Source organism: Grampus griseus (genome assembly GCF_964374135.1).
Source record: "Grampus griseus genome assembly, chromosome: 12".
In the NCBI taxonomy this organism is placed as follows: Eukaryota; Metazoa; Chordata; class Mammalia; order Artiodactyla; family Delphinidae; genus Grampus; species Grampus griseus.
In genome coordinates this window covers 65,700,261-65,842,765 of record NC_139006.1, presented here as the reverse complement: position 1 = coordinate 65,842,765, position 142,505 = coordinate 65,700,261, and the positions used below count along the sequence as shown (strand labels likewise).

Here is a 142,505-nt window from a genome sequence, read left to right as displayed (position 1 = left end):
TGCCCGCCGGGTCTTGGTACCGCGCAAGCGCACATCAGCGCTCGCGGAACACTGCTTAGAGGCCTCTTGCGTTTCCAGGTTTACCCAGGGCCGCAGCTGAGCGGGGCCAGGGGCGGGGCAGTGGTGCGGGGCCGGGCCGGGGAAAAGGCGGGGCTGGGTTGGCTCGGGCGCGAAAGGCTGCCGCGACAAATGCCCCTCCTACTCCGTGCCGTAACGGGTGATTTCAGTCGGTCACCCAATCCTGACCGTCCAGCAGCCAGGGCCAAGCGCTCGGGGGATCAAATCGCGCGCTTAAACTGGGTCTCCAAGTTGGCTACACATTAGAATCACCAGGGCAGCGTTTACAAATTCCAGTGTCTAAGCCGTACCTCAAATCAGTAAATTCAGACACTCTGTAAGTGTTGATTTGTTTGAATTAGAATCCAAGCAATATTTACACATTGTTATTTGGTTGATACATTTCTTAAATCTCTTTTAATTGCAACAGGCCTACTTATTTAGAGCTAAATTCTTTTAGCAGGAACGAAGCCTTTCATTGTAGGACTAAATGTAAGGCTTAAAATGTCAACATTCTATGAAAAATAACATAATAACAGAAATTCACCCTGCAGCATCAAGGACAAACATTATCAGATTACTTCCCATGAGAAAATAAACAAGAAGAAGAGAGCGTAAAGGCACTGAATACAAGACGAGAGGGGGGAAATGTGGAAAAATACAGAAATGAGCAGTTGGATCACTGCCTACTTCTTATTTCCTTCTGGGACTGGTTTACTTGGCAGGACTTCTTCAGCTGCAATGACAGAAACTCTATCCAAACTGACTTAAGCAAGGAAAAAGACTTTATATGGCGTATAAAACTGTAAAGTGTGTGTGTGTGTGTGTGTGTGTGTGTGTTCAGTTACAGCTGAACCCAGGTACTCAAGAATACTATTAGGAAGCCATCCCCATCTCTCAGTTATGCGTTCCTCCCTGTTGGTTCCCTTCTCAGGCGGCCTTTTCCCTATGGTGACCTCTGGTACCTCCAGACTTATACCTCAATGGTTAGCAGTTCTTGCTTTCCTAAGAGATCTAGCAAAAACCCCAGGATGGAATCTCAACAGCCTGACTTGGGTCATCTGCCCACTCTGAATCAATCAGTCTAATTTGGAGGGGTGAAATGGTCTGATTCGCTAGGTAGCCTGGAGCTGGAAGCCAGGACAGCCCTACCCAAAACACAAAGTCTGAGAGTAGGACACAGGTAGTTTCTCAGGAAAATCTAGCTGCTTTTATGAGACAAAGGGGACAGGGAGAAGTAAAAACAAAACAAAAACCTGTCTTCTTCAGGGTTATGACTCATTCAAGGTGAAGGAGACAACTTGCCTCACAGAAATTATGTTATGGGGAATTAAAATTTATTGGTATCCCATCTCTTTCCACAGAGAAGCTATGTTCCATTTTCATCCACAAATTACAAGTAGGAAAGAGAGCTATTCTGCATTGGAATGATTGTATTGCTGATATAATTCCTTGGAAAAATTCCAGAACCATTGCTACAATTCACTATTCACTTCCATAGTGTTCTGAGAAGGATTTTACTTATGATACTGATATTGTCAAGTTCTAAATCCTTTATATATTCATCCATTCTCATCTCCATTTCTTTCATTATGTCAAGAAGATTTATTTTTCATTCTTTTTCAAGCTGAGATGGTTGGTTGAGAGAAAGTTATTTGTGTTTGGAATCTCAATAATTTATTTCTTCCAGGATAGCAATGTCCTGACCTGCACCTATCTTCCCTTTCCTGTTGAAGTACCTCTGGACAGTCATGTGACGAGAGGGAAAAAAATGAAAAGAGCAAGATGTAAGAAATTGCTGGACTGTTCCTTGTAAGATATATGAGCAAAAGTAATGTGAACCCTAGTCTTCAGAGAAAAATAGTAATAACAATAACATCAATTAACATTTATTGGGTACTTATTCTAATTCAGGCATTTTACATAAATTATCCTGTTTAACCTTTGTAATAAATTTATGAATACTTAAATTATGATCTGCACTTTACAGATGAGGAAACTGAGGCTTATAATTAAGTAACTTAATTATAAGCCCAAGTCAATAAATGGCAAAGTGGATCCCTGACCTCAGAACTGTCTTCTTTACCATGATGCTCTGCTGCCTCCCCAGGAGAAAGGGGTCATTTGCTCCCATGTTTTGTGTTTCTGAACCTATAGACTTCCATCATCATTTAATTCCCTCATGACATATCACAACATGAGCAATTTTAGATTACCTATAAATTTGAAGTTTTTGATACCCAATTGACTTTGACAGAAAAGACTTTATTCATACTTTTTGTACTTCTCTTTGTCTTTCTCTTGCAGCTAAATGTCGAGCTTAACCTCTGGATGTCCCTAAACTGTCACTGTAGACTAGAGATCAAAGATCTCGTTAAGCAACAGTCCTCTGCATTTCTAGGCAACTTGGGAAATATTTATTCCTCTGGTTTTGACCGATGACTAGTGACCAGTGGGTCCAATAAGTTTTGGGACAGGTTCATAGCTCTCTAGCGCTGATGGGTCTTCCTTTCTGAGATGCCTCACTGATCACACAGGATAAGTCTGACCTTTTAAGGAGTTATAACATCCAGACAGATTATGTTTTTACATTTACCTATTAAAATACTCTCCTTTAGCTTGTTTTATTTATTTATTTATTTATTTATTTATTATTTATTTATTTCTGCCCTGCGTGGCTTGCAGGATCCTAGTTCCCCAACCAAGGATTGAACCCAGGCCACGGCAACAAAAGCACCAAGTCCAAACCTCTGGACCACCAGGGAATTCCCTGTTGCCTTGTTTTTAAAAGCCATTTTCTAGATGAAAAAATTAAAATCCAAAGCATGTACTTGTAATACAGATCCCACAGGGACTATTTCTCAATTCTCATTAGCTGTCATAGCAGCTGAGGTCATCCCAGAAAATCAAAACTTGTCACTTTTACAATGTTTCATACCCTAAAACGATTTATAGGGGAGTTTTTTTAAACCAGAGAGGAGAGGAAACAGAAAAAAACTTACCCTTTCCCCCAGTGGTCTTTCTTGAGTCTTTATCTTATGTATAATTTTTTAGTTTTATAGTCAAGCCGCAATTTCTGTGCCAGAACGCTGCTCTTAACAAAGGCCCAGAGGCATGTAATGTGATTAGAGGCAGGAAAGGAAAGTCCCCAGCAAGAAAACTTCCCTCTCTCTCTCATCTAAAAATTCCACCCAATAGTAAGACAGAGGAAGATGCAAAACAAAACCATCAGGAGACCTTTTCATAGTCCCAGCTCAGTCATTAACTGGCTCTGTGAACTTGAGAAATGAACCACTTCTGAGATCACATCCGGCTCAAAGCATCAGACATTTTTTTCTTCAAAAAAAGTTTCTCTCTTTCTGTAACTTGCTTTTTAAATATAAATATGACTAGGTAAGGATAATAGACTTTTACGTTAGAAAAGAGAACTAAGATTGTCCCATGGATTTTCCTTTCCTTACTTATTAACAAATGTACCTCAAATAAGTTTTTTTTTTTTTTTTTAAAAAAAAAACCCTTTCCAAAGAACCACTAATAACTGTAGACAAAGAAAGAGAGATAATGTAAGGTAATAAACATTTAAAACTGATGTCAAGGAGGGAAACAAGATTCTGGAGCAGAGAGAAGAAGCAGAGCATGGCCTGGCTTCTAATGACACCACCACCCCGGAAATCATATTGGAGAACCTACATATCTGAGAATTGAAGGAAATCTGAAGATTACCACCTGAGGGATAGTCTTTCTTTTTTCCCTCTTCTTGGCCATGGCTCTCTCTCTAACTGAGTCTAGCTTCGCATTGGAAAATGATCCAAAGTTTGAGCTATTCCTCAAAGCAATTGTCTATTACTTGAAATTGTGAAAAGCAGAACATTGGTTTAGGGTGTCTAACAATGAAAGAAAAAAGGGAGAAAGGAAGGCAAGGAAGGAAGAAACCATGCAAAGAAAATAAAGAAAATGACCTACAGGAATACATATTTAAAGGAATGGAAGAAATTTTATATCCATATGAATTGTATATATATTAATTAATTAAAACTAAGACCTCATAGAAAAGAGAATAAACAGAAACAAAAGAAAAAGATGTAAGGAAAGCATTAGACTTAAAAATATAAATTGAGGGTCCAAACAACACCATTACAGAACTAGTATACTGAAGTACAAATAGCAAGAAATAGAAAAGACACCATTGAAAATTAAGTTAAAAGAGAAGTTTAAGATGATTACAGTACATGCAGTTGAAAAAGAAAAGAAAGTAAAGTACATACAGAGAAGCCCACAGAAACAGAAGATAGAAATGATCCAACATGAGGATAACTGGTGTCCAAAATGTAAAGTTCACCAAAAATGGGCCAGAAGAATCCAAAAGATGTAATAAAGGTGATTACCTAGGGGGGGAAAACATTGAGCCTCTAGATTGCATTCCAGGAAAATTTACTAAGAGATACTCTACAGCTAGAAATATTCAAGTTAAGTTATTCAACTTTAAAGATAAAGAGTTCTTTAAGCATTAAGGTAAAAAGCAAATTGGCTACAAGAAGGGAAAATATCAGGGTGCCTCAGATAACTGCACTTAACTTTTTATTTTGAAAAATTTCAAACATACATAAAAATCGAAACAGTTGAGCAACAAACACTCATATATCCTTCACTTAAATTCTTCAGATGTTAATATTTTGCCATATTGTGATATATATGTACTTCAGAAATATTATTGTATATTGAAAAATCTAGGGAAACCACTTGTATTTGGCCATACTGCTCAGCTTGCGGGATCTTAGTTCCCCAACCAGGGATTGAATCTGCACCATGGCAGCGAAAGCACCAAGTCCTAACCATTGGACCACCAGGGAATTACCCAAAATTTTTTAAAAGAAGAATAATTGTTTACTAATAAAGAATGCTCAACTAAAACCAGAGAAGTTAGGAAAATAAGCCTCTGGTGACAAATAGAAAATAGTTACAAACATTGTTAGTATTAATCCAAATATACCAATAATCACTTTAAATGTGAATGGGTCTAATTACACCAATTAAAAGATAGAGATTGTCAGACTGGATTTAGAAAAAACACACACACACACACAGGACCCAACTATATGTTGTCTATAAGAAACCCACTTTATATATAAAGAATCTAATAGATTAAAAGTAAAGAGAGAGGTAAAGATATACCATGATAACACTAATCAAAAGAAAACTGAAATAGCTATATTAATTTTGGACAAAGTAGACTTCAGACCAAGAAAAATTATCAGAGATAAACAGAGACACTACATAATAATAGAGGGGTCATTCTCCAAAAAGACATACAATCCTAAACACGTATGCACCTAACAACAGCATCAAAATACATGAGGCAAAAACTGATAGAAACGAAAGGTAAAACAGACAAATCCACTCTCACAGTTGGAGACTCCAAAACCCCCTGTCAAATAACCAATAGATCAAGCAGGCAGAAAACATTAAGCATATGGTTTAACTGAACAACACTATCAATTTGATCTAATTAGCATTTATAGAATACTCCATCAAACAGCAGAATAAACATCATTTTCAAGCTTGAATGGACCATTCACCAAGAGAGACCACATTCTGGGCCATAAGATATACCTTAACTAATTTAAAAGAATAGAAATAATACATAGTATGTTTTCAGACAACAATGGAATTAAATTGGAAATCCATAGTAAAAAGATAGCTGGAAACTCCTCAAATATTTCGAAATTAAACAACAAACTTCTCAGCAACACATGGGTGAAAAAAGGAGTCTCAGGTGAAATTATAAAATACGTGAGGGTTTCACTCCTGGGATGGCAATGTGGGGAGCCCCTAGGACCTGCTCCCCAGCAGAACAAACATAACTAGTGTAGACTGTGAAGGGAAAAAAAGCCATTTAAAATGTCTGGAAGTTGTCTGAAGGGCATACAGAAAATTAAGAAATATTTATTCATAAAGGCTTCTAATACTTAGTTAAGACCAGTGAAAGTCTGTGGGCCTTGAGCCACCACCTCCTTCCTGTCTTTCCAGCTCCAGCTCAGCTTGATGGAAGCTCTACTCCAGGCAGTTGTGGCCAAGAAGACAGTGGGGATCGCTCTCCCCTCGGGTTTCTATCAGGGAACACAGTATCTCACCAGCAGGGCAAGCCACCAGTATTGCTCATTCCCTCTAACTCTGAGTTGAAAAGCCTGAATTTCTGGTGAGAGCGACCAAAAAGTCGGGGATCCCCTTCCTCTACGCAGCCCCTCCCTACGAAGAGGCTCCACCCCAGGCTTGGCAGGCTGAGACCACCAGGGCCCCAGTGGCCCTCCCTCCAGCTCATTCACAGGGCAGAGGGTCCATGCTGGGAGGGGCCAGCCGCGAAGACCCCACCCAGCACCCAGAGTAGCGGTTCGAGATTTTGCCCTTTGTGTAACATTTTAATTTTCATTTTTGCCTTGTGATGTACTCTTTAAATCTTTATATGTAAGCATCTGTCATTTTAATGAAAAAGTAAACCAGTATGGGCTTTCTTTAAACAGGGTGAGGGTGGGGTTTGGACTGGAAGCAAATATGTCAAGTAGGCTAGCAGTGGTTATAGCCACTGTTACTGCTGTGATAGGATTTTTGTCCCTGCATTTTCAATACACGTAAATAAAGGACGCACGGTCTTAGCTTGAGCTTCTTTAACAAAATTTATAGTCTCGATGTCTTAAACAACAGACATTTACTTCTCACAGTTCCGGAGGCTGGGAAGTCCAAGATCAAGGTGCCAGCTGATTCGCTTCCTGATGAGAACCCACTTCCTGGCTTGTAAACAACCACCTTCTCTCTGTGTCCTCCAGTGGCAGGAGTGGTTGGGTTGGGGTAGGGCGGGGATGAGGAGAGAGGAAGAGAGAGAGAGAGAGAGAGAGAGAGAGAGAGAGAGAGAGAGAGACATCTCGTCCTCTTCTTATAAAGGCCACCAATCCTATCAAATTAAGCTGCCCAGCCTCATGATTTCTTTTAACCTTAATTGACTCCTAAAAGTCATATCTCCAAATAGTCACAATGTTGGGTTAGGGCTTCAATATATGAATTTTCAGGGGACACAATTCAGTCCATAGCAAGGTTGGCAGTCTCCGACTGAGACTGGGAGGCTAATCTTTTATATCTCTGGCTTCTAGAGTCTAGCATTTAAACATTTTTTTAATTATTTTTTTTTTCAGCTGCGGCATGTGGGATCTTGGTTCCCAGACCAGGGATCGAACCCACGCCTCTTGCAGTGGAAGCGCAGTCTTAACCACTGGACCGCCAGGGAAATCCCTAGATTCTAGCATTTTAATGTGACAGAATGTGTATATGTAATAGTAGGATAAGATGAGAGGATCAGCTGCCTATTTAGAGGAAGGGACAAGGACACAAATGAAAGATATTACTTAATAATTTTTCAATAATAAGAAAATCCATCCTCTTTCTCATTCACATATTCTAGAGAATGGTTGCTGCATACAGGGGTATAAAATGTCCAATGCAAACACTAGCAATGTATGAATAATCCCTTGAATCCTGGTAGGCTGTGGGTGACCTGACCTCAAGAGAGACTCAGAGCTGCCTGGAAATTGGAGCATTGGTTTCTATCAGTACTTAAAAGGAAGAAGAGAGAAATATTAATAGAGCACATTTGTAGTACACAATTTCTCCAGTTTTTCACAATTAGAGGTTGTGTTTTAGCACTTCTTTGGGCATATGCTTAGTTCACACAGAGGAGGAGAATAACCACATTGTATCATTCAATACCTTGGCAAGAATCAGACTGAAAACTCAAACGGGATAATTGGAGAAGAATTTAATTAAAAAGCTACCCACAGGGCTTCCCTGGTGGCGCAGTGGTTGAGAGTCCGCCTGCCGATGCAGGAGACACGGGTTCGTGCCCCGGTCCGGGAAGATCCCACATGCTGCGGAGGGGCTGGGCCCGTGAGCCACGGCCGTTGAGCCTGCACGTCCGGAGCCTGTGCTCCGCAACTGGAGAGGCCACAACAGTGAGAGACCCACGTACCGCAAAAGAGATTACAGAAGGTAACAAGTGATGGCGAGGTTCCCTGGCGTTCACAAACTCAAGGACCAGTTATTATCTCTAAGCACGAATACTAACGGTCGCATGAGCCTGGGGAGACAGTTCTATGGAGCTGCCACCAGGCAGGAGCTGTGGCCTCTGGTTAGGTTCAGAGCACACCTGTCAGGAACGTAGCAGGAAGGAAGCTGGGAGAATAAGTACCTGCCTCTACTGTCCTCCCACCTGTGGATCTTCCCAGTCCCATTGGCTACATCCATCCTGAAGTCAGAAAGCAAAGGAAACTCTTGAAGTAGTCTGTATAGGTCAGGCCCCCTGGGTCCAGGGCTGGATGGAAGGCCATGGAGAGTGGTTACTGAGGGGCAAGCGGAAGGCAGTCAGGACATAGTTAGATAACGGCATTCATATATTGACATACTTTGTGAATTTGGTAAAATATTTCTTAGAACAGGCATCAATATTTATATATAAATATTTGAAATTGGGTACTGTAATGTTACATAACTGTATCTTTTATTTGATAGACACTTTTCCCAAAGCACTTAAAGGATATAATTATATTGATATTTACAAAGTGGGCAGTTGTCCGATTCTTGAGATAGAAAAGAGTAAATCTTGCCACATTTTCCAGAATCAATCAATTGTGGAAATGGCTGCCGATCAGATCTCTAATAACAGGGCACAGGAAAGCCAGAAAAGACTGTTTGGGTATCACTTATATCAGTGTGTTCATTTTGCTGAATATGTTCTAATTTCCTGGAACTAAGGTGTTTTTCTTGCTTACCTTCTGAAAGTTCTTCTCCTTAAGAAAAACGTAGCAATGAAAAGGAAAACTCAGTTAGAATTTCATTTTATTAACTGTCATTTTGATGTCCAAGTCTGTATGATGAGGTAATTGCCATGTTTTGGAAAACTTCTGTCTGCGTGGATGCAACCAAACATACTGAAGTACCTTCTGTATCACAGGTACATTTACAAATCTTGTGTAAGCCTTATTTAAATCTAAATTAATAATAACTCATGCATTTCAAAGGTGCTTATAATAAATTGCAAGGTTTTCAATCTTTGCCTCAAAGATTTATCAGAAATCATCAGAGCACTCTTAGGATTTACTACATCCCCCAAACCTCCAGATAAACTTCCTGGATAATCTAGAAAATGGTCAAATTACACCAGGAATCTCTCACTCAGGAGAGAGAGAGGTCACTCAGGAGTCTGAACTGCAGATGAGGGCTCCTGGCCGCACTCACAGCAAGCAGCACAATCACGCCAGCCCACGTGTGCCTGCGCCACGCCAGTGCCTGGAGCAGCAAAGCTCGGCCCTCCAGAGCTTAGCAGTTGTGCATTCATCAGTGGGGTGGCTCTACTCCCCTTCACCACATCCTAATGAAGCTGCTCCCAGGACCTTCACTAGCCCAGACTTTCCCCTCTGCCTTTTCCCTTGTACCCAGCATGGGTCCTTATCATGTCTTTAACCTCAATGCCTGGACCCAGCTGTTCACCTTCCTTCTCCCCTCCACACAATGCATTTCTGCACTATCCACCCCATTGTTTGTCTGGGTCCAGATCTCCCCATCATCCATTATGCTCCATGAGTCTTGCCCAGCTGTTGTCCTGCCCCTTCCACTCTACCCTGACTCACTGCCATCCATGGCACCTTTGGATGTGACAACAGCATTCTTCTTCATATCTTTTGACTCACACTTGTTATTGTTTACAAAAGTCGAATCAGAGCTGTGATTCAGCTGACAGGAGGGCAGCCAAATAGAGGAGGCAAGGACGGGATGGTCAGGAGTGAGCGCAGTGATCATGGTGGGTCTCAAGGCTCCCTTTCTGAAATGCTGAAATTGATGCACAAGTCCACCCTTGGGCCCTGGCTGCCTCCTTAGCTTCATCTCCCAGTACCTCTTGTTTGTAGGGATACACCCGTGCCCCTGTGTATGCGCCCTGCCAAGACACCCGCAGACCCTGCCAGCCCATCCGTGTTATTTGACCCCCTTTGTCTTTGCTCACGATGTTCTTGGCTATGTCCCTCTTTATTTTCTACCTCAAGCATTTCCATTCATTTTTCAAAATTCAGCAGATAAATCCGCTTCTATCCGAAGCCTTCCTGAACCCCTTCATTTGGGTTAGGTTTCCTTGCAAATTTCCTCCAGCAATTCTGATTCAACTGATCTATGGGTAGGGTTCATGATTAGAATTTTTAAAAAATTCCTCAGATAATTTTAATGTGCTTCAGGGTTAAACACTATTGAGGGAGAAGAAAAGGAAGAGGGGAAGAACCAAGGAGCTGAGGATTTGCAGGTACCAACCTGAGGCTAACTGGTCTCCTTCTGAAATGTAACATTGGGAGGTATCATGGGTTGAATTGTGTACCCCACCCCTCAAATTCACATGTTGAAGTCCTAACCCCACTACCTCAGAATGTGACCTACTTGGAGATAGGGTCTTTCAGAGGTAACCAAGTTAACTGAGGTCATTAAGTGGGCACTAATCCAATATGACTGATTTCTTTATTAAAAGGGGGAGATTTGGACACAGATCCCTTGAAAGGGAAGATGAAGTGAAGAGACACAGGTAGAAGACGGCCAGCCACAAGCCAAGGAGAGAAGCATGGAAGGAATCCTTTCCTCACAGACCTCAGAAGGAAGCAAACCTGCCAACACTTTGATTTTACACTTCCAGCCTCCAGAACTGCGAGACAACAGATCTCTGTTGTTTAAGCCACCCAGCCTGGCACTTTGTTATGGCAGTTCTAGCAAACCAACACAGGGCGTAACTGTAAGAAACTGCTACAGCCATGCCCTGGATTTACTGATTAGTTACAACTAAGCCTGGGTTCTTCCTGATGATGGAGCTATGTATCATTTCAAAAGACCATGAACTCCAGAGGATAGGTTGTTGTGTCCAATATATTCAGTTTAAGAATTGAGTGAGAATGTTCATTTAATGTTTATGTAGTAATGTAGAGTTAAGCTTTGAGTGGAAAACTGTATTCCCAGATGATGCAAAAAAGATGAGATATTGTCACGAAACAGAATACTTTATCTGTGTTTGGTACCACTAAGGCTTCAACCAAATCAAAACTTTACCTAGAACACAGTATATTTGTTGTCTTCTTCAAACTTGATAAAACAGACTTTGGCTTTACCGATATGCTGGTTGGAAGGCTCCCTTGCCACATGGTCACTAGATGTCAGGGCACACCATTCTTTTGAGGGCATCAGCAAAACATAATGCAAACTTAGGGAATCTTGGCCACAGATGGGCAGTCAACATGCTCTAAAAGTTTATGAAATTAAACTTCACTATCTTCTTTTTTAGCACTCGCTTTTTCTACTATAAGAGGAGCACATGTTTTTAATTGAAAATTTGAAAAACACAGAAGAGTATAAAGAATAAAATGAAAACTCTCATTACTCCACCTGTCAGAAACAAACGTAGGTCCACGTGCTTACTCCTAGGATAAAATGCGTAAATGTGGACCATTTCCAGCATTCTCTGTAAACACCCTCTGCTCATGGTGTCCTCTTCTCTCACTTATTATGACTTTTACCCAAACCTAACCATAATCCCAGCTCTGATCCAACCTTACCTAAACCATAATCTCCCTTTTAAATGTATAATGGCTATTTTTTGAAATTTGTTGGCACTGTGGGTGAAAGGATACATTCACCATTCATAGTACTCACCATGGATACCAAATCTTGTGACAACAACAGCAGTAGGTACCAAACGAGGAAAAAAAAATTTTAATTTTAAAACAGTCATTTTAAAATACAGGTGAAACACTGACACCTGAGGAGATGTCACAGAGAAATTCAACTTTGGTGAAATGTTTGTTCAAATCTATTGCCTGTGTTTTAAGATTGGGTTGTTTAGCTTTTCTTACTTTTGAGTTTTGAAAGTTCCCTATATATTTTAGATAGATGTCTTTTGTTGGATATGTGTTTTTAAAATATATTCTCCCAGCCCTTCTTGTGTTTTCATCCTCTGAACAATGTCATTCACAGAGCAAAAGTTGATTCAACTGTTTTGATGAATTTCAGTTTCTCTACATTTTTATTTAATGGATCTTAATTTGATGTCATGTCTAAGTACTCTTTGCATAACTCCAGGTCATAAAGATTTTCTCCTATGTTTCCTTCTAGATGTTTTATAGTTTCATGTTTTACATTTAGTTGTATGGTACATTTTCAGTAACTTTTTGCATAAGATGTGAGGTTTGGGCTGAGGTTCTTCTTTTTTTGCATGTGGATGTCCAACTGTTCCAACATCATTTGTTGAAAAATACTATCTTTTCTCCATTGAATTGCCTTTTCATCTTTGCAAACAATCAATTGGCTGTATTTGAGTGAGTCTATTTCTGGACTTTCTATTCTGTTGCATTGATGTATATGTCTATCCCTTCACTAATGCCATCCTGTTTGAATTACTATAGTGTCATGTCTTAAGATGAAGTCGTGTGAACCCACCAAATTTCTTCTTTTAAAAATTGTTTTGGGCTTTCCCTGGTGGCACAGTGGTTGAGAGTCCACCTGCCAATGCAGGGGACACTGGTTTAAGCCCTGGTCCAGGAGGATCCCACATGCAGCAGAGCTGCTGGGCCCAAGCGCCACAGCTCCTGAGCCCGCGTGCTACAACTACTTAAGCCTGAGCACCTAGAGCCCGTGCTCTGCAGCGAGGGAGGCCACTGCAGTGAGAAGCCCGCACACCATGCAGCAACGAAGACCCAATGCAACCAAAAATAAATAAATTAAAAAAAATTGTTTTGGCTATTCTAGTTCCTTTGTTTCCATAAAATTTTTAAATAAATTTGTGTATATATACACCAAAAATTCTGCTGATACTTTGATTGGAATTGTGTTAAATCTGTTGCTCAACTTGGGAATGACTGACATATTAAATATATTGAATTATCTAACCCACGTATCTGACATGTTTCTCCATTTAATTACATCTTCTTTTATTTTTCTCATTAGCACTTTGTAGATTTCAGCATACAGATACAGCACATATTTTGTTAGATTTATACTACGTGTTTCATTATTTTGCAGTTATTTAAATGGTATTATTTAAATTTTTTTGCTTTCAAGTTGGTATGATGTTCATATGGTCACACGATTAATTTTGTCTGTTGACCCTTTATCTTGTAGTGTTACTAAACTACTTATAAGTTATGGAAGCCTTTTTTTAAAGTTATTTTTGGATTTTCTACATAGAAAATCATGTTGTTTGAGAATAAGGGAAGTTTTATTTCTTTCTTTCCAATCTGTATGCCTTTTACTTCTTTTTATTTTCTCATTTTACTGACTAGGCTGTAAGTATGATGTGTAACAGGAATGGTAAGAGCAGATGTTGAGCAAGTGACACCTGTTGGCTAGCAGCAACAATCCCAGGGTGTCAACCCTTCATGGTTTGCAAATGTCAGGATAGCAGAGAAAGACATGACTCTCATAGGCGCCGGATGGAACAATGCTTTCCTCACGTAGAGAAGAGACAGAGCAAGATCAGCTTCAATAGTAAGTGTCTGTCCCTCATAGCCAGCAGGGCTTGCCCAGCAGCTGACACAAGGAAATGGTCTGCATGCACCCCTCTTGTGCTGGAATCCATTACCTCCGCTCCAAGAACAGATATAGCAATGGGGTTGGCCAGGTGCTATAGGACACACACCCATAAGCAGAACAAAGATGTACGCATTAAGCCAGGAACAGGGAAAGATATTCCCAAGCAAAGAGATATGCCTAGCTTGGGCTGTGAGGGCTCTTTATCTCTTTGCTAGGAAATGTTCCAGGTCAAAGGCCTCTCTTATACAACTGTGCAAGGGGCAAGAAGCTGCACGTGACTGCGTTTCCCAACAGCAGACATCCTTGCGTTGTTCCCGTTCTTAAGGAAAAAGCATTCAGTCTTTCACTATTTAAGTGTGGTGTTAGCTATAGATTTTTTTTTATGGATGCACTTTATCAGGTTAAAAAGTGGATCCTGTACCTTGTACCTTGCAACTTTGCTTAATTTGTTTATTATATCTCATAGTTTATTTTTTGTGAATTCTTTGGTATTTTATATATATAACATTGTATCATCAAAGAATAGAGATGGTTTTACTTCTTCCTTTCTAATCTGGATTTTTTTTTCTTGCCTAATAACTCTGAAATTCCAGTAGAATGTTGAAAATAGTGGTGAGAGTGGCCATTTCTTGTCTTCTTCTTGATCTTAGGTGAAAAGTTTTCAGTCTTTCACCATTTACTATGATACTAGCTGTGGATTTTTTTCAAAGCTATGCCCTTTATCATGTTGAGGAAGTTTCCTTCTATTCCTAGTTTTCTGGGTGTTTTTACCATGAAAATGTGTTCGATTTTTTTTTTTTTTTTTTTTTTGCGTTACGCGGGCCTCTTACTGTTGTGGCCTCTCCCGTTGCGGAGCACAGGCTCCGGACGCACAGGCTCAGCGGCCATGGTTCACGGGCCCAGCCGCTCCGCGGCATGTGGGATCTTCCCGAACCGGGGCACGAACCTGTGTTCCCTGCATCGGCAGGCGGACTCTCAACCACTGCGCCACCAGGGAAGCCTAAAAAGTGTTAGATTTTGTCAAATGTTTTTCTTCATCAATTGAGATGACCATTTTTTCCTCTTCATTCTATTAATGTGGCATATTACATTGGTTGGTTTTCTTTTGTTGAACCACCCTTGCATCTCTGGAGTAAGTCCCACTAGATCATGGTGTATAATTCTTTTAATATGCTGTTTAATTTAGTTTGCTAGTATTTTGTTGAGGATTTTTTGCATCTATATTTTTAAGGGATATTGGTATGTAGTTTCCTTGTGATGTCTTTTCCTGTTATACTTTGGTATCAGGACTGCTGGCCTCATAAAATGAGTTATGAAGTTGCTATAGACTGAATGTGTCCCTCCTAATGTTCATATCTTGAAACTTAATTCCCAATGTAACAATATTTGGAGATGAAGCCTTTGGGAGGTGATTAGATCAAGAGGTGGTGCCCGCACGAACAGGATTAGTGCTCTTAGGCTCCAGAGAGTGCCATTGCTCCTTCCACCATGTAAAGACACGGCGTGGTGACTGTCACCTATGAACAAGGAAGCAGGCTTTCACCAGACACAGAATCTCCTGGTGCCTTGATCTTGGACTTCTCAGTCTCCAGAACTGTAAGAAATAAATTTCTATTGTTTATAAGTCACCTAGTCTATGGTATTCTGTTATAGCAGCACAAATAACTAAGACAGTGTTGCCTCTTCTATTTTTTGGAAGAGTTAGAGAACAATTAGTGTTAATTCTTCTTTTAAGTTTGGTAAAATTTACCAGTGAAATCGTGTGGTCCTGGACTTTTCTTTGTTGGGAAACTTTTTAAAAAGAATTTTCACACTTTCTTTGTGTGGTAAAATATGCATAACATAAAATTTACCATTTAAACCATTTTTAAATATAGAGTTCAGCGGCATTAAATACATTCACATTATTCTGTGACAATTACCACCATCATCTCCAGAGCTTTTTCATCTTCCCAAAGTGAGACTCTGCATCCATGAAGCAATAACTCACCATTCCCTTCCTCCCCAGCGGCTGGCAACTACCTGGGAGATTTTTTAATTATTCATTCCATTTCTTTAATTATTATAGTTCTTTTTAGATTTTCTATTTCTTCTTGAGATATTTTGGTAATTTTTGTGTTTGTAGATATTTGTCTAGTTCATACAGATTATCTAATTTGTTGGTGTAAATTTGTTCATAGTATTTTCTGACAACCCTTTTTATTTCTGCAAGATTAGAGGTAAGGTCCCCACTTTCATTTCTGATTTAGTTATTTGTGTTTTCTTTCTCTCACACACACACTGTCTACCTAAATTTTGTTAATCTTTCCTAAGAACTAACTTTTATTTTGGTTGATTTTCTCTATTATTTTTCTATTCTATATTTCATTTATCTCCACTCTGCAAGCCAGAAGGGAGTGGCAAGACATATTTAAAGTGATGAAAGGGAAAAACCTACAATCAAGATTACTCTATCCAGCCAGGATCTAATTCAGATTCGACAGGGAAATTAAAACCTTTACAGACAAGTTAAAGCTAAGAGAATTCAGCACCACCAAACCAGCTTTACAACAAATGCTAAAGGAATTTATCTAGGCAGGAAACACAAGAGAAGGAAAAGACCTACAATAACAAACCCAAAACAATTAAGAAAATGGTAATAGGAACATACATATCAATAATTACCTTGAATGTAAATGGATTAAATGCCCCAACCAAAAGACATAGACTGGCTGAACGGATACAAAAACATGACCCATATATCTGCTGTATACAGACTGAAAGTGAGGGGATGGATAAAGATATTCCATGCAAATTGAAATCAAAAGAAAGCTGGAGTAGCAATTCTCATTATCAGACAAAATAGACTTTAAAATAAAGACTATTACAAGAGACAAAGAAGAATACTACATAATGATCAAGGTATCAATCCAAGAAGAAGATATAACAATTGTAAATATTTATGCACCCAACATAGGAGCACCTCAATACATAAGGCAAATACTAACAGCCATAAAAGGGGAAATCGACAGTACCACAATCATAGTAGAGGACTTTAACACCCCACTTACACCAATTGACGGATCATCCAAAATGAAAATAAAAAAGGAAACACAAACTTTAAATGATACATTAAACAAGATGGACTTACTTGATATTTACAGGACATTCCATCCAAAAACAACAGAATACACTTTCTTCTCAAGTGCTCATGGAACATTCTCCAGGATAGATCATATCTAGGGTCACAAATCAAGCCTTGGTAAATTTAAGAAAACTGAAATCATATCAAGTATCTTTTCTGACCACAATGCTATAAGACTAGACATCAATTACAGGAAAAAAACTGTAAAAAATACAAACACATGGAGGCTAAACAATACACTACTAAATAATCAAGACATCACTGAAGAAATCAAAGAGGAAATCAAAAAATACCTAGAAACAAATGATAATGAAAACACGACGACCCAACACCTATGGGATGCAGCAAAATCAGCTCTAAGAGGGAACTTTATAGCAATACAATCTTACCTCAAGAAGCAAGAAACATCTCAAATAAACAACCTAACTTTACACCTAAACCAATTAGAGAAATAAGAAAAAAAAAAAGAAACCCAAAGGTAGCAGAAGGAAGGAAATCATAAAGATCAGATCAGAAATAAATGAAAAAGAAATGAAGGAAATGATAGCAAATATCAATAAAACTAAAAGCTGGTTCTTTGAGAAGATAAACAAAATTGATAAACTATTAGCCAGACTCAAAAAAAAGGGAGAAGACTCAAATCAATAGAATTAGAAATGAAAAAGGAGAAGTAACAACTGACACTGCAGAAATACAAAGGATCATGAGAGATTACTACAAGCAACTCTATGCCAATAAAATGGACAACCTGGAAGAAATGGACAAATTCTTAGAAAAGCACAACCTTCCGAGACTGAACCAGGAAGAAATACAAAATATAAACAAACCAATCACAAGCACTGAAATTGAGACGGTGATTAAAAATCTTCCAACAAACAAAAGCCCAGGACCAGATAGCTTCACTGGTGAATTCTATCAAACATTTAGAGAAGAGCTAACACTTATCCTTCTCAAACTCTTCCAAAATATAGCAGAGGGAGGAACACTCCCAAACTCATCCCACGAGGCCACCATCACCCTGATACCAAAACCAAAGATGTCACAAAGAAAGAAAACTACAGGCCAATATCACTGATGAACATATATGTAAAAATCCTCAACAAAATACTAGCAAACAGAATCCAACAGCATATTAAAAGGGTCATATACCATGATCAAGTGGGGTTTATCCCAGGAATGCAAGGATTCTTCAATATACACAAATCAATCAATGTGATACACCATATTAACAAATTAAAGGAGAAAAACCGGGGCTTCCCTGGTGGCACAGTGGTTGAGAGTCCGCCTGCCGATGCAGGGGACATGGGTTCGTGCCCCGGTCCAGGAAGATCCCACATGCCGTGGAGCGGCTGGGCCCGTGAGCCATGGCCGCTGGGCCTGTGTGTCCGGAGCCTGTGCTCCGCAACAGGAGAGACCACAACAGTGAGAGGCCCGCGTAGCACAAAAAAAAAAAAAAAAAAAGGAGAAAAACCATATGATCATCTCAATAGATGCAAAAAAAGCTTTTCACAAAATTCAACACACATTTATGATAAAATTCCTCCAGAAAGTAGGCAGAGAGGGAACTTACCTCAACATGATAAAGGCCATATATGACAAACCCACAGCCAACATCGTTCTCAATGGTGAAAACTGAAACCATTTCCTCTAAGATCAGGAACAAAACAAGGTTGTCCACTCTCACCACTATTATTCAACATAGTTTTGGAAGTTTTAGCCACAGCAATCAGAGAAGAAAAAGGAATCCAAATTGGAAAGAAGTAAAGCTGTCACTGTTTGCAGATGACATGATACTATACATAGAGAATCCTAAAGATGCCACCAGAAAACTACTAGAGCTGATCAATGAATGTGGTGAAGTAGCAGGATACAAAATTAATGCACAGAAATCTCTTGCTTTCCTATACACTAACGATGAAAGATCCTAAAGAGAAATGAAGGAAGCACTCTCATTTATCATTGCAACAAAAAGAATAAAATACCTAGGAATAAACCTACCTAAGGAGACAAAAGACCTGTATGCAGAAAACTATAAGACACTGATGAAGGAAATCAAAGATGATACAAACAGATGGAGAGATATACCATGTTCCTGGATTGGAAGAATCAACATTGTGAAATGACTATACTACCCAAAGCAATCTACAGATTCAATGCAATCCCTAACAAACTACCAATGGCATTTTTCACAGAACTAGAACAAAAAATTTCACAATTTGTATGGAAACACAAAAGACCCTGAATAGCCAAAGCAACCTTGAGAAAGGAAAACGGAGCTGGAGGAATCAGGCTTCTGGACTTTAGACTATACTACAAAGCTACAGTAATCAAGACAGTATAGTACTGGCACAAAAACAGAAATATAGATCAATGGAACAGGATAGAAAGCCCAGAGATAAACCCACGCACATATGGTTACCTTATTTTTGATAAAGGAGGCAAGAATATACAATGGAGAAAAGACAGCCTCTTCAATAAGTGGTGCTGGGAAAACTGGACAGCTACATGTAAAAGAATGATATTAGAACACTTCCTAACACCATACACAAAAATAAACTCAAAATGGATTAAAGACCTAAATGTAAGACCAGACACTATAAAACTCTTAGAGGAAAACATAGGCAGAACACTGTATGGCATAAATCACAACAAGATCTTTTTTGACCCACCTCCTAGAGAAGTGGAAATAAAAACAAATATAAACAAATGGGACCTAGTGAAACTTAAAAGCTTTTGCACAGCAAAGGAAACCATAAACAAGACCAAAAGACAACCCTCAGAATGGGAGAAAATATTTGCAAATGAAGCAATTGACAAAGGATTAATCTCCAAAATTTACAAGCAGCTCATGCAGCTCAATAGCAAAAAAACAAACAACCTCCCCTTAAGGACCAACGTCCCCCTCATTGTCCTGGACTTTGCCCATTAGATTCTGCCCTCTGTTTCCTATGTAATTAACCTCCTCCCCCTTGAATTTAAAAAACAAACAAACAAAAACAAAACAAAAACCCAGCTCAGATCAATTAATCAGCCAATCAGTAAATCATTCTATACAACTAAATATCCCAGCCTTTAATCATTTTGCTTTTAGCATTGTTTTCCATGAACATTTTTCCCAGTGCATGTTTTAGACCCTCAATAAAGCCTCTTGGTGAATTTTCTAACAACACTACCTGCAGCTGGGGGAATATGTCCCACAGGGCAGTGCAATACAGGATCCGCTATCCCTGTACATTCTATTGCTAAGCTATTTATCATCCAAAATGAAATGTCTGGATTATCTGGCCCATGATCTACTGTGCTGTTCTGTTCTTGACCAGCTCCTGGAGGTCCTGCCCTTTCATCTGGCCTGCCGCATAGATGTTCATGACAAATTTGGAATTGACAACAATATCCTCATCACACTCAGATTTGTTATTGATTAGAAAAACAGGGTCAGGGACTTCTCTGGTGGCACAGTGGTTAAGAATCTGCCTGCCAATGCAGGGGACATGGGTTCGAGCCCTTGTCCAAGAAGATCCCACATGCCGCAGAGCAACTAAGCCCCTGCGCCACAACTACTGAAGCCCGTGCGCCTAGAGACCCTGCTCCGTAACAAGAGAAGCCACTGCAATGAGAAGCCTGAGCACTGCAAGGAAGAGCAGCTCCTGCTCACCGCAACTGGAGAAAGCCCTCAGGCAGCAACGAAGACCCAATGCAGCCAAAACTAAATAAAATAAATAAAAAAAATTTTTAAGTGAAAAGAACGGAAAACAGGGTCAGAATTGGAGTTCAGCTGACAGGAGGGGAATCAGATCAGGAATGTCTGATACACAATGGTCATGGGTGAGCACGGTGATTGTGGCAGGACTCACTTTTTTTTTCCCCCTGAAAAAAGTGCCTTCATGGCTCCCTATCATCTTCAAAGGAAAGCCCAGGTTCCTTGGTATGACATACCGGTTGCCCTGGCTCCTGCCTACCTCAGCAACCAGCCTCTCTAGCCAAGCAGTTAATCCCACCCGAACAGCTGTTTCTGGAGGTTGCCACTTCTGTGTGCCTCCAACCGCACCCTACCAGTACAAGCATGCTCTTTGATACCTCTGAGTTTCTGTTCATCACGTTCTTCTGTCCAGAATATCCTTCGGCCCACAAAATCTTTTTATCCTCTGTGAATAATTCGAATCATCTTTCAAAATTTAAGTCAATAATTACCTCTGCAGGGAATCTTCCTTGATCCGTTTAGACTAGGTCATATTTTTCTGAAATTTGCGTTCCTTTATTATTGATGCGCTTTTAACAATTTAATGAAAGTGTTTGCTTTTATATCGTCTCTCCAACTACATCGTGAGTTTCTCATGGGAAAGGACTGTTATGGTAGTTACCATAATCGATTTCCTGAGCGTCTGCACCTTTCCATCAGAACCTGAGAGGAAGCGAGGAACGGAGCCTATGGGCGTGACCAATGGTGAGGTGAGAACTGCGCAGACTCAGCCATTCAAGGAAGTCGCGAGTCCTGGAGTCTTCGGTTCCCATGGAGACAGAGCCGCTTCCGGTCTCTTACTTGGAAAGTAGCCCCTCTGAGCGCAGGGCGCTGATAGGCGTCCTGCAGCGGGAGGTGTAGGGCCCCACTCCCAATGGTTATCATGGTAAAACTCGGGGGTTGGCGGGAGTGTGCGAGACCCTTAGATTTCTCCGGCTTTCCCCATCCTTAGGCCCAACCTAGCGCACCCAACTGGATCGCAGTCAGGGCTCCAGTTAAGAGGGGACTGTGCTCTGGTTCACTAGGGCGGTTTGGCAGGTGAGTTCACTACGTACCCTACTCCTAAGAAATATACCCCACTAGTCAGACTCAACATATAAATTATGTCTCTGGAAAATCATAATTTGAGGTCTTGAATGTCCTTCAGTGTCCAAGGTACATCGGGGAGGGGGGTCGGGGATGCTGTCCACTTGTGATAGGTTATGTCCCAAGAGACAGGGCTGAGAGGTTATGTCCCAAGAGACAGGGCTGAGAGGCAGGAGATCTGGGCTCTGAGCTGGCTGTTAACCAGCTTGAGATATGGAACTAGTTCTGCATCTCTTGGAGTGTGGTCTGTGGTATGTGATGGAGCTGTGGATTTCATGCCTATGTCCCTCAGCCTTCTATGACTGCTTTATGTGACCGGTTCTACCCTGAGAGATGCTTGGCGGAACTGACCCTGCAGACCTGGAAACTGGAGGAAGGAATGCTGCTTGCCATAGAATATTGATAATTTCTGCATAGCACTGTAGAATTGTTGGTATAAGCACCCAAATTCCTTTGTTTCTGCCTAACCAGTACAACACTCTAGTAACCCCTCCATTTGCATTTATGCAATTACAGACATACTGATTTAGCCCCACATTGATTCTGCAATGTGTACAGTATGATGGAAGACACAGGAGGTCACAATTATCCCGTGCATTGCTGGTGCGAATGTAAAATGATGCAGCCACTTTGGAAAACAGCCTTGCAGTTCATCAGATGATTAAAGGTAGAGTTACCATATGATCCAGCAATTCCATTCCGAGGTATATACCCAAGAGTAATGAAAACATATGTCTATGTAAAAACTTGTACACAAATGTTCATAGCAGCACGGTTCATAACTGCTAAAAAAGTGGAAACAACCCAAATGTCCATCAACGAATGAGTGGTAAAATGTGGTAATCCAAATAATGGAATATTATTTGGCTATAAAAAGGAATGAAGTACTAATACATGCTACCACATGAATGAACCTTGAAATTTTGCTAAGAAACCAGTCACAAAAGTCTACATATTGTATAATTCCATTAATATGAAATGTCCAGTCTAAGCAAATCTATAGAAACAAAAAGTAAATTAGTGCGTGCTTAGGGATGGAGAGGTTGAAGGGAAGTGGGGAATGTCTGTTAATGGGTACAGAGTTCCTTTTTTGAGGTGATGAAAATGTTCTAAATTGATTTTGGTAATCGTTGTACAACTGTGAATATACAAAAAAAACATTGAATTGTACACTGTAAACAGGTAAATTTTATGACATGTGAATTATATCTTAATAAAGATGTTTTCCAAAAAACAATGAGATAAATAAAATACATTGCTCATGAGACTGGTACAGCCACTCTGGAAAAGTTGGCAGTTTTAAAAAACTTACCAAATCACCCTACAATCCCAAGTAGGTATTTACTCAAGAAAAATGAAAATTTATGTTCACGTAAAAAATTGTATGCAAATATTTATAGCAAGTTTATTCATAACCACCAAAACCTGAAAACAACCTAAATGCCTTTCAGTAGATAGATAAAATATGGTACATTCATACAAAGAATACTAACACAATTAAAAAGAAGGAACTATTGATACATGCAACAACTTGGATGGATTTCAAAAGTATTAATCCAAGTGAAACAGGCCCATGTAAAAAGTTTCCTTTTATATGACATTTTGGTAAAGATGAAATTATAAATAGTATAATTATTAACATGTTGCAACAAAGGAGTTCCAAACACCCTAAAAGGAAGGGTCTGGCCCAAAGATTCTTCCTGATGGATTGAAGAAGTTGCTTGTACAATGCTGAGATTAAAAACAGTTACCTTATCAAGGAAGAGTTGTAACTAATCTTAAAATACTATAATGGTAGAAAAAAAGTCAGTGACTTCCCTCCTCTCCCGTTTTTGTCAGATCAAAGGAAAATATTTATGAAATGAAAACAGTAACCTTTGTATTTGCCATTCTTCTTTGTAGTATTACAAATGATTTTTCAAAAAATCTTTTATTTAATGAGCAAATATAAGCACATATATTGTAAATTCATAAAGATTACATAATACATTTAAGAATAAACAATACAATGTTTTATAGCTACATTTGTTTTTTGAAATGCAAACAAAAACACTATCTATATTAAGATAAAACAGTAAAAACTGTTCCAAACTATTTCAAAGAAATTACAAGAATTTTTTTTTTGTTCTTTGTTTTGTTTTCACACAATTCCCTGTTATGCTTGAGATCAAAAGAATGTTGGGACAATTACACTTTTTAAAACAGCGCAAAGCAGAGACATAACATGGTAGCCTACCATAAACATTCTGAAACTTGCAAACATTTGTTTTATCTTCCTAAATCATCAAGAGAAGAAAAGGGTCAGTCGGGGACACAGGAGGGAAACAAAGTCATATCACAATACTAGAAAAAAAAGACAATCTGGCAAGTGGTGATAGTAACTTTTAATTCAGTTGTGGCGTGAAAGGTGGTGCCTGGGAGAGAATAACAATTATCACACAGCGGCCTCCAGCAGATCTCCCACTGCTGATGAGATTCCTCTTTCTATCCTAGTACTCATGGCCCACAGAAGGTAGGGAGGATGGAGGCTGACAAACGCAGTCAGATACCCAAGGAAGCAGCCTCACGTCCCCTGTCCAGGTGACACCTATCCCTGATGGGCTGCAAACTCCAGCCAGCCAGTGATGCAGGTTTTCTGACTCCTGCTTCTCCTTGTGTCACGGTCCCCAGGGACCAGTGATGCACTTCCTGGCTTACTGAGGTCAACCCAGTTCCCAAGCCACATGCTCTTTATGCCGCCTGTCGCTGGATCTGAACTGGTTGGGCCAGGGCTCTGTGATCTGGCTCTCCCTAGGCAGCGGCAGAGGGGTGAGTCCTTGAGGGGGGTGAGAGTGGCACTGTCTTGTGACTTTGTTAAATTAACATTTGTTAAGTGAGGCACAGGGTGCAGGTTGGTGACAACAGGACCACAAGAATAATTAGAGAAGTTTATTACTCACAGGTCCTGGAGAAAGTACACTTCATCTCTACAGCAGCTGTCAGGTCAAGGCAGAGTGCAAGAAGGCAGGACACGGGGGCACATGCCCTTGCTAGGGTCCCTGGGTGGAGTGCTTTGGGCTTCCCAGGCTAGGATCCGATAGGTCAATTCAAACCAGAATTTTGGTAAGCCGCAGGAGTTCTATCTAAGGGGTGCATAAGGCATACAGGCGCTGGGAAGCGGGGGAGACTGTTGATCAAAAGAGCTGTTGGGGAAGGCATACCAGGAACTTCTGTTTGCCTGTGACTCTGTGGCTGCCATGGAGGGTGTGCGCTTGCATGAGGGGGCTAGTGTCAGTTTAAGGTCCCTGCAAACCACTTGGCCAAACAAAATGGATGAGGAGGCAGCAATACCCAGGAGTAGTAGCTCAGTTAAACTCTCCGTTATGTCGACATGGGTTTCTCCGTAAGAGTGAAGGGCGCCCGGGGGCCGGCTGCAGACCCGGCCAGGAAGACGGCCGGCCTCCACCCGGTCCCCGGGGCTCGGCTGAGAGCTACCCTGCCGGTGGGTAGTGTCTGGAAGAGTCTCCCCAGGAGAGTGCTGGGCTCGGGCACAGCCCGGGCCTCCTGTCGCTGAGCCGAGGCCCCTCCAGCTCCAGGTACGCGCTGATCGCCGGGGGATGCAGGATTTCCAATATGAAGACCCATCCTCCCAGGAGCGGTTTCAGACGTTGGACAAACCTGCAGAGGGCGGACGGACCTCACGCGGGACTCGACTTCCGGGGCTCCCTGGCGGGTTGTGGAGCTCTTGGAGTGCCCGACGTCTCCGGTTGGGGCCCCTCCCGCCGATGCCAAAGCCGAGGCACCCGCAGGGAGCGGAGGGGACCCGGCGGGGGGCGGAGCCGCGGCTGCTGTGGGAGGCGGGGAAGGGATGCTACCACGACCTTCGCTCTCCTCCGCCTGATCCGGGAGGGGCACTCCTGCCCGCCCACCCCCATTTTAAGCCAGTACAATAAACAACAAAATAACACAAATCTTCCCGACGTGCTAAGAAAGCCCGAACTGTGCACTCATGGTACCAGGTGCGATCTAACCAAACCTTTACACCTATTATAAGATACAATTAGTTGTATAAATTGGAGTTGTATTTAGACCTTCGACTTTGCCAAGGGGAAAGACGTACTAGAACATGGTTTGCCTTCCGGGCAGAACCCCGAAAATATCCAGAGAGGTGGAGGAGAGAATCTCGAAGCCTCGAGCCAAGAGCAAGTACCTGGTCTCGGCGTTCTAGGTTCCCATGGTCACGCTGCCCATTTCCGGCCAGACGCAGACACAGCGCCACACACCGTCCTCTTGGAGCTGGTAGCCCGGGGCAACCAGGACGCCGAACTTTGAAGCACTCTTCACTGGTCGCTGCAATTTGTGACATCCTGCCAGTGTGGCGGCGGCTGACGTACCAGGGGCTCTGAAAATGTAAAGATAACGTTTTGGCTTTCTGGGGCACAGGGGGGTGAAAGGCCTGACACTCCCTACTTGGCAACCCTGGCAATTGAGGAGTTGGGGGGCAGGGAGCTGGACATGGGAAGGGAAAGGGGAAAGAAGGGAGTTAATGACCTGGGTCCTAGACCCTAGAAAGTTGTCCAGCTGCCTCCAATTCCTGGGCCCAGACTAGCCCAGCTGGACCTGCAGTCAGGGCTCACGTTAAGGGGAAAGAATGACATCCCATGTTTCTAGATGGAAAAACTTAATATTGTTACTATGATAGTACTGCCCCAAATTGATCTACAGATTCAACACAACCCCTATCAAAATCCCAGCTCACTTCTTTGAAAAATTAAACAAGCTGATCATAAAATTTGTATGGAAATTTAAGGAACTCAGAATAGCCAAAACAATATTTTAAAAGAATAACAAGTTAGCAGACTCACACTTCCTGCTTTCAAAACTGTCAGAGGCAAACAATCAATAAACAATCTACAGTAGTGAGACCATCACTTCAAATAAAACAGTTGATGGCATTTGTTGCCAATGATAAAATTAGAGCTTTCATAAGCATGATCATTGTCAACAATACCCACAACTGCTCACATTCGGACAACATAGCCAACTGGTAAAGGAAGCACCAGATCTGAGTCCTCACCCACACCTTGCTCTTATTTGCCATGGTTAAATTCCAGTAGCCCAGTTTCCCAGGGGTAAGCATGGAAAGTAAAAGAAGAGTGAGTTAGTAATGTGGTTTGTGTCTCTTAGAGCCAGCTTGGGTCTTTTATTCCCCTATCCAACCATGAGGCTGAGCATTCTATCAAATTGGAGGCGTGCTTCCTAGAATTTCCACATTACTGCCTATCTTATTGTGTGCTTTACTGGAAACTGAGTTTTGATTGCCCACTTATATAGTTTTTCTTTTTAGAGTCCATTACACTCAAATCAACAATGTAGATTTTCAGATTAAAATAAATCGAAAAAGGAAAGCAAATTAAACCCATAGTGATCAGAAGGAAGGATAATAAAGATTAAAGTGTAAATTAATAAAGATGCAAAATCAAAGAGCTATGTCTTTGAAAAGATTTGTTGTTTTTTTTTCACCACACGGCTTGTGGGATCTTAGTTCCCCAGCCAGGGATCGCACCCAGGCCCTTGGCAGTGAGAGCGTGGGGTCCTAACCACTGGACTGCCAGGGAATTCCCATGAAAAGATTTCTTTAATGACAAATTAGCTAGAATGACCACGAGAAAAGTGATTCAAATTACTAAAATCAGAAGCGAAATAGCAATGTTACGGAAGTAAATGATTATTTTAAAAAATAGTATAAATCATTGCCAATAAATTAGATAATTCAGTTGAAATGGACAAATTCCTAGAAAGACACAAACTACCAGAAATGACTATAACAGAAATAGAAAATCTGAGTAGACCTATAACAAGCAAAGAGACTTAGCAATTTTTAAAACTTCTCACAAAGAATAGCCCAGCCCACATGACTCCACTGATGAATTCTACCAAATGTTTAAGGATTAAGTAATGTCAATTCTTCACAAACTCTTCAAAAAAAAATACAAGAGGAGGTAACAGTTCCAACTTATCAAAAGAGGCTAGTATTACTCTGGCACCAAAACCAGACAAAAATATCACAAGAAAATAAAGCTATAGATCAAGATTTCTTATGAATATAAAACACAATATCCTCAATAAATTACTGGCAAATCAAATCCAGCAACATATAAAAAAGATCATACACAATGATCAAGTGGGTTGTATCCCAGGAATGCAAGCATGGCTTAACATAAAAAATTAATCTTTATAAATCAATACTTATAGAATATTAATCTTCTCAACAGCCACAGAAAAGCATTTGACAAAATTCAACAGCCCTTCATGATTCAAAAACAAAACACTCAACACATTAGGAATAGTAGGGAACTTCCTCAACCTGATAAAAGGCATCTACAAAAAACCCCACGGCTAACATCATACTTAATAGGAAAATACTGAATACTTTCCCTCAAGACTGGCAACAAAACAAAGATGTTTACTTTATGTCTCTATAGATTTGCCTATTCTGGACATTTCATATAAATGGAATCATACAATATGTGACCATTTGTGTTTGCTTCTTTTATTTAGCAATGTTTTCAAGGTCCATGCATGTCGTATTGATAGCATGGTGTATGAGTACTTCATTCTTTTATGTAATGGTATAATATTACATTGTAGAGCTATAATACATTTCGTTTGTCTATTCATCAGTTGATGGACATTTCGATTGTTCCCACTTTTTGGTTATTTGTTGCTATGAACATTCATCTACTAGTTTTTGTATGGACGTACATTTTTTTTTTTTTTTTTTTTTTTTTGCGGTACGCGGGCCTCTCTCTGTTGTGGTCTCTCCCGTTGCGGAGCACAGGCTCTGGACGCGCAGGCTCAGAGGCCATGGCCCACGGGCCCAGCCGCTCCGCGGCATGTGGGATCCTCCTGGACTGGGACGCGAACCTGCGTCCCCTGCATCGGCAGGCAGACTCTCAACCACTGCGCCACCAGGGAAGCCCTGGACGTACATTTTTAATTATCTTGGATAATTAACTATCTTGGATGAGTGGAATTGCCAGATCAAATGGTAGTTCTACGTTGAACTTTTGAAGGAACTGCCAAAATCTTTTCCAAAGCAGCTGCACCGTATTACACTCCCACCAATGTATGAGGGTTCCAATTAATTCTTGGGCCAAATGGTATGGCTAGAGTTGGCTGATTAGACTGGAATCTCACTGTCAGCTGAAAAGTGTCAGGAGTGGTGGGTCATCCTTGGTATCCCTAAAAGCGAGTCAAGAGTTCTATGTAGTCAATCCATCAGGAGCAGATGGGGCCAAAGTCTTTTTCTTTGTGCCCATCCCAGATGGTGGATGCACTGCAGTGTCTGGTGGTGATCTGAGCAGTGCAGTTTGATCAGCAGCTTGATTACAGTCAATCTCATCTGATAATAATCCCTTACTGTGAGCATCTACATGAGTGACCAGAAGGTCTGATTAGCAGCTGCAGTTTGTTCATGGCCCCAGAGAAGAGTGTCTTACTCTGCCAGTCTGTACTCTTAAGTGGCAGACCAAACAGCCCAAGAATCAGTAAACAAAGCAAAACAAAACGAGTTCCTGAAGGGAAGTACTGGTTGCAACTATGAAAATGCCTTTTGAGTTCTTCCCATGGAGCACAGTGACGACATCTGCTTTTGATTCTACATAGCTGACAGCTTTAACAGCAGCTGTAGCATAGTTGCCAGATTTTCATGCAAAAGTGAGACTTTCTTTTCTTTTCTTTTTTTTTTGCGGTACGCAGACCTCTCGCTATTTTGGCCTCTCCCGTTGCGGAGCACAGGCTCCGGACGCGCAGGTTCAGCGGCCATGGCTCACGGGCCCAGCCCCTCCGCGGCACGCGGGAGCCTCCCGGACCGGGGCACGAACCCGTGTCCCCTGCATCGGCAGGCGGACTCTCAACCACTGCGCCACCAGGGAAGCCCAAAAGTGAGACTTTCTTGACACTGAGACTTTGATTTGCCAAACAACAGGTTATCATCTATTAAGAGAAAGCTTTGGAATCGGGATAGAAGCACTTGTGCTATATCCTGACCTTGCACTGGTGCCAACGGCAGGGGAATTTGTCCCATAATACTTCTCTACCTTTAGCTCTACCCCAAAGAGGGGAATGTTTCCTGGAAGTTTATGAGCATTTATAGTTCAAGCCTGTAACACATCAATTTTATTATATATTTGGCAGAGGAAGCTATAGCAACAGTAGATTAATTGTCCCAGGGCCCTCACCTATATGGTAACTTTAATTTTTTTTCCCCTTTTCACTGTAAGTTTTGCCCAAATTCTATCAGGAGATCATGTGACATTCTGGCTGAGAGCCTGAGGATTGCTGAAGGATGGTGGAGGCTAGGCTGTAGAGGTTGGCTGGAGCAACTGGGGAGCCTTTTTTATGCTTTGGCTCCTCGCCCACTGGATGCGTCCTCCACCCCTGTGTATCTCCCAGTGTCTGGAGAGCACCTGGGTTCCGAGGCTTGCTCTTTCTTCCTCCTCACATGCCACAGCTTAGTCCTGCAGGGCTTGGTACAATCAGCTACCCCTGTGCCTCAACCACCACTCACTCCCATCCACCATGGTAGGATGATGACTTGGACACCTGTATCCAACAAATCCAACTCAGTAAAAATTTGAGTCCTTCCTCTACCCGGAATTCCCCAGTTTACTTGACATTTTTTCTTTTAAAGCAGCTAAGGTCAGAGTAAAGCAGAGATCAGGGAGGGAGAGAGTAGCTCAGCACCAGTAAGCAAGGCTGTGCATATACGTGAAGCTTCTTGCAGCTGCCCGCTCACGCTAAGCGTACAAACTCATAACATTCTTAGTCTACCCAAAGCTCTATATCCTCATTGCGGACATTATTTATGTTCAGTTTTTCAATCCCCTAATTCACTACCCATAGCCTACACTGCCTTTTGACCTAGGCAGCAGGGTCTGCTCTCCCATTATCCTGATGACATTGCTTTCTTCTCTTGCACTGGAGGTGAGTGAACAACCACCAAAGCACCAGTCAGGTGACTTCTTTCAATCCTACTTCTTGCTGCCCAGTCTGTAAACATTCATTAACAGGTTGGACAATGGGGGACACTTAATCCCCCATCACCCACCACTTAGGCAAGAGCATTTGTGACTGGATCCCAGGGAGTCTAAGTGTTCACTGCCCCAAACTGTCAACTGGACAAGCGTTCCTTAAGCACTAGTGTGGTGGTTAATGAGGTTACATGAATCACTACTATAGCTGTTCAGTTGCTTACCATGCTTCCATAGACTCAGTTGGTTAGGACACAACAAGCCCAAATACATTCAGACAGTTCATTGCAGTTAGCAAAAGCACAAGCATCATGATATCAATTTCCTAGTCCCATGGAAAACACTAAAACAGAGGAGCCATATAATGGATAATTAGAATGGTGGTCATTCTTTCACTGAAGAGTCAGCTCTAAACTTAAGCCAAGGGCTTCTATAACGTGCAGCCATATCCAAAGAGGAGGTGAAATGAAGTCTTGAAGTCAACTGCAACTGAGAAGGTGGATGAAAAATGGTCTTTCGGCGATTTCTGTTAAGGCTGCTTGTCTCCCTTGGTTTGGGGGAATGCAGGGCATTCTACCAAGACTCATTTACACTGCAGTTAAGCTTTGCTTACTTGGCCTGTATGGAGATGTAGAAGGTAAACAGGGTGCCGTGGTATAGCTATCCCTCCAAGAGACTTCAAGTCTTAAACCAATCTTGCATTCCTGGGATCATTCATGGCATAAATACAGTTGCTCATGGTGTGTTATCATTTTTATAAATTGCTGGATTCAATTTTCTTACATTTTGTTAATGACTTTTTCATCTATGTAGTAAAGAATTTAACCTTGGCCAGAGAGAGGTCTGCCCTTTGCCCTCCTTGGCTTAAGGTGGTAATATCTAACTAAGCCTGTCAATGCTGTTCCTCACAGGAGTCTCTTTGTTTGCCTGCGGACCTTTAGTCACTCGACAGTCAATGTGATTTAGGGTTGTGGCTGGCCATAAGTCTAACAGTGTGATTTAGGGGGAGGACTTTGGGTCACATGGTATCAGCTTGACCTCCTGAGGGCCTAAAAACTGAGATCAGGCACACGGGCAGTCAACAGTGCCTATGTAATGGAACCCCAATAAAGATTCTGGACACCAAGGCTCAGGTGAGCTTCCCTGGTAGACAGTTCTCCATGCATATTGTCATACATCGTCCCTGGAAGCAGCTAACCCTGTCCATGATTCCTCATGGAGAGGATGACGGGAAGCTCTGCATTTGGAGCCCTCCCGGACTCTGTCCTAGGACTGATTTTAATCTGTATCTTCTTCCTGTGGTAACAGTGGATATAACAACTTTCAGTGAGTTCTGCAAGTCCTTTTAGCAAATTAGTTGGGGACCCCCAGACTTGCAATTGGTGTCAGAAGTAAGCATGGTCTTGGAGGCCCTTAAACTCTGCCATGATGTGAGAAGTAAAGATGGTCTCTTGGAGGCTGTTCCTCAAATTTTGCAGCATCTATATTCATGGGGTATATTGATCTATCATTTTCTTTTCTTGTAATGTCTTTGTCTAGTTTGGTATTAGGGAAATGACTCCTAAAAGGAATTGGGGAGTATTCCTTCCTACTCTATTTTCTGAACGACTTTATTTAGGATTGCTCTATTTTTCCTCCTTAAATATTTGACAGAATTTACTAGTGAAGTAATCTGGACTTGCCTGGAGTTTTCTCTGTGGGATGATTTTTAATCAGAAACTCAAATAATTTTGTATCTATATGGCTACTCAAAGTTTCTATTTCCTCATGTGTTATTTTGGTAAATTGTCTTACTAAAGACAAGGAATTTGTCCATTTTATCTGAGCAGTCAAATATATTACATTAAGTCAGTATAAATGTGTGAATAATATTCTTTAGTCAATATCTGTAGGATCTGTACTGATGGCTCTTTTGCATTCATGATTTGGGTAATTTATGTTTTGTCACTGTTTTTCCTTAATTAAATAAATCATATTTAATTTAATAAATTATATTTCAAAAATATAGTAATTGACTATAAATTTAGTTAACTCAGTGTAATTAATTACATAATAAAATTTTAGTTTAATGAATTAAGGTGAATTTGAATTAAAATTTAAATATGTAAAATTAAATTGAATGAACTAAATTAAACCATATGAAATAAAATGTAATATACTAAATTAAACCAAAATTAAATTGAAATTTAAAATACACAAGACATTGAATTTAATACATTAAATTAATATTAAATTTTTCAAACCAAATTAAATTTAATAAATCCAAATTCAGTTATGTTAAATTAAATTTAATTTGAGTAATTAAATTTCAATTAAACTTGAACTATATTGCCTTAAACTTATTTTCCTACATCAAACTGTAATAAAATTAAAATTGAATTATATAAAATTCATTAATTGATGGTAATAAAATAAATTTATCTAAGTACCTTACCAACACATATTCAACTATACTAAAGTTAATTTAATACATTAAATGAAAAACTAAATTAAAAATTAAATTAATTAAAATAAGTTACAATCCAATTAAGATTAATTCTACATTAATAAATAAAAATGTAGCAAGTCTTATGCTGGATCTGAAGGTCTCTGTTTAGCGGGTTAAAAACCCCTTTGGGGAGGAGGTCACAGTACCCATGTTGTAGCCTCTGTGTCTTGGTGTCTGTGACAGTGTGGAAGAGACCATGAGTAAAAATGTTTAGGAAAGGTGAAAATAAAATCAAGTCTAAACCACGAATAGCAAAAAAGTTGCTACTATGTCCAGAGCCAAGAAAGCCAGAAAAACTCTCAGCCAAGGGTGAAAATTTTCATTTTCCCCAGACCCATCTCCTCAACTTGAAAGAAAGTCATTTTGACTTTGAACATGGACATGTGGACATTTATAATGACCACAACTTCCGTATCCAGTGTGTGTGTGTGTGTGTGGAGGGGGGCAGGTGTACTGACGTTTTGTACCCCACTTGATTTTCATGGTTGTCCAGGTTTAGCATTACCCTGAAGAGACGTCTAGCTCTCTGATCTGTACAGATTTTTGATTATACATAACATGATTTTTTTAAAAAATTTAAAAATTAACTTTATAGGAGAGAATACTAAATACATATGAAACAAGAGAACCAAAGGGGACATCACCAGGAATTGAGGAAATCTATGCTCCGGTAGCGGTGGGTGTCAGCTAGGCAACAGTAGGATGAGATGGGATTAAACCAAAGTGTGCTTTGTTTTGAAGAAACTAGCCATTAATTTGCAGAAAGCTGCAGACACCAGATGTTCCAAAAAGGTTACAGTGCATTCCAGTCAACAAGATACCACAGTGAGAAAAAGTAACCAAGCACCTACTTACTTGCAGTTTTGGGCAACCTAGAGTAACCTTTGCCTCATTATCATGATCATGCCTTCCCCAGGCTTAAAACTCCCCAGCGACACAGTGATTTTTTTTTTTTTTTTTTTTTTTTTTTGCCACACTGCGTGGCATGTGGGATCCTATTTCCCCCACCAGGGATCGAACCCATGGCCCCTGCATTTGAAGCACAGAGTCTTACCAGCAGGCAAGTCCCTTTTTTTCTTTTTTTTTTGACACAGTGCTTTGAGAGCTATCTCCCTGTCTCCTTACTTGTCGCTAGTAATAAACAAGTAATAAATGCTTCTGCTTTAATTGAAAGTTCTTGGTGTGTTCATTGGCTAAGCACCCCAAGTGACAGACCCATTGTGTGGTCAGAGGAAGACTTGGTGAAGCTGGTGGTCCCTGATTTCAAAGTCTACTTTGGTCCAACCATTCTCACCAGAGATGGTCAGGTCACCATCATTTATGGCCATCGATTGTTGCTCTGGACTAATTCTGATGGATGAATGCTGCTGTAGAGGCCCAGAGGCTGAATCATCTTGCGAGGCCTGGCTAAGGAACTGCTGGGAGGAGTGTGACAGCTGGAAAGAGTGGTGGGAGGTAGCAACACAGATATCAATAAACAATCTATATTAAAGAATATAAGAGAGTTTTATTTGCTCCAAGATGAGGACTGGCCCAGGAGTGCAGCCTCCACCGAGGAAGAAAACACTCCAGAGAAGCATGGTTTTCAGCAGGTTTTTTTTTTTTTTTTTTGCGGTACGCGGGCCCCTCCCGTTGCGGAGCACAGTCTCCGGACGCGCAGGCCCAGCCGCCTTGGCTCATGGGCCCAGCAGCTCCGCGGCATGTGGGATCCTCCTGGACCGGGACACGAACCCGCGTCCCCTGCATCGGCAGGCGTACTCTCAACCACTGCGCCACCAGGGAAGCCCATTTCAGCAGTTCTATACCATGTCAGAACAAAGAACATATATCAGACATGACAGAGGTACATTCCTTCAAGGTTTCAACGGAGAAGTATAGTTACAAATTATCAGATACACAGTGAGTGAGCATGACCTTGGAATCTGGGACGGGAACTTTATCTTCCAAGGAATACTAGCATCGGTGTCATAGGAAGGGAAGCATTTCCCCCTATTGTCAGAGTGGGCATGCTTTACTGTAATGGTTAAAACAAATGTTCAACATATATTTGACAGACCGTAAGTCAGGCTGTTCCAGTTCACATAAAGTTCAGGCCACATCAGGTATAAGCCTGACTGGCTTCCCCAGCCCCCAATATACAAAGATTTCTTCAATCAGAGGTAATGTGGGAGGCATATGACAAAGGGACTGCTTTCCTTCCCAGCGTAAGGCACACAGTATGCCGGCGCTGATTAGTACATGCAGAAGGGAAAAATGATTTTACGGTGATATGAGAGCGACTTAATCCAGGTAGTGTTCCTAAAGCGGGCCCCTTTCCCTGTGAACATCTAGGCAGTACCAGCTGCTGGCGCCGGAATCGACCGCCAAGATGGCGGCGCCCTCTCGGAAGCCGATTAGCACGCTGCCATGTGTTGCCAGTGAACGTACGGACTACGCCATCTTACGGAATCAGACTCCAAGATGGAGGCGTCCAGAAATACAGGCGTGGCCATATTTCCTGAGAATGTATGGACTCGCCGCCGTACGGTCTCAGTAGTCAAGATGGCGGCGCCTGAGAGACTGTCGGAGCTCTAGGCGGGCGACCGACTTGTTTGTCGCGGAGCCGACGCACTGGGCCTGCGCAGTAGTGCCTGGGAGGCGCGACGAAAACCGGAAGTGCTGGTGGGCGCTTTTGCAACGGCCGGGGACGACGCTGAGGGACTGTGTAGGCTCGCGGGTCGCTGGCGGGGTTCGAGAAGGGGTGCGCTGGGAGCGGAGAGATGGTGAGTACGAGGTCCCAGGAGGGAGTCGGCGGTAGAGGTCAGTGGGGCTGGAAATGGTGGTGTCCATCGGCAGACGCATGGGGGTTTGTGGCGAACCATAACGGGAGTCAGTGGGCAGAATGGGGCGGGGGACTGTCGAGCCTTAGAATGATGGGGGTCTGCTGGTCAGGTTTTTTTACTCGTGTGTGAACCGTCTGAGAGTTATGTGATGAGCCATTATGCGGGTCCGTAATGGAAGTTTAGTGGTAGTTTCTTGGGGGTCCGAATGGGGGGTTCTTTGTGCGGAGTGATGAGGGGTTTGCGAAGTGTTGTATTGGGCAGTCTGGAGTGAGCCGTGATGAGTCTGTATCGGGGGATCTAGGGGGGCGGGGTTGTCTGTGAGGTTAGTAACGGAGGATCTGAGGGGAACCGTGCTGTCTTGAGACCCGGTGATGGGGGTCTGTGAGATGCCATGACGAGGACAAAATGTGGTGAGTGATGCCGTGTCTGTAACGGGCAGCAGCTGGCTCAGTGGGTGAATAGAATGATGGGGTGTCAGTGGGGAAAGCGATTGGAAGTTCAGAGGCGGAGTGATGGGGGTTTATAAGGCTAAGGGGGTGTCAGCGGTGAGTGGGGGGGGTGGTCTGTGGGGACTATGGTGGGGAGATTTATGAGGAGCCATGGTGGGAAGTCTATTGGCAGACTGTTGAGGTCTGTGGTGAGCCGTGATGGAGCTGTACTGGAGGAGTGAGGCATCATGATGGGGGTTCTCTAAGGAGCCATGTTGGGGGCTCCCACAGGAGGCGGACGCTTCAGACCCAGAGCCTCCAGATGCCGGTGAGGACAGCAAGTCAGAGAACGGGGAAAACGCGCCCATCTACTGCATCTGCCGCAAACCAGACATCAACTGCTTCATGATGTGAGCCGCGGAGCGGTGGGCGGGATGGACACCTGGCCGGGTGGGGAGAGGCCGATGGGTCTGGCCCCTCACATCTCCCTCACTCGCCCCATCCTCCGCAGCGGCTGTGACAACTGCAATGAGTGGTTTCATGGGGACTGCATCCGGATCACTGAGAAGATGGCCAAGGCCATCCGGGAGTGGTACTGCCGGGAGTGCCGAGGTGAGGGGCCGGAGTGGACAGGGCAGGCAGCTGGGGCTGCCAGGGAGGAGAAGGAGAAGCCTTAATGGGAGGGTGGTTCACGGGGAGTAGTGATCTGCGTCTGTGGGCAGAGTGATTGTTGGTCAGTGCTAAGCCGGAATGGAGGCTCCATCGTGAGCTGTGATAGAAAGCTCCACCGGCAGGGACAGCTCTGCCCTGGAGTAGGGAGACAGAGCAGGCAGGTGGGACCGAAGAGGAGAGAAGAGGAAGAAAGAGTTCTGGTGCCATCCACATCCCCTGGTGCCAACCCACGCTGGCTCCACCCTCTGCCCCGCAGAGAAGGACCCCAAGCTGGAGATCCGCTATCGGCACAAGAAGTCACGGGAGCGGGACAGCACTGAGCGAGACGGCAGTGAGCCCCGGGATGAGGGTGGAGGGCGCAAGAGACCTGCCCCGGATCTGGACCTGCAGCGCCGGGCGGGGTCAGGGACAGGGGTTGGGGCCATGCTTGCTCGGGGCTCTGCTTCGCCCCACAAATCCTCTCCACAGCCCCTGGTGGCCACACCCAGCCAGGTGAGTGGCCGCAATGGCTGGGTTAGGGGAGGTGATCCCATCTCAGGCCCTGCTCGGTTCCTGAGCTGTGTTGCGGGCGCCTCTTGCTAGCATCACCAGCAGCAGCAGCAGATCAAACGGTCAGCCCGTATGTGTGGTGAGTGTGAGGCCTGCCGGCGCACCGAGGACTGTGGCCACTGTGACTTCTGCCGAGACATGAAGAAGTTTGGGGGCCCCAACAAGATCCGGCAGAAGTGCCGGCTGCGTCAGTGCCAGCTTCGGGCCCGGGTGAGCATGGGCAGAGCTGGGCAGGGTCAGGTGGGGGGCCAGGATGTCTGGGAAGAGCTGATTGAGGCTAGGATGGGTGGGCCGGGTGAGGTGGGGCCTAATCGCATACGGACAGGTGGGGAGGGACCTGGCTGGTTCAGACGAGTGGGTCGTGACCAGATGTGCTGGGCTAGCAGGGGAGTCCGCAACCCCAGATGCGCAGGGTAGGGCCAGGCGTTCCTGGGTGGTCAGACGTGTCAGCGCAGCTGGGGCAGGGCCGAGCATGTCCTGGCGATGGGGGGCGGGGGGCGCTGGTGTGTCTAGGGAGGCGAGGCGGGGCTCGTTGGTGGAGTCGGGCACTTGTGGGAAGGGCTAGGGCAGGGCCCCCTCCATCCACCTGGGGCTGACCTGGGCCTTCCTCCTGCCGGCACAGGAATCGTACAAGTACTTCCCTTCCTCGGTGAGTCCAGCCCCCCAGGGCGGGCGGGGCCTGCGGGCAGGGCGGTCAGGGCCAGTCCTGAGATTCTGCCCTGCAGCTCTCGCCGGTGATGCCCTCAGAGTCCCTGTCAAGGCCTCGCCGGCCACTGCCCACCCAGCAGCAGCCACAGCCGTCGCAGAAGCTGGGGCGCATCCGCGAGGACGAGGGGGCAGTGGCAGCAGCAGCAGTCAAGGAGCTGCCCGAGGCTACGGCTACACCCGAGCCACTCTCGGACGAGGACCTCCCACTGGACCCTGACCTGTACCAGGACTTCTGTGCAGGGGCCTTTGATGACCATGGCCTGGTGAGCAGACAGAGCGTCCCATGTGGAAGGGTAGTGGTTACAGAAGCAGAGAGTGTCCGTGATGAGGAGAGAGGAGGCAGAGGGTATGGAATACTGACGTGGGGACCGAGCAGGTGGTAGGGAAGTCACGAGTGGAGCAGGCGAATCAGCGTGTGCCTCATTTGCAGCCCTGGATGAGTGACACGGAGGAGTCCCCGTTCCTGGACCCTGCGCTGCGGAAGAGGGCGGTGAAAGTGAAGCACGTGAAGCGTCGGGAGAAGAAGTCTGAGAAGAAGGTGACCGAGAGGGTGCAGTGGGTGTGGGGAGGGAGGGCGAAGGTCAGGGGCTGAAGGGCTGGGGTGCAGGGGGAAACAGGGGTGCGGGGCTGACTTCAGCTGCGCCCTGCCCTGGCCCATCTTGTCCCACAGAAGGAAGAAAGATACAAGCGGCATCGGCAGAAGCAGAAGCACAAGGACAAATGGAAACACCCGGAGCGCGCTGACGCCAAGGACCCTGCGTTGCTGCCGCAGTGCCTGGGCCCTGGCTGTGTGCGCGCTGCCCAGCCCGGCTCCAAGTATTGCTCAGACGACTGCGGCATGAAGCTGGCAGCCAAGTGAGTCATTGCTGGAGGGTTCAGGGGAGTCAGGGAGTACAGGGTGGGGCATGGCCAAAGCCCCCTGTGTGTCTGCCAGTCAGTCACCATTCAGTCACCCAGCACCCACCGGGCCATCCACCTGCTCCCGCATCCGTCTGTCTGTCCGCTCAGTCATCTGCCCTTCAGTCACCTGGTTCCTTACCTTTCACCACTGAGTCACCCATCTGCTCTGCGCCCTTGGATCACACTGCTCACCTTACTGCCTTGCCTCCTTCTCTGCTCACCCAATTCACTGCCTCCCTGCAGCCGCATCTACGAAATCCTCCCCCAGCGCATCCAGCAGTGGCAGCAGAGCCCCTGCATTGCTGAGGAGCACGGCAAGAAGCTGCTCGAACGCATCCGCCGGGAGCAGCAGAGCGCCCGCACCCGCCTTCAGGAAATGGAGCGCCGATTCCACGAGCTCGAGGCCATTATCCTGCGGGCCAAACAGCAGGCTGTGCGCGAGGACGAGGAGGTGAGCGGGCACGGGTGCAGCAGCGGCGCAGGGCCCAGTACCTGCTCCCGCCTGGCCTCATCGTCTCCTCCACCCCGTGCAGAGCAATGAGGGTGACAGCGATGACACGGACCTGCAAATCTTCTGTGTCTCCTGCGGGCACCCCATCAACCCACGTGTTGCCTTGCGCCACATGGAGCGCTGTTACGCCAAGGTCAGGGTGTCGGCCTGAGGGGGTGGACGGTGTGGGGACATCCCTGGGTCCCTGGGGGCGGGGGTGCCGTCTCGCGAGGGCACGCGGCGCACATCCACAGTCCCTCCGTTTGTGCTCACCCCTCCAGTACGAAAGCCAGACGTCCTTTGGGTCCATGTACCCGACCCGCATCGAGGGGTGAGTGTGGGCACTGCGAGGGTTAGCGGGGCCGGGCCTGGGCGCCACCCTCCGCTTCCTCTGCTACCTTCTCTGCTACCTTCTCTGCTCCACACCCCCAGGGCCACACGACTCTTCTGCGACGTCTACAATCCTCAGAGCAAGACATACTGCAAGCGGCTCCAGGTGCTGTGCCCCGAGCACTCACGGGACCCCAAAGTAAGCTTTTCCCTCAGCTTTCCCCATTCTGTCCCCCCCCTTCCCCCCGGGCCACACTTCCTTCCTCCCTCTCCCGCTTCCCTTCTTCCTGCCGGCCCACTTCCACAGCCCCCACTTGCCCTGCCTCCTCGCCCTCCGTGCCTCTCCTTTCCCTGTTGCATCCCCTCCTACTCCCCCCACCTCGCCTTTCCTTCCCACCCCCCGGCCCCCACTCCTGTCCTCCTCCCGGCCTCGCCGCTCCGCACTCACGCCCACCCCGGTCTCCCCGCAGGTGCCAGCTGACGAGGTATGCGGGTGCCCCCTTGTACGTGACGTCTTTGAGCTCACGGGTGAGTTCTGCCGCCTGCCCAAGCGCCAGTGCAACCGCCACTACTGCTGGGAGAAGCTGCGGCGTGCCGAGGTGGACCTGGAGCGCGTGCGCGTGGTAGGTCTCGGCGGCGGATGCGGGGGGAGGGGGGGTGGCTCGGGGATCCCCTTGTCACGGCTCCCCCTGCTCCCCCGGCAGTGGTACAAGCTGGACGAGCTGTTTGAGCAAGAGCGCAATGTCCGCACTGCCATGACCAACCGGGCGGGCTTACTGGCCCTGATGCTGCACCAAACCATCCAGCACGACCCGCTCACGACCGACCTGCGCTCCAGCGCCGACCGCTGAGCCCCAGCGGTCCAGATGCCCTCCCGCCCTGCGGCGCGGGCGGGAGCGGCCCCGGAGCCCCCATTTGTCTGGTCTGCCATTCATGTTCCTCCCACGGTCCCTGAGTTTCTGCCTGTGCCCGTGCACCGTTTGACCATCTGTTTGCCCTTACCACAGGGCCTCAGAACTTCCTCACATCCTTGTCTGTTCTTCTGTCTCTCTGTTCTCTGTGCCTGGGAGGGCTTGCGGAGTCTCCGCACCTTTGCCTCCCCCACTCTGGTTTTGTTAATAAAATTTTGATGAACCAAGAAAGCTAACTATGGACGGTCTCCAAGTTTTTTTTCCATTGCAACTGCTTTCCTGCGCCCCTAGAGTAGAGTGGCACACCTGTACTCTGGAGAGGCTGCAGTACAGGTGTAGGCTGCACATACCCAGTCGGCGCCCACTCTGTGCTCTGCAGGCTCCGCCTTGGTCTGTGGGGATATGAGGTGCTGAGGGAGAGTCCAGGGACCTACACTGTCAGCCTGTCCTCTCATTGTGTGACAGTGGGTATACAGTCAGTCTGTGTATGGCTGATTCATCATTCCTGTGTGAGCAGGAATTTTCTTATTTACTCTTATTGATGGTCTCCAGACCAGAGTTGTATGAAATGACGGACACAAGGCCCTCCTCTTTCCCCAGAAACCCCTGTCTCGGGACGAGTGTACAGCAGGAGCCCACTGGGTTTCTGTCGGGCGCACCAGCCTGTCCTCTCGTTGTCAGGTGCAGTGAGCCGCACAACGCTACCTTTCCAGCCTGGACCCACCCTCACGGGCCTCCTGTTTGCCTGCAGAGCAGCACCAGCCCTCCCCTCGTGGAAGAAGCTCTGGCCATTGCCAGGCATGACATGTCCCTAGGCGCTCTAGTGACTCCAGCGGGAAGAGAGAACGGGACACAATAGCCCTGGGGGAGATCCGATGTTTTAAGGCAGGATAAGAAAATTTAAGCGTAACATACTCCCTACCCGTATTGGGCCCTCCCCAATGGGCAATGTGCATCTGCATTATACATTAACCAGACGTCCTTTGTAGTGGAATAACTGAGGACATGGAAAGGAGACATGACCCATGAGCCCCCCCCCCAACAAACTGGGGGCTGGCGAATAAGCCAGAACTACAAACAGTTCTGATTGCTTTGAGCCCCCCCCCGCAGCAAACCGGGGGCATGTGAATAAGCCAGAGCTGTGAACAGTCCTGAATGCTTTGAGCCCCCCCGCCGCCGCCCCCCCCCCCCCCCGGCAAACCGGGGGCCTGCAAAGAAGCATTGAGTGCTTTGGGCACTGATCCATGAGATGTCCTCAGTCTAATCAGAGTGGTGGGAACGCAAGGAAATGTCCTTGTGCTACTTCAGTATAGTCAAAATAATGGTGGGAACTTTGTGCTGCTTTTGCGCTCAAGGACGAAGCACGGCAGGTTCTCAAGAAAGCCAATTATTGCTTGTATAATTAATAGAAACATAGGTTGCTGCTTTATCACTTCTGAAATGTTAAAAAAAACAAGTCGTAAAGTGTAAACCTAGATAATGCTTTAATAAAAGCTACCACAAGAGGACAGACGGCGCTGTTTTGCCTGAGCGAGCGGCAGCCCTCTGCTGCTGTGCTTCGGCACAATTCGTCTCGTGTGATGAGCTTACTTTCGGCCCTGTCATAAGATAAACTACAACATTTGGCGGCCGAACAGGGACCTGAAGGTAAGTAATTGCGTGATCGCGGGACCGAAGGGGAAATTGGTCCGCTCAGAGTAAGCAAAACCTTTGGCAACAGTAGAGTAACTGTAATGGGGAATTCCCATTCAGTAGAATTTCAATACATTAAACTCCTAAAACAGTTATTATGGAATTCAGGAGTGAAAGTGAAACCAGAATCTTTTGATGAATTGTTTGCGCTGGTACGTAAACATTGTTACTGGTTTCAATCTACTGGTCATAACCAGTTAAATTTAAAAGTTTGAAAACAGGTTATGCGAGCCTTAAGAAGAGCTCATCAGCATGGAGACCCTATATCTGTCCGTGTTTGGTCTCTTTGTAAATTAATTTCCCTTGCCCTGGAACCATTACAATCTGAGACGGAAAATGAAAATGGGGCGCACCGTCAGCGTCCGAATTCTGCTCCCGATCATTCTGCTGCTTTTCGTACTCTGTTTCGTGAGTCTCCTATAGAGGACCTTCCTCCGCCTCCTCCTCCCCTTGTGTCTAAGACAGGAGAGGATTTTTCAGATTCCAGTATGAAGGGGCTTTTTCTGACGATGATAAAGGTTAGGAGCAGACTAACAAACAAAATGAGATGCCACTTTCTCAACAGAATGAGATTTCTGATATACTTTCAAAGTTAAAAAAATTTGATGGTTAAATTGGAAAAAAATAAAAATAATGCTAGCACTCCGTCATATCAGGAGCCATGTCCTACTATTCCTTCGGCTCCTCCTTTAGAATTAGCAGCTTATCCTGTTGGAGCCTCTCGTCAGTTTCACTTTCCTCTAAAACCTAAATCTAATAGACTGTTGTTGGAAGAAGAGATGAATACGGAAGAAAAGCAATATTCTGAATCATTTTTTGCTTTCCCTATTGTTAGACAAGCTATGCCTGCTAATGATCAATTTCCGAATGGATATATGAACGTTAAATATAACCCTCATAATGTAAAAATTTAAAAAATGCTAAAAGAAGCCATTAATGCATATGGGATGCATTCTAATTATGTTCAAGGTCTTTTGTTTAGGTATGCTTCCAAAAACATATTAATTCCTCAGGATTAAAAGGCGCTTGCCAAGACTACTACTTGGTGGAAAGAAGAAGGCACCTCCATTGACCTGGGGCCAAATAAAAAAGTTTGCAGACACTGCCAAAAATCTTGTCATTTCACAGGGTAAACCCCTCACTAGCACCAATCTTTTTGTAGCCATGTTGGCAATGTTGTCTGCAAAAGTAATAAACATATCAGCCAATGAGGTAAATTGTACTAACCATACTTATTGGACTTATATTCCTAACCCTCCTCTTAATATAGGGGTTACCTAGTGGGATGCCCCAATTCTTGTATATGTAAATGAGTCTGGATGGTTGCCTGGTCCTTTTGATGATAGAGGCCCTTTGAAGCCGGAAGAAGAAGGAAGGATAATAGAAAATTACACGGTGGGTGTTAATGGACCTCCTATTTGTATGGGAAAGGGAGATCATTGCCTTAAAATGAATTATCAGACATGGTTAAGTGTTGTCAAAAATAAAAGCAGATATCATGGGTTATATCTTTTGAGTGCTTATAGTTTTGAAAGTTCTAATTCCACACTTAATGAGAATGTTTCCGCACCTTATTTGCCTCCATGCCAAGTGCCTCTTGTGGATCGATTATCGGATTGGGTCCATTGGACTCGATGCCGAGGAGATATGGCTCGGGTTCTTGTTAATACTTCTTGGGGAAGCGTCATTGATTGGAGCCCTTTTGGCTCCACCCAAGGAAAAAGCGGTCTGAAAAATTTATACTGGCATAGAAAGGATAACACTATTTATAGCAATACTATTAATGATACCATAGTATGGCATGCAGGAGGGTTTTCTCCTCCTGGTCCTCATTTGAATGGATATCCTATCCAAAAGGATTTATGGAAGCTTATGACAGCTTTGAAAAAGATTAATGCCTGGGTAGGACATATGGTTAACAAATCTGGAAATCATAGTTTGACTTTTCATAAAAATGTTACTCGATATACTCGTAGTTGTGTGAAATTACCTTATATATTGTTAAAGGGACCAGCTGTATGGAATGAGACTCAAGGTATTATAATATGTAAAAATTGCTCTCTGTATACCTGCATTAACTCTAGTATATCTTTTTTTTTTTTTTTTTTTTTTTTTGCGGTATGCAGGCCTCTCACTGTTGTGGCCTCTCCCGTTGCGGAGCAACAGGCTCCGGATGCGCAGGCCCAGCGGCCATGGCTCACGGGCCCAGCCGCTCCGCGGCATGTGGGATCCTCCCGGACCGGGGCGCGAACCCGTGTCCCCTGCATCGGCAGGCGGACTCTCAACCACTGTGCCACCAGGGAAGCCCTCTAGTATATCTTTTAACATATCTACTGAAAGTTTGTATATCTTACGAGCTTGGACAGGTCTTTGGCTTCCTGTCAATCTTGGAAGGAAATGGCAAAAATCTCTTCCTATGACTGTTTTACAATATTTAACTGATACACTAAAAAAAAGTAAAAGATTTATAGAAATGTTGATTGCAGCTGTCATGGGTATTATAGCCATAACAGCTTCTACTACAGGATTACTAATGCTCATTATAATAATAATCATATGTTTAATTATAGTCCGACGACGATTGAAAGTCACCCGCCATACAACATCGCAACAAGCTGCTGTGTTTTCCTTGATGCTGCACAAGCTGCAAAATAATTCCATGTAGTTTAGCATCGAGAGTAATGCTGCCGTGTTCTCCTTGATGCTGCAAAAATTACAAAACAGAAAGGGGGAAATGTAGTGGAATAACTGAGGACATGGAAAGGAGACATGACCCATGAGCCCCCCCCCCCCCCGCTACAAACTGGGGGCTGACGAATAAGCCAGAACTACAAACAGTCCTGATTGCTTTGAGCCCCCCCGGCAAACCGGGGGCATGTGAATAAGCCAGAGCTGTGAACAGTCCTGAATGCTTTGAGCCCCCCCCCGCCCCCCCACCCCGGCAAACCGGGGGCCTGCAAAGAAGCATTGAGTGCTTTGGGCACTGATCCATGAGATGTCCTCAGTCTAATCAGAGTGGTGGGAACGCAAGGAAACGTCCTTGTGCTACTTCAGTATAATCAAAATAATGGTGGGAACTTTGTGCTGCTTTTGCGCTCAAGGACGAAGCACGGCAGGTTCTCAAGAAAGCCAATTATTGCTTGTATAATTAATAAAAACATAGGTTGCTGCTTTATCACTTCTGAAATGTTAAAAAAACAAGTCGTAAAGTGTAAACCTAGATAATGCTTTAATAAAAGCTACCACAGCAGGACAGACGGCGCTGTTTTGCCTGAGCGAGCGGCAGCCCTCTGCTGCTGTGCTTCGGCACAATTCGTCTCGTGTGATGAGCTTACTTTCGGCCCTGTCCTAAGATAAACTACAACACTCCTCAAAGGCAGGAATGTCTGCTCAACCATAAAGATCAATTTTTTCTTCTCGATGCCAGCGATGTAACTCCTTAGACGATAACATTCTTAATTCTTTCCTAATTTTGTAAGGGGTCATGGTGACCTGGTGCTGCTTCCTATGTGCAGATCTGGACTATGTATCTTTGGTGAACTTTATGTAAGATGTCAGTGTGTCATTTTGATGTACGACCCTTTGTCTCAAAAATGTATATAACTTCTAACAGGCGGAATAGTCCTCAGAGTTTTCTGAACAACTTCTGTGGTTCTAATCCTCAGGTTGGCTCGAATAAAATTCTCTATTTCTCCTTTAGATTGACTGTCGATTAATTTTTCATCAACATAGGTCTTATTCTGTTCAGTACCTCTAGTTGAAGTGGGTATTGTTGAATATTAGGCAGAGGCTTGGAGTTGTCAACAGTCATTTAAATAGGAGTGGCTGACACAGAGGTATATAGTGACAGGGAAACATTTTATAGGCTATACATGTTATCAATCATATTGACTTGTTGCACAAACACTGTACGTGTACTTTTAGCAGTAGAATTTAAGCAAGCAGTGATACATGCCATGCGTAGCTTGATAGCTAGGAAAAGGATAATAATACATACAGTGAAAATAATAATCATCTGTAAAACAGAGCAAAAAAAATTACCTAATCCTGAGGAGAACCAACTAAACAGATCGTTAAAAGGGTCTTTTTTTTCTTTTAATGTCATAACCATTTTGCCTCTTAAAAATTTTATCTAGGAGCATCTCTACTTCTGCACAGGTATTGATATAAGTGCAACAAGTAGTGTGAGCAATAGCACAACTCCTTGTTTAGCTAGTAGAAAATCAAAGGTAGGGAATTCCCTGGTGGTCCAGTAGTCAGGACTTCATGCTTCCACTCAGGGGACACGGGTTCGATCCCCAGTCAGGGAACTAAGATTCTGCAAGCGGTGAGGCCAAACAAACCAAAAAAAGATTAGAAAAAAGAAAAGGATATCGAAGGTAATTATTATCCAATACTACTTAGGTTAAGGAATTGAGGGATGTCTCTTGTGCTGCAATGCTTTTTGTAGTCTCTTCGGCTATTTGACCAACGGGCGGCTGATAGATTTCTGACCATATCTCTCTTTACATATACTCCTTCACTAGGAATCAAGATTCTCAAAAGACTTTGCTACCAGGTATCTTAATAACATTGATCTCTTCTGTAATGGAGAGAGAAAGGAGTTTTATCTGTCTCTTTTATATAGACAATGGGATAATATAACATCCCAATAAGCATAAACCTTCTGCCTGTCAGCTCTTAAGATATTTATGTGCCCAGTTTTGGGAAGGTGGGTCAATTCCAATGCCGTACATGAAGACAAAACCTGAGGATGCAAGTGATCCCAAAGTTGCAAGTCCAACAATCGGTTAAATGGCCCCCAGTAGCTGTACTCTGTGACAACTTTACTAAAGAATTTTCTTTCCATCCTAAACACTGGGTCAAAAGTATAGCCAGAAGAGAAACAATAACTCTCAATGTTGACAGAGAGACAGACAGTTGGTAAACAGTACAACTGAACCAGTAGGATGGGTCTTAAAGAGCTGGTCTGGACTCTTGGGTTAGCTGTCTGCTACTGTTGTCGATTTCTTCTCATCCCAGCTTGGTGAAGCTTGTCTTAGTTGAAGTCAGGTGTCAGAAACAGGAGTCACGGTCCATTTAGGAGCAGAAGCCTTTTTAAAAAATGAGAGATAGGAACCTAGGAATTTACTTCTTTGAGCTTTGCAGCACAGGGGTTAGTACTAATACCTGATATGGCCCTTTTCAACACAGCTGCAAAGCATCTTGTATTTATGCCTTTTCCAATGGACAAAATCTCCAGGTTGCAGTCCATGATCCATAAGGTCTTCACCTCCTGGGAGCTCGCGGTGAAAGGAATGTTGCCAGCTTTTCATTTTCTTTAAGTGCCTTAACGAGTCCCTGACGATAATGCAACATATCACGCCCTTATGCAATGTTGGTTCATACATGCCTTCATCTGGGCACGTAGGTCATCCAGCGGTTATTTCAAAAGGACACAGTTGCTGCTTACCAAAAGGAGTGGACCTAAGGTTGAGAAGCACCAATGGGAGAGCTTCTGGCCATGAAAGATGAAAAGCCCCTGAGAGTTTTGTCAGTTGGGTTTTGATAGTGTTGTTAGTTCTTTATAACAGTCCTGAAGATTGGAGGGGGGTGATAAGTGCATTAAAGATGCTGCATTATTGGCTAAACGTCATAAATAGATTTAATTATTTGTCTGGCAAAGTGAGTCCCTGGTCACTATGTAACTCAGAAGGAATTCCCCAAACAGAAATTATTATTTCCAATGGTGATTTACCTACTGTTATACCCCTTGCTCTCCTGCAGGGAAAAGCTTCAACCCAGTGTGAAAACATACAGATCATCACCAAGATTATTTATATCCTTGAGGTGGTGGCATTTGGACAAAGTCCAATTGCCATACCTCAAAGGGTCCCTTAGGAAGAAGAACGTGGCCTTGTGCCCCATGAAGTGGTTTTCTGGGATTATATTTAAGACACAGAGTACAGCGAGTACATACTTTATGAGCCACCATGGGAGAATGTTTCCAAAACTATAGTTTCCCCCGTAAAACCATGTTTCAGGTGCCTAATGAGTTAAAGAATATATGTGCTGGAGTAACAGCCATTGTGCTCTAAGAGACACTATAGGTTTTTAAAATCAGGTCCAAAGCATATTTGTGTGATGGGCTCAAAAATTCCCCCTTTTTGTAGCCACATCTGTTTATCTTCTTTAGTGGCGATTTCTTGAGCCCATGGAAGGAAATCTTTTACTGGGTTAGCAGGGTTCACAGAGAGCAGTGGAAATTCTCAAAGCTGAACAGGATGAATTTTTAAAGTTGTCTGTTTTTCTGCAGCATCAGCAAGCTGATTTCCTTTAGCTTCCTTAATGTCAGATTTGGGATGCCCCAGTGTTTTAATACTTGCCAACTGTTTTGGTAGTGGTGTAGAACTACAACCTGCAGTTAAGAACTCTGCAACCTGTTTCCATTTTTCATAGGCTGCCTGAGTTAAGATGGATTTTAAGGTGTTTATGGCCTCTTTTCCTTTTGGCATCCACTCAACCAGATCAAGCTTGTCAGACTTAAGTAATGCATATAAAGGTTGAGAAATAAGTGGAAAATTAGGTACCCAATTGCTACAATATTCAGTCAGACCCAGAAATCTCCTCAATTGTTTCTTTTTTTGGAGAAGTGAGAAAGCTAAAATCTCTTTAATTCTTTTAGAGTTGATTAATAGTCCTTCCTTAGATATAAAGCGGCCCAAATGTTTTACAACAGGTCAGCAAATTGGAGTTTATCTTTAGGCAACTTGTGTCCCTTAGAAGCTAGTTGTTGTAACAGATGGATGGTGTCTTTTTGAGAATCCAATTCATTTCTAGAACATAAAAGCAGGGGCTTCCCAGGTGGCACAGTGGTTAAGAATCCGCCTGCCAATGCAGGGGACACCGGATCAAGCCCTGGCCCGGGAAGATTCCCACATGCCGCGGAGCAACTAAGCCTGTGTGCCACAACTACTGAAGCACACGCACCTAGAGCCCATGCTCTGCCACAAGAGAAGCCACCGCAATGAGAAGCCCGCGCACCACAAAGAAGAGCAGCCTCCGCTCGCCGCAACTAGAGAAAGCCCGCGCTTAGCAACGAAGACCCAACGCAGCCAAAAATAAATAAATAAAATGAATAAATTTATTTTTAAAAAAAGAACATGAAAGCAAATCATCTACACATTGAATTAAAGTGGAGCCACCAGGAAAGTCTACATCAGCTAAATCAGCTTTAAGCACTTGAGAAAAGTAAGTGGGGTTCTCACTATAGCCCTGTGGCATGGCAGTCCAGGTATATTGATGATTTTCCCATGTGAAGGCAAAAATGTACTGACTGTCCTTCTTTACTAGGATACTAAGGAAGGCATAAATCAATTACTGAAAAATAGCAGCTATCGGCTGGAATGACTGAGAGCAGAGTGTGTGGATTTGGGACCACAGGACAACGGGAATCACAATGTTATTTATAGTTTTCAGATCTTGAACAAATCTCCAACCTTTCCCATTTGCCTTTCTCACTGGTAAGATATGTGTGTGTGACAAGGACTGGTACAAGGAATTATAAGTCCCTTCTTAAGAAAGTCCTGAATAACAGGGTTTATTCCATTTAATGTCTCTGGTTTAAGTGATATTGTCAAATATTAGGTAGAGGCTTGGAGTTGTCAACAGTCCCCTTAACAGGAGTAGCCAATTTAATTTTTTCAATATCTGAAGAAGAAGATGACCATAATTCTTTAGGCACTGGCAATAACAGGTCATTCATTTCTTCTTCGTCTGTTTGAACCACTGATTTTTATAACCATCTACTTTTCAGTAACTAGATTTTGCTCAGCATTAAAATTTCTAAACCTAGAAGCATTTCATCTTTTTGTGAAAAGGCAATATGAGCATTGCTGGCTTCTGAAATGTCTCTTCCTATCAGATGAATTGGGGCACATTTTACTAGGAGAAACACAAGTTTCCCTGTGATAGTTCCTAACTGAAAGGTTAGCGACTCTGATTTTAAAATTTGCAAAGGTAAATTAGAAACTCCTACTATTTGAATTGACCTTATACTCCAAGGGAGAGGGCAATGAATAAGGGTAGGGTAAAGACCAGAGATTGTAGCCCCAGTAGCTACAATGGCCTTTGAAGTTTCCCCTCTGATTGTTGTCTCAATTTCCCCTAAGGTATTGGTGAAGAGCTGGGGGAAGTACCCTCTCATAATTGTCAAGCACTCCTATTTCTTTTTGTTTTGCCATGTTCCAAATTCCATTTAAATGTCTGGCACTCTCATTTGAAGAGACCATGGCTTTTGCACTAAAAACAAGTGCGGGCATTTCGTTTTGGGCCAGGGTTAGAAGAAAAGTGTTTTAATAGGGCCTCTAAGTTGCTGTAGTTGTACATTCATGACTTTAGTGACTCTTTCTTCTTCTTTGGAAGGTTTTAGAGAGATTCTCTGCAATAGTGACAAGCATGTTAGAATGTATTATGGCCCGTTCCAATTCATATCTTTTAATTAGCTTTGCTATTTTTTCATCTAATCCCTCTTAAAGATTGAATTTAGAATTGGATCATTTTGATGATTTTGAAAACTTTCAGGGGCCATTCCAGGGTGCTATTTGAAGGTTTTCTCAAACCTCTCAAAGGAAAAAACAGTTTCTCTGCACTTTTGCTTGCATTGGTGGATCATTGCCCACTCTATTTTCTCAGGAAAAATTTTGGGGATGGCTTGGTACAAGTTACGAGCAAGTTCTCGACACCTGTGGACATCTGCATGCTCATGCTTATGAAAATCTTCCATACGTGTCTTCCATTCTCCCTTTTGTAGCCATACTTGGCTTTACTTTTGGATACCAGCAATTGCTCAAGCTATTACAAATCTAAGTATCCTGGCTCATGTATCCTTACAGAATGAATTATCTTAAAAACCCTAAAGGATCTTGTAAAGGGCCTGGAAAATCCTTAGTTAAATTTTTAAGTTCAGCTCTAGTCCAGGGAGTATATATTAGTTCAGGCTCACCTCTTCCAGTAGGTTTCTCTTTAAAGGGACCTGCAATGATTTTAGGGCTCTCATTTATTCCCTGGGGTCCAGTTAATTTTTCCTTTGGAGGTGGAGGAGGAGGTAGAATAGACAAGTTGAGATATGGACGTTCAGAAAGGAGAAGGTATAAAGTTCAGAAAGGAGGGGAAGGAGGAGGAGAAAGGGATAGGGTAGCTTCTGAGCTTTTCTCCAATTTAGCAACAGTTTCTAATAATTAGTTTCCTGTAAAGGTGTCATTTTATCATTACCATGCTTCAAAGCTTCTAAGTACCAATTGAAATATGCTTCCCATCCTGTCTATGTAATTTTTTTTTTTTTTTTGTGGTACGCCGGCCTCTCACTGCTGTGACCTCTCCCGTCGCGGAGCACAGGCTCCAGACGCGCAGGCTCAGCGGCCATGGCTCACGGACCCAGCTGCTCCGCGGCATGTGGGATCTTCCCGGACCGGGGCACGAACCCGTGTCCCCTGCATCGGCAGGAGGACTCTCAACCACTGCGCCACCAGGGAAGCCCAGTGTCTATGTAATTTTATAGCCGGCATTTTCCAATTTTGCACGCAAGTAAACTAATTTTGGTAAGTCGAATGTTCCCCGTTTTGGCCATTTAAGAGTTAAGTTAGAGCCTCCCATTTTACCAAGTTCTTGCAAGTATCAGCTCCATACATACTGTACATGAAGCCAGCCGAAGTTCCAGTGGGTGGCTATCCATCTGGGAACTGGTAGGCTTTAGAAGCACGATTTCCCATTTTCCTTTTGTTTAATTTGTATTATGAGGTCACAATTTCTAAGGGCGCTGCAGGGTCAGAAGTGTGCTGCTTGTGAGCTTAGCTCCTCAAGGTGTCACCCTTGAGTCGGTTCAGAGCTTCTGTGTCTCCGTTTCTCCTGTAAGCTGTCTAAAGCCACCATGGGGGCTTGGAGCACCGTAAATTACCTAAAGTGTTAAAAGGGCGTTTCCTATGGGACTGCTACTCATTATAAGGATTAATCCTCAGACACTTCATCTAGGTTCTCAGTCACCAGAGAAGGCCTGGTGGCTGGAAGGAGCAAATGTCCGTTTTCTTCAGAGATGAATAGGTTCAGTCTCTTGTTCTGCTGTCAAACAGTTTGTTCAAACCATTTATACACAATCTTTCCAACTTGAGCCAAATTTAAAAAGACCAGCCAACCCAGTTCACTCCAGAGTTCCTTCTTGGCTTTCCCCTTCTAGGAACCTCCATCTAGCCCATTGTCTAGGAAATTCCCTCTCCGTCCCTTTTACCTGGAAATGTACCGGTACACTGTTAAGACTATAAATCCTAAAATTTTAACAGATTGGATAAAATTCAGGATCATCATGCAAAGCAATGAGGTCCAGATATCAGGAGAACTCACCAAAGCAACTGAGGAATACCAAAAAGCCGGTGGGGCTCAAAGGGCCAGTGCTGGTACTGAGCGCTGGTTTAGAGTAGACTCCAGGTGTCCTCTGGCGGGTGTCTCTGATATCCTGCTAACTACGCCAAGCAAATATCAACAAAAAAGTAATCAATATCGATCTAAAGTAGAAATAGAGAATTTTATTTGAGCCAACCTGAGGATTATAACCCAGGAGACAGTCTTTCAGAAAACACTGAGGATTGTTCCACCTGTTAGAAGTCGAAGGCACAATTATATACATTTTAAGACAAAGGATCATACATTAAAATGACACACTGACGTTTTATATAAGGTTCACCAAAGATACATAGAGCAGATCTACACATACAAGGCAAGCAGTCACCATGACCCCTAACAGGATTAGGAAAGGAAAAATTAATCTTCTCTGTAGGTGCACTGCTGGTGTCAGAAGAAGGAAAAAATGATCTTTGCAATTGAGCAGACATTCTTGCCTTTGAGGAATGTTGGTTAATGTATAATACAGATGCACATTGCCCATTAGGGAGGGCCCAACATGGACAGGGAGTATGCTACACTTAAATTTTCTTGTCCTACCTCAAAACATAAATTTTATTCCATCACCTGTTATTCAGGAATTTCTTTTAAAAAGGCTTATAGTTCCCTGTACTAGTCCTTGTAACATGTCTATCCTGCCAGTAAGAAAGCTGAATGGAAAAGACTGGAAATTTGTCCAAGATCTGAGAGCAATAAATAATATTGTAATTCCTCGACATCTTTTGGTCCCAAATCCACACACCTTACTCTCAGTCATTCCAACTAAAAGCTGTTATTTTTCAGTGATAGACTTATGCAGTGTCTTCTTTAGCATCCCAGTAGAGAAGGACAATCATACCTTTTTGCCTTCACATGGGAAAATCATCAATACACCTGGATAGCCATGCCACAGGGCTATAGTGAGAACCCCACTTACTTTTCTCAAATACTTAAAGCTGATTTAGCTGATGTAGACATTCCTGATGGTTCTACTTTAATTCAACATATAGATGATTTGATTTTATGTTCTAAAATTGAACTGGATTCTCAAAAAGATACCATCCATCTGTTACATCAACTAGCTTCTAAGGGACACAAGTTGCCTAAAGATAAACTCCAATTTTGCTTACCTATTATAAAACATTTGGGCTACTTAATATCTTAAGAAGGACTATTGATTGACACCAAAAGAATTAAAGGGGGCTTCCCTGGTGGCGCAGTGGTTGAGAGTCCGCCTGCCGATGCAGGGGACACGGGTTCGTGCCCCAGTCCGGGAAGATCCCACATACCACGGAGCGGCTAGGCCCGTGAGCCATGGCCACTGAGCCTGCATGTCCGGAGCCTGTGCTCCGCAAAAGGAGAGGCCACAACAGTAAGAGGCCCACGTACCACAAAAAATAATTAAATAAATAAAAAATAATAAATAAATATATATATACACATAAATTTATTTATTTTTAGCTGCATTGGGTCTTCGTTGCTGCACATGGGCTTCCCCTAGCTGCGGCAAGCGGGGGCTACTCTTCGTTGCAGTGTATGGGCTTCTCATTGTGGTGGCTTCTCTTGTTGCAGAGCATGGCTCTAGGCACACGGGCTTCAGTAGTTGTGACATGTAGGCTCAGTAGTTGTGGCTCGCAGGCTCTAAAGCTCAGGCTCAGTAGTTGTGACGCATGGGCTTAGTTGCTCCACAGCATGTGGGATCTTCCTGGACCAGAGCTCGAACCAGTATCCCTTGCATCGGCAGGCAGATTCCTAACCACTGCGCCACCAGGGAGGTCCCTAACAAATGTCTTGAAGAGAAAAAGACAAGTTGTACCAGCAACTCCCTTATGTCAAATACCATATAGATGGCTCTTGGAAAGCCTGCAAGAGCAGTGACCATGTTTAATACCATGTTAGCAAAATTTCCAATTGATGAGGCTATCAATGAGAGCTCTCTTGGAAGGATCACTTGCACTCTCTCAGGTTCTGTCTTCATATGTGGTATTGGAATTGACCCACCTTCCCAAGAATGGACACATAAATATCTTAATAGCTGGCAGATAGAAAGTTTATACTTATTGGGATGTTATGTTACCCCATTGTCTATATAAAAGAGACAGATGGACCTCCTTTCTCTCTCCATTACAGAATCAAGAGATCCATGTTATTAGGATACCAAGATACCTGGTAGCAAAGTCTTTTGAGAATCTTGATTCCTAGTGCAAGAGTACATGTAAAGAGAGTTATGGTCAGAAATCTATCAGCCACCATTGGTCAAATCATTGGTCAAATACCTGGAGTGACTGCAAAATGCATTGCAGCACAAGAGACATCCCTCAATTCCTTACCCCAAGTAGTATTGGATAATTAGAATCACCTTCGATTTTCTGCTGGCTAGTCAAGGAGTTGTTTGTGCTATTGCTCACACTACTTGTTGAACTTATAACAATACCTCTGCAGAAGTAGAAATGCTCCTGGATAAAATTTCCAAAAGGCAAAATTGTTGTAAGACTGAAAAAAAAAAACCCTTAAAAAATCTGTTTTGGTCACTCCCTACAGGACTAGGTAATTTTTAATTTTTTTCCCTCTGTTTTACAGATGATTATTATTTTCATTGTATGTATGATTATTCTTTTCCTAGCTATCAAGTTACTCATGGCATGTATCATTGCTCACTTAAATTCTATTGCTAAAAGTACATGTACAATGTTTGTGCAACAAGTCAATATGATTGATAACATGTATAGCCTATAAAATGTTTCCCTGTTAGCATATATCTCTGTGCTGTTCACTACATTCAATTAACTAATTTCCCCTTTAGTTTGCTTAATTCTGAAGTTTTTATGATGAGGAAATCAGTGTTGCCAAACCAAATGGATCTTGACATTTTAACTGCTTGGCAAGGAAGAATGTGTGCTATAATCCAGACTGAATGTTGTGTTTTCATGCCAGATCTGTCCTCTAGTATAACTCATCTAATGAATCACATTAAAAATTAAATCTCTGCATTAGGGAATCCCCTTCCTAGTCTAGGTTACATCTTGGGTAAATGGTTCAGCTCTGGGGGTTCATGGTTTAAATCTCTGCTTATGACTTTATTATTGTTGTTGGCTATATTGATTGTGTTCTGTATCATTTATAGAGTAATAATCTATTGTGCTTTTTGCTGCATATACAAACCTGCAAGTAAAATAATGATGTCTATAAGACTTGAAACCATTGATCATACGTATAGCTCTATATAAAATACTGGACAGGCACAATGCACATAGGAAGAAGATTGGACAATAATTGGCATGAGTTCTATTGAACAGCATGAGATTAGCTATGAGTCCTTGTCTGGTACTTTACTGACACATAAACCCCTGAAAGATAGAAGAAACTGGCCTATTGGGACCTGGTATTGCAGGACCGGATAGATCCAGGGCAGGTAAGACACCACCCTGGTGTCGAGGGACCAAGCATTTCATAACCTAATACTTTCCATCGAAAGATTAATGATCAAAAGTGGGAAACGATGGAATAAAATTTATGTTTTGAGGCAGGACAAGAAAATTTAAGAGTAACATACTCCCTGCCTATATTGGTCCCTCCCTAATGGGTAATGTGCATCTGCATTATATATTAACCAGACCTCCTGAAAGGCAAGAATGTCTGCTCAACCATAAAGATCATTTTTTCCTTCTTCTCATGCCAGAAATGTAACTCCTTAGAAGATTAATCTTTCTTTTCCTAATCCTGTAAGGGGTCATGATGACTTACCAATCTGGGAGCATTTGCAGCTGCACTCTGTGCTGCTAAAAGGAGTACAGGGGCATTTAGTGGGGCCAAAGCTAAAGACAGAATCTGAATACTAAGTGAGAAACACATCCACATAACAGGAACTGGTGTTTTCCCTCCCCCTGGGGTTCTCGTGACCGTCATTCCTCATGGACCATTAACCATCTGTGTCAGCAAACAGACAAACAAACAAACAAACTAAACAACATTCTTTCACTTTTCATATAAGATGAAGGCAAGGGTAAAAGTTGAACAGGGAACTCATCTGGCTTGGGCACATTCCTTGTGAGTAGGCTAAAGCTCAGTCACACGGAAAGGGGAGGGGATAAGACTGCAGGCCTAAGATGGAGCTGAGAAAAATGGAGTCTGTGTGGTTCAGCCACACATTTCATCCCCAACATCTATATGGCCCACACAATCTTATCTGCCATTCTTCCTTGAATACCCTAGGGCCAGATATTGGGAGGTAACCTGCATGCCTAACCCACAACAGCAATATACACAACAGCAAGCACCAAGAATCACTGCTAGACAAGGAAGGATGCCTAACAGGGCCATACCCCATATGCCAGGTAAGGAGGTCAACCAACGGATGAAGTCGTCTGCAAAATAAATATTCCCTACATGGTTAATAGCCTTTTTCATATGAGACGATAAATCAGTGATGTTAGATTCATAAGAGGGGCTGTAAGTGCAGCATTGTTGTTGAATTAGGACATGTTTCCCCTTGTGCCTCTGTCAACATGTCCAGAGTCGTATGGTTTTGTAAAACTACTTTCCTCATTTGTGCAGTTTCCTGATTTAGTAGAAAAATGCTTTATCTAGAATTATTTAATACAGAAGCAGTGAACTTGGCTAGGGCTTTTATTTCTAATTCAGCATGAATGCCTACATATTGAGGGAGAAAGATAGAGACCAGCCATTCACAACAGGAGAGACTATGGTTCCACCTAGTTTTGAGAGCCAGCAAGTTTGAGAGCGTCTGGCAATGAGGAATAGATCTTTCTTGACAAAGAGGGAAAAGCAAGGGTATAGTGGTCAGTCCACCCATATGGGAGATAGGGCCAAAGATTGGTGTCACGTACCCAGATGCACCTTTGGGGGATAAGAAAGCCCCTGCCTTGAGAATCTTATTTTCTTGACCTGTCCATTCAGTTTGTAAAACCAGGTGGACAAAAGAACAAGAGGTTGGTGGTAGCCACTCGATATGTTTATGTCTGGCGAACCAGGTGTGATTTTGTCCCTCTTTACAAAAAGGAGCAGTATGTCCCAGTTGACTGTGTATAGCATATAACCTCCCAAGATCATCTCAGACATGATAGGCAGTGTCAAGTTTAGAGGAGTTGGGTTCAAGAACAAGCCAAGGAGAAAATACTTTTTACTATCGTTACAGTCAAAGGGGGAAATGTGAGCCATGGTGACATCTAGTGCCCCCAACAGGAGTTTACCTGCCATGCCCACCCATTGTCCCCATGCCATGAGGTTGAAAGGCAGAGTGACCCATGCATTCCTTCAGTGCTAGACATTGGCAGCAATCTGTACACGCAACAGTCAGAGCGGTTATGGACTTCAGCATAGGTGGTGGCCCAGGACAGAAACACATTGTTGGAGGTAGGTGGCATGAATCCCAGAAGGAAAAGGCTAAGAATGATAAGCGTTTGAAAGGTGCCAAGAAAGGCAAATGCTCATTCAGAAACAACACCATAGAAGTTTGGTCTCCATGTACCAGGATCACCCCAGACTTTGGCACTTTTCCCAGAGGACAATACCAGACATTTTTTCCCTCTATGTCAGAAGTGGGCAGGGAGATATTATGTGGGACTTCTGGTAGAGCCCATAAGAGGAGCCCTACTTCAGTCCCCCATCTAATTTCAAGGAGGAGATCACCTTGTTTATGGGTGGGCCTTCTCTTAGAAAGGTTGGGGAAATACTATACCAGGGGCTACCCCTTTCCACAAAGATATAAGGATGCCAAGCCACCTGGGAGGGGGATACCATTTAAGTCTCCAAGGTGGGAGGTCCTGTGACACTCTTAGGACAATATCCGTATCCTGCTAGATGGGTCGCAGTCCTCCTTCCAAGACTTGTACTTTTAAGGCCCTAGCTGATAGAGCAGGTGCAGTCAGTGTCTCATAAATAGGTGTTTAGCCTGCTGTGGGTTGCAGTGTTTAATAGCTGGATGGCCTCTAACAGTCGTGAAGACCATCCTCTTAAAGACCTGTCCAGAGAAGTCTTCTTCAATGTCTCTTTCAGTAACCCATTAACTCTTTCTACCCACCTTGCTGCTGCTGGGTTATAAAGCAGATGGAAGGGTCATAAAATCTCACAGGCTTCTGCCTATTCTTGTACATCATGTCCAGTGAAATGGGTCCTTTGGTTGCTATCTATGTGAGTGGGGTCTCTTATACACTTTCCAACTTGGTCAAACCCCTTGATCTGTCCATTCAGTTTGTAAAACCGGGTGGACAAAGAACAAGAGGATGGTGGTAGCCACACCATATGTTTATGTCTGGCCAACCAGGTATGATTTTTGTCCCTCTTTACAAAAAGGAACAGTATGTCCCAGTTGATTATGTTTAGCACATAACCATCCCAGAATTGCTCTTTTACTAGCAAAGGATTGCATCAGACCAGAGGTGGTAATATGTGTTTGTGTCTCTCTGATAAGGGTAGTAGGTCGATATAGTGCACTTTCCATCCGGTCACTGGGTCAGAGGCTCATTCACTGTGACCAGGGGTATGTCTCAGAGGCTATTGCTGCAGGTTTCAGTGGGGGCAGTCCCAATCCCATTTTTGTCCCTTTTTAACTAGAGAGTATAGAGGTTGTATTATTAGTGCCAGATGAGGTATGAACAGATGCCAATAACCTAGTAAGCCCCCCCTCCAAAGATTGTAATTCCTTGACCAACTGTGGAGTGGGCAAGGCTCGGATTTTATCAATAACTTCAGCCAGCATAACTTTTGTCTTACCCAACCAGACAATTCTGAAGAACTTTACCGATTGCTCAGGTCCCTGGATCTTGTCAGCGTTTATTTCCCATCCTTGGTTTTGGTTTGTGTAAATGTGTCTGTAAAGGGGCAGCAGCTTAGGAGAGGAGAGATAAGTCATCACAGGTTAACATAATGTCATCAGTATAAGATAATTCCAACTCAGAGTGGGGCTTTTGTCAGATTTCCAGGTCCTGGGAGACCGTACCATGACAAATGGTGGGACTATGTAAACAACCCTGAGGCAAGACCTGAAAGGTCCATTGCCTCCTGTCCCAGGTGAAGGCAAATTGATCTTGAGGGCTAGCATCCAAAGGAATTCTGAAAAACGCATTAGACAGGTCAAGCATACAATAAAACTTTTCATCACAGAGATATTCTAAAATAGTAGCATTATTGGGAACTGCCATATGGATGGGAGGGACTACCTTATTTAATTGGCTATCATCAACAGTCATCCTCCAAGTCCTGTTGGGCTTCTTTAGCAGCCACACTGGGCTATTATAATTGATATGGGAGTGTCTGATAACTCTCACCCTTTCTAGTTCTTTAATAGTAGCAGTAATCTCTTCATAGCCCCTAGGCAGCCTATACTGTTTGACATTAACAATACAGTGGGGTGTGGGTAAACGGACATGCATGGCCTACCAACATTGGTGTCACCATTCTGGTGTGAAGGCGACACTCTCCAGTGGTGGTGGTCAAATCTAGGTCTTGTAAAACATCAATACCTAGGATATATTCTGGTACCAGGGAAATGTATACGTGGAACAGTCAGGTTGGCAAACAGACAATTTGGAAATATAATCTGATTTGTCTTATTTGAATAGTTTGACCCCCATGTCTGTCTGTAGCCCATATTTCTCCCTGAAATTTAGAGGGTTTGCCATACAGCAATGTACACTCAGCTCTAGTATCTACCAATGCTAAGACTGTTTGTTTATGTGGGACCAATAAACTGTCAATTCTACATGAAGCCTCCAGTCACTCCCACGCTGCATGCACTACAGGGAAACGTTGGCCCTGCACCTAGTTCCTCAGTGAGAGGACAATCCACCCCTGGCATTCTACTTTTAGCGGGGGACACTGAGATGCATTGCCACATGTTTATTGTCAGTAGAAAGAGGAGTAATTTGTTTGTCTTCTGCTAGGGACTTCCACAAAGATGACAGGACTGAATTAGGTTTTCTGTTCTTTGGTTTTGCTGTTGTTGCTGTTGTTGTCATTGTTTTATCACTGTTTTCCTTTGGAGTCCCTGATAACATTAAATCCTGCCAAAGTTGTTTATGTGATACCTGGGTTGGTCCTTTCCCTGCTTATTCTCCACCCTTTGTTTGTTTCTCTTTTATCTCTTTATTTTTTTCTACTTTTCTATTTCCTCCATGGAGGACTCTTTCTGTTTCACTGAGATCTGCTATAATGGCAGCTACCAGAGCTACCACTTTACTGAATATAGTTGCCAGAACTGATACTAAGGTGTCATACCAAACTCCAGGAGCAGACTGTAAGATGCAGCCCTTCATACCTGAGATAAATTATTCTTCATCTGGCCCCATAAAGTTGTCTGGATATATAACATGTCTCATTCCCAGTTCTCTAATGATGTCTTGTAGTTCTTCCATGGAGTTCCAGTGTAATGGAGGAGATGGGACATCTCCTTTGTTAGGCCAGGGCAGCTTTACCCCAGTCCTAATCCAAGTAACCAAGTCAGCCACCATCCTCAGTTCCCTCCCATTCCAGCAGCATATAACCTTTGTCTCAGGACTGGCTGTGCTGTCACCAAATCCAGTTTAGACATCTCCAGGCCATTTAGCATGATACTATCTGTTCCTCTGTCCCACAGGCAGAGTAACCATGCAGTTACTCCTTTCCTGGTCTTTTGTATGAACCTGGCTGTCAACTCAACTACTTCTGCAGAAGAATACTCCCTCATAGTTATCTTTTGGCTAGTTGGTATCACTTCTTGTTCATCTTTGGGCTCACGGGTTGCCTGAGTCTTTGTTTGAATGAGGGGGCAAGGCTTTAGGTCATCTTCCCCTTCAACAACTATATTTCCCTTCTCAGAGAAATCATTACACCATAGATCCCATCGTTTGGGATTCCAAATTTCCTGTGAGATAATGGTCCTCACCCTGTTGGATGGTGCCACCCTTGCATTTTTGCCACTTTGCATACCATGACCTCTAGGTGTTCCTCTTGTTGTTGTACCTTTTTGGCTAGTAGGTCTGAATTAGAGAAACAAACACTCTTAGATCCTTTTCTAATGCCAGGGCCTCTTTAGTTTTCCCCTAGTTCCTGCCTGAGTCGGAGTTCTTTTTCTGCACTCAGTCACAGGGCCCAAAGCAGCAGCCACACTACTGCGGCTATAACATGTTCAATTTCCTACCTTAGCTTCTCTTTACCTACTGCTTTGGTTAGAATCTCCAGTAACCCTTATAGCGTTTTGGGGGTGTCCCTGTACTCACACACTAGTCTGAAGCGTTCCAAAAACTTGGCTAAGTCTACCCACATGGAAGAGGCTGGCCATCCTGGGATTTCCCCCACTGACAACAGGCTGTCTCCCAACATGGTCCCCTTACCCATGCCTATTTCATTTTTGGTCTCCTGGCTGGCTCGCCAATTCTTTGAAGACAGGGTTATTGAATAAATCCCCTGAACTGAGAAGAAACTTTGAGACTGAAAAACAAAGCAGGCAACTCCATAAAGTACAATTATGAAGTTTATTGTGGGTAGGTTACATACAGGTAGGATCGGGCAGATTTCAATCCGGAATCATTCACAGCTGCACTATACACCTCCAAATGTGGTACAGGATTATTTAAAGGGGCCAAAGCTAAGGATAGAATCTGACTACTGTTACCAAGCCAGATTCATTTGCCTGTATGCAGCAAGCCAAATGCTGAGATGCCAAGCTTTGTAGTAGAGAAAAGCTTTACTCACAAGGCAGCCAAACAAGGAGATTAATCTCAAATCCACCTCCCAAAGATAGGTTTTAGGAATATTTATGGGATAAAGATACAGGATGGTCTGAGGCATGGGGAAAAGTGATTGGAAATAAGAAAAGCGAGGTAATCAGTGATCTGTGCAAGTGTAGTCAAGCTTCATGGTTCTTCATAGGACACATGTTCAAAAACTGGCAGTGTTAGCATGTTCTGAGGGTGGAGTTTTGGGCCTTCTGATGTTAAAAGGTCATCATGCAGGTCCAGTTAGATTGTCAGTAGTCTCAACCGGTCTGAATCGGGCAAGAACTAGCTCCAAGTTCCTGAAAAACAACTTAAGCAACCATTACTACAGTGACCCATATGTCAGGGATGTTATATATAAGGAAGCTAGTGGGAGTTTAGTTTAAAATCAACTAAAAGCAAACTAAAAGCAAGTGAGGCAGGTTAAATTTGGTGGGCCTACTCAGGTTAGCCCTCCGTTTCACTACTAAGGGAGAAGCACGTCCATGCCAACGGGAACCAGGGTTTTTTCTCTTCCCAGGGGTCTCAGGACTATTATTCCTCACAAATCATTAACCATCTGCGTCAGCAAAAGGCATTCTTCGAATTTTCATATCAGATGAAGGCAAGGGTAAAAGCTGCTAGAGAACTTCTCTGGCGCTCGTGCATTCCTTCTGAGTAGGCTAAAGCTCCTTCACAGAGAAAGGGGAGGAGGGTAGGACTGTGGGCCTATGATGGAACTGAAAAAATGGAGTCAGTGTGGTTCAGCCATACAGCACCTTTGGCTAACTTAATGTAAAGTGTCAGTGCCAGGCTTCCCTGGTGGAGCAGTGGTTGAGAGTCTGCCTGCCGATGCAGGGGACATGGGTTTGTGCCCCGGTCTGGGAAGATCCCACATGCCGCGGAGTGGCTGGGCCCGTGAGCCATGGCCGCTGAGCCTGCGCATCTGGAGCCTGTGCTCCGCAATGGGAGAAGCCACAATAGTGAAAGGCCCGCGTATCGAATAAAAAAAAAAAAAAAAAAAAAGTCAGTGCCATTTTGATGTTTGATCCTTTGTCTCAAAGATGTACATAACTGTGCCTTCCATATCTAACAGATGGAACAGTCCTCAGAGTTTTCCAAAACACTGTCTTTCAGATTATAATCCTCAAGTTGGCTCAAATAAAATTTTCTATTTCTTCTTTAGATCGACTATTGATTAATTTTTCCTTGACAGGAGGAACGGTAGAGCACAGGCGCGACCAAGGTAACAGGCGCGAGAGGAGTGTTCTGGCACGACCCCAGCATTCTCCGCTCCTCCCTCCCAGTTACTCCTTATGGAGATCGCCAACCAAACAGAGACCAGGAACCCCAATCCCCCTCCTCCCCTTAGGTTGGGACTGGAGAGCGCAGGCGAGAACGAGATGGACGGAGGGGCGCGAAGCGAGGTGCGCAGGCGCTGCAAGTCTCCGATGAGGCGCCGGCCTGAGTGGGACGTCGGCGCGCAAGCGCAGCAGGTCCCTTTAAAAGGAGCACGCTCCTCCACCGGACTCAGCACGCAGGCGTGGAGTCTTCCCCGCTAAGGGTTCGCGCAGGCGGGGTATTAGCGCGCAGGCGTCCCGCCAGGGGGCGGAGCCCGAGAGTTGGGCGGCGGATATCCGGTTCCTGGAGCAACGAACGGCGGCGGCTGCGGCGGCGGCGGCGACGGCGACGGCGACAGCTACAGCTTCTGAGGAAGCGGTTGCGGAGGAGGAAGAAGAGGAGCTGGGCAAGGCGAGAGCCACAGGCGGGACCCTCGCCATGGGTCAGCGGACCTAGAGCGGTGGAAGGTACCGGCCGGGAGCCGAGCTGGTGAGACAGTCGTGGGGGTGGAAATGGAGACCGCTCAGGCGGAGAATGGGGAAGAATTGAGGCTCAGAACGCTGACGGAGAGCAGTGAAGGGCCCTCAGGCCGATGAGTGGGAGGAATGGCGGCGTCGGAATATTGAAGGGGAGTAATGGGGGAATTTAGGGGAAGGACGGGGAGGAATGGGCTCAGAAGACTGACAGGTGGAAGTGTCGGGGTCTTGGACGAGGACGGAGAGGAATAGGGGAGGATCCGAACGCTGAGGGCAGATATCGGGGCCTCTCAGGTTAAGGAGAGAGAAATGGGGGTCCAGAACGCTCAAGGGGAGAAATGAGGGGCTCTCAGGCTGATGACGGGGAGAAATGCGTTGGAATGCTGAAAGGGAGGCACGGGGGTCTCATATGGAGGACGATGAAAAATAGGGGGTCAGAGCGCTGACAGTTAGGGATGGCATGATCCTGGCCCAAGAGGAGGGGAATGGGGTGGGGGTGGGGTTCAAACGCGGAAGGGATGTCTAAAGCTGATGGGAGGATGAGGACGCTGAAGGGAACTTTTTAGCTGCAGAAGAGGGGAATAGGGAGGTTTGGGGGCTTGGGAAGAAATTGTGGCTTAGAGCACCGACAGAGGGAAAATAAGGTGGGCGAGGTTGTCAACGATATGGAGGAGCTGGGGGCTCTGTGGCAGAGGACACAGAGGAAGTCGAGGCAATAATACTGAGGTAGCAGGATAAGAGGACAGCAGACAGGGAAGGAATGGAAGAGTTAAAAGACTGAAAGAGAGAGATTAGTGACTCCTGGGTCAAGGAAGGGAATGAATGGGAGGTTAGGATACTGAGGGAGAGTTTGGGACCTGGGTCTGGGGACCAGTCGTATGGGGGCCTCTTGCGCTGAGGATGGGAGGACTGAGGTCTCTCAAGCTGAGACTGAGGGGGGAATTGGGGATTAGGACGCTGAGAGTGAGGAATGCATTGAGGATGGAGACCCTTAGGTTGAGGATGGGGCTACCCGGTCAAGAAGTGGGGGGAATGACAAGCTCCTGGGCCCAGGACAGGGAAGAATGGAGTGGGGATGGGGGTTTTTCTCTTCCTTACATTGGCCAGTTGCTTGTGGCAGGTCCTAGATCTTAAACAAGCATTAATAGATCCGTGGGTTTGTGCGGCCTGGGGCACAACATGTTCCTCCCTAGAGCCTCAGTTTCTCCCACTGCCCCCTCCATGTTGCAGGCCGCTGCTCCTTCTTGTGGCCCCATGGCTGAGGACTGGCTGGACTGCCCGGCCCTGGGCCCTGGCTGGAAGCGCCGTGAGGTCTTTCGCAAGTCAGGTGCCACCTGTGGACGCTCAGACACCTATTACCAGAGGTACTGGGTGGGTTGTGGACAGAGTCAGGGGTTAGGGCTGAGCCTGGTTAGGCAGGGTGAAATCAGGGGGTAGGGTTAAATTATGCATATACAGTTGGTCCTTATTATTTGCAGATTCCATATTTGCAAATTTGCTTACTAAAATTTGTTTGTACCCCCAAAGTCATACTCACTGTGCTTTCATGGTCATTTGTGGATATGCACAGAGCAGCGAAAAATAAGTCGCCTGATGCATGTGTTCCCAGCCGAGGTTGCACGAGGCTTTCTTATTTTAACTCTTGTACTGTAAACAAGTATCCTTTCTGAGGTCTATTTAGTGTTCTGTTTTTTGCATTTTTGTACTTTTTAATGGTGATTTTGCTGTTTGTAGTTGCCCCCAAGTGTAGTGTTGAAGTGCTGTCCAGTGTTCTAAGTGCAAGAAGTCGGGGATGTGCAATATGCAGAAAATACATATTAAATAAGTTTTGTTCAGGCATGAGTTGCAGTGCTGTTGGCTGTGAGTTCAATGTTAATAAATCAAAAAGACAGTATATCTAGAAAAAGAAGAGGAAATTTGCCAATTAGTACATGAGGCTGCTCCAGAAAGTGCTAAAGTAACATCTATAGTATCTGATGAAGCTAAGGAAAAGGTGTTAAAGTGGCTGAATTCGCGGAACTATGAGATGATGATTAAAGTGTAGTGGACAGCGTTGTGAGGCTGAAAGCAAAGGACATTGACAGTCACGTTACCCAGGGTTATGAAAATGTTAAGCCTGTCTCAACTAGTGCTGGCTGGCTTACACGTTTCAGAAGGTGATACATCGTGAAATGTGTTAAATTTGCAAGTGAGGCAGGTTCTGCAGATAAGAGACTGTGGAAGAATTTAAAAAACACCTGAAAAGTGTTATACAGGAAAAGGGTTATGTAGAAGAGTAGGTTTTCAGTGCTGATGAGACTGGCTTGTTTTACATCGACAAAGGAACCTATATAACACAGATGGCTTCCAAAGCTCCTGGCTTTAAATCATTCAAAGACCATGCAGTTAATTATTTGTAAGAGGACTGTATTAAGCAGGGTGTCTTTAAACAGAAACACACGTAAAACAAGGTTACATACTGATCAGCTGACAAAATGTGACCAGAGGCTTACAGGAACCTAACCTGTAGTTCCATTAGGAGCAGTGGTTCTTTACTCACTAATTCAGTGTTCAAGGTGACTTTATAGAACAGATTACTGTGAATAATGAGAATTGACTGTAAATACATGAAAATACATTTTTATAAACCAGTTACATTTAAGGATTTAAGGTCTTTTAGAATATGTTAGTGATACGGTTATTAAATTTCTTAAACTTTTTTTGTATGTAAGTTGTTTCCTTGGAGGAATATAGTAAAATTGTACCTACAATTACACTTATTTATATGTTTATAAATAAACATATGGTGTTTTTTAAATGTTTATATGTTTATATTAGTTGTACGTTTATCCACATATTTACAATTTTTATAAAACTTTCAAAATTTATAAATATAAGTGCAATGATCAAGAACTGAAAAGGCCAGAGATTTTACCCTAATTAAGGCAAGATAGCAAGTGAATGTGTCGCGGTTCTGTGGATGCTAGTAGGAGATATGAGGCTTCTGGTTCAGAGATGAAAGACAGTTTATTACTCACAGCATTAGCAGTATCCAGTATGTCATCGTTATTGTGCCAGTTCACCAAATGCCAGTTCCCACAGGGTGACATGAAGAGAGTAATTAATTAGCACCTACACACGCACTGGGTTGTGTTGTAGGAGAGGAACCTTGAGCTTAAGGAATCCAGTCTTTTATAATGTTAGGACAGTAAGGATGCCTTCCCTTTGCTCTGGAAGGACACCCTGTCTCTTATCTTCCAAGGCTGATGCTGTACACATATCCTTGAAAAGATAGTTCATAACAAAGGATAGTCAATGCTGCTCTTGAAAGACATGTAGAAATGTGAGAGACCTGTGGAATATTGTCTCCCAACATCAGTTACTTATACTTTGTTTTGTATGTAGTTGCATTTATTTGTTTACATATGTATTTGTATGTATATCTATATGTACACTTACTTATATGTGTACAGTTGACCCTTGAACAATGTAGGGATTAGGGGTGCCAATCCCCTGTGCAGTCGAAAATCCACATATAACTTTTGATTCCTTAAAAAGTTAACTACTGGGGACTTCCCTGGTGGTCCAGTGGTTAAGACTGTGCACTTCCACTGCAGGGGCATGGGTTCAATCCCTGGTGGGGGAACTAAGATCCTGAGTGCCATGTGGCACGGCAAAAAAAAAAAACACAAAAAAATTAACTACTAATAGCCTACTGTTGACTGGAAGCCTTACCGATAACATAAATAGTTAACACGTATTTTGTATGTTGTATATATTATATACTGTATTCTTACAGTAAAATAAGCTAGAGAAGAGATTAAGAAAATCATAAGGGAGTTCCCTGGTGGCCTAGTGGTTAGGATTCTGGGCTTCCACTGCTGTGGCCCGGGTTCAATCCCTGGTCGGGGAACTGAGATCCTGCAAGCCGTGTGGTGCAGCCAAAAGAAAAGAAAATCATAAGGAAGAAAAAGTTCATTTACAGTACTATACTGTATTTATCAATACCATAAGTTTACATCATCTGTTTACAAGATGAATTGCTTGTATGTCAGTACCTACATCAATATTGTCTTATATGATACAAAACATTGTAGATATTATACATATTACTAATACCAGACATCAAAAATGAAAAGATAATTGAAAAATTTATGTTTATTTACAGGTATAACAATTCATGCATTGATAACTAAGAAGGAGCAATATGATTGCTTTATGATAGGGTACTATAATTGATACGATTGCTTCATGGATTGCTTCATGGTAGCCTCACCTGTACACTAATGAATGAATTGTAAAATTTTTATGGCATACAGTATTATAATCATATTCATAATACAGTATTGGGAACATTGTTACATTTTTAAAAACCACTTACCTGTGATGATAGGCAGTTTCCCTGATTGCCAGAGAGAGAGGCATACCATATGGTAATGTAATTCTTTGAAAGCAAAGTTATAAAACAGTAAGAAAACTAACATGTTAAGTTTATATTAAATATCTCTCACCTTATGCCTGTGTAAGTATAGGCAATCCACTTCAAGTCTCGCACAGATGAATACTTGGGTGATGAAACGTCTCATACAGTTCTTGCCGTACAGTTGTTAGGTTTTCACACAAAGATACCCACGCACAAACATGATAGGTAAGTATTAACTGTACAGCCTGATGATTATTTACTGTTCGTTAAGTGGAAGTGGATCATCATAAAGGTCTTCATCTTTGTTGTCTTCACGTTGATTAGGCTGAGGAGGAAGAGAAAGAGGAGGGGTTTGGTCTTGCTGAGGAGGGTGGCAGAGGCAGAAGGAGAGGAGGTGGAAGGGAAGGCAGGAGGGCCAGAACACTCGGTGTAACTTTACAGAAGTACATGGTAATTTCTGTTTGACCTTTTTGCTTTTTCACTTTTCCAAAAATGTTTCTACACAGTACCAATCTTTCTTCCACTGTTTGCTTTAGTTTGTGTCCATATCATAGAATGGTCCATGTTGTAAAATAAGTCAAAGTATTCTTGAATATCGGAACCCTTCTGCTAGATTGTCTAATGTCAGTTTTTTTCTGGCACTCCTTTTTCTTCGTCGTCTTCCTCATCATCTGGCACTGGTTCGGCAGCGTTCATCTCCATCAAGTCGTCTTGTGTTAATTCCTCTGGTGTGGTGTCTGATAGCTCTTGAATCCAAGATCCATGTCTTGAAACCCTTCATCCGCTCCCCCCTTTTTGCCGTATCCACAATCTCTTTCATGATATCCTTGATTGACTTGGTCGTAAATTCTGGGAATTCATGCACAACATCTGGACACAGTTTTCTCCAGCAGCAGTTATTGTTTTGGGCTTGGTGACTTTCACAGCCTTTTCTATAACGATGGCATCTTCAGTGGTGTAATTTTTCCAGACTTTCATGATGTTCTGTCTATGAAGGCTCTCTTCCATAGTGTTGACAGTCTTTTCTGTAGAGTACTGTGTATAATGAGCCTTAAAGGTCCTTATGACCCCCTGATCTAGAGGCTGAATTAGAGACATTGTGTTTGGGGGCAGGTGGACCACTTCGACACCTTTGGTGTTGAATTCATGGGGTTCTGGGTGGGCAGGGGTGTGGTCCAATATCAAAAGAACTTTAAAGGCTGTCCCTTACTGGCAGGGTACTTCCTGACTTCAGGGACAGAGCATCAATGGAACCAATAAAAAAAAGGGTTCTCGCTGTCCAGGTCTTCTTGTACAACCAAAAGACTGGCAGCTGGGGTCTGTCTTTTCCCTTCAGGGCTCTAGGGTTAGCAACTTTATAGATAAGGGCAGTACTGATCATAAACCTGACTGCATTTGCACAAAGCAGTAGGGTTAGCCTGTCCCTTCCAGCTTTAAATCGTGTTGCTCACTTTTCTTTCTTACTAATATATGTCGTTTCTGGCATTTTTTTTGCAGAATAGGGCACTTTGATCTGCATTAAAAACTTGTTCAGGCAGGTATCCTTTCTCCTCAATGATTTTCTTAATGGCGTCTGGGAACTTGTCTGCTGCCCCTTGGTTGGCAGAACCTGCTTCTCCTGTTATCTTGACACTTTCAAAGCCAAACCTCTTTCTACAATTATCAGACCATCCTTTGCTGGCATTAGATTCTCTGGCTTTAGAGACTTCACCTTCCTTTTGCTTTAAGCTGTCATTACAGTGACTTCATTTTTTTTTGAATTATATTGGAATTTATAGGTATGCCTTTCTTATAGCAATCCTGCATCCACATAAGAGCTGCATTTTCAGTGCGAGATAAAAAGGTGTTTTGCAAAAAATACAAGGTTTTCGAGCTGCTGGTGTAGCTGCAGCGATAGATTCATGAATTTCCTTTTTTTTTTTTTTTTTTTTTTTTACAATAGTCCTTACAACTGGATTCATTAATCTTGAATTGGAGGGCAACCACCTGCAGATCTCAGTCTATGGTACATGTCAAGCAATTCTGCTTTTTCTTGTAATGTCATGACTTTTTTCTGCTTCTTGGGAGCACTTCCAGCATCACTAGTTACACTTTGTTATGGGTCCCATGATGTTATTCAGGGTTTACGGTATTGCGCTAAACGCGATGAAAATGACATGAGAACCACTGCAAGGGGTCACTTTCTACTGTGATGTGCAGTTTACTGGAGAAGCAGTCTGCTCACTCGGAGATGATTAGCCTTCCATGGCATTTTAAGCAGATACTCACAACACTTGAGCTCACTGCAGTAGCAACAGGAGGTGGCTGTTAGATGATTATAGTAGTACAATATGTACTATAGTTAATTTTATGCAGTTATGGTATAATACTGCATCTTTATGTTTGTTTACATTTCTCTTGACTGTGAATGGTACCACATACAGTCTTTAAGTGTGTGATAAATAAGTTTTGATGTTTAAACTTTTATAATAGATTTATGTATATTTTATGGTGGTAAAAGATGAAATAGACTAGTACTACATATATTTTATGCATCCATGACACACCTAACTTTTTCTTAATTTTTTCAATATTTCTAGGCTACGTGGTTCATTGAGTTTTTTTAAATAGTCACAAATCTCCAAAAAATTTTCCAGTATATTTCTTGAAAAAAATCTATGTATAAGTGGACCTGCACAGTTTAAACCTGTGTTGTTCAAGGGCCAGCTATATTTAAAACATTTGTTTGTGTCTTATATAAGTTTTCTTTGTCTATGTATTTAGTATGTAATGCTAACACAGTTACATTATTCAATGTATTCGTGCTCCTATTTGTGTTTATTTTCACTTATATAGAATACCACTAGTAGTACACATTATAAATACACGCACATCTGTTTACATTTATATTACTTATTACTGTCTGTATACTTGCTGGTATTTATACACCTTTTATCTTCCTGCTGTTCAGGATTATTTGGGGTAGTTACTTGGTCGGGGCTCGTAGGCTGATCCCAGGCTGCCTCCTGTATCCCACCAGCTCTGCAGGCCTATTCACCAGCCCAGTGGGAGGGTTGTGGGGGTGGAGTGGCAGTAGTTCCACCTAGGTACCAACCCGTCCTGGCCCACCCCCAGCCCCACAGGAGACAGGATCCGAAGCAAAGTTGAGCTGACCCGATACCTGGGCCCTGCGTGCGATCTCACCCTCTTTGACTTCAAACAAGGCATCCTGTGCTATCCAGCCCCCAAGGTACTGTACAGTGTGGGATACCCAGGCAGGAGTGGCTGAGCCACCTAACACCCACCCGCTGACTTACATCTTCCTGCCCTTGCTCTTATCTCCAGGCCCATTCCTTGGCCATCCCCAGCAGGAAGCGGAAGAAGCCTTCGAAGCCAGCCAAGGCTCAGAAACGTCAGGTTGGACCTTCGAAGAGCGAAGTCAGGAAGGAGGCCCCAAGGGATGAGACCAAGGCTGATGCTGGCACAGTCCCAGCCTCACTTCCTGGGCCTGGGTGAGTGTCAGCCTCAAGTGAACCAGGTCCACGAGGGCTGTGGTTGGGGGTGCACTCGGCCCCACGCCCATGTTTCCTGTCCCAGGTGCTGTGAGAACTGTGGAATCAGCTTTTCAGGGGATGGAACCCGACGGCAGCGGCTCAAGACTCTGTGCAAGGACTGCCGAGGTGAGTGGCCCCTGGGGCACTGGGAGGTAGAGCCGGAGCAGGCTTGGCGTCAGGCTAGGACACAGGTGTCTGGCTGAAGATTGAATGGTAGATGTCAGGATGGAGGCAATCATGAGGTCAGGTATCTGATGCTCCCTTTACATTTCTCTTCTACTCTCTTCCTCCCTGCAGCACAGAGAATTGCTTTCAACCGGGAGCAGAGGATGTTTAAGGTAAGCACGACCTGCTTCCTCCTCACAAGTGTGCGGTGGGAGCAGGATGTGATAGGGGCTGGTGAGAGTTCGAAGGAACAGTGATGGATCCATAGGGTGTCAGAGTCATTTTGTAGGGAGCTAGCTACAGTCAGCTGACAGTAATGGGAGTTAATCAGTAGACACAGTGACGAGGTTCACAGGGGAACAGTAGACATCGTTATGGCCTCAATGATGGTGGCTAATCAGTAGTCATCAGACAGTGAGTGATGAGACAAATGGGGGATGAGCAGACATGATGATGGGGGCCAGTGTGGGGTCAGTAGACACACGAGGGGCAGTGCTCCTGGAGCCACTTTGCCTGGACCTGTGACCTTGCCCCGCCCATTCCTGGCAGCGTGTGGGCTGCGGGGAGTGTGCGGCCTGCCAGGTAACAGAAGACTGTGGGGCCTGCTCCACCTGCCTTCTGCAGTTGCCCCATGATGTGGCCTCGGGGCTGTTCTGCAAGTGTGAGCGAAGACGGTGCCTCCGGATTGTGGAAAGGGTGAGTCGGGCAGGTGGGGTGGGCCCGAGGCTCACCTGCACTCCTGACCCTCATAGCCCTGGCCCCATGCGTCACACCTCCGGCCCCCCACAGAGCCGAGGGTGTGGAGTGTGCCGGGGCTGTCAGACCCGAGAGGACTGTGGCCGTTGTCGAGTCTGCCTTCGCCCTCCCCGCCCTGGTCTCAGGCGCCAGTGGAGGTGCGTCCAGCGGCGTTGCCTGCGGGTGAGTCAGGCTGGAGGGGCCAGCGCTGGTGGGCCGCGGCAGAGCTCACTGTACTGTTACAGCTGCCGCTGCTTCCTCCCAACCTGGCCTTGCCCACCTCACGTCTTCTTTTCTCCTCCGTCCCGTGCTCACCTCCTCGGCCCCGCCTGCCCCTGTCTGCCAGCACCTTGCACACCGCCTCCGCCGCCACCATCAGCGATGTCAACGACGCCCTCCCCTAGCTGTGGCTCCCCCTGCTGTGAGTGCCCCGGCCCACCCTCTGCCTGCCTGTCCCACATGCATGCTTTCTGCACACCTCAGGGGAAGCAGGTGGTCCTGTGTCTACCTGGTACCACCAAGCCTAAACTGTCCTTCTGGCTTTCTCTCAGGGTAAACACGGCCGCCGCAGGGGAGGCTGCGACTCCAAGGTGGCTCCCCGGCGGCGCCCCCCCCGAACCCAGCCACTGCCTGCACTTCCGCCCTCGCAGCCTCCAGAGTCTCCAGAGCTGGTGAGGCCCTGGTGGGCAGGGGGAAGGCACAACCGTAACCTCACCCACTACCTGCCCTGACCCCACCCCATTTGCCTCTGCAGCACCCCAGAGCCCTGGCCCCCTCGCCACCTGCTGAATTCATCTATTACTGTGTAGACGAGGACGAGCTAGTGAGTGGCCTCACCCTACCTGGACAAGCCTAGACTCTCCCAGGGCACTTGGTTAACCCCAAAGAAGCAGATGCTGCCATGGGCCTAATAAGGGAATAGTAAGGCACAGTGATGGGTGCTAGTGTGGGATGAGCAGACAGTGGGGTAGGCACTAATATGGGATCAACAGGTGAATTGACAGTACCTAATGTCGGATGAACCAGCACTCTAGTGGGACTAATAGAGGAACATGGTGACTGAAGTTCACGCAGGATGAGCAGATGTTGCAGGTGCAGTGATGGGAGCTAAAAGAGTGTCAGCAAAATCCTGCTGGAGATGGGGGTCAAAGACATTGTCTTGGTAGCTAGTGGGGGACTAGCAGATAGAACGATGATACCGTGCTGGAGCAGCCACAGTCCTCGTGGTATCAAGGGCCATCCGGTACAGTGATACTGCCTGGTGCTCGACTAGCAGACACTGAGGTGTGACTAGTGGGGAGTCAGGCTAAGACCAATGTCCAGCCAGTTCCCTCCAGTGGGGCTAGGGGAGGAGTAACAGGAGCAGCATTGTAACTGTCCTAGTGACAGCGTCCCCCGTCCCTCTGCTCCCCAGCAGCCTTACACGAACCGTCGGCAGAACCGCAAGTGTGGGGCCTGTGCGGCCTGCCTGCGGCGGATGGACTGTGGCCACTGCGACTTCTGCTGTGATAAGCCCAAATTCGGGGGCAGCAACCAGAAGCGCCAGAAGTGTCGTTGGCGCCAGTGCCTGCAGTTTGCTATGGTGGGTGCAGCAGGATGGGTCAGGTGGGTGGGGCGATCAGTGCCAGGCCCCCCGGTGCCTGAGAGGGATGGGCCGGCCTGGTAGGTGGGTGGGGACCGGCCAGATGGGTCCTGCAGCTTCGGAGCGGTGGGTGGGGCAAGGGGTTCCGCCAGCAATTAGCTGACGTTGTGCTGAGATAAATGAAGAATCTGGGTGGCACTGGCATTGCCAACAGGAGACTAGCAGGCTCGGTGACGAGGGGCTCATACCTGAGGAGACTCTGTGCTGGGATTAACGGGGGCGGGGGAAGCGGAGTCACAGGCACATTGATCGGGGCAGGGTAGTGTGGTTGGCCATCGTACCCAGCGGCCATAACACCCCATCTCTCCTCACAGAAGCGGCTGCTGCCAAGTGTCTGGGCAGGTTCCGAGGATGGCGCCGGGCCACCTGCACCTTACCCGCGTCGAAAGAGGCCTGGCTCTGCTCGAAGGCCCCGTCTGGGTCAGACCCCGAAGCCTCCCTTGGCCACGCCCATGGCCCAGCCAGACCGTGCCCAGACTCCAGTGAAGCAGGAAGCAGGCAGTGGCTTTGTGCTGCCCCCGCCTGGCACCGACCTCGTGTTCTTACGGGAGGGTGCAAGCAGTCCCGTGCAGGTGCCTGGCCCAGCTCCAGCCTCCACAGCGGCTCTGTTACAGGTGAGGGTCCCACCTTATCCTGCCCTTCCCGACCCCACCCAGCCTCGTGTGGGGAAGCTGGGACCAAGTCTGCTGCCATCCTCCTTCACGCAGGAGGCCCAGTGCCCTGGCCTGAGTTGGGTCGTGGCCTTACCCCAGGTGAAGCAAGAGAAGGCGGATGCCCAGGAAGACTGGACACCGGGCACAGCCATCCTGACTTCTCCTGTATTGCTGCCTGGCTGCCCCAGCAAGGTGGGGGTCAGTGATGGGTGGTCTGTGAGCAGAGTGATGGTGAGCCATGATGGTGGTTCTTTGAGCAAAGTAATAGTGTGCTGATGACAGCCTCTCACAGAATCATCCCGCCTGTCTGACAGATGCCCCACCCTCCCCAGGCAACTAGTTTTGCCTGCTTTGCTGCCCAGCTAACAGAAGAATGGAAATCTGTGAGGAATGGGAAAGGTTTGTAGGCAGAGAGATGGTTTTTCTGTGCTCAAGTGTGACAGAAGTGGGATTGTCAGCACAGTGACATGTTGGCTGATAGAGACACTTTCCTCAGGCCAGCCCTACCCTTCTGACAACTGCCCGTTTTCCACCTCCCCCAGGCAGTAGACCCAGGCCTGCCACCTGTGAAGCAAGAGCCACCTGACCCTGAGGAGGACAAGGAGGAGGAGAACAAGGATGACCCCACCGCTGACTTGGCCCCAGAGGAGGAGGCAGGAGGGGCTGGCACGCCCGTGGTCAGTGCTGGGAGACACATCACTCTCCTGACCCTGCTTTAGCCCCACCAGCCATGTTGACCCTGGTGTTAATTCTTCCCCAGATCACGGAGATTTTCAGCCTGGGTGGAACCCGCCTCCGGGACACAGCAGTCTGGTTGCCAAGGTGTGCCCTCCACAGGGAGGGGTGGGGATGGGATTGGGTGGGGTGCCTGTCAGATGTGGGCCCTGAGTCTTAAAAGTACACTCAGCGTTTTGGCATGGTGTTGTGGGAGGTAAAGGCCCCACACCACTGCTCTTGTCACAGTCAGTGACGGGGTTTGTACAGGACCTTAGAGATTTCTCCTGAGGTCCAGGTTAGGGCTGTTCTTGAGGAGGGTTACGGGAGGTGATGGGGGGAGAGGATTTGGTGACCTGTGATGAGATTTGAAAGAAAAAGAAAAGGAAAGCCTTGTCCCCATATCCCTAAGAAAATCCACAGAGGTCAGGCTTAATATATAAATTCTTATTCAGAGAATTATCACTCGGGGTCTTGAAGGCCTGTGGAGTCTCCAAAAGATGAATGGGTGGGCTGGGCAGTGGTGGGTGGGCAGGAGACCTGGGTCCTAAGATGGCTTTGTGATCTGGATCCACATACAACTGGAGTATCCTCTGTGGAAGGGATTAGGCTGTGTTTCTTCAGCTCTTCCAGAGCCCGTTGAGGTCATTTACTGTTTTAGCTGCTGCACAGGACTGTCCCCGCAGGCGTGGCAGTAGAAGGCAGGATAGGTGCCTGTAAGGACTGGGACGGTGGGAGGAGGACAGGGGGATGCTGCCTCCTGCAGAACTGCTGACAGCCCTGAACAGAGCCCCAGACACAGGCAACATAAACCTGTTGGCCTAAACTCCTGGATTCCTTTGTTCCTGCAAACTAGTGTCTGCAGGCCAGAGACTTCTCCACCTGCACCTGGGCAAGTACTGAGGTACTGATTGCGGCCCTTCTGGGTACACTGCAGTGTGGCATACAGTGGTGAATCAATGACCCTGGAAGGCTTATCCTTCAGAAGATACAGGATTTCTTTCGTCAGGGAGCTTATAATCCAACTGGGGAGACTTATTTCCCCTATGCATGAAGTCATTACATATTACCGGAGAAGGTAATGATGTGCTTGATGTGCTACATTGTCTGTAATGGAAGATTTTAGAAGAGAGAAGGGAAAATTAAGGGGAAATGGAAGAGTAGGGAATGGTTTGTGATGCTCCATTTTGCACATAGGGAACCTCATTCAACATACAGACCTGCTCCCTCTTCTCTAGGTCCAAGGACCTTAAAAAACCTGGAGCTAGAAAGCAGTAGACTGGAGGCTTCTGCAGACTGTAGGACTCAAGGTGATATTTACAGACCGACTTTATGAGAGACAACACTGATCTGCTCAGAGGCTGGACCATAGATGGATTGCCAGGGCTTGTGTGGGAGTCAGTAGGAACTGGGAAAACCTACCACCAAACCAGAGGAGCAGGCCTGTTCAGTACTTTGAGCTTATAGAGGAAGTAAGCAGAAAAGGAAGGAAAAGAGTAGAAAGTTGGTGCACCTGCTCCAACCGGTGCAAATCCCAAGAGCCTGAGAAGTGTGGATATTAAGGATGGGGGAGTTGGGATGGGATGTAATTAAAGCCACCTTCAGCCTAAACAAGCCATCATCATAAATAATTTTAAATACATTTGGATGAGACCTGGCTGTGACTCTAAACATTTCCTCAGGGAGACAGCAGTTGGGAATGTAATGTGAATAAATGAGGAAAGGAACTGCTATTTGGTGAGTTCCTCCCATGGACCTAGTTTAGTCCTCAGAAACATCTTTCTAGAAAGGCATTGGTTTTGCCCATTTTTGCAGACAGGAAAACTGAGATGCAGAGAAACTACATAACTTGTCTAGTGTCGAACAGCTAATATTGATAGAGCCTAGAATCAGACCCAGGTTGTAAAAGCCTTGTCCTAAGTTAAGCCACTAAACTGTTAACTATAACCTATATCTAATAGTGTGTAATAATGTTATATTAACGCAAGTTTCCAGTGACCTTGAAAACAAGGTGGATTACTCTAAGCTTTATAACAAATCCCTTAACACTGCTGCCCTTAGGGTGGTTTAGGGAGCACCAAGCCATTGTGGATGGTGCCACCTTATCAGAGCACCCGCAACTCCTGAGACTGGGTTCTTCCCAGGCCTTGGGTGCTGCATAGGATCCCTCAAACCCAAAGGGCATCTTTCCCCATTGGCGCTGCTTGTTATCATCACTCCCCGTCCTCAGCCAAAGCAGCCTTCAGAAGTAAAGCTCCTGGCCTGGCTCATCATTCCTCACAACTCGAATCCCCTGTCCCTTGGTGACCTTTGTGCTTGGTTTCTGCTCTCAGCCCCTATCTACTAGGAGTCCGAGTTCCTGCTTCACGTCCTGCCTAAGGGCCAGTCTTGGCTCAGCCCTGCCTCACTTTCCAACTCTGCATAAAGTGCCAAGAAAATTAGACCTGTGATTCATTACTTAGTTAGCTTTACAGTGGCAGGACTGAGTGCATGCCTCCCTCCTTAAATTTTGTAGCCTATGTGCTTTGCTTGCCTTACTCTAGTCCCAGCTCTGCAGCTTTAGATAATTCAGATGTAGATTAAACTTTTCTCTAGTTTAACTCATTATATAGCCCTCTGCCACCCTCCTCTTCTCCTTCCGTTGCCTCACCCTGCCTACTTCAGCCAGAGGCAAGACTGGATAATTTTATTGATACTGTTTTGCTCCCCCCCAACAAGGATCCAACCACTCAACCCTAGTATTCTAGTGGTATTTTGACAGTGATGTCCTAAGTGAAATTTATTTGAATAGCATTCTGATTCATGAGATAAGAGTTTGGTTATTGTGTGTATGAGGATACAGTCAGAAAAGCAGCACCACTAATATAAAGATTTTATGTGTATTTGTACATATAAATATGTATATTAAAAGATTTATTGTAGGGATTTGACCTTATGCAGTTGTGGGAGCTGGTTGAACAGTCTCTGTAAGGCTGTTGTTTTTACATCTAATGCTGGAGCTTGAAGTCTGCAGGGCAGGCAATCGGGAAGGGAAGATGGATGTAAAGAGTGGGAGACCGAGGAGACACTGGCGCCCACGAGCACGAGCTGCAAACCACGCGGATGGCCCGGAACCCATGTCAGCCTCTCACCACCTCCAACTTCGATGATGTGGGTTTCCTGCAGAAGAAGCTGGTGCCCTTCATCACAGAGTTAAATATGCATCTGGGCCAGGAATTAGAGAAGCTGAAGGAAGATCCTGGGGAAGGTGGAGCAGCTGCAGGCCTGGCTGCAGGCCTGACTGCTGCCCCATACCAACGAGGTGAGCCAGCAGATAAATGACATGTGTGAACTGCAACAGTGCCTGGTGCCCCTGCACCAACCTTCCGAGTGTGCTGCTGCTTCACTTCTGCCCTCCAGATATCACGCAAAATGTCTCTTGTGGCCCATCCTAACCGGAAGCGTACGGGGAAGGGAGTACTGGGAAACGTAGCCTAGTCAAGGTGACACGTTACAAAGCCACCCTGCCATGAATCAGCTCCCAAGGGTCTCACTACTCACCTGAGGATAAAGGATAACGTGATAAAGCTGCGTTGCTGAAAATGCAAAGCTGAAGACCATGGATTTCATGGTGACCCCAGCAAGTACAGAAATTCTGTCAAGCCCACCCAGAAAAAACTTGCTGGTCTCGGCTATTTTTGTGTCATTCGAGTATTGAGAACCTGGCCCATGGTAGGCACTGTACTTAATACTGGGATTCAGGAATGAAAAAGATATAGTCCATGCAGTTTTATTAAATACATCAATATGTATTTACAAATGGTGAATGGATTTCCAACTTTATCGTGGAATTTAATGGTGAAAACACAGAATTCAGGAAACTGTTGGGAGGACAGCCCTTGCGTGAACCTTGTTGGGGCACAATAGGCATTGGAAATAATATAAATAGTTTCTATCTCTATGCTGTTCTATTTTAAAATTATTTTTAAATGATTTTTATTGTCCCGTTTACTGATTTATACACTTAGTGTTTCTTTTGGAGACTCTTGATGGTGCTTAAGTGTTGATTGACTGCCTCTGAGAAAGTGGTATAGTGGGTGGCAAGAGCAAGGTCAGGTTCTGTCCGTGGACCTTGGGTGAATCACTTCTCTTAGGCCTCCCAGGAGGTTGAGACTTGGTTGAAAGCCTCGTCTCACCGGGCTTGGCGCCTGGCCCAGCCCCTCCACCCACTGAATAGGCCCGCCAGGGGGCTCCGGCGCCCGGACCGCGGTCCTCCCACCGGGGCTCGGGAGACGCTGCCCCTCACCCGCCTGCCTGGGCGGCCCTGGGGCGTGGGCGTGGCCTCCGCTGGGTCCAGGCTTCTGTTCCCAAGCCGAGCCGTCACGGTGGGAAGCCGAATCCCCTCTTCACAAAGTGGCTCAACAGGTAAAACCGAAGCGGAATTAAATTACGGGACACGCCCAGGGTGAGGGCGCGGCAAGACGAGCTCAGGACCAACGCTGGGATGTGCAGGGCAGCCGGGTATTGCCAAGGGTCCATTTCCCCTGTCTCGCTGAAAACTCCAGGCTGTAGACCTCGGAGGTTACTTACCGACGGGCGCCCAAGGATCTCAGTGGCTTTTACCAAAACCCGCTCCTAGGCCGAGGGCGTTTTCGTCGCTTCTCTTGCCCAAGGGTGTGGTGTCAGGGTGCTTCCACCCAGACCAGCCGGCGGGCCAGGCACCCGTGGGAATCGAAGATCAAGGAACTGGCCCTCAGGACCGTGTCCAGGGAACGGAGACAACCATCTAATTTCTTTCTTTTTTGTTTGTTTCAGGCTACGTAAACTCTTAGCAGTAAATGAAAATGAGTATTTTTCCGAACTGCAGTTGAAGGAAGAAGCTTTATAGGACATAAAAGACAAAATGAGAGAATTATTAAAAGAAAGTTTGAAAGAGAAGAGAGACACTGTTTTGTGGCTGAAAGCCTGAACCAGCAATTCAGGAAATGGAGTCCAAACCTAGAAACATTACTGCCTACAAAATCCGAAGTGGGCGCATTACAAATGATTAAGCAATGCTAATTTACCGTAAATTGCGGTCTTAAGATGGGATGCACAGTACTATTTGTACTTTGGTTATTACACGTCAGTGACCGACTAGGTGCTGATTTTTTTGTGTGTTGTAGTGATGGTTCTATGTTCACCCCCACTATAGAAAGAGTACCAAAGTGTTATTTGGCTTTTAGGTATTAACTACCACCTTGCTCTTGACCAGAAGTACAGCTGTGGTCTCCACCTGTGCTGAGGGCCCCTTCTAGGTTTCCTGACCTGTGTTGTTTTCCTGCCTGGGATCCGGAATCTCAGAGCCCGATCACCTGCAATTCTAATCCACATCCTACCCCTGGCCCTAGTTTTTATTGTGCCCATACAGGTCGTGTCACTGCCGTACCAGCCCATCTGATTGCCCCCCATCCTAGGGTACCTCAAGTCTAAGCCCCGGTTTCCTGATTTTATTAACAAATTTGTCATTACTGGTTGAGTTGGCTGACAAAACAGGCTCTCTCAGCTTTAATTGTTTGTTGTAAAATGAGGATAATACCCGCTGTTCCATCAATCTTGTAAGATATTTGTGAGGCTCAGAGGTTTTATGTGTGAAAATAACTTGTAAATTCCTGTAAAGAACTACGCGAATAAGGTTGTCTTGTGATGATTTATGTCATGAAGATTAACTTAGAGATGGCCTCAAATTTTAGCCTACCAACAAAATGCCCACTAACCTTTCTCATGCTTTTAGACCGATTACAAGATATAAATAGAAAAGTCAATTGGAATGTAGTTAGATCTTCGACTAAACTTCGGGTTAAGGAGGCTCTTTTTCTGCTATTTGATGAACCCTGGAAGAAGGGAGTGAGGTCGGCGGGAGGCCTGGCGGAGGGCGGGGAGAGGACTGCGCAGACTCAGCTTTTCCACTCCCAGAGGAAGTCGTGAGTGCTGGAGTCTGTGGTCACCATGGTGACGGGACCAACTTCCGCCCCCCTCACCTGCCCTGATCCCCGCGAGGCGCACCATGGCAACCGGACCTCTGCGTCGCGGAATCTGGTCCCTCAGGTCGCTGTGGTTGGGGAACCGCGGCGGGCGTCGCCCCGAACCCGAGGGGACTCGAAAATGTACAGCCAGCGATTTGGCATCGTACAGCGGGAGGTTAAGGGCCCCACTCCCAAAGTGGTGATCGTGGTAAGCACGGGATGTGTGTGCGGGACCCTACCGCTTTCTGCGTCTCCCCCAACTCAGCGCAGCCCACCCTGGCCCCCAGCAGGGGCTCTCTCGAGGGAAGCAGGTGCTTGATGCAGCAGCTTGCATTTTGAAAGCGGGAAGGATAAGGTCTCTTGCCTAGCTCTTGTACTCCGTCCCTCCCTACCCCCCAAACCCCCGCGTCATATAATATTTACTTTCTGTATTTGGAGAAACACCACTTTAGATCTTGAGAGTTTTCAGTCTTCCAAGACTGCTGAAAGAGGTCGTCCCTTTGCAGTGCGGAGGGTGTGTCAAGGAAACGGTGCTGGGTCAGGCGGCAGGAAATCTGGGGTCTGGGCTGGCAGTGATGCAGCTGTACGGTCTTGGGCTAGTTCTACACGCCTAGGAAAATCGTGTGTTGAAGGAGTATTGGGCTGTGAGGGGTTGTGAGTGGTTATAGAGCCCTTTCTCTGCTGACTCAACCATAACAGAAGCGTCCCTGCAGGCCTGGGAATAGGAGGTTGGTTGCCTTTAAGGCAGGGGAGGTGGTAGGAGGCCAGGGGAATGCTGCGTGCTGCAGATCCTGCTCAGAACCCCAGAAGCTTGGTCCATGCACCTTTGTTTCTACACACTGGTTTCTACAGCCTAGAAAACCACGTGTAGGCAGGCAATTATACAGGTATTATTTGAGCCCCTGCTGTGTGCACAGCTCTGTGGAAAATACAGGGGTGAATACAGTGACCCTGGGAGGTTTACCCTTCTTTAGAAGTCTGATCCCTGCCTTCACGTTGCTTATCATCTAACTGCAGAAACAACTTGCTCATGCACAAAACCATCAAAGGTTAACACAGTATGTAATGATGTGCTATACTGTCTGTGTTGGAACATTGTGGAAGAAATATCAGGGATAATGAAGGGTGCAGTTTTATTATGGTCCATAGTGCGCATAGCAGTTCTCAATGCCCCCTCTTTTTTAGGTCCAGGGACTGTAGGATCTGGGTTTGGAAATCAGTAGAGTGGAGTCTTTTACAGTCTGTACGGTTCAAGGTGATCATTATAGACAGATTTTATGAGGGACAGAAATTGATGTACTTTGGGTTCTGTACGCGAACACTGAGCTCAGGGGCTGGGCCATTGGTCAGGTGATATTACTTGTGTTGGGAACCAATAAGGATTTCTGTTCCACCAAATTACCACCAAACCGGAGAAGGAGGCCTATTGAATACTTTAAGCTTATAGAAGAATAAAGAGGAAAAGGAAGAGGTCAGAGCTGGTGTATCTCAGATGTCAGAGTGTGATAAGAAGTGTGGATGTTAGAGGTTGCAGAGTTGTGGTGGGAGAAGAATTAAAGCCACCAGAGATGAGACTTGGATGCTAAACAATTCCTCCAGGAGAAGTTGGTGAAAGATGAAATGTCTGAAGTAATGGAGAAGCAAAAGGAGCGGCTATTTGGTGAGTGCCTCCTAGGAGCCCAGTTATTTACTTCTTGAAATAGTTTTTTAGGAGGACATTTATTTTGCTCATTTTGACAGGTGAGAAAACTGAGACTTAAAAAGATTAAGATCACACAATTAGTAATCAGTAGAGGCCAGGATCAAACCTAGGCTGTAAGACATCATTCTTTAAGACATTAAACTGTAAACTGTAATAGTAGAAACTAATTTGAGATGTTGCAGTAACAAAAGCCTTCAGTGACCTTGAAAGTACAGAGTAGTTATTAAACCCTTTGTTCTGAATTTAGCATGGTTTAAGAGTTGCAGTGTCCATTATGGTGGCCACTAGCCACAAATGGCTTTTGAGCACTTGAACTATGCGTAGAGTCACATGTTGAAATGATAATATTTTGGATATATTGGTTAAATAAAAATATATTATTAAAATTAATTTCCCCTGTTTCTTTTTACTTTTTAAAATACAGCTACTAGAAAATGTTATTAAATTATATATCTGGTTTATATTATATTTCTGTTAAACAGGACAGGTTTTGATTACATAATGCTAAGACTCTGCATGGATTGGCACCACCTCGTTGTTAGAGAACTCCAGATCATACCTGTTCATCCAGAGATAAGGTCCTTCCTGATCACAAAGTCCTACACAGGATGCCCAAGCCTTAAAGTGCTTCCTAATCCCCAGCTACTGCTCAGGCTGTTTCTCACCACCCTCCACCCCCATCCCCCTCTTCAGTCAAAATGTACCTCAGAACCTGGTTCTTGCCCTGACAATTTGACAATTGATTCCTTATGACCTTGGTGCTTGGTTCCTGTTCTCAGCCCATTTGTCTACTGGGAGCGTGAGTTCCTATGTATATCCTGCCCAGGGTGCAGTCTTGACCCAGCTCTGCTTTGTTGTCACTGAATCCACGTTCATAAAATGTTTTATGTATTAGAGAACAGTAGTTTGTTAACTAAATCTAGGCTCTAAATAATTTGGATATGAATTAGCTACTTCCCATGATGTAACCCTCAACATCATCCTTTGTCTCCAACCTACCTCAGTTTTGTATTATCTTGTTCAACTAATCTAGGTGTGTGTGTGTGTGTATATATATATATATATATATATACACTCTGAGCCCTGAATCTTTTCATGAAGCTATCTTCACATGTTTATTTTCTTTCCCTAGGAGATTCCCTTACCAAGTCCCAATTCTAAGTGTAAATGATCAGATTGACTCTGCCACATGAGTTAAAAGTTTTGTTACTGGGCTTCCCTGGTGGCGCAGTGGTTGAGAGTCTGCCTGCCGATGCAGGGGACACGGGTTTGTGCCCCGGTCCGGGAAGATCCCACATGCCGCGGAGCGGCTGGGCCCGTGAGCCATGGCCACTGAGCCTGCGTGTCCGGAGCCTGTGCTCCACAGCGGGAGAGGCCACAACAGTGAGAGGCCCGCGTACCGCAAAAAAAAAAAAGTTTTGTTACTGTGAATCAGCACACCAGAGTCTCACTACTCACCTAAGGATGATTTGATAAAACTGGCTGAAAATACAAAGCTCAAGACCATGGATTTCATGGTGGCCCAGGAGGAGCAGGAATCACATCAAGCCCACCCATAAACATTGTTTCATTCATTCATCTTTCCCATTCATATTGAGAACCTGATGCTGGTAGGCATGTTCATTGCTAGGAATACAGAAATGAAAAAGATATAGTCCATATGATTTTATTAAATGTGTCAATATGTATTCACAATGATGTATGCATTTCCAACTTTCTGGTGGAAGTTTGTATAAAATGAACATATTTACAGAAATTCAATTTACCCCAAAATGTCAGGAGCACAGCTCTTACATTAAACTTCTGGGCACAATAGAAATAGGAAAAAAGTTCTACCACTAGGGGGTTTTTTTTTTTCCCCCTTTTCTTTTCCTTCTTTCCCTCCCTCCCTTTCTATCTTCCTTGCTTCCCTCTTAGTAAAGGATTTTTCATTGTCACAACTTGTTATATATTGATATATCCTTATACTTAGATAGTAGTCTCTTAATTGAAAGAATTTTTATGTTGGTAACTATGTTGTCCACCCCTGAGAAACAATGTGGGGTAGTTAGTGGCAAGATCAAGGTCAGGAATTAGAAGACCTCTAATTCTTGTTCTATCCAGGCCTGCCCTAACTATTTAAAGCACTTTGAGCAAATAACTTATCTATTGTTAAGTTATAACTTATCTAGATAATCCAGAGATTATCTAGTCAATTATCTATTGACTAGATAATCTCTGGAGCCCTGTTCAAATTTTTAACTTTATAATTCCATGAACTTTTACTCAAATGGCATTTGAGAAATATTTGAGACTGATTTGATGACATCTTAGGTATAGGTTCAAAGAATCAAACAAGTTACATCTTAGGCACCTAAGTTTTTTGCAGTTGTAGCAGGATGTATTAGTTTTATATACCAAGTTTTGATTAATATGAGTATTGGTGGAGGTCATGATTAATTGAAAATATGCAATTGATTTTGGGTCTATCATAAGTGATAGTTGCTATTTGTTTTCAGAGAGCCAAGCCTCCCAAAGGCCAAGGGGCTAAACATCATCTGGAAAGAATCCGACGCAGCCATCAGAAGCATCATGCTATTTTGGCTTCCATTAAGTCAAACGAGCGGGATCGCTTGAAAGTTGAGTGGGACCAGCACAATGACCGCAAGTTTGTGGACAGTCTTGTGAAAGCAAGAGTCAAGGATGCCATGCAAGGGTTTATCATCAATACTGAAGAAAGACGAAATAAGTAAGGCTCGTAAACCAGCTGATCCAGACTCTGAAACATTCCTAAAACCACAGTTTGAGATTGATCAATCAAAAATCAAGTGAATTTTTACAGTAAGGATCATGGCTGAGCTATGCATATTCCTACCAAACCAATAGCTATTGCTTGTTTCTATTTTCACTTGTGATAACCTATGTTTGATAGAAAGCAAAAGAACATATTGTTTCAGATTTCTTTATTTTTAATTAAAATCTGCTCATTTTGCTTTTTTGTTGAAGATATACATTACATATCTCATCTGTATGTGATCAAATAAAACATGGCATAGATTAGTATCTTTATTGCTTTAAATGGCAACTAGTCTTATTTTATGGAATACTGTAACGATCTTTCCTTCTTACAAAATTTATGACTGAACGTGTACTTCTGAAATCAGATTTAACAAAATAAAAATCAGTTAGTGAAATGTGGCATGATAGTTTTAATTTCCTTTTCTCTTGTCATTTTGTTTTGTGAACTTAGGTTACGTGAACTTTTAGCATCAGAAGAAAATGAATATTTTATTGAAATGCAATTGAAAGAAGAAACAATTGAGGAGAAAAAAGATAGAATGAGAGATAAAATCAGATTATTAAGAGAGAAGAAAGAAAAAGAGAGACAGGATTTTGTGGCTGAAAAGCTAGACCAGCAATTCAGGTAATGATATCAGAAAAACACACACACAGAATCTGAAGTTGGTATATTAAAAATTATTTAGGAAAGCTAACTACAGTAAAGTGTAGCCTTAAGAGGGTATACACAGTAGTTGTACCTTTAAGTCTTGTTGATTATATATACATCATCGCATAATGCAGATACTGAGGAGTTTTGTTTGTTTTGTGGTGAGAATGCATGAGATTCACTCTCTTAGCATATTTCAAATATATAATACAGTATTATTGCCTGTAGTCACCATACTGTATATTAGATCCCCAAAACTTATTCATTCATCTTATAACTGAAAATTTATATCCTTTGACCAATATGTTCAGATTTCTCCCACCTCATAACCCCTGAGAACCAGCATTCTACTCTCTGTTTCTATATATTCAACTTTTTTTTCTTAGATTCCACATTTAGTGAGATCATACAGTACTTGTCTTTCTCTGTCTGGCTTATTTCACTTAGTATTATATCCTCCAGGTTCATCCATGTTGTCTCAAATGGCAGAATTTTCTTTTTTATGCTGAATAATATTCCATTTCATACTTCCTTTATCCATTCATACATCAATGGACACTTAGTTTGTTTCCATATGGTAGTTCTGGTTTTAATTTTTTGAGGGATCTCCATACTGTTTTTCAGAACGGCGATACCAATTTATATTCCCACCAACAGTGTACAAAGGTGTCGTTTTCTCTACATCCTTGCCGACACTTGTCACCTCTTGTCTTTTTTATAGTAGCCATCTGAACAGGTGTGAGGTGATATCTCATTGTGGTTCTGATTTGCATTTTTCTGGTGATTAGTGATGTTTTCACATACTTGTTGGCTATTTGTATGTCTTCTTGGAAAAATGTCTATTCAGGACTTTTGCTCATTTTTTTAGTCAGATTATTTGGTTGTTTTTTTTTTTTTGCTATTGAGTTAAATGAGTTTCTTATGTATTTTAGATATTAACCCTTTAACAGATATATGGTTTGAAAATATTCTCTTCCATTCTGTAGGTTGCCTTTTTATTTTGTTGATTGTTTCCATTGCTGTGCAGAAGCTTTTTAATTGGATATAGTCCTACTGGTTTATTTTTCATTTTGTTGCCTTTGCTTTTAGTGTCATATCCGAAAAATCATTGTCAAGACCAATGTCAAGGAGCTTTTTCTCTATGTTTTCTTCTATGGGTTTTACAGTTTCAGGTCTTATGTTTAAATTTTTAATCCATTTTGACTTAGTTTTTTTTTTTTTTTTTTTTGTGGTACGCGAGCCTCTCACTGTTGTGGCCTCTCCCGTTGCAGAGCACAGGCTCCAGACGCGCAGGCTCAGCAGCCATGGCTCATGGGCCTAGCCGCTCTGCGGCATGTGGGATCTTCCTGGACCGGAGCACGAACCCGTGTCCCCTGCATCGGCAGGCGGACTCTCAACCACTGTGCCACCAGGGAAGCCCTTGAGTTAATTTTTTTGAATGGTGTATATAGGGATGCAATTTCATTCTTTTGCATGTAGATATCCAGTTTTACCAAGACTGTTTATTGAAGAGACTATCCTTTCCTCATTGTGTGTTCTTGGTCTCCTTGTAAAAGATTGATTGACCATATATGCCTGGATTTATTTCTGGGCCCTCTATTCTGTTCCACTGGTTTATGCAACTGTATTTATGCAGCTACCATACTGTTTTGATTATGATAGCTTTGTAATATAGATGGAATCAAGTATGTGATGCTTCCAGCTTTGTTCTTCTTTCTCAAGATTGCTTTGGCTATTCATGGTCTTTTGTAATTCAGTTGGAATTTTGGGATTTTTCTTTTTCTGTTTCTGTGAAAATGCCATTCGAATTTGGATAAGGATTGCATTGAACCGGTAGATCACTTTGCGTAGTATGGACATTTTTTAAAATTAATTAATTAATTTTATTTTGTTTATTTATTTTTGGCTGTGTTGGGTCTTTGTTGCTGCGTGTGGGCTTTCTCTAGTTGCGGCAAGCGGGGGCTACTCTTCATTGTGGTGCACAGGCTTCTCATTGTGGTGGCTTCTCTTGTTGCGGAGCACAGGCTCTAAGGTGGACGGGCTTCAGTAATTGTGGCTCACGGGCTTAATTGCTCCGCGGCATGTGGGATCTTCCCAGACCAGGGCTCGAACCCGTGTCTCCTGCATTGGCAGGTGGATTCTTAACCACTGCACCACCAGGGAAGCCCCAGTATGGACATGTTAAAAATATTAATTCTTCCAACCCAAGGGCAAAGGATATCTTTCCATTTATTTGAGTCTTCAATTTCTTTCATCAGTGTCTCATAATTTTCAGTGTACAGATCTTTAACCTCCTTGGTTAAATTTATTCTTTCGTATTTTATTGCTTTTGAAGCTGTTGCAAAAGGGATTGTTTTCTTAATTTCTCTTTCAGATCGTTCATTATTAGTGTAAAAAATGCAACTGATTTTGTTTATTGATTTCAAATCCTATAGCTTTACTGAATTCATTGATTAGTTCTAACAGTTTTTGATGGAGTCTTTAGGGTTTTCTATATGCAAGATCATGTCATCTGCAAACAGATAATTTTACTTCTTCCTTTTCATTTTGGATGTCTTTCATTTCTTTTTCTTGCCTAATTGCTCTGATTAGGATTTCCAGTACTATGTTGAATACAAGTGGCAAGAGTGGGCACCCTTGTCTTATCCCTGATTTTAGAGGAAAAGCCTTCAGTTTTCTACTTTTGAGCATGATGTTAGCTGTGCACTTGTTATATATGGCCTTTATTGTGTTGAGCTACATTCCTTCTATAAGTAATTTGTTGAGAGTTTTTTTTTATCATGAATTTGTCAAACCTTTTTCTGTATTAAGATGATCATATAATTTTTATCCTTCATTCTGTTAATGTGGTATATCACATTTATTGATTTGCATATGTTGAACCATCCTTGCATCCCAAGGATAAATTCCACTTGATCATGGTATCTGCTTCTTTTAATGTGCTGTTAAATTTGCCATGCTAGTATTATATTGAGGATTTTTGCATCTGTGTTATTCAGGGATATTGGAAGTGTTTTCTCTTCTTCAATTTTTTTGGAGGATTTGAGAAAGATGGGTATTAATTCTTCTTTAAATATCTGGTAGAACTCACCAGTGAAAGCATCTGGTCCTGGACTTTTCTTTATTGGTAGATTTTTTTTTTTTTTGCAGTACGCGGGCCTCTCACCGCTGTGGCCTCCCCCGCCGCGGAGCACAGGCTCCAGACGTGCAGGCTCAGCGGCCATGGCTCACGGGCCCAGCTGCTCCACAGCAAGTGGGATCCTCCTGGACCGGGGCACGAACCTGCGTCCGCCACATCGGCAGGCGGACTCCCAGCCACTGCGCCACCAGAGAAGCCCTATTGGTAGATTTTTGATTACTGGTTCAATCTCCTTACTCATTATTGGTCTTTTCAGATTTTCTATTTTGTCATGATTCAGCCTTGGTAGTTTATATGTGTCTAGGAATTTATCCATTTTTTAGATTATCTAATTTGTTTGCATATAATTGTTCATAATAGTCTCTCATGATCCCTTGTATTACTGCAGTGTCAGTTGTAATGTTTCCTCTTTCATTTCTGATTTTATTTATTCAAATCTTCTCTCTTTTTTCCTTAGCTAGTCCAGCTAAAGATTGTCAATTTTGTTTATCTTTTCAAAAAACTAGCTTTAGTTTCATTGATATGTTTTATCATTTTTCTAGTCTCTACTTCATTTATTTCTGCCCTGATCTTTGTTATTTTCTTCCTTCTGCTTACTTTGGGCTTAGTTTGTTCTTTTTATAGTTCCTTGAGGTTTAAAGTCAGGTTGTTTATTTGAGATCTTTCTTTTCTCTTAATATAGGTGTTTATTGCTATAAACTTCCCTCTTAAAGCTGCTTTTGTTGCATCCCATAAGTTTGGGTATGTTGTATTTCTGTTTTCATTTAAGATATTTTTTGATTTCCCTTTTCATTTCTTCTTTGACCCATTGGTTATTCAGGAGTATGAGTTTAATTTCCACATATTTGTTAATTTTCCAGCTTTCTTCTGGTGTTTGGTTTCTAGTTTTATGCCATTGTGGTCAGAAAAGATACTTATATGATTTTAATCTTTTTAAATCTGTTAAGACTTTTTTGTGACCTAGCATGTGATCTATCCTGGAGAATGTTCCATGTGTACCTGAGAAGAATGTGTATTCTGCTGCTATTAGATGGAATGTTCTGTGTATGTCTGTTAGGTGCATTTGATCTAAAGTATGGTTCAATACAGTGTTTCCTTACTGATTTTCTGTCTGGATGATCTATGCACTGTTGAAAGTGGAGTATTGGCGTTCCCTACTATTACTGCACTGCTGTCTGTTTCTACTTTGATATCTGTTATTATTTGCTTAACATATTTGAGTGCTCTCATGTTGGGTACATATATAGCTGACCCCTTGAACAACACAGATATGAACTCTGCAGGTCCACTTAAATGTGGTTTTTTCAATAAATGCAGTACTACATGATCTGGGATTAGTTGAATTCGCAGATGTGGAACCAGGGATGTGGAGGGCTGACTACAGGACTTGAGCATCTGTGGGTTTTGGTATCTGTAGCAGGTCCTCAAACAAATCCCTTGCAGATACCAAGGGATGAATCTATATTTATAATTGTTATATCCTCTTGATGAATTGCTCCTTTTATCATTATATAATGACTTTCTTTCTCTCTTATTACAGCTTTTGAGTTAAAGTGTATTTTATCTAACATAAGTGTAGCTACCTCTGCTCTCTTTTGGTTTCTACTTGCATGAAATATCTTTTTCCATCCCTTCACTTTAAAGATATGTGTATCCTTAAAGCCGAAGCAAGTCTCTTGTAAGCAGCATATTGTTGGATATTGTTTTTTATACATTCAGACACGCTGACTAGATGATTTCAAATTACCTGTCTTTGAGTTCTCAGATTTTTTTCCTTTGTTTTGTTTGTTCACGCCTGATGTTGGTGCTGTCTCTTGGGTTTTTCATTTCATTCATTGTATTCTTCAGCTCCGGAATTTCTGTTTGGTTCTTTTTGATGATTTCTATCTCTGTTGAATTTCTCATTTTGTTCCTGTGTTGTTTTCCTGATTTTGTTGCATTGTCTATCTGTGTTCTCTGGTAGTTTAGCAACCTTCCTTAAAACAATTGTTTGGAATTCTTCATCAGGTAATTTGTAGAGCTTTATTTCTTTAGGATTGGTTATTAGAAAATCATCGTGTTCCTTTGTTGGTGTCTGTTTCCTTGATTTTTTGTAAGCTTCGAAGCCTTGTGTTGCTGTCTTTGCATTTAAAGAAGTATTTACCCCCTCCAGTTTTTACTAGCTGGCCTCAGGAAAGAAATACCATCACCAATCAGCCCAGCGAGGGATTCTGAGACCTTTCTCAGACCTTTTCTATGGATGCACCTGCTCTACACTTCTTGTTCTCTCGATTGTATGTAAAGCATAGCCTCACATCCTGTCTTTGGCAGGATCTGGATTCTCCCTACTGGCTGCTAGAGGAGAAGATGCTGTAAGGGGCAAAGGGGACACTGGGAAGTGAATTTCAATGAACCATTAATATATTTTCCACTCTCTAGTTTTTTGACACAGTAATAAAAATGAAGTTTCATAAGTGGTTTGTGCTCTTAAAATACGTATTAATTTGGTAACAATTTTTACAGATTTCATAGAGAGATCTTATATAACTAAGTATACAACTTCAAGTTGTATAACTTGCTAGTTAGATGAATTATTAGAATTTTTGAAGAAACAGTTATATCCTGCAACAATATACAGTAGCCCCCCTTATCCATCCGCAGTAAATGTCTGAAACTGGGGCGAGTACCAAATTCTGTATATACTATGTTTTTTCCAGTACATACAGACCTATGATAAAATTTAATTTATAAATTAGGCACAGTCAGGGATTAACAACAATAATGAAATGGAACAGTTATAACAATATACTGTAATAAAATTCATGAATGTGGTCTATCTCTCTATCTCAAAATATCTTATTGTACTGTACTCACCCTTCTTCTCGTGATGATGTGAGATGATAAAATGTCTATGTGATAAGTAAGATGAAGTGAAGTGAATGATGTAGACGTTGTGATGTAGCATTAGGCTACTGGCCTTCTGACCACACGTCAGAAGCAGGATCACCTGCTTCGGGTGATCCTGGATCATTGATCAATGACGATGTTGATGGTTGATGTCAGGAGCAGAAAATGTTGACGGTTGGAGATCCCAAGTGGGTGCAAAATTTCATTACAGTACTTAGAACAGAGTGCAGTTGAAAAACTTATGAATTGTTTATTTCTGGAGTTTTCCATTTAATGTTTTCAGACCACAGTTGACTGTGGGTAATAGAAACTGTAGAAAATGAAATGGTGGATAAAGGAGACTATCATAATTCATTTGAAATCCAACTGTTTTCAGTGTTTTTAATGTAATACCACCAACTCTTTAATACAGAGCAGCAAATATAGTTTTAATTCATTATAACGGTGAAAGGGCAGTGTTAAATTTTGATCAAGGATGCTAAATGAGGCCCCATTACTGAAAATATAATTGAGGCTTTAATGTATACATAAAGTGAGATGAAATTTTTCCTCTTCCTCTCCTTTCCCTTCCTCTTCCTTTTAGTATTCCATTGTGTGAATATACCACAATTTATTCATCTTCCAGGTTATAGGCATTTCAGTCATTTCCAGTTTATTCTTATAAATAAAGCTGCTGTGGACATTCTTGTACATGTCTTCTGGTAGACAAGCACATTCATTTCTTTTAGGTATATTCAGTGGCATACCTAGAACATTTGACACTCTAGAATGGATCATTTTTATTGCTCCAGGTCTTCCAAACAGCAAAATTATTTTCAGTAATAATAATGAAATGAAATGAATAACAGTGACAAGATAACCAGTGATTTTAAATTTATTTATTTATTAATTTATTTTTTGCGGTACGCGGGCCTCTCACTGTTGGGGCCTCTCCTGTTGCGGAGCACAGGCTCCGGACACGCAGGCTCAGTGGCCATGGCTCATGGGCCTAGCTGCTCCGTGGCATGTGGGATCTTCCTGGACCGGGGCATGAACCCATGTCCGCTGCATCGGCAGGCGGACTCTCAACCACTGCACCACCAGGGAAGCCCAAAATTTTTTTAATTTTTAAATAATTATATATTCACAGAAATTGAAAAGATAGTACAAAAACGTCATGTATTCTTACAGTCCCAGTTTCCTCCAATGGTTATATCTTATGTAACTATAACACAGTATCCTACAAGGAAATTGACATTGGTATAATGTATGTATATAATTCTGTGCCATTTTATCACATGTGTAGATCCATCTAATCCGCCACCACAATCAAGATACAAAACTGTTCCATCATCACAAAAGTCTCCCTTGTGCTCCCCTTTATAGTCACAACCACCACTGTCACCCCCATCATTCCTAACCTCCGGCAACGTCTAATCCCTTTTCCGTCTCCATAATTTCATCATTTCAAGAATTTTATATAAATGGAATCATACAATATGTGATCTGTCAAAATTGGCTCTTTTCAGTCAATGAATTGCCTTTGAGTTTCATCCAAATTGCTGCATGTATCAATAGTTTGTCCTTTTTATTGCTGAGTGGTATTCCATTGCATGGATGTACTTAAGTTTCTATAAATCATTCACTTATTGCAGTACATTTTGATTGTTTCTAGTTTTTAACTATTATAAATGAATCTGATATGAACATTTGTGTACAGATAGTTGTGTGAACATAAGTTTTCCTTTCTCTAGGATAATTGCCATATGCTGGGTCTTATATGTATGCTTAATTTTGTAAGAAACTGACAAATTGTTTTCCAGTGTGGCTGTACAATTTTATATTTCTACCAATAATGTGTAAAAGATTAAGTTTTTCCATATCTTTGCCAGCTTTTCATATTGTCACTAGTACAGCAGAGGTGTGTAATGATATCTCATTGCCACCTTTACTGGCATTTCCCTAATGAGTGGTGGTGTTGAACAACTTTTCATATGCTTATTTGCCATGTGTACATTCAATTTGGTGAAGTGTCTCTTCATATCTTTTCCCATTTTCTAATTGGATTAGCTGTTAAGTTTTGAAAAGTCTTTGTATATTCCAGATATGAGTCCTTTGTAGGATATGTGGTTTAGAAATAGTTTTTCCTAGTCTGTAGCTTGTTTTTTTTTTCCCTCTTAGGGGTGTCTTTCACAGAGAAAAAGTTGGTACATCATGAAAAAAACTTTTTTAATCTCCTACCCCTGTATTGCCTTTCCCCCCTTCCCTCTCCCCACTGGTAACCACTAAGTTTGTTCTCTATATCTCTGAGTCTGCTTCTTTTTAGTTATAGTCATTAGTTTCTTGTATTTTTTTGGATTCCACATGTAAGTGATATCATATGGTATTTGTATTTCTCTGTTTGACTTATTTCACTTAGCATAATGCTCTCCAAGTCCATCCATGTTGCTGCAAATGGCAAAATTTCATTCTTTTTTATGGCTGAGTAGTATTCCATTGTATATATATGCCATATCTTCTTTATCCATTCATCTGTTAATGGACACTTAGGTTGCTTCCATATCTTGACAATTATAAATACTGCTACTATGAACATTGTGGTGTGTGTGTCTTTCTGAATTAGTGTTTGTTTTTTTATTTTTGGATATGTACCCAGGACTGGAATTGCTGGGTCATATGGTAGTTCTGTTTTTACTTTTTAGAGAAACCTTCATGCTGTTTTCCAAAGTGGCTGCACTAATTTACATTGCTACCAATAGTGCAACATCCTTGCCAACATTGTTATTTATGTTCTTTTTGATGATAGCCATTCTTTTTTTTTTTAACATCTTTATTGGAGTATAATTGCTTTACAATGTTGTGTTAGTTTCTGCTTTATAAGAAACTGAATCAGCTATACGTATACATATATCCCTATATCCCCCCCTCTTGCATCTCCCTCCCACCCTCCCTATCCCACCCCTCTAAGTGGTCACAAAGCACTGAGCTAATCTCCTGTGCTATGCAGCTGCTTCCCACTAACTATCTATTTTACATTTGGTAGTGTATATATGTCCATGCCACTCTCTCATTTCGTCCCAGCTTACCCTTCCCCCTCCCCGTGTCCTCAACTCCATTCTCTACGTCTGCATCTTTATTCTTGTCCTGCCACTAGTTTCTTCGGAACCATTTTCTTTTTTAGATTACATATATATGTGTTAGCATACGGTATTTGTCTTTCTCTTTCTGACTTACTTCACTCTGTATGACAGACTCTACGTCCATCCACCTCACTACAAATATCTCAATTTCGTTTCTTTTTATGGCTGAGTAATATGCCATTGTATATATGTGCCACATCTTCTTTATCCATTCATTTGATGATGGACACTTACATTGCTTCCATGTCCTGGCCATTGTAAACAGAGCTGCAATGAACATTTTGGTACATGACTCTTTTTGAATTATGGTTTTCTCAAGGTATACACCCAGTAGTGGGATTGCTGGGTCATATGGTAGTTCTATTCTTAGTTTTTTAAGGACCCTTCATACTGTTCTCCATAGTGGCTGTATCAATTTACATTCCCACCAACAGTGCAAGAGGGTTCCCTTTTCTCCACACCCTATCCAGCATTTATTGTTTGCAGAGTTTTTGATGATGGCCATTCTGACCGGTGTGAGGTGATACCTCAATGTAGTTTTGATTTGCATTTCTCTAATGATTAGTGATGTTGAGCATTCTTTCATGTGTTTGTTGGCAATCTGTATATCTTCTTTGGAGAAATGTCTGTTTAGGTCTTCTGCCCATTTTTGGATTGGGTTGTTTGTTTTTTTGTTATTGAGCTGCATGAGCTGCTTGTAAATCTTGGAGATTAATCCTTTGTCAGTTGCTTCATTTGCAAATATTTTCTCCCATTCTGAGGGTTGTCTTTTGGTCTTGTTTATGTTTTCCTTTGCTGTGCAAAAGCTTTTATGTTTCATTAGGTCCCATTTGTTTGTTTTTATTTCCATTTCTCTAGGAGGTGGGTCAAAATGGATCTTGCTGTGATTTATGTCATAGAGTGTTCTGCCTATGTTTTCCTGTAAGAGTTTGACAGTGTCTGGCCTTACATTTAGGTCTTTAATCCATTTTGAGTTTATTTTTGTGTACAGTTTTAGGGAATGTTCTAATTTCATACTTTTACATGGACCTGCCCAGTTTTGCCAGCACCACTTATTGAAGAGGCTGTCTTTTCTCCACTGTATATTCTTGCCTCCTTTATCAAGATAAGGTGACCATATGTGTGTGGCTTTATCATTGGGTTTCTATCCTGTTCCATTGATCTATATTTCTTTTTTTGTGCCAGTACCATACTTTTGATTACTGTAGCTTTGTAGTATAGTCTGAAGTCAGGGAGCCTGATTCCTCCAGCTCCATTTTTCTTTACAAGATTGCTTTGGCTATTCGGGGTCTTTTGTGTTTCCATACAAATTGTGAAATTTTTGTTCTAGCTCTGTGAAAAATGCCAGTGGTAGTTTGATAGGGATTGCATTGAATCTATAGATTGCTTTGGGTACTAGAGTCATTTGCACAATGTTGATTCTTCCAATCCAAGAACATGGTATATCTCTCCATCTATTTGTATCATCATTAATTTCTTTCATAATTGTCTTATAATTTTCTGCATACAGGTCTTTTGTCTCCTTAGGTAGGTTTATTCCTAGATATTTTATTCTTTTTGTTGCAGTAGTAAATGAGAGTGTTTCCTTAATTTCTCTTTCAGATTTTTCATCATTAGTGTATAGGAATGCCAGAGATTTCTGTGCATTAATTTTGTATCCTGCTACTTTACCAAATTCATTGATTAGCTCTAGTAGTTTTCTGGTAGCATCTTTAGGATGTTCTATGTAGAGTATCATGTCACCTGCAAACAGTGACAGCTTTACTTCTTCTTTTCCGATTTGGATTCCTTTTATTTGTTTCTCTTCTCTGATTCCTGTGGCTAAAACTTCCAAAACTATATTGAATAATAGCGGTGAGAGTGGACAAACTTGTCTTGTTTCTGATCTTTGAGTAAATGGTTTCAGTTTTTCACCATTGAGAAGAATGTTGGCTGTGGGTTTGTCATACATGGCCTTTATTATGTTGAGGTAAGTTCCCTCTGTGCCGACTTTCTGGAGGGTTTTTATCATAAATGGGTGTTGAATTTTGTTGAAAGATTTTTCTGCATGTATTGAGAGGATCATATGGTTTTTCTCCTTCAATTTGTTAACAAGGTGTATCACATTGATTGATTTGAGTATGTTGAAGAATCCTTGCATTCCTGGGATAAACCCCACTTGATCATGATGTATGATCCTTTTAATGTGCTTTTGGATTCTGTTTGCTAGTATTTTTTTAACATCTTTATTGGAGTATAATTGCTTTACAATGGTGTGTTACTTACTGCTTTATAACAAAGTGAATCAGTTATACATATACATATGTTCCCCTATCTCTTCCCTCTTGCGTTTCCCTTCCTCCCACCCTCCTTATCCCACCCCTCTAGGTGGTCACAAACCACCTAGCTGATCTCCCTGTGCCATGCGGCCGCTTCCCACTAGCTATCCACCCTACGTTTGGTAGTGTATAGATGTCCATGCCACTCTCTCAATTTGTCCCAGCTTACCGTTCCCCCTCCCCATATCCTCAAGTCCATGCTCTAGTGGGTCTATGTCTTTATTCCCGTCCTACCCCTATGCTCTTCATGACATTATTTTTCCTTAGAGTCCACATATATGTGTTAGCATACGGTATTTATTTTTCTCCTTCTGACTTACTTCACTCTGTATGACAGACTCTACGTCCATCCACCTCACTACAAATATCTCAATTTCGTTTCTTTTTATGGCTGAGTAATATGCCATTGTATATATGTGCCACATTTATCCATTCATCTGTTGATGGACAGTTAGTTTGCTTCCATGTCCTGGCTATTGTAAACAGAGCTGCAATGAACATTTTGGTACATGACTCTTTTTGAATTATGGTTTTCTCAGGGTATATGCCCAGAAGTGGGATGCCTGGGTCGTATGGTAGTTCTATTTATAGTTTTTTATGGAATCTCCATACTGTTCTCCATAGTGGCTGTATCAATTTACATTTCCAACAACAGTGCAAGAGTGTTCCCTTTTCTCCACACCCTCTCCAGCATTTATTGTTTCTAGATTTTTTCATGATGGCCATTCTGACCGGTGTGAGGTGATACCTCAATGTAGTTTTGATTTGCATTTCTCTAATGATTAGTGATGTTGAGCATTCTTTCATGAGTTTGTTGGCAATCTGTATATCTTCTTTGGAGAAATGTCTATTTAGGTCTTCTGCCCATTTTTGGATTGGGTTGTTTGGTTTTTTTTGCTATTGAGCTGCATGAGTGCTTGTAAATCTTAGAGATTAATCCTTTGTCAGTTGCTTCATTTACAAATATTTTCTCCCATTCTGAGGGTTGTCTTTTGGTCTTGTTTATGTTTTCCTTTGCTGTGCAAAAGCTTTTATGTTTCATTAGGTCCCATTTGTTTGTTTTTATTTCCATTTCTCTAGGAGGTGGGTCAAAATGGATCTTGCTGGGATTTAGGTCACAGAGTGTTCTGCCTATGTTTTCCTCTAAGAGTTTGACAGTGTCTGGCCTTACATTTAGGTCTTTAATCCATTTTGAATTTATTTTTGTGTATGGTGTTCAGGAGTGTTCTAATTTCATACTTTTACATGTATCTGTCCAGTTTTCCCAGCACCACTTGTTGAAGAGGCTGTCTTTTCTCCACTCTATATTCTTGCCTCCTTTATCAAAGATAAGGTGACTATATGTGCGTGGGTTTCTCTCTGGGCTTTCTATCCTGTTCCATTGAGCTGTATTTCTGTTTTTGCACCAGTACCATACTGTCTTGTTTACTATAGGTTTGTAGTGTAGTCTGAAGTCAGGGAGCCTGATTCCTTCAGCTCCGTTTTTTGTTTTCAATATTGCTTTGGCTATTCGGGGTCTTTTGTGTTTCCATACAAATTGTGATATTTTTTGTTCTACTTCTGTGAAAAATGCCAGTGGTAGTTTGATAGGGATTGCATTGAATCTGTAGATTGCTTTGGGTAGTAGAGTCATTTTCACAATGTTGATTCTTCCAATCCAAGAACATGGTATATCTCTCCATCTATTTGTATCATCTTTAATTTCTTTCATCAGTGTCTTATAGTTTTCTGCATACAGGTCTTTTGTCTCCTTAGGTAGGTTTATTCATAGATATTTTATTTTTTTTGTTACAATGGTAAATGGAAGTGTTTTCTTGATTTCACTTTCAGATTTTTCATCATTAGTGTATAGGAATGCAAGAGATTTCTGTGCATTAATTTTGTATCCTGCTACTTTACCAAATTCATTGATTAGCTCTAGTAGTTTTCTGGTAGCATCTTTAGGATGTTCTATGTAGAGTATCATGTCACCTGCAAACAGCGACAGCTTTACTTCTTCTTTTCCGATTTGGATTCCTTTAATTTCTTTTTCTTCTCTGATTGCTGTGACTAGAACTTCCAAAACTATGTTGAATAAGAGTGGTGAGAGTGGGCAACCTTGTCTTGTTCCTGATCTTAGTGGAAAAGGTTTCAGTTATTCACCATTGAAGACTGTGGGTTTGTCATATATGGCCTTCATTATGTTGAGGAAAGTTCCCTGTCTGCCTACTTTCTGGAGGGTTTTTATCATAAATGGGTGTTGAATTTTGTCAATAGCTTTCTCTGCATCTATTGAGATGATCATATGGTTCTTCTCCTTCAGTTTGTTAATATGATTTATCATGTTGATTGATTTGCGTATATTGAAGAATCCTTGCATTCCTGGAATAAACCCCACTTGATCATGGTGTATGATCCTTTTAATGTGCTGTTGGATTCTGTTTGCTAGTATTTTGTTGAGGATTTTTGCATCTATGTTCATCAGTGATATTGGTCTGTAATTTTCTTTTTTTGTAGTATCTTTGTCTGATTTTGGTATCAGGGTGATTGTGGCGTCATAGAATGAGTTTGGGAGTGTTCCTTCCTCTGCATTTTTTTGGAAGAGTTTGAGAAGGATAGGTGTTAGCTCTTCTCTAAGTGTTGGATAGAATTTGCCTGTGAAGCCATCTAGTCCTTGGCTTTTGTTTTTTGGAAGATTTTTAATCACAGTTTCAATTTCAGTGCTTGTGTTTGGTCTGTTCACATTTTCTATTTATTCCTGGTTCAGTTTCGGAAGGTTGTGCTTTTCTAAGAATTTGTCCATTTCTTCCAGGTTGTCCATATTATCCGCATATGGTTGCTTGTAGTAATCTCTCATGATCCTTTGTATTTCTGCAGTGTCAGTTGTTACTTCTCCTTTTTCATTTCTAATTCTGTTGATTTGAGTCTTGTCCCTTTTTTTGTTGATGAGTCTGGCTAATATTTTATCAATTTTGTTTATCTTCTCAAAGAACCAGCTTTTAGTTTTATTGATCTTTGAGATCGTCTCCTTCTTTTCTATTTCATTTATTTCTGTTCTGATCTTTATGATTTCTTTCTTTCTGCTGACTTTGGGGTTTTATTGTTCTTCTTTCTCTAACTGCTTTAAGTGTAAAGTTACGTTGTTTATTTGAGGTGTTTCTTGTTTCTTAAGGTAGGATTGTATTGCTATAAACTTCCCTCTTAGAATTGATTTTGCTGCCTCCCCTAGGTTTTGGGTCATCGTGTTTTCATTGTCATTTGTTTCTAGGTATTTTTTGATTTCCTCTTTGATTTCTTCAGTGATCTCTTGGTTATTTAGTAGTGTATTGTTTAGCCTCCGTGTGTTTTTAGTTTTTACAGATTTTTTTCTGTAATTGATATTTAGTCTCATAGCGTTGTGGTCAGAAATGATACTTTATACTATTTCAGTTTTTTAAAATTTACCAAGGGTTGATTTGTGACCCACAATATGATCTATCCTGGAGAATGTTCCATGAGCACTTGAGAAGACAGTGTATTCTGTTGTTTTTGGCTGGAATGTCCTATAAAATATCAATTAAGTCCATCTGTTTAATGTATCATTTAAAGCTTGTGTTTCCTTGTTTATTTTCATCTTGGCTGATGTGTCCATTGGTGAAAGTGGGGTGTTAAAATCCCGTATTATGATTGTGTTACTGTCGATTTCCCCTTTTATGGCTGTTAACATTTGCCTTATGTATTGAGGTGCTCCTATGTTGGGTGCACAAATATTTACAATTGTTATATCTTCTTGGATTGATCCCTTAATTATTATGTAGTGTCCTTCTTTGTCTCTTGTAATAGTCTTTATTTTGAAGTCTATTTTGTCTGATATGAGAATTGCTACTCCAGCTTTCTTTTGATTTCCTTTTGCATGGAATATCTTTATCCATCCCCTCACTTTCAGTCTGTATGTGTCGCTAGGTCTTAAGTGAGTCTCTGTAGAAAACCTATATATGGGTGTTCTTTGGTATCCATTCAGCCAGTCTGTGTCTTTTGATTGGAGCATTTAATCCATTTACATTTAAGTTAGTTATCGATATGTATGTTCCTGTTACCATTTTGTTAATTGTTTCGGGTTTGTTATTGTAGATCTTTTCCTTCTTTTGTGTTTCCTGCTTAGAGAAGTTCCTTTAGCATGTGTTGTAAAGCTGGTTTGATGGTGCTGAATTCTCTTGGTGTTTGATTGTCTGTAAAGGTTTTAATTTCTCCATCAAATCTGAATCATATTCTAGCTGGATAGAGTAATCTTGGTTGTAGGTTTTTCCCTTTCATCACTTTGAATATGTCCTGCCTGTGCCTTCTGGCTTGTAGAGTTTCTGCTGATAGATCAGGTGTTATCCTTATAGGGATTCCTTTGTATGTTATTTGTTGCTTTTCCCTTGCTCTTTTTAATGTTTTTTCTTTTTATTTAATTTTTGATAGTTTGATTAATATGTGTCTTAGCATGTTTCCCCCTGGAATTATCCTATATGGGACTCTCTGCGCTTCCTGGACTTGATTAACTATTTCCTTTCCCATATAGGGAAGTTTTCAACTATAATCTCTTCAAATATTTTCTCAGTCCCTTTCTTTTTCTCTTCTTCTTCTGGGACCCCTATAATTTGAATGTTGGGGCATTTAATGTTGTCCCAGAGGTCTCTGAGACTGTCCTCAGTTGTTTTCATTTTTTTTTTTTATTCTGCTCTGCGTTAGTTATTTCCACTATTTTTATCTTCCAGGTTACTTATCCGTTCTTCTGCCTCAATTATTCTGCTATTGATTCCTTCTAGAGAATTTTTAATTTCATTTATTGTGTTGTTCATCATTGTTTGTTTGATCTTTATTTCTTCTAGGTCCTTCTTAAACGTTTCTTGTATTTACTCCTTGTATTTCCAAGATTTTGGATAATCTTTATTATCATTACTCTGAATTCTTTTTCAGGTAGACTGCCCATTTTCTCTTCATTTTTTTGGTCTGGTGGATTTTTACCTTGCTCCTTTATCTGCTGTGTGTTTCTCTGTCTTCTTATTTTGCTTGACTTACTGTGTTTTTGTGTCTCCTTTACATAGGCTGCAGGTTTGTTGTTCCTGTTGTTTTTGTTGTCTGCCCTCAGTGGCTAAGGTTGGTTCAGTTGGTTGTGTAGGCTTCGTGGTGGAGGGGACTAGTGCCTGTGGTCTGGTGGATGAGCCTGGATCTTGTCTTTCTGGTGGGCAGGACTGCATCTGGTGGTGTGTTTTGGGTCGTCTGTGAACTTAGTATGATTTTAGGCAGCCTGTCTGCTAATGGGTGGGGTTGTGTTCCTGTCTTGCTAGTTGTTTGGCATAAGGTGTCTAGCTCTGTAGCTTGCTGGTCATTTGATGGAGCTGGGTCTTAGCATTGAGATGGAGATCTCTGGGAGAGCTTTTGCTGTTTGATATTACGTGAAGCCAGGAGGTCTCTGGTGGACCAATGTCCTGAACTTGGCTCTCCCACCTCAGAGGCACAGGCCTGACACCTGGCCAGAGCACCAAGACCCTGTGAACCACATGGCTGAGAAGAAAAGGGAGAAAAAACAAAAGAAAGAAAGAAAGAAAGAACGAAAGAAAGAAAGAAAGAAAGAAAGAAAGAAAGGAAGGAAGGAAGAAAATAAAGTTATTAAAATAAATTTTTTTAAAATTATTAAAAATTATAAAGTAATTTAAAAAAAGAAAGAAGAGAGCAACCAAACTAAAAAACAAATCCACCAATGATAAAAAGTGCTAAAAACTATACTAAAAGAAAAAAGGGACAGACGGAACCCTAGGACAAATGGTAAAAGCAAAGCTATGCAGACAAAAATCACAGATAGAAGCATACACATACACACTCACAAAAAGAGAAAGGGGAAATATATATGTGTATATATATATATATATATAGAAGGAAGCAAGCAACCAAATCAATAAACAAACCTACCAATAATAATAAACTCTAAATACTAAACTAAGGTAAACATAAAACCAGAAACGAATTACATGCAGGAAGGAAACTGCAAGTCTACAGTTTCTCCCAAAGTCCACCGCCTCAATTTTGGGATGGTTCGTTGTCTATTCAGGTATTCCACAGATGCAGGGTACATCAAGTTGATTGTGGAGGTTTAATCCGCTGCTCCTGAGGCTGCTGGGAGAAATTTCCCTTTCTCTTCTTCATTCGCACAGCTCCTGGGGTTCAGCTTTGGATTTGGCCCCGCCTCTGTGTGTAGGTTGCCTGAGGGCGTCTGTTCTGCACCCAGACAGGACAGGGTTGAAGTAGCAGCTGATTCGGGGGCTCTGGCTCACTGAGGCCGGGGGGAGGGAGGGTTACGGAATGCGGGGCAAGCCTGCAGCGGCAGAGGCTGTCGTGACGTTGCAACAGCCTGAGGTGCACCGTGTGTTCTCCCGGGGAAGTTGTCCCTGGATCACGGGACCCTGGCTGTGGTGGGCTGCCCAGGCTCCCAGGATGGGAGGTGTGGATAGTGACCTGTGCTTGCACACAGGCTTCTTGGTGGCTGCAGTAGCAGCCTTAGCAATTTATGCCCGTCTCTGGGGTCCGCGCTGATAGCCACAGCTCGCGCCTCTCTCTGGAACTCGTTTAGGCGGTGCTCTGAATACCCTCTCCTCATGCACCCTGAAACAATGGTCTCTTGCCTCTTAGGCAGTTCCAGACTTTTTCCCGGACTCCCTCTCGGCTAGCTGTGGTGCACTAGCCCCTTCAGGCAGTGTTCACGCAGCCAACCCCAGTCCTCTCACTGGGATCCGACCTCCGAAGCCCAAACCTCAGCTCCCAGCCTGCACCCACCCTGGCGAGTGAGCAGACAAGCCTCTCAGGGTGGTGAGTGCTGGTCGGCACTGATCTTCTGTGTGGGAATCTCTCCGCTTTGCCCTCTGCACCCCTGTTGCTGCACTCTCCTCCCTGGCTCTGAAGCTTCCCGCCTCTGCCACCTGTATCCACCAGTGAAGGGGCTTCCTAGTGTGTGGAAACTTTTCCCCCTTCACAGCTCCCTCCTAGAGGTGCAGGTCCTCTTCCTATTCTTTTGTCTGTTTTTTCTTCTTTCTTTTGCCCTACCCAGGTACGTGGGGAGTTTCTTGCCTTTGGGGAAGTCTGAGGTCTTCTGCCAGTGTTCAGTACGTGTTCTGTAGGAGTTGTTCCACATGTAGATGTATTTCTGATGTATTTGTGGGGAGGAAGGTGATCTCCACGTCTTAATCCTCTGCCAGCTTGAAGGTCTCCCCCGACGATAGCCATTCTGACAGGTGCAAGGTGATATCTCATTGTGGTTTTGTTTCTTTCATTTTTTTTGGCCATGCCTCGTGCATCATGGGATGTTAGTTCTCCAACCAGGGATTGAGCCTGGGCCCCCAGCAGTGAAAGCATGGAGTGCTAGCCACTGAACCACCAGGGAATCCCCTCATTGTGGTTTTGATTTGCATTTCCCTGATGATTAACCATGCTGAGCATCTTTTCATGTGCTTTTTGGCCATTTGCATATCCTCTTTGGAGAAATGTCTTCAGTTCTTCTGCCCATTTTTTAATCGGGTTTTTTTTTCTTTTCTTTTGATGTTGAGTTGTATGAACTGTTTATATATGTTGGATATTAACCCCTTATCAGTCATATCATTTGCAAATATTTTCTCCCATTCAGTAGGTTGTCTTTTCATTTTGTCGATTGTTTATTTTGCTATGCAAAAGCTTTTAAGTTTAATTAGGTCCCATTTGTTTATTTTTGCTTTTATTTCCCTTGTTTAAGGAGACAGATCCAAAAAAGTATTGCTATGGTTTATGTCAAAGAGTCTTCTGTCTATGTTTTCCTCTAGGAGTTTTATGGTATTCAGTCTTACATTTAGATCTTTAATCCATTTTGAGCTTACTTTTATATATGTTGTTAGAGAATGTTCTGATTTCATTATTCTACATGTAGCTGTCCAGTTTTCCCAACACTTATTGAAGGGACTATATTTTCTCCATTGTATATTCTTGCCTCCTTTATCATAGATTAATTTACCATAAGTTCATGGGTTTATTTCTGGGCTCTCTATTCTGTTCCATTGATCTGTGTGTCTGTTTTTGTGCCAGTACCATACAGTTGTGATTACTGTAGCTTTGTGGTATAGTCTGAAGAAAGGGAGCATGGTTTCTCCAGCTGTATTCTTCTTTCTCAAGATTGCTTTAGCTATTTGGGGTCTTTTGTGTTTCCATACAGATTTTAAAATTATTTGTTCTATTTCTGTGAAAGATGCCATTGGTATTTTGATAGGGGTTGCATTGCATTTGTAGATTGCCTTGGGTGTGGTATGATCCTTTTTTAACAATATTAATTCTTCCAATCCAAGAACACAGTGTATCTTTCCATTTCATTTTGTCATCTTCAATTCCATTCATTAGAGTCTTTTAGTGTTCCAAGTACAGGTCTTTTACCTCCTTAGGTAGGTTTATTCCTAGGTATTTTATTCTTTTTGATGTGATGGTAAATGAGATTGTTTCCTTAATTTCTCTTTATGATAATTTGCTGTTAGGGTATAGAAATGCAGCATATTTCTGTATATTTATTTTGTATCCTGCAACTTTACCAAATTCACCAATGAGCTCTAGTAGTTTTCTGGTGGTGTCTGTAGGATTTTTCTATGTATAGTATCATGTCATCTGCAAACAGTTTTACTTCTTTGTTTCCAATTAGAATTCCTTTTATTTCTTTTTCTTCTCTGATTGCTGTGCCTAGGACTTCCAAACTGTTGAATAAAAGTGGTGAGAGTGGGCACTCTTGTCTTATTCCTGAGCTTAGTGGAAATGCTTTCAGTTTTTCACTGTTAAGTATGATGTTAGCTGTGGGTTTGTCATACATGGCCTTTATTATGTTGAGGTATGTTCCCTCTGTGCCCCAGACTTCTTTTTAAATGTCCTATATTTGTACACAGTGATTGGATCCCAGATTAAGGAAGGAATTTTTTGGCTTTTTAGTATTTTGTGGTGTTTTTATTAAATGAATATCCTAGGATGTGTGGTCAGAACACTTGATGATATAATGAAGTACCAAGGAACTCCAGGACCAGACTGCCAGGTCTTCAGTCCCTGCTCTACTACATATTGAATGTATGAAATTACGTAAGATATTTAACAGCTCTGTGCCTTCATTTCCTCATCTGTAAACTGGGGATAAAATAATAAGAATAATTAGCTTACAATAGTGTTTGTTGCAAGACTGGTTGTTATGAAGATCATAAGAGTTCAAATATGTAAAGTGCTTAGAACAGTGCCTGGCAAATAATAAGCACTTAATAACTGTTGCTAATAATATTACTACTCCTGGGTCTGTGGCTTGGAAAGATACTTAGGCTCCCTGAGTTTCTATTTCTTTCTTTCTTTTCTTTTATTACTATTTTTTATTTATTTATTTTTGGCTGCGTTGGGTCTTCGTTGCTGTGCGCAGGCTTTCTCTAGTTGCGGTGAGTGAGGGCTACTCTTCATTGCAGTGCATGTGCTTCTCATTGCGATGGCTTCTCTTGTGGCAGAGCATGGGCTCTAGGTCCACGGGCTTCAGTAGTTATGGCACACGGGCTCAGTAGTTGTGGCTCAAGCCTCTAGAGTGCAGGCTCAATAGTTGTGGCACATAGGCTTAGTTGATCTGCAGCATGTAGGATGTTCCCAGACCAGGGCTCGAACCTGTGTCCCCTGCATTGGCAGGCGGATTCTTAACCACTGCACCACCAGGGAAATCCGTCTTTTTAAAAAAATATTTATTTATTTATTTGGCTGCGCCAGGTCTTAGTTGTGGCATGTGGTATGTTCATTGCCACATGCGGGATCTTTAGTTGCAGCACGTGGGATCTTTTAGTTGCGGCATGCGGGATCTAGTTCCCTGACCAGGGATTGAACCCGGATCCCCTGCATTGGGAGTGTGGAGTCTTAACCCCTGGACCACCAGGGAAGTGCCAGGTTTCGATTTCTTTAACTTTAAAATGGGGATAATACTTGCTGCCCCATCTAAGTTACAAGGCACTTATGAGGATGGAATAAGATTTTATGTGTGAAAGTGCCATGTGAAGCACTGACAAAATGTTTTCCTCTTATTAATGATTATTATCATTAAAATAGATAGATATTTTATTTGATGTTTTTTAGCTCATCTATTTTAATTTTTGCATATAAATAATTTATATGATATAGTTACATATTAATAACCTCATATAATTTATAAACAATGTTGTGGGTGCTTAGAAGTTTTTTTACTGAAAGACATACATAATCAAAAAAGCTTGAAAACCTACTGATCTAAAGAAGTGTTTATGATACGAGCTCATTCATGCAGTGTTAACACATTATTGACTGGGGGATTTTTGCATAAACTAATGCCTGTGGCCAAAGATTTGTTTTGTAAGTGAATATTGAAACACCCACGTTTGAGTAAATATCAACAACTTTTTTTGCACTTAATGTATTTATTTGAAACTTTGTACATGTCTTACGAAAGCATTCTAATATTTCGTTAGAGTGTGATAGACCCTAGCAGGCACCTCTGTGTGGGGGAACAGAACATCTATTACAAATATACCATGTTTCACTGCACTTTCCCCTGGAAGAGCAGACTCTACACTTTCTGGTGACATTTTTTTTTTTTTAGTCCTGTGGATATTATTTCCTCTAGAATACGTTATTTTATTTTACTTGATAGTTGACAAGGTGGATCTTTGCGGGGGACTTTTTTAGAAACGCCACAAGAAGGACCAGGTGCGGGACTACCACTACATTCACCAGAATGGTCAGTTACCCATTCTCTAACTATTGCTAACAAAAGTTGCTTGTAAGTCATTTTATTCTGTGCATTAAAGCTACAATTAATTTTAAACACATTGAATAAACCGCAATTACTCAAATAGAAACCCACTTTCTTATACCATTTTTGAGTTTTCCAGAGGATATTGAAGTTTTCCAGGCATTGATCAGATCGATCAACTCCTTCTATATTTATTATACTCTATTAGACAAGTGGGCTTAGTTATCTGATGGCCACTCCTCCTGTCTTCCTTTCCTGTAGATGCTATGGAGGCGTCATGAATAACTGTCACCATGCGGACTAACCTCTTGTCTTTCCATATAAGAAGAATCACTTCTCCCTTTCATAAGAATGTCATTTCTCCCCTCTGTAGATTTTTAGATTTATCCTTTAATTGGTTTGGTAGACCACAATTATCTCTTATGGTCCCACAAACTCTGGTTTTATTTTTTAACAGTATTTCAGATGTGGACACACTGTTGTAATAATTGTCTTGATAAATATGGTGCCATGAACTAAGATAAGGTTGTAGGACTGAAACCGTTTCTTGAAGTTTCTTTTCTTCACCCATGTAAATCTCAAGGTTGCATATATATCCGGTTTCACTTTTGCTAACCATCCTGACCGAAATTCCATATTTTGTAAGTTTTCCGGGATTATAGGTTTTGAATCTGAGTCGTCCTCTCCACTTTATCATTGCCTCATCAAGTGATAGCTCTTGTTTGAGTGTATAGATCAATTGAAATTTTGGTAGAAAATAATCCAAAAGAGCTTTAACTTTTGAAATTCTGTCTGCAGGAAGTGGAATTTCCAAGTTATCGTTAAAGTGAAGAAATGTCATTATTTGTTCGAACCTTCTTCTGGTCATAATCTTTGGAAAAATAGGTTTCAAGTAAGGGATCAACCGACTATTCTTTCCAGTGTGACTTTCTTATTTGTCCCATCAAAATTTTTAATCCAAGAAACTTCTTCATGTCACTATTGGTTACATCAGTCCATTTTAAAGCCTTATCATACTTTTTATATGATTTTTCATTCTGTTGGTGATACAAGTTTGTTTGAGAAGCGACCAACTTGAAAAAGTCATTACCAAAAATTAATTCTGTTATTTTGCTAATACTTTGCGGGTTATTACATTCAATCGTTATACCTGACACACCTCTAAAGTCTTCTAATTTTTGTTATGAAATGTTGTCCTCAGTCCACTCTTCTGTAGAAGCAAAGGAGCATTCTCCAGCACCGTGAGTTTCATTTTCACTTTCTGTATCAGAATCAATCACTAAGGTTTTTTGTCTTTTTGTTGGTCTAATATTCACATCGTCTGAATCAGAACTGTATTCTGAAGAACTACCATCTTCTGAGACACTAGCATATATGTCACTCAGACAATCAGAGTAAGTATCTGCATAAAATTCACTGAAAAATTCTTCTTCACTCAAAATTTCTCAATGCATTATTTTTGAAAATTTTATGATAATAAACTTGCATTTATAATACACACAGGGTTGGAACAAAAACCTAACTGAGCAAAATGTGAATGATAATGACAATCATAAGTTGTGATCAATTTTAAGCTCTAACAACTTCGCATGGTGATGTTAATTGTATCACTCTCTAAAACCATATTGATACGTCTCTGGTCGATAATGTTCGGGTAACAAAAGACGTATTAATACATCTCTGGTCAATAATGTGTTAATTCTGGCATTCTTGGCAGCATGCATCATCAACTGCCTTAAGAATGTCTTTGTACTCTTAGATTTCATATTAAGGAAGGAATTACCTTAAGAAAGTCATTAGCAATAAACAGAAAGAGCTACAGAAACAATGTTCATTGCAACATTGTAATAAAAGTTAGACATAACCTATATGTTCATCAAATAGGGGAATGTTTAAGTAAACTGTGATATATTTATAGGCTGTAACCTCTGTTATGCAGCTTAGTAAACTGTAATAAAGTTCTAAGGTTAGGAATTGTTTTAAAGAATATTTCATGAGGAAGCATTCCCAATATAATGGTAGGTGGAAAAATTAACATACAAGGAGATATAGATATGCAGAATAACTCCAGTTCTAGTAAAAATGCACATACATAAGACTGGAAAGAAATATATTAACATGCTAATAGTGATTATCTCCTGATAGTAGGATTACGTGTTATTTTTAGTGTCTTCATACTTTTCTATATTTTCTAGTTTTTCTGCAATGAACATGTATTAGTTTTATACTTAGGAAGAAAGAGTTGATTTTAAATAAAAATTTAAAAATATAAGCCATACTTACTATCCTTAGGCTTTAGATTTCCATTAATTGAATACCTTTGTTAGAGTATGAATCATAGGATTGGGAAGGACTTTAATAAGTTATCATGGCCAATTCTGAGAATTTCAGTGATGAATTTCAGACAGCTGAATTCGTTTTTTTAAATGTTAAAATGTATTTTGGGGGTTTCATTTTGTGTGAAATTGACCACTCTTGCAATAAGAGCTTAGACCTCATCTTTTCTTTCAGTCTTAACAACTCGAATTTCTTTAAAAGTTCTTTATTGAGGCTATTCTCCAAACTTTAGCTTCTAGGTGTAGAATTTGATTTAGAAACCAGGAAGACTTGATGTTTATAAAAAACATTGCCTTCCATCACAGGTTCTCAAACTTGGCTATATGTCAGAACCATCTGAGGAGCTTTTAAAAAGTACAGATGTGTTAAACATTCTGATTTAACAAGTCTGGTCTGGGAGGGGGTAGGGAGGAAGAGGAGAGTAGGGTTTTGAAAATATTCCTAAATAATTTCACAGCTCTTAAATTAAAAATGGGCTCAGTCAAGAACATTTGAAGAAATTTAAATTACTGAGGCTGAAAGAAAGGATGAGGTCCAAACACTTACTGAGATAGCATTTCTTCTTGAATGGTGACACAAGCCTGGTTGTAAAAAGGCAACAAGAGGGCTGTTTTCTCAACTCTAGCAGAAACCCCTTCAGTGGATGTATGCCCTGCCAGGAATCTAGATGCAATGGGGAAACATCACCATGATATGCTAACTCTATCCTTGGGTCTTTTCTTGGATGTACATGCAGGGTCTCTTTCTACCAAAGCCTTAATCTACTTGTAATGTTGCAGGGACTCATCCCTCTTCTATTTCCTCTATAGTAATAATAGTAGTTGCCATTTACTGAGTTCCTGTTACCTACTAGGTATTTATGTCCATCTAGCTCTGATTCTTACCAGAACCTTGAAAGTCAGTTCTTTCACAGATATAGAAACAGGCTCAGATAGATCGAGTTTTTGATCTAAGGTCACATAGGAAATATCAAAACCAGATTTCAAAGCCTGTTCTGCTTGACTCCAGTGCCTGTGCTTTGTCTGTGGCATCATGGTGCCTGCCTCCTTGCTGCTCCCTCATGTGTTTCCGGTGTTCAGATGGCCTACATCCAGGTCTTTAACTTTCTTACTTCAGTGTCTGACTGTGCAGATTTGTGCCTACAGAGACCAATGTCTTATGAAAGGCTGGGTTTCTTTTTAAAATTGTCCTTTCAGGGAACGCTGTGAGGAGCTCCGTGTTGAGTTGTCCTGTATCCATCAGAAGGCAGTGAGCAAGGATCGGAAAGCACAGATAGCATTTAATGAGGAGCTGAAAAGGCAGAAGCTGGTGGAAGAGCAGATGTTCTCAAAGCTCTGGGAGGAAGACCGACTGGCCAAAGAGAAGCGAGAAGCCAAAGAGGCGAGGAGACAAAGAGAGCTGGTGGAGAACACACGGCTGGGGCTGAATGCCCAGATCACCAGCATCCAGGCGCAAAGGCAGGCAGCGCGGCGGCTGAAGGAGGAGGAGGCGCGCCTTGTGGTGGGTCTTTTGAAATGCTTGTGATAGGACGATGAACTCAGTGGCTAGAATACAGTTTGCCGGCCTGCTACTGTAGTTTGCCTGATGGCCAAGGCTCATTCACAGAGCAACAGACCATGGTCAGAGCCTTGGATTTCAAGGCCCAGCTGACAGTGCCATCTCATTGTATAGGGCAAGTTACTTCACTACTGTGATTCAGTTTCCTCATCTACAAAATGAGGCAAAGGACACTTGTCTTTGTTGTGAGGATGAAATGGGATAATCATCGGCAGTGCCAATGAAGCCTAGTGGCAATTTGGCAACATCCCCCCATTCTTTGATATGGATAATTGATAGTTTCCAAATCCTATATAAAGTGCTTATACAATAGCTACAGTGACCCCCCAGACCACCAGCATCAATAATTTTGTTCCTACAAGATCACTGCCCCTAGTATATACAAATTAGGGTTGTCAATGGAAATGTGTGCAAGCACTCAAAAAGGTAGCAGTTTTATACGTATATAAAGCTTTCAACATCTGATACTTTAATACCACTGAATTTAGGAAGATGGTAGTATTTTCTTGGAGAATCCCAAGTATTGAAATTTGAAACCATAAGAAACATCAAAGGTAAGGTATATGCAGAGCCCAGAAATCTTCTCTGGGTTTAAGATTGTTTTATTTTGAAGAGTTTAGTAGATCTCTAAGAAAATCAAAATAGTGGCCCCCAAATGGCCTTATATATACCCCCTCCTCTGATGTAAGATACTTAGTGAGCCAGTTTTACTCACAACACTTCTGACACCAAATGTGTGGTTTTTTTTCTCACATCAGACAGTACTCTGATGCTCTGCAGACACTGATTAGGTGTCCTACAATTTGATTCAGTTCTGATACTATATGGAGTTAGTGTCAGACTCCGTAAGTTGAAGGGCTTAGTCCCACAAGACTGCCCTCACTTCAGATACCCATCACAAGTAGTGGGTCCCTAGGTTACCCACACTTCTGTCCAGCTTGGCTACAAAGTCCAAGGTTCTCATGACTCCCCCTCAATTTCAGTAATTCACTAAAACAGCTCATAGAACTTAGGAAAGTGCTTTACTTACCATTACCAGCTTATTGTAAGGTATACAACTCAGAGATGGTCAAATGGAAGAGATGCATAGGGGAAGGTATGTGGGGTGGTACACAGAGCTTCCATGCCCCCACCACCTTGATGCGTTCAATCCAGAAGCTCTCTGGACCTCATCATTTGGGAGTTTATGGAGGGTTCATCACATGGGCATGATTGATTAATTCAATCACCATTGGTGATTGAACTCAATCTCTGGCCCCTCTTCCCTCCCTGGAGGTCAAGGGGTGGAGCTAAAGTTCCAACCCTCTGATCACATAGTTTGGTCTTTCTAGTTATCATCTCCCATCCTGAAGCTATCTAGGGGGTCCAGCCACTGGTCATCTCATTAGGCTACAAAAGATAATCTTATCACTTTGGAGATTTCAAGGGTGTTAGGAGCTATGTGCCAGGAACCAGGGGCAAAGACAAAATATTTATTTTTTATAGCACACCTAGCTATCTCTATTTCTACCTTACTTTAAAAAAATTTTTTTTTGGAAATAACTTTAACAAGGAGTTGCCAAAAATATTAGAGTTTCTGTGTACCTTTACATGACAAAATATTATATAGAGAGACTTATAAAGACTTATATAATACTTTCATCTAAAGTTACTCCCTTATTTAACTAAACTAAAAAACCCTCCTTTGGATTTCACCAGCTTTTACGTGCACTCTTTGGAGGAAGGGGTATAGTTCTATGAAATTTTACCAATGTAACCACTACATTTATGTAATCACTACTGAATCAGGATATAGAATTGTTCCATCATTCAAAGAAACTCCTTCCAGCTACTCCTTTACTGTTATAACCTCTGTCAAAGAAAATTCAATTAACAATCAAGTTAAGAAGGAAAAGAGAATTTTATTCAAGCCAAACTAAGGATTATATAATACAAGAGACAGACTCTCAGAAGCTCTAAGAATTGTTCCACCTGTTAGTAGTTGAAGGCACAGTCATATACATTTTCAAGACAGAGGATCATACATCACAATGACACACTGACATTTTACATAAGTTCACCAAAGATACAGTCCGGGTAAGCACATACAAAGCAAGCAGTAAGTCACCATGACCCCTTACAGAGTTGGGAAAGAATATTAATCTTCTATAAAGTTCTATTGCTGGCGTCAGAAGAAAGAAAAAAGAATTGATCTTTGCCGTGAAGTAGGCATTCCCATCTTTGAGGAGGTCTGGTTAATGTATAATGAAGATGCACATTGCACTGTAAAGGGGGAGGGAGGAGGCCCAAACAGAGAGAGAAAGAATTTTATGTTTACATTTTCATCCTACCTTAAAATATAAATTTTATTTCATCACCACCCTCAACCCTAACCCCTGGCAGCCACTGATGGGTTCTTTATCTCTATTATTTTGTAATTTCAAGAATGTTTTTCCACCCTTTTTAATGTTATAATTATAACATTTGTTATAATTATAACAGTAATGTCATATTAAATAATAATATGCACATTTTCAAATGCACAGAAGTGGAGAGTACAATGATCATACTCATGTACTGATCTCCCAGTTTCAGCAGCTGTTGCATTTTGACATGTTGATTTCCTATATTCTACCCGCTTCTGTTTTTGTTTTAAAATATGTCCCAGGGACTTCCCTGGTGGTCCAGTGGTAAAGAATCCACCTTACAATGCAGGGGACGCAGGTTCAATCCCTGGTCAGGGAACTAAGATCCTACATGCTGCAGGGCAACTAAGCCCATGTGCCACAACTACTGAGCTTGTGTGCCTCATCTAGAGCCCGCGTGCCCCAAACTACAGAGCCCACGTGCTCTGGAACCCAAGCACCACAACTAGAGAAGAGAAAACCCACACGCCACAACTAGAGAGAAGCCCGCATACCACAGCAAAGAGCCCACACGCTGCAATGAAAGATCCCGCGTGCCTCAGCAAAGATCCTGTGGGCCACAACTAAGACCCGACGCAGCCAAAAATATATGTGTGTGTGTGTGTGTGTGTGTGTGTGTGTGTGTGTGTATCCCAGACATGTCATTTCTCCCTTAAATACATCTCTAGTATGCATCTCAACAACATGATTAAGGATATTTTCTTATACAATGCCAATATCAAACCTAAAAAAATTAATAATTCATTGCTATCATCTAAAATCAGCATCAAATTTCCATCACTGTCTAAGTTATTCGACATTTAAATCAGGATCCAAACGTTGTTGTCCTCTTATAAGTCTCTTTTAGAATGAATCACTGTTTATTATTCAAATCTGGTCACATTTGAGATTGAAAGGGGTGCATTTAATTCAGTACATAAGCGCAACAGTGTAAAATCAGAACTATCCTGGGGAAACCAAGACATAGTAAACTGCTTTCAGGTCTCTTAATTTTGAGCAGTTCTCCCCCCATACCATCTTTACCTGCTTCATAGTCTGATTTGGCTGATTGCTGCCTCCTGGTATAGTCAACCTTACTTTTTAAAAAGTGTGGCCTGGAACTTCCCTGGTGGTCCAGTGGCTAAGACTCCACACTCCCACTGCAGGGGCCCCAGGTTTGATCCCAGGTCGGGGAACTAGATCCCACATGCCACAAGTAAAAGTTTACATGCCGCAACTGAAGATCCTGCATGCCGCAACGAATGTCCTGCACGCGGCAACTAAGACCCAGTGCAGCCAAATAAATAAATGAATGAAAAATAAATAAATAAATAAAAAGTGTGGCCTGCTATCCCACTGGCTTTCATGTTTGATATCCATTGTTTTCCCTTAAATATTGCAGAGCATTTTTACTTTTATTGTCTCATTTGACCCTCACAATTCAGTGTGGAATTACTCTCATGACATTAATGGAAAAGTCTAGCATATAACTTCCCTCTCACAAGCCAGAAATCGTGACAATCATGGCTGTTGTGAGTCTCAGTTAGATCAAGTCAATTGGGGATTGTATCCCTCCTCACTATAAATGTGTCATCTCCTGTCCCCGCTGGGCAAGGACTTATCCCTCCAGGAGAGTGCAAATGCCTTTGACAGGAGGATAAATGCCTCAGTTTATACCAAACTCACAGCACCCAACAGCAGTGGTACCCCAGTTAAAACTGATTAGTCAGGCAGTTAAGCTAGCCAGGAGGGTCAGATACATAAGAAAATGAGAGGAATGGGGGAGAGCTTTTAAAGAACAAAATGCTTAATTTACTTTTGTATTTAGCTGATGTGGACATCTCCATTTCTGGACTCTTATTGCTGGTTAATAATGTATCCAAATCTAGATGTGCAGATGTGCATAGAAGACTAAAGTCTGGAAGGTCAATACACCAAAACGTTGAGAATGGTAGCGGGTGAATGGGTATTAAGAATAAAAGTGATTTATCCTTATACTTTTCTGCATTTTGAACTCCACAACTATTTATTACTTTATAATCACACACAGACAGCAATTTCACAAAGCCGTATTGCTGATTCAGCAAAGAAAAGGCAAGTTTTATTTCTTATAGTACCTTTTCACCCAGGAGTGTGTGTTTCCAAGAAACCGTTTATTCTCACCTCTTAAATGAAATGCATTAACTTCTTTGTTTTGTCCAACTGTACTGATACAGTATCTTCACTATTGTTCTGCCATAGGAAAATGACAAAGCACAGGTGAAACTTGAGAATGAACAGGATAGGCTAAAGAAACAGAAGACAAAACAGGAAATAAGGGCTGCTTTGCAAAAAGCCCTCCAAGAGAAGATGGAGCATATTCAGCAGGAATACAGAGAAGATCAGGACTTGAACATGAAGCTCATGCAAAGCGCCCTTCAAAACTTACAGGAAGAGGCTGATAAAAAGAAGCAAAAAAGAGTAAGACATTTATTCAGTGCCTACTGTGTGCTGGATGAGGTTCCTTGTTGAGCTTTCAGTCTTACGGGAGCCAGCCATGTGTAGAATTAAGCATAACTGCTACTGTAAGTGTGGTCCACGAACCAACAGCATTAGCATCATCTGGGAGGATGTTAGAAACAGAAATTCATAGGCTTCAGACTCAGAATCTCCAAATTCAGATCTTGGCCGGGACAAGAAACCTGTTTTAACAAGTTCTCCCAGGTGATTCTGATGCTCACTAAAATTTGAGAACTCCTACTCTATAACATGGTGTTAGTACTGTGATAGCAGGATGGGATCGCAGGAAGTGGAGTGACTAAGTATGTCCAGAAGTTGGGGAAGACATCACTGAGAAAGTGGTGTTCAAGTTGTACTTTGAAGGATATGTAGTTTTGACAGGCAAAGAGAGTAGAGAAAATCATTCCAGTGTTTATTTAGCTGTTTCTTTAAAATTTGTATTGAACTCTTTAGGGTGTTGTTCTTTTCCTAAAGGTACTATGATTTGTTTTGTTTTGATAGACTATTTTTTAGAGCAGTTTTAGGTTCACAGCAAAATTGGGCAAAAAGTACAGAAACTTCCCATATACCCCCGCCCCAACACATGCATAGCCTTCCCCATTCTCAACATCCTCCACCAGAGGGTACATTTGTTACAATCGATGAACCTACATTGACACATTATCACCCAAAGTCCATAGTTTACATTAGGGTCCATTCTTTGGTGGTGTAGATCTATAGGTTTGGACAAACATATGATGACATTTATCCACCATGAGAGTATTATACAGAGTGATTTCACTAGGCTAAAAATCCTCTGTGCTCCACCTGTTCATCCCTTCCTCCACCCCAAACCCCTGGAAACCACTGATATTTTTACTGTCTCCATAGTTTTGCCTTTTCCAGAATGTCATATCATTGGAATCATATAGTATGTAGCCTTTTCAGATCGGCTTCTTTCACTAACTAATATGCATTTAATTTCCCTCCATATCTTTTCATGGCTTGATAGCTCATTTACTTTTAGCACTGCATCCATTCCATTGTGTGGATGTACCACAGTATATTTATCCAGTCACCTTCTGAAGGACATCCTTGGTTGCTTCCAGGTTTTGGTGATTATGAATAAAGTTATTGTGTACATTCTTAGGCAGATTTTTGTGTGAACATAACCTTTGGGTAAATATCAGCATAACCTTTGGGTAAATATCATTTGGGTAAATATCAAGAAGCGTTATTGCTGGATCATATGGTAAGAGTATGTGTAGTTTTGTAAGAACAGCCAAATTGTCTTCCAAAGTGTCTATACCATTTTGCATTCCCACCAGCAGTGAATGAGAGTTCCTATTGCTCAGCATCCTTGTCAGTATTTCGTGTTATCAGTGTTCTGGACTTGAGCCATTCTATTAGGTGCGTAGTGACATATCATTGTTGTTTAATTTTAATTTCCCTAATGTCATGTGATATAGAGCATTAAGGATTCTGAACCCAATTCCAATATGTAGAGTGGTATCCAAGCAATGCTCGGGACACGAGCTGGGTGTCCTACAATTCCGTTCAACTCTGACACTATCTACCCAGAGATAGCATCGGATTCCACAGGGCAAGGGCTCAGTTCTATAAGACTTCCCTCTACTTCAGTTGCCAGTCACAAGCCCAGATGGTTACCTGTGCTTCTGACCAACTGGCTACAAACTGGAAGTTCCAATGATTTCCCCCTCAAACTCAGGATGCCAATTGCAAATCCAAGTTGTTACTTGACAGACTGGCTGTAAATCAGAGGTTCCCATGACCCCCTCCTTGAGTTCGATTGATTGGCTAGAGCAGCTCACAGAACTCAGGAAACCAGTTTGCTCACTAGCTTACCAATTTATTACAGAGTATATTAAAGGATACAAATAAATAGCCAGATGAAGAGACATATAGGATGAGGTCCTGAACAAAGGAGCTGCTGTCCTCATGGAGTTTGGGGCCTGGCATGGTGGAAGTGTTCTGGTTCCCCAATTCTGAACCCTCTCCTTTGGGGTTTTTATGTAGGCTTCATTACATAGACATGATTGGTTAAGTCATTGGCCATCAGTGATTGATTTCACCCTCCAAACCTTCTCCCCTCCCCAGAGGTCAGGGAACTGGGACTGAAAGTTCCAACCCTCTAATCACATGGTTGGTTCTCCTGGCAACCAGAGGTGTGGTCCAAAAGTCACCTCATTAACAGAACAAAAGACAACTTTGTTGCTCTCATCACTTAGGAAATTCTAAGGGTTTTAGGAGTTCTGTGCCAGAAATGGGGATGAAGACCAAATATATATTTCTTATTATAAATCATAATATCACAAGCATCTTTTTATATGTTTGCCATCTGTATATTTTTGATGAGGTGCCTGTTAAGATATTTGGCTCATTTTTTGAGTTGTTTGTTTTCTTCTTGTTGAGTTTTAAGAGTTCTTTGTATATTTTATCGCGAAAGCACCTTTCCTACCGTCTTGTTGTAACTTCTTCTTTGTCTTTGGACGTAGAATATCTCTTCTGGTAGGTCCCAGTCTTTTTTTGTTAATGGTTGTTCAGCAGTTAGTTGTGATTTTTGTGTTTTCATGAGAGGAGGGGAGCTCAAGTCCTTCTGTTCCACCATCTTGTCTCCAATGCTCTCTGTATATTTTAGATAACAGTCCGTTATCAGATAAGTTTTTAGCAAATATTTTCTCCCAGTCTGTGACTTGTCTTTCATTCTCTTGATCAGAGCTTTCATAGAGCAAAATTTTTAATTTTAATGAAGTCTAGCTTATCTATTCTTTCTTTCATGGATTATGCCTTTGCTATTGTATCTAAAAGCTTATCACCAAACCCAAGGTCACCTAGATTTTCTCCTTTGTTATCTTCTGGGAGTTTTTTTTTTTTCTTTTACAACTTCTAGGAGTTTTATATTTTATGTTTAGATCTTTGGTCCATTTTGAGTTAATTTTTGTAAAGGTGTAAGGTCTGTTTCTAGATTCTATTTTTTTTTTTTGGCATGTAGATGTCCAGTTGTTCTAGCACAATTTGTTGAAGAGATTCTCTTAACTCCATTGTATAGCCTTTGCTTCCTAGTCAAAGATCAGTTGACTATATTTATATGAGTCTATTTTGGGGCCCTGTGTTCTTTTCTATTGATCTATTGATCTATTCTTTCACCAATTCCATACCGTCTTGATTACTATAGTAAGTCTTAAAGTTGGGCAGGGTCAGTCGTCTGACTTTGATCGTGTCCTTAAATAGTGAGTTGGCCAATTTGGGTCTTTAGCCTCTTCATATAAATTTTAGAATCAGTTTGTTGATTTCCACAAAATAATTTGCTGGGATTTTTTTTTAAATTACATTGAATCTATAGATCAAGAATGGAAGAACTGGCATTTTGACAATATTGAGTATTCCTATTCATGAACGTGGACTATCTCTCTACTTAGTTCTTTGATTTTTCTCATCAGTTTTGTGCTTTTCCTCATATAGATCTGGTACATATTTTGTTAGATTTGTACCTATGTATTTCATTTTTGGGGTGCTAATGTAAATGGTATTGTGTTTTTAATTTCAAATTCTACTTCATTGCTGGTATATAGGAAGTCAGTTGACTTTTGTATGTTAACCTTGTATCCTGTAACCTTCCTTTAATTGCTTATTAGCTCCAGGAGTTTTTTATAGGTTCCTTCAGATTTTCTACATAGACAACCAAGTTATCTGTGAAAAAAGACCAGCTTTATTTTGTTCTTCCCAATCAATATACCTTTCATTTCCTATTCTTGTTTTATTGTTTCAGCTAGGACTTTCAGTATAATGTGAAAAAGAGTGCTGAGAGGGGGCATCCTTGCCTTGTACCTGATTTTAGTGGGAAAGCTTCTAGTTTTTCGTCATTAAGTATGATGTTAGTTGTAGGTTTTTTGTAGATATTCATTATCAAATTGAGGAATTCCCACCTTTATTCCTGGTTTACTGAGAGGGTTTTTTTTTTTATTTTAACATGAGTGGGTGTTGGATTCGGCCAAAACTTTTTTCTGCATTACTTGATATGATCATGTGGTTCTTCTTCTTTAGCCTGTTGATATGATGGATTACATTAATTGATTTTTGCATGGTGAACCAGCCTTGCTACCTAGGATAAACCAATCAGAGAAGAAAATAAATAAATGGAATCCAATTCAGAAAAGGAGAAATAAAGCTGTCACTGTTTGCAGATGACATGATACTATACATAGAGAATCCTAAAGATGCTACCAGAAAACTACTAGAGCTAGTCAATGAATTTGGTAAAGTAGCAGGATACAAAATTAATGCACAGAAATCTCTGGCATTCCTATACTCTAATGATGAAAAATCTGAAAGTGAAATTAAGAAAACACTCCCATTTACCATTGCAACAAAAAGAATAAAATATCTAGGAATAAACCTACCTAAGGAGACAAAAGACCTGTATGCAGAAAATTATAAGACACTGATGAAAGAAATTAAAGATGATACAAATAGATGGAGAGATATACCATGTTCTTGGATTGGAAGAATCAACATGGTGAAAATTACTCTACTATCCAAAGCAGTCTACAGATTCAATGCAATCCCTATCAAACTACCACTGGCATTTTTCACAGAACTAGAACAAAAGATTTCACAATTTGTATGGAAACACAACAGACCCCAAATAGCCAAAGCAATCTTGAGAATGAAACATGGAGCTGGAGGAATCACGCTCCTTGACTTCAGACTACACTACAAAGCTACAGTAATCAAGACAGTATGGTACTGGCGCAAAAACAGAAATATAGATCAATGGAACTGGATAGAAAGCCCAGAGATAAACCCACGCACATATGGACACCTTATCTTTGATAAAGGAGGCAAGAATATAGAGTGGAGAAAAGACAGCCTCTTCAATAAGTGGTGCTGGGAAAACTGGACAGGTAAATGTAAAAGTATGAAATTAGAACAGTCCCTAACACCATACACAAAAATAAACTCAAAGTGGATTAAAGACCTAAATGTAAGGCCAGACACTATCAAACTCTTAGAGGAAAACATAGGCAGAACACTCTGTGACATAAATCACAGCAAGATCCTTTTTGACCCACCTCCTAGAGAAATGGAAATAGAAGCAAAAATAAACAAATGGGACCTAATGAAACTTAAAAGCTTTTGCACAGCAAAGGAAACCATAAACAAGACCAAAAGACAACCCTCAGAATGGGAGAAAATATTTGCAAATGAAGCAACTGACAAAGGATTAATCTCCAAAATTTACAAGCAGCTCATTCAGCTTAATAACAAAATAACAAACAACCCAATCCAAAAATGGGCAGAAGACCTAAATAGACATTTCCCCAAAGAAAGAATGCTCAGCATCATTAATCATTAGAGAAATGCAAGTCAAAACCACAATGAGATATCATCTAACACTGGTCAGTATGGCCATTATCAAAAAATCTAGAAACAATAAATGCTGGAGAGGGTGTGGAGAAAAGGGAACACTTTTGCACTGTTTGTGGGAATGTAAATTGATACAGCCACTATGGAGAACAGTATGGAGGTTCCTTAAAAAACTAAAAATAGAATTACCATATGACCCAGCAATCCCACTACTGGGCATATACCCTGAGAAAACCATAATTCAAAAAGAGTCATGTACCAAAATGTTCATTTCAGCTCTGTTTACAATAGCCAGTACATGGAAGCAACCTAAGTTTCCATTAACAGATGAATGGATAAAGAAGATGTGGCACATATATACAATGGAATATTATTCAGCCATAAAAGGAAATGAAATTGAGTTATTTTTTGTGAGGTGGATGGACATAGAGTCTGTCATACAGAGCGAAGTAAGTCAGAAAGAGAAAAACAAATACTGTTTGCTTACACATATATATGAAATCTAAGAAAGAAAAAAAAAAGATCATGAAGAACCTAGGGGTAAGACGGGAAAAAAGACACAGACCTACTAGAGAATGGACTTGAGGATATGGGGAGGGGGAAGGGTAATCTGTGATCAAGTGAGAGAGTGGCATGGACATATATACACTACCAAATGTAAAATAGATAGCTAGTGGGAAGCAGCCACATAGCACAGGGAGGTCAGCTCCATGGTTTGTGACCACCTAGAAGGGTGGGATAGGGAGGGTAGGGAGACACAAGAGGGAAGAGATATGGGAACATATGTCTATGTATAACTGATTCACTTTGTTATAAAGCAGAAACTAACCATTGTAAAGCAATTATACTCCAATAAAGATGTTAAAAAAAAAAGATCAGCTGTTATCCTTATGGGGATTCCCTTGTGTGTTATTTGTTGTTTTTCCCTTGCTGCTTTTGTTTTTCTTTGTATTTAATTTTTGACAGTTTGATTAATGTCTGTCTTGGTGTGTTTCTCCTCAGATTTATTCTTTATGGGACTCTCTTTGCTTCCTGGACTTGATTAACTATTTCCTTTCCCATATTAAGGAAGTTTTCAACTATAATCTCTTCAAATATTCTCTCAGTCCCTTTATTTTTCTCTTCCTCTTCTGGGACCCCTATAATTTGAATGTTGGTGCATTTAATGTTGTCCCAGAGGTCTCTGAGACTGTCTTCAATTCTTTTCATTCTTTTTTCTTTATTCTGTTCTGCAGTAGTTATTTCCAGTATTTTATCTTCTAGGTCACTTATCCATTCTTCTGCCTCAGTTATTGTGCTATTGGTCCCTTCTAGAGTATTTTTAATTTCATTTATTGTGTTGTTCATCACTGTTTGTTTGCTCTTTAGCTCTTCTAGTTCCTTGTTAAATGTTTCTTGTATTTTCTCAATTCTGTTTCCACGATTTTGGATCATCTTTACTATCATTATTCTGAATTCTTTTTCTGGTAGACTGCCTGTTTCCTCTTCACTTGTTAGGTCTGGTGGTTTTTTTCCTAGCTCCTTCATCTGCTGTGTGTTTCTCTGTCTTCTCATTTTGCTTAACTTACTGTGTTTCAGGACTTGTTTTCGCAGGCTGTAGTTCCCGTTGTTTTTGGTGTCTGTCCGCAGTGGCTAAGGTTGGTTCACTGTGTTGTGTAGGCTTCCTGGTGGAGGGGACTCGTGCCTGTGTTCTGGTGGATGAGGCTGGATCTTGTCTTTCAGGTCCACGTCTGGTGGTGTCTTTTGGGGTGTCTGTGGCCTTATTATGATTTTAGTCAGCTTCTCTGCTAATGGATGGGGTTGTGTTCCTGTCTTGCTAGTTGTTTGGCATAGGGTGTCCAGCACTGTAGCTTGCTGGTTGTTGAGTGGAACTGGGTCTTGGTGTTGAGATGGAGATCTCTGGGAGATTTTCACCATTTGATATTATGTGGAGCTGGGAGGTCTCTTGTGGACCAGTGTCCTGAAGTTGGCCCTCCCACCTCAGAGGCACAGCACTGACTCCTGGCTGCAGCACCAAGAGCCTGTCATCCACACAGCTCAGAATAAAAGGCAGGAAAAAAAAAAAGAATGAAAGAAAGAAGAAAATAAAATAAAATAAAGTTATTAAAATAAAAATAATTATATTAAGAAAAAAATTTTTTTAAGTAAAAAAACACAGACAGAACCCTAGGACAAATGGTAAAAGCAAAGCTATAGAGACAAAGTCACACACAGAAGCATGCACATGCACACTCACAAAAAGAGAAAAAGGGGAAAAAATATATGTATCGTTGCTCCCAAAGTCCACCTCCTCAATTTGGGATGACTTGTTGTCTCTTCAGGTATTCCACAGATGCAGGGTACATCAAGTTGATTGTGGAGAATTAATCCGCTGCTCCTGAGGCTGCTGGGAGAGATTTCCCTTTCTCTTCCTTTTCCGCACAGCTCCTGGGGTTCAGCTTTGGATTTGGCCCCGCCTCTGCATGTAGGTCGCCTGAGGGCGTCTGTTCTTCGCTCAGACAGGACGGGGTTAAAGGAGAAACTGCTTCGGGGGCTCTGGCTCACTCAGGCCGGGGAGAGGGAGGGGTACGGAGGTGGGGCAAGCCTGCGGCGGCAGAGGCCTGCGTGACCTTGCACCAGCCTGAGGCACGCTGTGCGCTCTCCCGGGGAAGTTGTCCCTGGATCACGGGACCCTGGCAGTGAGGGGCTGCACAGGCTCCCGGGAGGGGGTGTGTGGATAGTGACCTGTGCTCGCACACAGGTTTCTTGGTGGCAGCAGCCACAGCCTTAGCATCTCATGCCCGTCTCTGGTGTCTGTGCTGTTAACCGTGGCTCACGCCCGTCTCTGGAGCTCCTTTAAGCAGCTCTCTTAATCCCCTCTCCTCGCACACCAGGAAACAGAGGCAAGAAAAAGTCTCTTGCCTCTTCGGCAGCTCCAGGCTTTTTCCCGGACTCCCTCCCGGCTAGCTGTGGCGCACTAGCCCCCTTCAGGCTGTGTTCACGCCGGCAACCCCAATCCTCTCCCTGGGATCCGACCTCTGAAGCCGGAGCCTCAGCTCCCAGCCCCCGCCCGCCCCGGCGGGTGAGCAGACAAGCCTCGGGCTGGTGAGTGCTGGTTGGCACTGGTCCTCTGTGCGGGGATCTCAACGCTTTGCCCTCCACACCCCTGTAGCTGCGCTCTCCTCCATGGCTCTGAAGCTTCCCCCCTTCGCCACCGCAGTCTTTCCCCGTGAAGGGGCTTCTAGTGTGTGGAAACCTTTCCTCCTTCACAGCTCCCTCCCACTGGTGCAGGTCCCGTCCCTATTCTTTTGTCTCTGTTTATTCTTTTTTCTTTTGCCCTACCCAGGTATGTGGGGAGTTTCTTGCCTTTTGGGAGGTCTGAGGCCCTCTGCCAGCGTTCAGTAGGTGTTCTGTAGGAGTTGTTCCACATGTAGATGTATTTCTGATGTTTTTGTGGGGAGGAAGGTGATCTCTTTTTTGCTATTATGAATAATGCTAATGTGAACATTCATATGTGAATTTTTGTTTGGACATATATTTTTGTTTCTCTTGGGCATATACCTAGGAGTAGAATTACTGACTCTATGTTTAAGCTTGTGAGTGATCACCAAATTGTTTTTCAAAGTGGCTTCACTGTTCTACATTCTCACATACTTAGGAGGGTTCTGATTTTTCCACATGCTTGTTAACATTTGTTATTGTCTGTCTTTTTTATTTTAACCATCCTAGTTTGTCTAAAGTAGTATGTCACTGTGGTTTTCATTTGCATTTCCCTAATGAGTAATAACGTTGAGCCTCTTTTTCTGTGCATATTGGCCATTTATATATCTTCCTTGGAGTAATCTATCTAAAGGCTACTGAAGTCTTAAGAAGTATATTCAAGTTATTTGCCCAGTTTTTAACTGGCTTGTCTTTTTATTATTGAGTTGTAGGAGCTCTTTTTATGTTCTAGACACAAATCCCTTATCACATAAGTGATCTGTAAATATTTTTCTCATTCTGTGGCTTGCCTTTTCACTCTTGATGGAGTCCCTTGAAGTACAAGAGTTTTAAATTTGGTGAAGTAAAATTTATCTATATTTTCTGTTGTTGCTTGTGCTTTTTGGTGTCATATCTAAAACACTCTTATTACCCCAAGGTCATGAAGATGTCCTGTTTTCTTCTTAAAGTTTTATAGTTTTAGCTCTTACATTTAGGCCTTTGATCCATTTTTTTTAAAGATTTTTTTGATGTGGAGCATTTTTAAAGTCTTTATTGAATTTGTTACAATATTATTTCTGTTTTATGTTTTGTTTTTTTGGCCGCGAGGCATGTGGGATCTTAGCTCCCTGACCAGGGATTGAACCCACACCCCCTGCATGGGAAGGTGAAGTCTTAACCACTGGACTGCCAGAGAAGTACCTGCCTTTGATCCATTTTGAGTTAACTTTTGTATATGGTATGAGGTAGAGGCCTAACTTCATTCTTTTGCATGTGGATATCCAGTTGTCCCAGCACCATTTGTTGAAGAGACTATTTTTCCTCTATTGAATTGTCTTGGCACTATGTCAAAAATCAATTGACAGTAAATGTGAGGGTTTATTTTGGACTCTCGGTTCTATTCCATTAATCTATATATCCATTCCTAGGCCAATATCATGTCTTGATCACTATAGATTTGTAGTAAGTTTGAAATCAGGAAATGTGAATTTTCCAACTTCGTTCTTCATTTTCAAATTGTTTTGGCTATTCCAGCTCCCTTGAATTTCCATTTGAATTTAGGATCAGCTTGTCAATTTCTGCAAAGAAACCAACTGGGATTTTGATAGGGATTATTTTGAATTTATAGACCAATTTGGGGATAATTGCCATTTTAACAATATTGTCTTCTGATCCATGAACATCGGATATCTTTCCATTTATTTAGGTCTTCTTTAATTTTTTTCAGTAATGCTTCTTAGTTTTCAGAGTATAAGGTTTGCACTTCTTTTGTTAAATTATTCCCCAAAGTATGAAACTATGTATACAAGCCATTCTGAGGGTGCAGCTACACCATCAGATCTTGCTAGTTCTACCTCAAATCTGTGATATTCTCAAAAGAGATCACAGATTGGATCGAACAGCACAAATATAATACCATGAAAGACAGAAGGCAACTGAAATTACCTGTGTTATAAAGCCTAGTTCACAGCCTTAGCTGCACAGTCAAATCATCTGGGGAACTTAAAAGCTATCCATTAGATAGGAATTTCGAGGGGTGAGACTTAGCACTTTTTAAAGCTCCCCAGGTGATTTCAAAGTGTAACTAAGATTGACATTTGCTGTTGTAAATTATCAACTAACTCATCTTCTAGTCAAAGACAGTGCTGTAATAATAGTAGCGACTTATTTTATCAGGTTGATATTTCATCTACCTAAATTAAAATAAAGTTGTATAATTGAAAATTATTTGGGAACTTCTTTGAGAAAGTATTTGAATTACTATTTGAACTGTTCAAAAATGTGTTATAAAACATTTCAAACAGTTGCAAAGAATAGTACAATGAACCCCCATGCATCAATTTCCTAACTTCAACAACCATCAACCAATAGCTATTCTTGTTTCATCTGTCCCTCCCACCCATTTTCCACTGTCACCCGAATTTTTTTTTTAATAAATTTATTTATTTATTTTTGGCTACATTGGGTCTTCGTTGCTGCACGTGGACTTTCTCTAGTTGCAGCAAGCGGGGGCTACTCTTTGTTGTGGCGTGCGAGTTTCTCATTGCAGTGGCTTCTCTTGTTGCGGAGCACAGGCTCGAGGCGCGTGGGCTTCAGTAGTTGTGGCATGTGGGCTCAGTAGTTGTGGCTTGCGGACTCTAGAGCACAGGCTCCATATCTGTGGCGCATGGGCTTAGTTGCTCCGCGGCATATGGGATCTTCCCGGACCAGGGATCGAACCCATGTCCCCTGCATTGGCAGGCGGATTCTTAACCACTGCGCCACCAGGGAAGCCCCACCCCGAACATTTTTAAGTAAACCCTAGAAATAATATTTTACAATATCTGTAAATGTTTCAGTATGTAATTCTGAAATATTGGAATTGTAGCTCTAAAAGATTATTTTAAAACTTATCCTCTATATCATTATTGCACCTAAAAGTTTTAACAACATGAGGTAATTTTTATGTTATGTAGGAAGATATGATAAGAGAACAGAAGATATATCATCAGTACTTGGCACAGCGGCGTGAGGAAGAAAAAGCTCAGGAGAAAGAACTGGACAGAATGTTTGAGAAAGAGAAGGAAAAGAAGATTGCTGAGAAGGACAAGGAGCTGAGACTTAAAAAGGAGGCAAGAAAACAACTTTTGAATGAGGTCATGTGTACAAGAAAACTGCAAGTTCAAGAAAAGTGTAAGGAAATTAATTATAATTATATTATATTTGGGCCTTAATTCAATTTAAGTAGCAACCAAAATATTTATTAAATAAGTATTATGTGTGAAATACTATGAAGAATGTAAAAAGGATTAAGGCAAGATCGCTGCTTTGCAGGGACCTTACCTAATTGAATATTTGAATATCTTTCTGCAGTTGTCTCCATACATCCATACTTGCATGCCTTTGCTTGTGTAGTTTTCTCTCCCTATGATACTTTTGATCTTGAGAAATTCTGGACATCCTTCAAGGCCAGCTCAAATATCTCATTCCTTGAGAGGCCCTCTGTGTTCCTCTATTCATAATAAATCTTCTTTCTGGGGTTCTCACCATTGCTTGTTCACATCTCTTAGCATACCACTGAATTCCCTCAGCTTCAGTGCTTGGTCACAGAAGGAAATATTTGTTGAGAGGATTTCTATACCCAGATGTAAACATTTACTAGTAGGGTACTATGGACTTCACACTAGCTGTCTTTGCAAGAGAAAGCTCATCTTGGTTCCACTGGTTAATTCTCCACTCCAGGAATTATAATGGCAGTTGAAAATTGTTAAGCCAGTATTAGATGGAGTTTTAAGAAATGAGAAGAAAGCTTCTATGATAAAATGATTTCTGTATTGTCCCATGATAAATATTTTAGAATATATTGAGAAAACATGGAAAATTTAAGTATTTGGAACCATTTATAAACAAGGAAATAAAATCAACCATAATGCACCACCCAGGAATAGCTACTGTTCACAACTTCCTGTATTTCCTTCGAGTATTTTTTATTATATATGTCATTTCCCCTCACCAATTAGGATCTTGTTGTATATATTTTTTTACAGCCTGCATTTCCCACTTATCATTAACATTTTTCCAGGTTATTTTTCTTCAGTTGTAAGATTTGTAATGCTGCCTAGAAATCCATTATAAAAATGGACCATAATTTATTTTACCTAAACACAGCTAATGGCCCTTCAGCTTGTTTTGAATCTTTTTCCTCCTGTGTTAGCATTGGAGGTTACTGTCTCTGTACATAGGTTTTTTGGCTCATATATGATTAAGATAAATTCCTGTAAATGGATTTGGGACCAAAGATATGTACATTTTAGATGTATATTGCCTGGTTTTATTTATTCTTTTGTGAACTCTGTTCTGTCATTTTTTTACCTACTGGGTTGTTTAAGTTTTCCTTATTTAATTTATAAGAGACTTACATACTGTTTTTCCAATACTTATTTTGTAATAAATAAAGTCCCCTATTAATATAAATGGCAATAGAACTGTTTGTCCTCAAGAAGAGAAAGGTGAGAAGTGTTCAAACAGTGGTAATCTGGTATGAAAAAGGCTGATCATAGATTTCAATGACAAATGATTAAGAGAAAATCTCTGTAGATTGCAGCACTTATGAATCTAAACCCTATTCTTTCCTTAAAGGAGATGACTACTTCTACCTTATTAAGCTAAGATCCAGCCCAGTGATTCTAAGCTCTGCCTTTCTAAAGACAATATGGCATTGATGCCCCGAAAGATGTCAGCAAGTCTTTTCTGAAAAAGTCATTCAGCGGGCTTCCCTGGTGGCGCAGTGGTTGAGAGTCCGCCTGCCAATGCAGGGGAGGGGGGTTCATGCCCCGGTCTGGGAAGATCCCACATGCCGCGGAGTGGCTGGTCCCGTGAGCCGTGGCCCGCTGAGCCTGGGCGTCCGGAGCCTGTGCTCCGCAACGCGAGAGGCCACAGCAGTGAGAGGCCCGCGTACCGCAAAAAAAAAAAAAAGTCATTCAGCAAAAATTACTTTTGTCTTTCTTAGTGCAACGAAAAGCAAAAGAACAGGAAGAACGTGCTATGGAACAGGAATGCATAAATGAAGGTCTTAAAGAGCTTAACCATGAAGAGAGGGAGGATTTTACAAGGTATGATTTTGTTTTCTTTATTATTACTAACTAACCAAAAATAGGAGATTTTTAGCATAGAAGACAATGTGCCATAATTCATGTATTATTGATGTTATTTTACATCAGTCTTACGTTTGTCCTAAAAGCTCAATTCAGTTTATAAAATTTCATATAAAAATAAGCAACAACCATTTTGGTAAAATTAAATTCTGTACATTGTGTAATTCTGATTATACACATTAGGTATTAAACTAGATAAACATCTTAAAAAATAAAACAAATTAGAAACATTTTTTATAAAGTAGGCACCAACCCTAAATCATAATGAAATAAGTTTTTTCCCCCATGAAATAAACCCGGAAATACAGCATGACCTAATTAGTTAGATTAACAGAAATGGCTTATGGGGTTATGATTCCATGCAAATGTCCCAGGAAGATTTTTTGTAGCCTCGCTGAGCTGTAAAACTGAAGTGCTCTGGGTGCTTTGAGATGTACCACTTCCCTCCTCGGGCAAGTGTCCCTCTGATCACCATAATCAGGCTCAGGTAGAGAAAATTGGCTGATGCCTCCTTGCAGCCTTTCACAGATCATAGCAGTCCCTTCCCACTGATGACTATGACGCCCAATTCAGGTGACCAGTGTGGTGGAGAAAGAGGACCTGGCTCCTCTAATTGCTGGTCACCCTCCCTGTACCTAGGGCCTGTTCCCCGGCTCACCCATATTTGGTGCATAGAAATAAGCTCTCTTCTTTATAGGAAGAGTATGGTTTATATACCTGAGCCTATTGTTACTTGGGGAGCACTACCAACAATATCTGGCCGACCCTACTGACTTCCTCTACTTGTTCTGCTCTGGAGGTCCTTCCTTCTCACTTTTGAAAAGTCTGTTGTTGGAGATGTGAAGGGAATTTAATGAATAACAACTCTCTTCCCTGCCCAACTTTTATTTTTTTCTTATTTTAACATCTTTATTGGAGTATAATTGCTTTCCAATGGTGTGTTACTTTCTGCTATATCATAAAGTGAATCCACTCTACGTATACATATATCCCCATGTCCCCTCCCTCTTGCGTCTCCCCCCCACCCTCCGTATCCCACCCCTCTAGGTGCTCACAGAGCACCTAGCTGATCTCCCTGTGCTATGCGGCTGCTTCCCACTACCTGTTTTACATTTCGTAGTGTATATATGTCCATGCCACTCTCTCACTTCATCCCAGCTTACCCTTCCCCCTCCCCGTGTCCTCAAGTCCATTCTCTACGTCTGCATCTTTATTCCTGTCCTGCCCCTAGGTTCTACTTCACTCTGTATGACAGACTCTGGGTCCATCCACGTCACTACAAATAACTCAATTTCGTTTCTTTTTATGGCTGAGTAATATTCCATTGTATATATGTGCCACAACTTCTTTATCCATTCATCTGTCGATGGACACTTAGGTTGCTTCCATGTCCTGGCTATTGCAAATAGTGCTGCAATGAACATTATGGTACATGAGTCTATTTTCTCTTTTTTCAGTTTTGCTTCAGAATGTATTTATTTAGGTTTATAAAATATTAAATATATTTATAATGTATGTAAATATATATTTTTTAATCTGAAATTCAAATTTAACCCAGTGTCCTGTTTTTTTTTTTTAACAACTTTATTGGAGTATAATCGCTTTACAATGGTGTGTTAGTTTCTGCTGTATAACAAAGTGAACCAGCTATATATAAACACACATCCCCATATCTCCTCCCTCTTGCGTCTCCCTCCCACCCTCCCTATCCCACCCCTCTAGGTGGTCACATAGCATGGAGCTGATCTCCCTGTGCTATGCGGCTGCTTCCCACTAGCTATCTATTTTACATTTGCTAGTGTATATATGTCCAGTCCACTCTCTCACTTCATCCCAGCTTACCCTTCCCCCTCCCTGTGTCCTCAAGTCCATTCTCTACGTCTGTGTCTTTATTCCTGTCCTGCCCCTAGGTTCTTCAGAACCCCCCCTTTCCCCCCCCCTTTTTTTTTAGATTCCATATCTTGTGTTAGCATATGGTATTTGTTTTTTTTTTTACATCTTTATTGGAGTATAGTTGCTTTACAATGGTGTGTTAGTTTCTGCTTTATAACAAAGTGAATCAGTTATACATATGCATATGTTCCCATATATCTTCGCTCTTGCATCTCCCTCCCTCCCACCCTCCCTACCCCACCCCTCCAGGCACTCACAAAGCACCGAGCTGATCTCCCTGTGCTATGCGGCTGCTTCCCACTAACTATCTACCTTACATTTGGTAGTGTATATATGTCCATGCCTATATCTCGCTTTGTCACAGCTTACCCTTCCCCCTCCCCATATCCCAAGTCCATTCTCTAGTAGGTCTGTGTCTTTATTCCTGTGTTACCCCTAGGTTCTTCATGACATTTTTTTTTCTTAGATTCCATATATATGTGTTAGCATACGGTATTTGTCTTTCTCTTTCTGACTTACTTCACTCTGTATGACAGACTCTATGTCCATACACCTCACTACAAATAACTCAATTTCTTTTCTTTTTATGGCTGAGTAATATTCCATTGTATATATGTGCCACATCTTCTTTATCCATTCATCTGTCGATGGACACTGAGGTTGCGTCCATGTCCTGGCTATTGTAAATAGAGCTGCAGTGAACATTTTGGTACATGACTCTTTTTGAATTATGGTTTTCTCAGGGTATATGCCCAGTAGTAGGATTGCTGGATCGTATGGTAGTTCTATTTTTAGTTTTTTAAGGAACCTCCATACTGTTCTCCATAGTGGCTGTATCAATTTACATTCCCACCAACAGTGCAAGAGGGTTCCCTTTTCTCCACACCTTCTCCAGTATTTATTGTTTGTAGATATTTTGATGATGGCCATTCTGACTGGTGTGAGGTGATACCTCATTGTAGTTTTGGTTTGCATGTCTCTAATAATTAGTGATGTTGAGCATCCTTTCATGTGTTTGTTGGCAATCTGTATATCTTCTTTGGAGAAAGGTCTATTTAGATCTTCTGCCCATTTTTGGATTGGGTTGTTTGTTTCTTTGATATTGAGTTGCATGAGCTGCTTGTAAATTTTAGAGGTTAATCTTTTGTCAGTTACTTCATTTGCAAATATTTTCTCCCATTGTGAGGGCTGTCCTTTCGTCTTGTTTATGTTTTCGTTTGCTGTGCAAAAGCTTTTAAGTTTCATTAGGTCCCATTTTTTTATTTTTGTTTCTATTTCCATTTCTCTAGGAGGTGGGTCAAAAAGGATCTTGCTGTGATTTATGTCATAGAGTGTTCTGCCTATGTTTTCCTCCAAGAGTTTGACAGTGTCTGGCCTTACATTTAGGTCTTTAATCCATTTTGAGTTTATTTTTGTGAATAGTGTTAGGGAGTGTTCTAATTTCATTCTTTTACATGTAGCTGTCTAGATTTCCCAGCACCACTTCTTGAAGAGGCTGTCTTTTCTCCACTGTATATTCTTGCCTCCTTTACCAAAAATAAGGTGACCATATGTGCATGTGTTTATCTCTGGGCTTTCCATCCTGTTCCATTGATCTATATTTCTGGTTTTTTGCCAGTACCATATTGTCTTGATTACTGTAGCTTTGTAGTATAGTCTGAAGTCAGGGAGCCTGATTCCTGCAGCTCCATTTTTCTTTACAAGATTGCTTTGGCTATTTGGGGTCTTTTGTGTTTCTATACAAATTGTGAAATATTTTGTTCTAGTGCTGTGAAAATGTCAGTGGTACTTTAATAGGGATTGCATTGAATCTGTATATTGCTTTGGGTAGTAGAGTCATTTGCACAATATTGATTCTTCCAATCCAAGAACATGGTATATCTCTCCACCTGTTTGTATCATCTTTAATTTCTTTCATCAGTGTCTTATAGTTTTCTGTATACAGGTCTTTTGTCTCCTTAGGTAGGTTTATTCCTAGATATTTTATTCTTTTGTTGCAGTGGTAAATGGGAGTGTTTCCTTAATTTCTCTTTCCGCTTTTTCATCACTAGTGTATAGGATTGCAAGAGATATCTGTGCATTAATTTTGTATCCTGCTGCTTTACCAAATTCATTGATTAGCGCTAGTAGTTTTCTGGTAGCATCTTTAGGATTCTCTATGTATAGTATCATGTCATCTGCAAACAGTGACAGCTTTACTTCTTTTCCGATTTGGATTCCTTTTATTTCTTTTTCTTCTCTGATTGCTGTGGCTAAAACTTCCAAAACAATGTTGAATAATAGTGGTGAGAGTGGGCAAACTTGTCTTGTTCCTGATCTTGGAGGAAATGCTTTCAGTTTTTCACCATTGAGAACTGTGTTGGCTGTGGGTTTGTCATATATGACCTTTATTATGTTGAGGTAAGTTCCCTCTATGCCTAGTTTCTGGAGGGTTTTTATCATAAATGGATGTTGGATTTTGTCAAAAGTTTATTCTGCATCTATTGAGAGGATCATATGAATTTTCTCCTTCAGTTTGTTAATATGGTGTATCACATTGATTGATTTGCGTATATTGAAGAATCCTTGCATTCCTGGGATAAGCCCCACTTGATCATGGTGTATGATCCTTTTAATGTGCTGTTGGATTCTGTTTACTAGTATTTTATTGAGGATTTTTGCATCTATGTTCATCAGTGATATTGGCCTGAAGTTTTCTTTCTTTGTGACATCTTTGTCTGGTTTTGGTATCAGGGTGATGGTGGCCCTTAGAATAAGTATGGGAGTGTTCCTCCCTCTGCTATATTTGGAAGAGTTTGAGAAGGATAAGTGTTAGCTCTTCTCTAAATGTTTGATAGAATTTGCCTGTGAAGCCATCTGGTACTGGACTTTTGTTTGTTGGAAGATTTTTAATCACAGTTTCAATTTCAGTGCTTGTGATTGGTCTGTTTAGATTTTCTATTTCCTCCTGGTTCAGTCTCAGAAGGTTGTGCTTTTCTACGAATGTGTCCATTTCTTCCAGATTGTCCATTTTATTGGCATAGAGTTGCTTGTAGTAATCTCTCATGATCCTTTGTATTTCTGCAGTGTCAGTTGTTACTTCTCCTTTTTCGTTTCTAATTCTGTTGATTTGAGTCTTCTCCCTTTTTATCTTGATGAGTCTGGCTAATGGTTATCAATTTTCTTTATCTTCTCAAAGAACCAGCTTTTAGTTTTATTGATCTTTGCTATCGTTTCCTTCGTTTCTTTTTCATTTATTTCTGATCTGACGTTTATGATTTCTTTCCTTCTGCTACCTTTGGGTTTTTTTGTTCTTTTTTCTCTGATTGTTTTAGGTGTAAGTTTACGTTGTTTATTTGAGATGTTTCTTGTTTCTTGAGGTAGGATTGTATTGCTCTAAACTTCCCTCTTAGAACTGCTTTTGCTGCATCCCATAGGTTTTGGGTCATCGTGTTTTCATTGTCATTTGTCTCTAGGTATTTTTTGATTACCTCTTTGATTTCTTCAGTGATCTCTTGGTTATTAAGTAGTGTATTCTTTGGTCTCCATGTGTTTGTATCTTTTACAGATTTTTTCCTGTAATTGATATCTAGTCTCATAGTGTGTGGTCAGAAAAGATTCTTGACAAGATTTCAAGTTTTTTAATTTACCAAAGCTGATTTGTGTCCCAAGATATGATCTGTCCTAGAGAATGTTCCATGAGCACTTGAGAAGAAAGTGTATTCTGTTGTTTTTGGATGGAGTGTCATATAAATATCAATTAAGTCCATCTTGTTTAATGTATCATTTCATGCTTGTGTTTCCTTATTTATTTTCATTTTGGATGATCTGTCCTTTAGTGAAAGTGGGGTGTTAAAGTCACCTACTTTGCTTGTGTTACTGTTGATTTCCCCTTTTATGGCTGTTAGTATTTGCCTTATGTATTGAGGTGCTCCTATGTTGGGTACATAAATACTTAAAATTGTTATATCTTCTTCTTGGTTTGATCCCTTAATCATTATGTAGTGTCCTTCTTTGTCTCTTGTAATAGTCTTTATTTTAAAGTCTATATTTTCTGATAATAAGACTTGCTAATCCAGCTTTCTTTTGATTTTCATTTTCATGGAATATCTTTTTCCATCCCCTCACTTTCAGTCTGTATGTGTCCATAGGTCTGAAGTGGGTCTCTTGTAGACAGCATATATATGGGTCTTGTTTCTGTATCCATTCAGCCAATCTATGTCTTTTGGTTGGAGCATTTAATCCATTTACATTTAAGGTAGTTATTGATATGTATGTTCCTATTACCATTTTGTTAATTGTTTTGGGTTTGTTATTGTAGGTCTTTTCCTTCTCTTGTGTTTTCTGCCTAGGGAAGTTCCTTTAGCATTTGTTGTAAAGCTGGTTTGGTGGTGCTGAATTCTCTTAGGTTTTTCTTGTCTGTAAAGGTTTTATTTTCTCTGTCGAATCTGGATGAGATCCTTGCTGGATAGAGTAATCTTGGTTGCAGGTTTTTCCCTTTCATCACTTTAAATATGTCCTGCCACTCCCTTCTGGCTTGCAGAGTTTCTGCTGAAAGATCAGGTGTTAACCTTATGGGGATTCCCTTGTATGTTATTTGTTACTTTTCCCTTGCTGCTTTTAATATTTTTTCTTTGTATTTAATTTTTGATAGTTTGATTAATATGTGTCTTGGCATGTTTCTCCTTGGAATTATTCTCTATCGGACTCTTTGTGCTTCCTGGACTTGATTGGCTATTTCCTTTCCCATGTTAGGGTAGTTTTCAACTATAATCTCTTCAAATATTCTCTCAGTCCCTTTCTTTTTGTCTTCTTCTTCTGGGACCCCTATAATTCAAATGTTGGTGCATTTAATGTTGTCCCAGAGATCTCTGAGACTGTCCTCAATTCTTTTCATTCTTTTTTCTTTATTCTGCTCTGCAGTAGTTATTTCCAGTATTTCATCTTCCAGGTCACTTATCCGTTCTTCTGCTATTGATTCCTTCTAGAGAATTTTTAATTTCATTTATTGTGTTGTTCATCATTGTTTGTTTGGTCTTTAGTTCTTCTAGGTCCTTCTTAAATGTTTCTTGTATTTTCTCCTTCTGTTTCCAAGATTTTGGATCATCTTTATTATCATTACTCTGAATTCTTTTTCAGGTAGACTGCCTATTTTCTGTTCATTGTTTTGGTCGGGTGGGTTTTTTCCTTGCTCCTTCATCTGCTGTGTATTTCTCTGTCTTCTCATTTTGCTTAACTTACTGTGTTTGGGGTCTCCTTTTCACAGGCTGCAGGTTCGTAGTTCCCATTGTTTTTGGTGTCTGTCCGCAGTGGCTAAGGTTGGTTCAGTGGGTTGTAGGCCTCCTGGTGGAGGGGTTGGTGCCTGTGTTCTGGTTGATGAGCCTGCATCTTGTCTTTCTGGTGGGCAGGACTGCATCCGATGGTGTGTTTTGGGGTGTTTGTAACCTTATTATGATTTTAGGCAGCCTCTCTACTAATGGGTGGGGTTGTGTTCCTGTCTTGCTAGTTGTTTGGCATTGGGTGTCCAGCCCTTGAGGTTGCTGGTCATTGAGTGGAGCTGGGTCTTAGCATTGAGACGGAGATCTCTGGGAGAGCTCTCGCCAATTGATATTACGTGGGGCCAGGAGGTCTCTGCTGAACCAATGTCCTGAACTTGGCTCTCCCACCTCAGAGGTTCAGGCCGAACACCTGGCAGGAGCACCAAGACCCTGTTAGCCACACAGCAGCTGTGCAAACTTGGGCAGCCTATTTTATTTTCCATGCCTCAGTTTCTCCATCTCCAAACTTCTGGACCTCCACACTCCAGAGGCCCTCCTTTCAACGTGCTGCCTCTCTCCTTCTGTGCAGGTCCTAAGCCCCTGCCCAACTTTTGAGTCAACTGAGAAATAAGAAAAGTAGTGTGAGCAGAAGGTATTACAGTTACCTACTGGTGTATAACAACACACCCCCAAATTTGTGGTTTAAAGTGAGTTATGATTATGTCTCATGATTCTGTGGTTGACAAGGCTCAGCTGGGTGGTTCTTGCTTGGGGTCTCTCATGTGGTTCAAGTCAGATGCTGGCTGGGGCTACATTCATGAGAAGGCTCAGCTGGAATGCACACCTAAGATACCTATTCATATAGCTTGTAGCATGTACTGACTGTGCCTGGGGATCTCATCTGGTATTACCAGCCGGAACACCTACACATGGCCTCTCCATGTGGCTTGGGGTTCTTACAGTGTGGTAGCTGGTTTTGAGAGGGATAGTTCCAACAGCAAGCACTCCAAGAGACAGGAAGAGCAAGCTGCCAGGCCAATTAAGGACTACATCTAGGATTGCTATAGCATCATTTCTGTCATATTCTGTTGGCCATAAAAAGCAGCCAGTGGCGCAGTGGTTGGGAGTCCGCCTGCCGATGCAGGGGACACGGGTTCGTGCCCTGGTCTGGGAGGATCCCACATGCCGTGGAGCGGCTGGACCCGTGAGCCATGGCCACTGAGCCTGCGCGTCCGGAGCCTGTGCTCCGTAACGGGAGGCCACGGCAGTGAGAGGCCCACGTACCGCAAAAAAAAAAAAAAAAAGCAGCCATGGGGCCCATCTAGATTCAGTGGGATGGAGAAATAAGCTCCACCTCTTGATAGGGGAGTAGAGGTCCACATTGCAGAAGAGCATATGAGAGGGGGCGATATCACTGTGGCAGTCTTTGGAAAATGGAATCTGCCACACAGAGGCGTATGCATGCTGTAATCTCTATTTCTGATAAAGTCTTATATTAATAATGTGGCTTATAGATTGTAAAATGGTAAAACTGCTATGGAAAACAATATGAAGTTTCCTCAAAAAATTAAAAATAGAAATACCATATGATCCAGTAATCCCACTTCTGGGTATAAATCCAAAATAAATGAAAGCAGGACCTTAAAGAGATGTTTGTATACTTGTGTTCATAGCAGCACTATTCACAGTAGCCAAGGTGGAAATAACCCAAATATCCATTAACAGGTGAATGGATAAACAAAGTGTGGTATGTACATACAGTTGAATATTATTCAGCTTTAAAACGGAAGGAAATCCTGTCAGATACTACAGCATGGATGAACCTTGAGGACGTGCTAAGTAAAATAAACCAGTCACAAAAAGACAGATGCTGTATGATCTCACTTACTTGAGGTACCTAGAATAGTCAAATTCATAAAGACAGCAAGTAGAATGGTGGTTACCGAGGGCTGGTGGGAGGGGACAAAAAAGAGTTGTTGTTTAATGGATATAGAGTTTCAGATTTGCAAGACGAAAAGTTCTGGAGATCTGCTTCACAACAATGTGAATATACTTAACACTACTGAACTGTACACTTAAAAATGGTTAAGATGGTAAATTTTACATTATGTGTTTTTTACCACAGTAAAAAAAACCACTATAAATTTTAAAATGTGGCTTATATATTTTTAACTGTGGCTTATATATGGAGGAAATCATCTAGTTAATACTGAACAGAATGAGTCAAACTTACCCACCCAGTCACCAGCAACCCACCCAGTCACCAGCAGTGCCAGACCACTGCAAGCCTCCCCTGCAGGGAGAATATGCCCCCTTTGATACAGAAAGCGGACAAGAAATAGGCAGAACAACTTGTTCCATTTTACCTTCTTCCTTGGAGGGGAGTGAGAGGGGATGGAGAGAGGCCAAGGGCTCTCTCCACATAGCAGTCAATATTTTGAATGAAGAAGAGACATTCCCTCGCTAAAATCAATTTGTTCTAAGGTTGTCTTAATTATTATTGGGTAATAAACACATTATTAAATTTTTCATCTATTTCTTCCCCACTCACCCTGATTTTAATGGGAATTTTAATTTGACTTTAAAAATTACATTTTAAGTGTAATGGTCTACATAAATCCAAATACTTACTTTGACAGTTTTATACTTTGACATTTCTGATACCTTAGACGCTCCAGTTTAGCCCAGGAGTACAGGAAGCAACTTCAGATGCAAATGTGCTCCCAACAGCAGGCCCGTGAAGCGGAGAAGGAGGAGGAACGCCGAGAGTTTGAAGCAGGGATGACAGCAGAGAAGAATTTCCAGGACAAGATCCAGGAGATCCTGTCCACCCATCAAGTGCTGCCCCGAAATATTCATCCCATGCGGAGAGCATGCCCTAATAAACTTCCACCATAGTTTCATAAACATCAACCTAGTTTTTCTCAGTCTTTTACTATTTTAAACTATAGCATGCCTGTATATCCCTTTTAACTCATGGATAAACTGTTCTTTTATACTGAGTTTGCATAATTATATGCCACGAAAGTTTCTTCTTACAGATTAAACTGTTCCTTTTTGAGATTTCATAGACTGACAAATCTGAATGATCTACTTCCTATCACATAGTTATTTTCCTTATTTATCTCCATGCCTCCCTTTCTTGTTCATTTATTAATAGCTTCACTTTCTTCCATCCATCTGCCAATATGCCCATTTCCTCTTGCCTCCTTTCTCTTCTCTCTCACAGAC

General features: G+C 42.2%; 3 protein-coding genes across 4 annotated transcripts; all 3 read left to right on the top strand.

The window, feature by feature from the left end:
- Nucleotides 1-35,747: 35,747 nt before the first annotated feature.
- On the top strand, nucleotides 35,748-41,150 carry CXXC1 (CXXC finger protein 1). 2 transcript variants are annotated; one of them, XM_082667821.1, is made up of 15 exons: nucleotides 35,748-35,866; nucleotides 36,646-36,764; nucleotides 36,866-36,966; nucleotides 37,283-37,518; nucleotides 37,609-37,785; nucleotides 38,198-38,224; nucleotides 38,301-38,546; nucleotides 38,714-38,821; nucleotides 38,954-39,138; nucleotides 39,427-39,634; nucleotides 39,717-39,827; nucleotides 39,955-40,004; nucleotides 40,106-40,202; nucleotides 40,474-40,626; nucleotides 40,708-41,150. In XM_082667821.1, the coding sequence occupies exons 1-15, from the start codon at nucleotides 35,864-35,866 to the stop codon at nucleotides 40,852-40,854; spliced, it is 1,968 nt and encodes a 655-aa protein (XP_082523947.1). In that variant the 5' UTR covers nucleotides 35,748-35,863; the 3' UTR covers nucleotides 40,855-41,150. The 2 variants fall into 2 exon arrangements, with proteins under 2 accessions (XP_082523947.1, XP_082523948.1); XM_082667822.1 differs by lacking the exon at nucleotides 38,198-38,224.
- Nucleotides 41,151-64,364: 23,214 nt separating this feature from the next.
- Nucleotides 64,365-82,142, top strand: MBD1 (methyl-CpG binding domain protein 1). The gene is given in 19 exon segments (XM_082667781.1): nucleotides 64,365-64,538; nucleotides 65,756-65,889; nucleotides 72,042-72,156; nucleotides 72,252-72,416; nucleotides 72,418-72,586; nucleotides 72,758-72,798; nucleotides 73,175-73,321; nucleotides 73,415-73,543; nucleotides 73,707-73,781; nucleotides 73,912-74,031; nucleotides 74,115-74,183; nucleotides 74,775-74,942; nucleotides 75,317-75,616; nucleotides 75,710-75,847; nucleotides 76,198-76,332; nucleotides 76,416-76,477; nucleotides 79,383-79,413; nucleotides 79,415-79,670; nucleotides 81,164-82,142. Coding segments are annotated over 18 exon segments (2,247 nt in total). The 5' UTR covers nucleotides 64,365-64,538; nucleotides 65,756-65,779; the 3' UTR covers nucleotides 81,181-82,142.
- A 164-nt stretch (nucleotides 82,143-82,306) lies between these two features.
- CFAP53 (cilia and flagella associated protein 53) lies at nucleotides 82,307-142,172 on the top strand (the record flags this gene model as incomplete). Its single annotated transcript, XM_082667782.1, has 8 exons — nucleotides 82,307-82,561; nucleotides 86,554-86,783; nucleotides 87,285-87,458; nucleotides 113,222-113,525; nucleotides 118,208-118,426; nucleotides 129,967-130,183; nucleotides 132,000-132,102; nucleotides 141,944-142,172. Exons 1-8 carry the CDS (start codon nucleotides 82,337-82,339, stop codon nucleotides 142,170-142,172), a joined length of 1,701 nt encoding a protein of 566 aa, XP_082523908.1. The 5' UTR covers nucleotides 82,307-82,336.
- Nucleotides 142,173-142,505: the final 333 nt, after the last annotated feature.

Coding starts and splice junctions, on each gene's coding strand:
- CXXC1 (XM_082667821.1), top strand. Junction 36,765..36,865: donor GACATCAACTGCTTCATGAT/GTGAGCCGCGGA, acceptor CATCCTCCGCAG/CGGCTGTGACAACTGCAATG. Junction 37,786..38,197: donor AGTGCCAGCTTCGGGCCCGG/GTGAGCATGGGC, acceptor CTGCCGGCACAG/GAATCGTACAAGTACTTCCC.